Below are 126,468 nucleotides of genomic sequence, written 5' to 3' on the forward strand. Positions count from 1 at the left end.
AAAGCTGACAGGAGCCGAGGGACATCCGGTTCGGGAATCCTCATCCCTATGGGATGAGGATGGGGAGGTTAGAGAACAACAAAACAAAGGCAGAGTAGGAGAAGAAATTGGGAATGGTAGCGTGATGGGATGTGATAGATGGTTTGGCACAGTGAGAGGATGCGGGGACAAAGGAGCTAATAAGCAGCCCATCCTGGGGCATTCCATGTACAAATGCTTTTATGTGAATGCCCGAAGTCTCCGAGCAAAGATGGGAGAACTGGAATGGCTGGTGACAAGGGAAAACACTGACATAGTGGGCATAACGGAAACCTGGTGGAATGCAGAGAATCAGTGGGATACCGCAATCCCGGGCTAAAAACTCTACAGGAGGGACAGGCAGGGGCGTGTTGGAGGTGGAGTGGCCATTTATGTTAAGGAAGGGATAGAATCCAGCAAAGTAGAGATTGAAGGTGGGTCCGACTCCACCGTAGAATCTCTGTGGGTTAAATTACCAGGCCTGTGGAGTGATGTAATACTGGGGGTATACTATTGTCCTCCAGACTATAAATCGGAAGTGGACCTTGAAATGAGGAAACAGATCAGGGAGGTGACAAGGAGGGACAGGGTTGTAATCATGGGGGACTTCAATTATCCTCATATTGACAGGGTCAATTTGTGTTTCGGTCACGAAAAGGAGACCGGATTCCTTGACATGCTAAATGACTGTGCCTTAGAGCAGCTAGTCATGGAGCCCACCAGAGGACAGGTGACTCTGGATTTAATATTGTGCGGTACTCAGGACCTGGTTAGCGATGTCAATGTTACGGAGCCATTGGGGAACAGTGATCGTGCTGCGATCCGTTTCAACATGCATGTCAGGGGAAGAATACCGGGCAAATCTCTCACAAAAATCCTTGACTTTCGACGGACATACTTCCCTCAAATGAGGAGGCCAAGCGAGACTATGAGGAACGCATGGCCAGCAACATTAAGGGGAATAATAAAAGCTTCTTCAAATATGTTAGAAGCAGGAAACCTGCCAGAGAAGCGGTTGGCCCTCTGGATGGTAAGGGAGGGAAAGGGGAGATAAAAGGAGACTTAGAGATGGCAGAGAAATTAAATGAGTTCTTTGCATCTGTCTTCACGGCAGAAGACCTTGGGCAGATACCGCTGCCTGAACGGCCCCTCCTGACCGAGGAGTTAAGTCAGATAGAGGTTAAAAGAGAAGATATTTCAGACCTCATTGATAAATTAAAGATCAATAAGTCACCGGCCCTGATGGCATCCACCCAAGAGTTATTAAGGAATTGAAGAATGAAGTTGCTGATCTCTTGATTAAGATATGCAACTTGTCCCTCAAAATGGCCACGGTGCCAGAAGACTGGAGGATAGCAAATGTCACGCCTATTTTTAAAAAGGGAAAGAGGGGGGACCCGGGAAACTACAGGCCGGTCAGCCTAACATCCATACCGGGTAAGATGGTGGAATGCCTCATCAAAGATAGGATCTCAAAACACATAGATGAACAGGCCTTGCTGAGGGAGAGTCAGCATGGCTTCTGTAAGGGTAAGTCTTGCCTCACGAACCTTATAGAATTCTTTGAAAAGGTCAATAGGCATGTGGATTTGGGAGAACCCGTGGACATTATATATCTGAACTTTCAGAAGGCATTTGACACGGTCCCTCACCAAAGGCTACTGAAAAAACTCCACAGTCAGGGAATTAGAGGATAGGTTATCTCATGGATTGAGAACTGGTTGGAGGCCAGGAAGCAGAGAGTGGGTGTCAATGGGCAATTTTCACAATGGAGAGAGGTGAAAAGCGGTGTGCCCCAAGGATCTGTCCTGGGACTGGTGCTTTTCAACCTCTTCATAAATGACCTGGAGACAGGGTTGAGCAGTGAAGTGGCTAAGTTTGCAGACGACACCAAACTTTTCTGAGTGGTGAAGACCGGAAGTGATTGTGAGGAGCTCCAGAAGGATCTCTCCAGACTGGCAGAATGGGCAGCAAAATGGCAGATGCGCTTCAATGTCAGTAAGTGTAAAGTCATGCACATTGGGGCAAAAAATCAAAACTTTAGATATAGGCTGATGGGTTCTGAGCTGTCTGTGACAGATCAGGAGAGAGGTCTTGGGGTGGTGGTGGACAGGTCGATGAAAGTGTCGACCCAATGTGCGGTGGCAGTTAAGAAGGCCAATTCTATGCTTGGGATCATTAGAAAAGGTATTGAGAACAAAACGGCTAGCCTAAACGCCTTTAAAAGGGGATTGGACAAGTTTCTGGAGGAAAAATCCATTACGGGGTACAAGCCATGATGTGTATGCGCAACCTCCTGATTTTAGAAATGGGTTATGTCAGAATGCCAGATGCAAGGGAGGGCACCAGGATGAGGTCTCTTGTTATCTGGTGTGCTCCCTGGGGCATTTGGTGGGCCGCTGTGAGATACAGGAAGCTGGACTAGATGGGCCTATGGCCTGATCCAGTGGGGCTGTTCTTATGTTCTTATGTTCTTATTATAATGCCGTTGTACAAATCTATGGTAAGGCCACACCTGGAGTATTGTGTCCAGTTCTGGTCGCCGCATCTCAAAAAAGACATAGTGGAAATGGAAAAGGTGCAAAAGAGAGCGACTAAGATGATTACGGGGCTGGGGCACTTTCCTTATGAGGAAAGGCTACGGCGTTTGGGCCTCATCAGCCTAGAAAAGAGGCGCCTGAGGGGGGACATGATTGAGACATACAAAATTATGCAGGGGATGGACAGAGTGGATAGGGAGATGCTCTTTACACTCTCACATAACACCAGAACCAGGGGACATCCACTAAAATTGAGTGTTGGGAGAGTTAGAACAGACAAAAGAAAATATTTCTTTACTCAGCATGTGGTTGGTCTGTGGAACTCCTTGCCAGAGGATGTGGTGATGGCGTCTAGCCTGGACGCCTTTAAAAGGGGATTGGACAAGTTTCTGGAGGAAAAATCCATTACGGGTTACAAGCCATGATGCGTATGTGTAACCTGCTGATTTTAGGAATGTCAGAATGCCAGATGCAAGGGAGGGCAACAGGGTGCAGGTCTCTTGTTACCAGGTGTGCTCCCTGGGGCATTTGGTGGGCCGCTGTGAGATACAGGAAGCTGGACTAGATGGGCCTATGGCCTGATCCAGTGGGGCTGTTCTTATGTTCTTATGTAAACCTTCCTTCACTTTGGGCTGTGTTGTTGTGTCTAATAAATGCATCTTGTAATTTACAATGTTGTCTAGTTTTGTTCTTTTCAATAACTCCTCAAAACAGAGGTGGGAAGCAGTTTTTAAGATACACTTAGCACTTGCTTTGGATATTTGAACTGTGGCAGGCATCTTGCCTGGCCATGCTCTTTGCAACAACTCTGTAAGACGGAACTCTATAACATTCATATTACCAGCAATTTGTCCAAAATGTCATGGCTAAGGAATATGAGTGACATTTGAACCCAACACTTATCAGTTCACACTCATGGCCAACATGCTACACCACTTATATAGTTGCCACCCTTTAACCTGCATGTTTTAGTCCAATGACTCCTCATAGCACGGCGCAAAAAGCATAGAAACACAGAGGGGTTAACACACTCACACAGGAATCTAGGCGCATTGCACCAGTAATTTATTGAACATGGCTTGATAACCAACACGATGTCCCTTAAGACATACCATAGTCTTGGTTTTCAGAGCAGGGATGTTCCATAAATTGGTTCTGTTGGCACATATTCCCATCAACAGTGCAGTTAAACTGGAGTGCTCCAGTCTAAGCTGATAGTTCACTTTGGTTTGAAGTAGGTTTGGCAACCCTTACATATTAAAACTTACAGCTTGGTAGGACCTATGGGTGAAACCCTGTGCTACAGGGTTGGAGACGTGGTGAAAGCCTACTAGTTTTTGGTTGCCCTAGGGGTAGAACTCTGTGCAAGTTCCCAATGGCTTAGCCAATGGCTACAAGGATCAGGGAGGCGCAAGCTGGAAAAGTTTGAGAACCACTGCCCTACATGGTTTCATGTCTTCAGAGTCTCCTTCATTCTGTCCCTCACAACGCCTTGGCAGAAGTGGTGTGTTGCTAGGCGAAACCAATTATGCTATGGACTGGATAAAGAGTGGCCCATGGATCTTATGTTTAGTATCTCTGGGTAAAGGAGATGTCAGAAGCTCTCTTAGTAGCTAAGCGGAGCTAAGCAACTGATAGAAGCCTGTAGCATGATCCTTATGTATGCCTTCTGTATTACTTTAAACAAAAGCTGACAGTCCCTGTCAGGGACATGGAGGACCCAAACACCCTAGGGAAGGCCAGCTGGCCTGCAGGAACCTTGTCGTGGTTTGTAGGCAGCGGTCTTAGATTTTAGTTTGTACTGGTGTGAGTGTATTTTTTCAGGTTTATACTCAAACTGTAACTTCCCCTATTGTTGGAACCAAGCATGGGTTGGTGAAGAGAGAGATTGCAAGGATCCCAAGCTCGAGAGATGAGATTGTGGCTCCCACAGCGTCAGAGATAATAATGAAGGATGGGGGAGAGCAGGACTGGAAAGCCCCAATTTCACAAATCAAAAATCCCCTCAAAAGTCAAAAACCGAATTGGCCCTCTTTGCTGTCCAAGTGGGCGTGCTGCCTGAATTGGTGCAGTTCCTGCCAGCACATATTTCTGGTTATGCCCCCCATGGGACAAGCAGTGGATGTCCAGAGGAAGACTTGATGACCAGTGGTGGTCTACCTCTTCACTTGCCTGGCCACCTTGCTGGATGGACAAGAAGGCGGAGTGCTCCATTCCTCAGGTTGCCTTGCTGCTGCTTCTTACTGCACTGCTGCCACAGTGGCTGGAGGAAAAGGTGGCTATTGCCCCACTGCTGTCACTCACAGCTAATGAAAAGATTGGCATGTTGATTGAAACAGCAGGAAGGGGCAGACGCTGAACAGGGGTGCCCCTCTTCCATTTGCCACCTCCTCTGCTCTTGCTTGAAGCGGCTGCTTTAGTCAGCCTCATAGCGGGGCTGGCCCTGCTTGTTACCGCTGCCTGGCCGCATCAGGCGGTCCCTGCTTAAGAGCGCCCTCCTCTCTGCCAGAGGCTAGATAAAGCGCCGTTCCAATGAAGGGGATAAACTCGTGTCTTGGCTATGTCAGACCACAGGGTGCCCACTTGCTTAAGGCAGAATGTTCCATACAGAGAAATTTCCTCCACAGAGAGAACTAGATAGCATAGTGGTTCTAGCCTACCCTCCTCTTTGAGAGGCTGGCTTCCTGGGTGCAGGGATTTTTCCCCCCCTTTTTCCTTTTCCCTTTTATAGGAGAGTATTACCCAGCACCCCTCAATAAAGACACAGGCACGGGCATATGGTACAAAGGGCCACTTTATTAACTATTTAAATATACTTCAGATTGCAACAGGGCCTAACAAATAAGTCATGCGGGTTCGACATGGGGGAAACGGAGCTGCCCATCTACTTCCCCCTATAGTGATTTGGGCGACCACACCAGACTCTGGGCAGCGTCAGTGCAAGCCTGCCGCCCCCTTCATTGTCACCCCGAAGGGGCAGGGTGGCAGGCTAGCTCAGGCCACCCGAGCGAACCTTTACCACCAGGCCGAGGTTCATCCAGCCTGCGCCACCCAGCCGGGAATGTCAGCATGACCAAGCGTGGAGTCCACCTGGCCCTTGCCACCCTGCGGTGTACACCGATATGACCTTACCTACCCAAAACCCGCACGACACCTGCCACCCGGGGGGTCAGCCTAGCGCTTGGCCCCACCGCCCCACACGGAAATAAATTTCCGCAGGCCCTGTTGCAATTCAAGAAGAAAAACATCATTGCCCAACAGCAAAAGGTGTACTCCATCGCTTCTGAACAATCGGGCCGCATCATAGCTGATGCCTCGGTGAGAAAGGACACCGCCTCCGTGAAGGAGCACCGCCCGCTCACATACAAATTTGCCTTCTTCCTAGCCAGTTCGATCTTTTTACCATCAGAGGCATAACGCCAAACTCCGCGAGACAAGAGGTCAGACCATAAGATGACCGTCCCGCAAAAACACTGACTAATGTGGAGAATATCGCTGCAGGCCTGAAGCCTCAAGGACAGAGTCATCCTCTGGCCCAAGTCGTTCTCTCCCAAGTGTATAACGCCGATGTGAGGTGGGGAATGGACATGCACAAACTCATAAAATGCAGGAAGAAGCTGATCCCACAGCATTCCCCACCGTGCAACCCAATGCATGTTAGCCAAGGAACCGAGCTGCAAATGCATGCCAAAGCTACTGGAGGCTGCCCTCTTCCTTGCCCAGAAAACGATGGCGTGGCCACATATAAGGACCCGAACTGCTCCCGCCCTGAACCTGTGGACAGGAAGAAACAGGAATCACAATTCCAGAAACATGCATCACTTAACTACATAGCACCTGGCAATGCCAGTACAAAGAGTGCCCAACCGCTGTCACCCAGAAATTTTCTGTGGTATCTGCATCACCCCTCGCCCCTACCACCAGGGGAGGGGGAAATGGCCAAGCCAAGACTGCTCAGTGCTCCTCGGCTCTCTGACGTAATATTTAAATGCGCAGGAGCACTAACGGCCAATCCTCCGAACGTCCCGGGCTGGGAGGCTGATATCAGCTGCAGCCGATGCAGCCCCAATCCTGAAAGACTGCAGGCCGTAATCCTCCGCCCGGAACCCAAGGTCCGCCACTGCCCTGCGAAAAAGGACCCTAAACTGGAAAAAATGTAACAGGTGAGACATCACATGGCAGAACAAGGCACCCTGGACCGTAGGACGCACAGCCAAATCAGACCGGAGTGTCCTTACTGGGCATAAGGCTAGGTTCTGTGCCAGGCCCAGTTGCACTTTAAAACCCACCCCCCGCTGGTCGGTTTTCAAATGACGGAGGGTGATAGTGACCGTGCAGCCTTAATAACTATGTCCTGCAGCTGTAAGCTCCTTCCAGATTTGTCGCCCGCTGAGGCACATAAAACCTCACTGGGGCGGAAGGCACCAAAAAACAACAATGCTGACGGTTCTAAACAGTAAGGACTCGTAAGGAGTCAAACACAGCACCTCAAAACGATCAATCAACCTGACCAAAATCCCGGGGGTAATGGGTTTGAGCCGGTCAGGCTTAGGGGGACATATCCGCTTCAAACCCTCGACCAACTTGCATACCCTAACGTCCGTAATAGCATCAACAAACCTGAGGCCTTGGCCCAGAATGCCAATGCTGCCAAATACACTGATAAAGACCTACAACATACATGAATGCCATGCAAATATAAAAGGAACCACATCAAGGTGCTCCGGAGGAATAGGCCAGACTTGGGGTAAGGCCAGGGCTGCCCGAAAGGCCTCAGATTCCCTTGCCTTACTGTGATGGCTGTGATGGGTAAAAGGCGCGAGCGCAGACCAAATTACATGTTGCGCTCTACACAGCCAAGGGTCCAAAGCCAAAGGGGCATCGGGTTGGACGTCTGTTGGTTAACGACAAACAAAACAGCTTGGTTGTCGCACCAGAAATGCACGGTAGAATTGGCAAATTCCTCTGCCCATAAATGAACAGCCACCACAAGGGGGAACAGCTCTAGAAAAGTCAGGTCTGCGATAACCCCTCCCAAAACCCTTGCATCCGGCCAAGGGGCAGAACACCAGCCCCTCTAAAATAAACTCCAAACCCAAAACCACCTGCAGCATCAGAGTGAACTTGCTGCTCTGCCTTAAGTAAACACTCCTGCCGCCAGAAAGATACACCATTATAAAACACCTAAAACTGTAACCAGATGACCAAATCTGCCTTCATGTCCTGGGTGATCTGCAGGCAGTGGCGAGGCTTCTTAATACCCGCCATGCAATCACACAGCCTCCTCAAAAGTCTCGGCCGGGGACAGCTACCCCACAGGCAAAGTTCAAAATGCCCCACCAAAACATGCAAATGTCTTAAGGACAAAGTCCGAGCCTGGAGGCCAGCACGAAATAGCTGCTGCAGCCTAACCAACTTATCGCCAGGCAGCCTGCGGCACTGCTATACAGGGGCTGTATAGCAATGCCCAATTCAATGCCCAAAAATTCAGTGCCCAAAAATGTAAGGGTAGCTGCAGGGCCCTCAGTCTTGTCGTGGATAAGGGGACCACCCAGCTCCTTGCACACAGCCACAAAGCTATGTAGCAGGTGCAGGCACCTATCAGATCCACCCGGGCCCACGAAAAGTTAATTGTCCGATAATGGACCACTGAGGCGAGTTGCGCCCTGCTCACTACTACCCACTCCAAAAAGAAGCAAAACTCCTCAGAAAGGGCACAGAAAATTGCGCATCCCATTGGTAGCGCTTTATGCCAATATAAGGAACCATTAAACTGAAAACCAAGCAAACAAAAATCATTGGGGTGGACGGGCAGGAGTCTGAATGTGGACTCAATATCCGCTTTGGCCACGAGCGCGCCACAGCCACAGCCCCGTACCACCCCAATAGCTTGGTCCAAAGAAGCGTATCTTACTAAACAAAGGTGTGCAGGGATCCTATGATAAACTGAGCCCCCGTAAGGATAGGACAGATGGTAACTGAGACGGAAGGTCCGAGGGACCTTCTTGGGAACTATACCTAAAGGGGACACTTGAACATTGGGAAACGGAGGAAACTTAAAAGGGGGGCCCGCCAGACAGCCAGCTCCCAACTCCTTATCTATCTTAGCTTGAACTATCTCCTCCATACCCCTGACCGATGGTAGATTCCTGGCCCAGATAGACCCGGAGGGAGGGGCGCAGAAACCCGAAATCCCTTGTCAAAACCTTCAAATAACAGTTGAGCATCCTGAAACTCTGGATACCCTTTCACAATGCAACCCACACCTCTACTCTCATTGGGGTGGGCCCCCTTTCCAGCTTGAAGGGGCTGACCGCCCCCCCTCTTGGCCTGCCCCGTTTGGGGCCTGGGACCCCTCCTAAATCCTGCCAACTTGGGGCACACGGACACCGAGTGCTGGCCATTGCACAGCTCGCAGACATGCAAAAATGCAGCCTACCTTGCCGCCCCGCCCCGTGGAGTTAAACTCATAGCAGGAGCGGGGAGGGGGGGTGAACCCCACGCACTCCTGACATCCCTGCCACAGGCCCAGTTGTACTCTGAGCCATCAAATGCCCGCTATCGGATCAATCACCTAAATTGGACCGGTCCAGCAGGATAATTTGGACCCGCAATTCCCACTGTGAAACCCACCAGTCAAAGGCGGGGTCGTGCGAAGCACGTAAACAAAAATACGCAAGCCAGGTCGTGCCCGCATATTGGCGGATAATATCCAGGTACTTAAAAAGCGCAGTTGCCCGTGCTGGCTGCATTTGGATAACTACTGCAGCATAAATAATGTATCCACTCAACCAAGTATTCCAATTTTTATCATTTTTCCGCCCTCGTGCCCCTTGGGTGTCAGGCGCTGGGTCACCCGCCTTCAGGCTGGCTCAGGATCCTTATGCAATAAACTAAAAACATCGAAATCTCACCCCGCCAAATTTTTCCTTTAACTGCCAAGGCAAGGTGACCACGCAAAGGTAGGGCCACATCCCCATAAGCCACTCGTGGACGCTCACCTGACCCTTCCGTGGCTCCCTGAGAGAAAACCCCATATGGGACATTGGCATAAGGGGCGAGGCTATAAGGGACACCGGAGACCGGGGAAACCCCCGCAAATGGAAGAGCGGCAGCCACGGTCTGCCCCACCAGGGATGCCGGCGCCCCTGGGGAGATCCCAGGTTGCTGCCATATTCCTGGTGAATATGGAAAGGGGGGGAGGCTTGCGGCATCTGAGAATAACCCCAAGCCGGCCAATAGGGCAACGGAGCCGAAGGTGCCAACACTGGGAAATTCACACCTTCTTGCTCATCCCGTACACCAGCCCAGGCTGAACTATCCATCTGCCCGCTCTCACCCGTTGGAAGCATGGGTACTGCCCGGGAAGATGCCCCTTGCAAATGCTGCTGCTTATTCTGGTCTGATGCTCGCACCTGAACAACTGGAGGTCCAGGTGGAGCCTGCCGCTCAATGGGTTTCTCCAACGCGGTTAACCTGGAAAAGAGGATTTGCATGAGCTTTGCACCACGCCCCTTTCTGGTAGACCTCCTACTGGGGGGGGGAAGCACCTGATGTGCTACCACCATCTCCCAAACCAGCATCACGCATTGCTTTCTCCTTCCCAAGCGCCTCCACGCCTGCAACCAAGGCCTGCAGCTCAGCTGTATCATTCTCCTCATCGGAGGAAGAAGCTGGTGCGGGACTGGGGGGGACAAGCTTCGGGGCCTTCCCCCCCCCCAGATTTCTTGTTTCACTAGGCATTCTGACGCTGAACAACTGTGGGGGGGAGCACTGTTAACTAACCTATCACCCCTACAATACTTGCCACTAAAATACTCTAACGTTCCCCCTCCCTTGCTCCTATTTTATTTAATTTTAATTTAAATTTTTTATTTATATTTTAATTACAACTTCACTAATTATTGAGAAAAAATTTTTTTAATTTTTTTATCCCACCTTTCTATGCATTTATTCATTCAACTTCTTGCTATCTGTCCCTTTTTTAAAAAAAACTTTATTATGCAAAGGACACAGCAAAACTGCTATTCAATTTGAGGTGTCCCATCCAAATCAGGACCACAGCCAACTCTGCTTAGCTTCATTCAAGGTTGAGCATCAACACCACTCAGCCAAGTGAAGGAAGCAAACTACAGAAAACACGCGTTCGCGCTGTGCGCTGGGGAGGAGGAATGCCCAGTGCTGCCCGCAAGCCCCAAACACAGGCAGGAGGGCGCGCGGGGAGGAAAGTGCCAGGTACCCCTGCCGGCAGGCTCAGCAAGCAGCCCCCTACAACCCAGCCAAGAAGCCCAACCCAGGCACTACCGCCAACAGGTAACCAAGAGGGCAGGCGGGCAGGCGGGCGCCCACAGCCAAGTCTGCTGGGCTTGGGGCCACAGCAACGTGGCCTGAGTTGGGGAGGAGCGCGAAGGAGGTCCTTCCCTGATCGCTGCCTGGTTCGAACTGCGCGGGCTTCTCCGAGCAGCCTGCATGTGGCCTCACACCAATTAGCCTCCAGCCAATCGGCTGCGAGGCTGGCCCCTCCTGTGCCTCGTGCGGGGGCAGGGCAAACGCCAGTGGCACATTAATTCACGTGCCATCGGAATTCTAGTGTGTAGGCCCTACCTGTGGGTTGAACAGAAGCTTAGCACTTTAGGGAGCAAGTAGTTCTGATGGTTTAACCCAGGAATTGAGGTCTGGAGAACAGCAGTAAAAGCCACAAGGGCAAGCTGTTTCCTGTGTATAGCTTGTATTTTTGAAGTCAAGCTTATTCTATGTTGTCTCGTAAATGAGTCCTGGACAGTGACCCAAAATCGTCTTTTTCCAGGACATGTCCTCTTTTTTTGCCTCCTGGAAAATAACTTAAATGTTCTCCTTTCCCCTGTGAGTGGGCCCCCGCAGACAGTGCATCGCCTTCTTATAATTGATAAATTATATGTAACATTGTTTTAAATTTAATAAATAATATAGTGTTTAAATTAATCACATGAAATCAAAATATGAGTGGTTTTAGCTTTGGTTTTGTCATGTCCTGCATTTTTCTTGGATATCCTACATTTTGGGGTGCCTTGTCCTCATTTGTGGTGATGATTCCTAGTCACTCTGGTCCTGGAGCACTAGTCCCAGCTGGAGGCTCTGCATATGTCAAATGCTCCTCTGGGCTGCTCACACTAACTAGACCAAGCCAAAAGTAGTCCCTACTGGGGATATGGGTAGCCTTGTTTTTCTTGAAATAAGATAGTGTCGGATTATTTAATGGGAGAAATGGAAACTAACTTCATCTAGAAGTGAATCATTCACTTCTTCACTCACTTGGGTAAACTGAATCCAAAATAAAATTCCAGATTTCTAAATTAGGAACTCATATGAATAATGAGCTTGTTCTCAACAGTGGCTTTAACACTTATTAGTGGTAATAAAAATTGGAAAGATAATATGAAGTAATTAGCAGATTCCCCCCCCCCCAATGGTATTTATTTGATACTGCCTGACTCTTATAAATAAGAAAAAGAGGAAGCTATCATGAGTGGAGATGAAAGAGTCTGGTTAACTCCACCCCCCAGACTTGTCACTAGAAAAGCAAGGGGCATGGCAACTCTGGGTGTGGCTGTGCTCTTTGGGTGAATAGACCTTGCACAGAGTTCTACCCCTAGGGCAACCAAAAACTAGTAGGCTTTCACCACGTCTCCAACCCTGTAGCACAGGGTTTTTCCCATAGGTCCTACCAAGCTACATGTTTTAACATGTACGAGTTGCCAAACCTACTTCAAACCAAAGTGAACTATCAGCTTAGATTGGAGCACTCCAGTTTAACTGCACTGTTGATGGGAATATGTGTCAACAGAACCAATTTATGGAGCATCCCCGCTCTGAAAACCAAGATTATGGTGTGTCTTAAGGGACATCGTGTTTGTTATCAAGCCATGTTCAATAAATTACTGGTGCAATGCGCCTAGATTCCTGTGTGAGTGTGTTAACCCCTCTGTGTTTCTATGCTTTTTGCGCCGTGCTATGAGGAGTCATTGGACTAAAACATGCAGGTTAAAGGGTGGCAACTATATAAGTGGTGTAGCATGTTGGCCATGAGTGTGAACTGATAAGTGTTGGGTTCAAATGTCACTCATATTCCTTAGCCATGACATTTTGGACAAATTGCTGGTAATATGAATGTTATAGGGTTCCGTCTTACAGAGTTGTTGCAAAGAGCATGGCCAGGCAAGATGCCTGCCACAGTTCAAATATCCAAAGCAAGTGCTAAGTGTATCTTAAAAACCGCTTCCCACCTCTGTTTTGAGGAGTTATTAAAAAGAACAAAACGAGACAACATTGTAAATTACAAGATGCATTTATTAGACACAACAACACCGCCCAAAGTGAAGGAAGGTTGCACACGACTTAAGCAAGAACAGATTATGAATTGGTTTGTACAAAATTTGAGAACTTAAGGATTTGACACAGGAAACAAAGAGGGAGGGGCTGGGCAGGGGACATAATTACTATTTGTACAAGAATGAATCATCTGACCTGAAATGTTTTGTACGGTACATTGCCCAGAATAAGAACGCACTGAAGGTCTTATAGTAGCTATTCACACAGTAGGCTAGAGACAGGTTTGTGTGTAATGTGTAGAGAGGGGCCCAGGTGAAACATGGTTCCTGCGTTACATTTTCCTTTTAAAACACAATGAGTTTGAGCTTTAATTTCTGTAGCTTCTCTGAGTAGAGGAGCTTGAAAACTTCACACTTGAGCCACTGCCACCTCCAAGGCTCACTCCACCACCAAGGGTTCTTCCACTCCCAGAACTGAATCCGCCTCCAACGCTAAGTCCGCTTCCAAGGCCCACGCCACAGCCTCCGACGCCAAGACCGCTGCCTCCTCCCAGGCTGAGACTGCTTCCGCCTCCATAGCCAAGACCGCTTCCGCTGCCATAGCAAAGGCCGCTACCAGCAGATCCTCCCCGTGTGACAGTGGAAGAGACAACCGCTGTGAATAGAAAACAGCACATGCTCAAGACTGGTGGAGGATTTGCGCACTAGTCGGCCCAAGTAAGCGAAGTGTGACGTATTCCTTGGCCTACTGAGCCAGCCAAAAGAGGCTCCGCTGCAAGAGCCTTTCAGCCAGTGCAGCTTCAGCAGCCACGGCATTGTATGGGTGCAGGAAACCACCCAGGATGTTGAATCAGTGCGGAACCTGTGCAGCTGCATTGCCGCAAATGCAGCACATGTGGTTTTACCTTAGAAAAATACAGGCAAAGAAGGGAGCAGCCTTCATATACAGAAGCTCAAAGAACCCCTCCAGTACCAGTGCAAAGCTCTGGTCCCCAAACATGAAGAAATTGTTCTTCCACAGATACTTACAGACATTCACTGCACCCACTCCATCGCCAGACAGCCTGTCAGGAAACAAACCAGGAGAGGTGAGAATTCAAGAACTGTCTGAGCATCCGGAGCTAGTTGAAAAGGGGCAGATTTCTTTACAAACGACCTAAGGGCAGGTATTTGCGTGCAGCCCTGGCTTCTGGTAAGACCGGTGACTTCCCCTTCGATATGATGCTATGCTGGACTACTGCATAGTTAAGACTTCTGAAATTTTGGTTTAGGATTTTATTTAACCCTACCTCCTCTGGTCTAATGCACCAATTATTATCGGATCCAGTCCTGCCTATAGAGATCACTGATCTTCTAACTAAAATTAAGTCAATAGGGCTGGACACTGCCAAATTAGGTATGATTGGCTGTGATGCAGCTTACAGAATCGTTAAAGGAAGAATTCTTAATATCAAACAACAAGAGCTGTTTAGTGCCGCCAGAACCACATGTTCTCCACTCCATCTCCATATTCCAGTCAGTTTTGGGAAACCGGCCTCCTTCTTTTACCACCTGGTGTGCCCACGAGCCCGGAGAGCTTTCACACTGGCAAGGTGTAACGCTCTTCCATCTGTCTTATTAACTGGCAGGTTCAGCGGTATCCCCTACTCAGAGAGGAAATGCAAGTGTGGTAGGGATTGCGTTGAGACTTTAATGCATACCTTTTTTTACTGCCCGCTACATGATGCGTCACGCAAGAAATATCTAGGCCCATTGTTAGCTAGGATGCAGGGCTGGGAGGACTCAATCATGCTTCAGTCTCTCCTTTCTACACCTGATTCTGAGACGCTGGATAATGTCGCTTCCTTTTTATCTGGGGTAATAGCCAGGCAGAGCCCTGGGACTCTGGGTAGTGACTGATGTTTATGCTTATGTTGTGTTGTCTTTGTATATTTCTGTTTTGTTTTGTTCTTTCTCTGTATTTTATGCCAATAAAGGTCTTACTGAACTGAACAGAAAAGGGGCAGATTTCTTTACAAACGACCTAAGGGCAGGTATTTGCGTGCAGCCCTGGCTTCTGGTAAGACCGGTGACTTCCCCTTCGATATGATGCTATGCTGCACACTCTTTGCTGGGACCTTTTAGGAAATTTTGTCTCTGCACAGTAGACTCATGAAGAATTTAGGAGAATATAAAGCATCCAAAATAACCTGAGGTGAGCCACTTGCTGGAGCAGCACACCCAAGTGTCAAGGAGGAACAGTGTTTTCTCTCCTTTGGGAATTTTCCCCAAAAAGATTGTAAGGGGGCCCAGGTCTTGAGAGTCAGCCAACACTGGCTACCTGGAACTGCTGAATGCAAGAAGAGAGGCATGACCTCAAGATGACGGATAGCTAAGGGGGGAAAAACTCAAAAGAGCCTGATCCTGGCATACCAATCTTGGGGGAAAGCATGCAAGAGTTCTGCACCCAGGTGGCCCGGTAATGGCCAATTGTGGCATTAGGCATCACAGACTCAGACAGTTGCAGATCTCTTGCAGTTGGCCAAAGCAACAATCGATTGTTCTCCTGCCAGTCTGGACAAATGAACCGCTGGAGGTCTTTGACTGCATATCAAGTCCAAGAAGCACCAAGGAGGAGGAAGGAAGAGAAGGAGAAATGCTTTCTCCATCTTTTCACTCCCCACAGACCAGAGTATGTGTTATAATGCCATTTCCTGCATGGTGTGGAGACGCCGTCTCAGTGCTTCATTGTTGATCATGGACAGACCCTCCCCAATTTAGGTTCAGTGGGCAAATTACACAAGGCTCCCCTTAACACTGTGTACAGAAGACAAAGCTAATCGTTATTCTAGGTTAATAAACAAGGAGTATAAGGACATGAGTTTGGACTAAACGCTGGGATTGTCTCTCACTGACCGGCATTCCTCTCCTTCCAGAAGCTTCCTGTAGGTGGCAATCTCAATATCTAGGGCTAGCTTGACATTCATCAGGTCCTGGTACTCCTTCAGCTGCCGGGCCATGTCTTGCTTGGCTTTCTGCAGAGCATCCTCCAGCTCAGCCAGTTTCTGCCTGGCGTCTTTCAGAGCCAGCTCACCACGTTCTTCTGCCTCAGCAATAGCTGCCTGCAGATTGGCACACTAAGGGAAAAAAAGAGAAGGATTAATGTAGGTTGTAAGTTCCTTTGAATGGCGCAGGACACCATGTACATTGATAGAAATATATATGCATAGCAATAACCAGAGGTTCCACATGTACCTATAGTGAGAAAACACTGGACAACCTTTCTCCCTCCCCCATCATGCTACTGTACTGTATCATACAGCGGAATAGGAAAAAAAGTCCTTCTTGATTATCACATCAGTAATACTGGTGGTGAGTGTCATTGGACTATGGCAGTTAAAATGACATTGATATGGAAACTCATGCTCATGTTGATGGTGATAACAAAGTACTACTGAGATAAGTGAAGAAATGGGCACATGGAGGGAAACCAAAATACAGGTAACAGTATGGCTGATAAAGAGTGGAATTGGAAAATTAGACCATAACGGATGTTCCTTACTCCTTCCAACCAGGACAGACACTCTGTGAGACCTGGTGATAATATTGGGCAAGTAATCTATCCGCTTGCCTGCCCTTCCCTGAGAAGTAACAGCCAGTTGTTGGGCATTTGTTTTCAGAAGTCGTTCCATTTCTAAGAGTGCAGCATCCAGTGAGATATCGCAGGACAAAGAACCCAGTCTTATCTTGTGGGAATCTTTGCTCTCCATGGTTCCTGACTGAGCAATGTTGGCGGAAGGCAAGTCTCTCTGAAAGAACCCCAGATGCATTTTGCAGCTGCCTGTTCAACAATAACCTACCTGCTTTTTCACATTGTCAATTTCAGCCCTCAGTCTCTGGATTTGTCGGGTGAGATCTGAAATCTCTTGCTTGGTGTTGCGGAGGTCATCCCCATGTCTTCCAGCTGTTGCTTGGAGTTCTTCATACTACAGCACAAAGAAAGCACATACAGCAACATAGTGTTTACTCTGAAGCAATAGCTTATTTTGACCATATCATCTCTTTGTGTGGATATTCTATCAATTTAAAACAAGCTTGGTCTTGGTTTACTGACCAAGCTAGAGCTTGGTTTACTGCAGATGGAAAACAAAAACGCCACATCATTCCACAACATAGCATGTATATTTGGTATATTTTAACAGCAGAATGAACTATAAAAAGTTCATAGCATTTACAATTACTGTATTTGAAATAAGTGGATCTCATTTGATTTCTAAACACAAGACCTCATTAGCAGTGGCTTATTAGTAGGAGTGCTGCACATGCTAATTATGTGTTCTTTACAGATGGCCCAAATGTGAAACAGTCAAGAAATGGGACTTGTGGGGTAATGAGGGCCAGTAGGTAGGGATGGAGATTTGGGACTGGGCTCCGCTGAGCAGACCTGCACAGACAGTGACTCACTAAGCCAAACAGTCTGATAAAAATAGGTGATGGGCCACTAAGCTCTTTGATATACCTCCTGGTTTTGCTGCCTGCATTTGGTTTGGTGGGTGCTGAGTTGTGGTAGCCTGCGATAAGGACAGACATTGAACCATTTCATATTCTGGCCACTGAAAGCATCTCTTAGATTCCGTCCAGCCTCAGATCCTTTCCGAGGTAGTACCTCTTCAGATAATACCTTTACTTCCATTCAGTGGAGCTTTGCATTTTTGAGGTTTCCAAAAAGTGATGTTGCTTTCATCTTTTTAAAATTGACTTTTGTGATTCTCAGAAAAAGTGATTTTTTTTTTTTTTTTTGCTGGACCATACCATAGCAATGCTCAGATCGATTGTTCTAACTTGAGTTTCCTTCATTGGATAGAAAGGTGGGATATAAATTTCTAAAATAACCTTTAAATAAGTGTCTCTTGCTGTATTTCTTTAGAACTGAGCTGTAGCATTCCTTTGTGGTTTTGTTATCATGATTTACCTTGCTTTGGTACCAAGATTCAGCCTCAGTCCTGCTCCTGTTTGCAATGTCTTCATACTGAGCTTTGACTTCAGCAATGATGCTGTCCAGGTCCAGGCTGCGATTGTTGTCCATAGAGAGAACCACGGACATGTCAGATATTTGAGTATGCATCTGTGACAGCTCCTGCAAACGATACAACCATATCCTATTCAGAAAACAAGCATTACATTCAGAACTCAGGAAATTCCCAAATCAATTATTTTCCATGCAAATCCAGTTTCTCCCGTCATAAACAATTGTGCCAGTTTGCATACAATATACATAATTTAAACCACAGTCCTAGGCATGTCAGCAGTAAGTCCTATTGTATTCAGGTGGCTTACTCCTAGGAAAGTGTAAATAGTACTGCAGCCTTAATCTGCTTTTAGGTTCCTGTTTCAAAAAATGTGGGATTTGGAAAGTCCCAGAGCAATAAATGAAGATATGTGGGAAGTGGATGTTAGACTTCTGGGTAGTCTAATATCCAGCTACCTGGACTGGCCTGCTACCAATTTGTTGGCCGTGTCACACCCCAGAATGCCTTGTGGCACTACAGCCAGTGCTTGCTTGTGACCCACCAAAAATCGGGTTGTGAGTCGCTTTCTAACCCGTGGAAATCCAGCTTAGTCAGCTGCTGACATTTCATGATATCCTGCCAATATATTTCCAGGTTTACAGGTCCTATCAGTAAGAGCTAAGAACTTGAATAATTAGATCCTCAGGACACTCCCCAACCAGATACTTCTGGCTCTGCCACAAAATAGGCAAAATCTGATGACATTTCTAATTGGGAGACAACAACCACCAATGGATCACTTTCTACCAACTTTGTAGCTTTTGGTATCTTTGGCAGTCCATGTATGTGAATGAAGAAACACAGAACATTTTCATTTCAGAGAACAGGAAGAATACTTACTGCATCGTACAGGACTTTTAAGAATTCAATTTCATCCCTCAGGGAATCTGCCTTAGAATCAAGCTCCACTTTCTTAATGTAGGCAGCATCCACGTCCTAAAAGAAAGGTAAGATATTGTTGAAGTAGATGGTCAGAAGCAGAGGCAGTATGGTAGGACAAAGCAATCCAGCTTGTGCATTGGGTATTCATTATGTACTAATCCTATGTCGAATCTGGTTGCATAAATGTCATGGGCACTTATTGGCTAGTGCAGAGGTGTCAAACACAAGGCCTGGGGACCAGATGCAGGCTGCAGAAGTTCTTTATTCAGCCCCCAGGCTCCCTCAGCACCACCATCAGCTGCTCTCAGCTGCTGAGCTGAGCTCGGGAGTCACTGCTGACAGGGTGGCCCACATGATAATTGGGCTGTCCCTTATCTTGAAAATATGGTCAAGATGTGCATGTTTTCTCTTCTGTCATTTGCAGTTGATGAGTTCCTAAGCGATGAAAATGCTTTTTTCTGGTCATGACTTGCTTAATGATGTCTTTTCTTGCTTAATGACATCACTTCCAGCCCTCAGCAGGCATCATGAATGCTATTTCGGGCCTCTGTTTGAAATGAGTTTGATACCCCTGAGCTAGTGCTTTTGACAGCACTACTGACAAGTGCCACCCCTTCCATTTTGTGAACATTTTGAAACAATATTGACCAGGAATGTCAAATATAAGGCCTGCGGACCGAACGTTACCCCTGGAAGCAATTTATTGGGCCTCTGTTATAACTGGGCTTTCTCTGCTTGGTAATTGGGCTCTCTCATATCTTGAAAACATGGTCAAGATTTACACATTTTCTCTCCTGTCATTTGCCATTAATGAGTTTCTAAGTGAGAGCAAAGTGCTTATTTCTGGTCATCATCTGATTAATGATGTCACTTCCATCCTTCAGCAGGCACCGAGAATGCTAACTTTGGCCCTCTGTATGAAACATGTTTGACGTCCCTGATATAGGCTCCTGCAGTTCCTTAAAAAACAGAGGAGGCTGGTATGGCTACCTGCTTCTGACAACAGAATTCCCAATGTGTTGAGAATGTTTAGCTTTCTTTATAGAGAGATATATTAAATTTAGTTGTTTGCAAGGTATGTGCTCCCACCCTCCAACACTCTTGCAAAAGGCTATGACCCACAATAGTAAACTGAGAGGCCAATCTTATCCACATTTTCTTGGGAGTAAGCCCCATTGACTCTAGTGGGACTTACTTCTGAGAAGACATGCATAGGATTGGGTTCTGATTCTCCTTTGCAATATGATTGGGCTGTCCAGAGACACTCACCTTCTTGAGAGTGACAAATTCATTCTCTGCACTTGCGCGCTTGTTGATCTCGTCTTCGTATCTGTTAGGGCAGGGCAGAGAGAGAGAGAGAGAGAGAGAGAGAGAGAGAGAGAGAGAGAGAGAGATGGTGTTTTATAACCAAATAAGTGAGAGGTGGCTGCAACACTCCAGATGGAGGCAGAAGCCTCTGCTGCGGCTCCCGCGCTGCCGCTTATGTCAGCGCCAACACGCCAACATAAGCGGCAAAGGTAGGCATGGGGAGGGGGCGGGAGGGGTGTTACTGGGCAGGGGGAGGGCAGGCCCGGGAGCAGGTGTGCGGGGAGCTGGGGGCGGGGCTGGGACCCAGCGGTTATGCCAGATCTCAACCCCCATCCGCGGGGCAAGCGGAGTGGCTCCGGAGGTGGCGCAGGTCCAAGGAGACCCATATGGGCGCGCAGCCCTTACCGACGGGTAAGGGGAAGAGCTTCCCCTTGCCTATGGCTGAGCCGCTGCTCGCTGCAATCCCACATTGGATGCAGTGCAAGCCTCCTGGCTTGCCTGCTCCAGCACGGGTTAGGATTGAACCCTAAACAAAATAAATGGCCACAATTTTCCCTGCAGTTGTATTTAAAGCAATACTTGTTTTTGTGATTCCGACTTTGGGAGCAAGATAGAAAAGGGGAAAGAGGTGTAGAGAAGAAAATAGAAACAGAGATTTTTACAAGTGAGAGATTTTTACTTGTTCTTGAAGTCCTCGACAAGGTTTTGCGTGTTGTTCAGTTCTCCAGACAGCCGCATTTTTTCGTTCTCCAGGTTGTTCAACTGTTTCCTCAGATTACTGATGTAAACGTCAAAAAGAGGTTCGATGTTGTTTCTCGTGGTTTTCAGGCCTTGTTCCTGAAGCAGAGTCCACTTAGTTTCCAACACCTTATTCTGTTGCTCCAGGAAGCGCACCTGGAAGCAAAAAGATCCAAAACATCATGTTTTAAAGACAAAAGCTCAGTGGAAACCTGACATTGGAAGCCTAATTACTGGCTGATATTGCAGTTGATATAAAGAACATATAGATGTCATAGGTAAGTTCCCAGACAATGACCCCTCACACTAAAAATACGTTGTGTGAGGGAACAGAAAACATTGAGGGAACAAGATTTCTGTTCCATTGACTCCTCTTCGTACTATTGAGTCATTTCTTTTAAGTGGTGAGGTGGGATATGAAGGCAGTACTTATAATAAATAGTATATTCAATTAGCAGGAATGATATTTGCAGAAATGCATAATCCCACTTCATTGTACCCCTGCTTTAACAATGCCCAGCGCTTTGGGAAACTGCAGGTGGAGTCCATCCAATCTAAAGGCTCTGCGCTTGAGGACCTGGACTGACAAAGACCTTAAGCACTTCTAGATAGATAGGTAGAATGGCATATACGTTGCTCATTACAAAATATCAAACTTCTGTGCTAAAATAACTTGCTCCAACTTATATGCACCTTTGCAGGTTGTAGACCTCTGCTTCTTTATTCTGTTTCTGGGGTGGGGTTAAGGGCTACCGGGGCCCTGAAGGTGTGCCCTTTCTGCCATAGGAGCAACTCCATCTTCAGCTGTCTGCATGGTCGTTAAGCCAATTCCTTATCTTCCCCTGAAGACCCACTTCTTCAATAATATTTTTCTCCATTTTCAATTGGGCTCAACCTAAGAATTGCACTACACATGGCAGACCCTATATGGAGGTGAGCAAAACATTTGAGCAGTGGCTTCATGCTTGGATGTCAAGTGCACCATCACTTATCCTCTACATTGCATGGAGAGTCATGATGCCAGCTCCAGTCACTGCCAGGAACCAGTGGCAATGGCATGGAGTTTCTGCCGGTCGCCCAATTCCAGCAGGGTGAGCGAGGTTGTTTAGCTGGGTCCCCTCCCATGAGACTGCAGGTCTCAGCCCCCATTCTGTATTGAATAAAGTGGCCCTTTCTCCCATGTTCGTTGTCTCAAGTGTTCATTGGACAGTGCGCAAACAAAAAGTGAATAATTCATGTGCTGAATAGCTCTATACATGACTATTCTCTCACAGAGAAGCTGAACAATTGGGAACATTTTTCAGCAGCTGTTTCACTGGAGGATGTTAGATAGAATGGCCCTAAGAGATTCCTTCCAAGAGCCTCTTCTTAAATATTTGTATCAGAAGGTCATACTGCACTGTATTTATAGAAGGTATTCCCGAAGTGGATGAAATAAAGATATGGAGCTTCTTCGCAATAAATCACTGAACACTTTTTACAAATCATTTAGCCTGGCTTTTGGGATTGGGGCAAGCCAATACAGCACCAGAGTTTGTTTTCCTATTTTTTTTAGGCTCTTTTAATTTATTTATCTTTTAATCAGGCTTCCCAGACTGCAGCCCGAGGCACATTTGTCTAGCTTCTTGACATGTGGAGATTCCTTATTCTGAGTCCCATCCTTGGGATTCAGTCCTCAACCTACTTACCTGGGAGTTAGCCCCACTGAACTCAATGGGACGTGCATCTGCGTGGACATGCAATAAGGTTATGGTGTCCAGTCTAGTAATGTCTACGTGAACTGGCTCTCCAGGGTTTCAGATGCAGGGGTCTGTCTCAGTTCTTCCTGGAGATGCCAGTCATTGCCACTGAACACTACAGGCTTTACTTCTAAGTTTCTATGGACAGAATTGGGCTGTTACTTTGAGACTGTTACAAAGCCTTGAGACTTTGGAGTGAAACAAACTATTTTTTTCAATGAATGAATGAATGAACCACTCAAGTCTCATCTTGTGTGCAAAATTAACAGTACACCTTGATTATTCCCTGTCCATCACTATTACGAGTAATCATGACTCACCCCTCTTTACAGCCCTGTCCTGTCTATCAAATATAAAGACCTCTGAGCTGGAGCCACATCATTTTTTGAGTTCCTGACATTCCTGGATCAGTGCTGCCAATTCTTTTCTAGCTGACCCTGGATATACATCTTTAGCAGCAGCATAACGCACAATATTAACCAAATGAAGGAGTGTGGGGAAGCCCCTTGAAAAATATTATGCTTTGCAACATTTTTTTTAAATGCCTCTCAGACTGTTCAGGTGCACTGCCTTGGAATTCATTTGAAGCTAACTAGAGACTATTCCAATCATTTTATTTCCCTGCAACATTTCTTCATGGCAGGGCTGCTGCTGTAAAAGGCACAGGAGGAGCAGATCCAATCAAAGTTGGCAACCTTGCCCAGAACCAGTGCAAGACCAGCTAACTTGAGGCAGCAGTTAGAACTGGAGGAGTTTCAGCGAGTGCAATTGCCACTGAAATAACAGGAGCGTATGAAATTTCATTTCTCACCTTATCGATGAAAGAGGCAAACTTGTTGTTGAGCGTCTTGATCTGCTCTCCTTCCTCTTTACGGACTCTCTGTATATTGGGGTCAATCCCCAGGTTGAGAGGGGTCAGCAGGTTCTGATTGATGGTCACTTCTTGGATGCCACCAGGTGGGCAAACCGGGAAGCCACCCCCAACTAATCCAAAGCCACCACCTGCCCCACTGCCAAGCCCATACCCGCCGCTGACACCACCACCAAAGCCGTATCCACCACCAAAGCCGCTTCCGTAACCGCCTCCATAGGCACCACCAACAGCCGAGATCCTCTTAGATCCAAGATTGTAAAGGCTTCGGCTGCCAAAACCGCCACCACTACCACCACCACTAACCCTACCAAAACCGACACCGCCGCTGCCACAGGCTCCCCCTCTGGATACGGTGTGGGAGCTGAAGCTCGTGCGGCAAGTACTTGGCACAATGGCAGAGGAGTTACTGAAGCCTCTCCTCTGGATCTTTACACTGGCTTGGTGAGACATTTTAGCTGGAGAGGAGCAAAAGAATGAAGATGCAGACGGAGAGAGAGAGCACACACAGCGGATCAAAGGCAGGCGGACGAACTTGTGTTCTCTAAGACTTCAGGGCTCTTCTTTTTATTTATATTGTCAAGGAAGTGGGATTGGCTGTGAATAATATGGATCATCTCTCTGATTAACAGGGCCGGGCATGCCCTGCGGCTTTTTGCACAGTGACATCACTCTGCCATACACACCCATCCCAAAGTTCAATGGAAGCACCGCAATCTAAGCAGGTACACTTGTCATTTGGGCATGATGATTACCTTCCCTACGAACAATGGAGATAGGCATTGTTAATGAGTTCAATTTGTACTCCAGCAGGAGAACATAGTGGCAGGGACCAGAGAAGGTGATATGCCTTTCTCCAAAACCAGTTGCTCAAGCCCATGAAGAATACTGCCTGTTCTTCATTCCCCCCACCCTCGCCTTCTTGTCTCAGAAATAAATGCAGGGATTGCCATTCCTCATGCTCAATTATTCACATAATCTAAAGTGAATGAATCTTCAGGATATAAGCATGAAAAATCCCCAAGGACAAGTCTTTTGCCCGGGCAACATGCATTGTGCCGACCTTGAGCCATCAGACCATTGTAAGCTCTGTAGCTGGAGGGGCTGAGGCTGGCAGGAGGCCCATAACTACCAGCATGTTCTTAGCAAGACTCCCAGGGGCAGTTCCACTCCTGCTTCTGCTGGGAAAATTCTGGGCACTGGGAGTCTGGGTGGTGAGTGGGCTTCCAAGATGACCAAAGGGAGAGCTTCTGTTTGAAGTTAGTGTCCTGCTGCAAAGACAGACACACACACAGTGCCAAGGGGGATGCTGGGTGCAGAGGCAGAATCTGCTCCAGATAGAATCTGCTCCTTTCTCCAGATGTCCACAGTGAAAATTTTCATTTCTTTGTTTAACCCCATTTCTGCCCAGCCCACAGGTGCACACATTTGATCCCTGTTGCGTAAATGCAACATTGGGCAGAAGCGGTTTAAAGACCGGCAAAAAGAGCCAGTTTCAGGCACTTAAGCAAACTCCCATATAATATTTAGAGGATGAAACTACTTTGTCCCTCAGAAATCTTCTATTTGATTTTTTAAATATAACATCTCTGTATATTTGACAAATTTTGCCCTTCAATACCAGCATGTGCCAGTTAGTAATTTCTCAGTAACAATCAATATTTGACAGCTTCTGACAGCTGGCACATAGCAGAAGTCAGCATTCCACAGCTATCACCTGCCTTTCCATCACATTTTGATATACTTCATTACTACGTTCAGGATGCAATCCAAAGAGTGCCCTAGGCTGGCACAAGTCCCCTGTGCGGCCTCCCGGTGTGGCAAGAATGCCATAAGGCACTTCTGCATCACTGGGTGAGTTGGGTGGCCAGTGCAAGGGTCTTAAGCCAGCTCTAGAGACCAAATATGGCCCTAGCAGCACAGGTGGAGGGTAAGTATGTGCTGGCAGTGGGCCGCCTGTGCGGGTGTCTGGGGAGGGCAGGGGGAGGTGTTCTGAGGTGGAGGGAGGGCAGGCAGTGGGTGGTGCTGTGGGCGGACCGAGCCCGGAAGGGGGATGGAGCCAGGATCCATCTCTTAGAACGAATCCTAACCCCCTTCCTGGCAGCCCAGTCTAGTGCTGGCCTGCTTGGATCTGTGCCACCTCTAACCCCTTTCAGGCTGCTGGCGTGTTACCCAGGAGAAGGGGAGTCAATTCCCCTTGCCCCGGGATGCGCTGCAGCCAACCCCAACCCTGCGCTGGATGTAGAGCAAGTCAGCCAGCCTGCTTGTTCCAGCACAGGATAGGATTGGGCGGTTATTCATTCAGCCAGGACATGGCTCCTGAAATTGGTGAGTTACCCCCAAAGTAACATTTCAAACTGTTATGTCAGAATTTCATTCTGAAATTTGAGGGCTTGCTTTGAAATTTTCTTTCACATCTATATTGTATCAATTTGCAGTGCAGATTTGGGTTTTTGCTGCTGGGATCTGTGTGTATATATACAGACTATGAGCAGTAACTCACCACCTCTGTACACACCTATAAGCTGATGGGAGGTGATGGGAGTTATGAGATGGGAATTACAGGTCATTCAGGAGGATGCTTGTTCTACCATGTGTCAACTGTAATTTAAAGAAATTCAGGAACAGTCCCTTCCTATCACTCAACCTTCTGGAGAGGCATTTTGTGTGCTTATGTAATACAACCAATCATTGCTGCCTACTCACACAAATCTCACATTCACTGTTGTCTCAGCCCAGTGGCTAGCAGCAGTGAATGAGACCTATTTCTGGAGAAGAAAGGTTCTAAGCGTGTGAGGAGGGAGCCTCCAACCACCAGGTGTTCTTTTCCTTTCTGAGGTGCCATCCTACCAGCTATGCAGAGTTTTAATGTACCAAGTTGTTTGAGTGCCCCATTATGTGCCTTTTGTAGGGCTTTCACCTCAACTCTTACTTGTTGACTCATATGAGTCTTAAGAGATAAATCATTCAATTAAACGCATGCAATTTACTCAGAAGTACATCTCATTGTATTCAATGCTGTTTACTCCCAGGAAGTGAACAGCTTACATCTGCCTAATGCAGAAAAATAGAAGTTTAAAGGGAAGAAAAAGAATATCTTGTTTTTGGACAATGCACAGATAGGTGACAATGGTTACAATTTTGGAAAAGCATCCCAGCTTCTCTAAAATAGATGGGGAAATGCCTCTTCTGAAATGATGCTTACCACTTGTAGTTTGGAAAGATTTTTTTTTTAATGTATTATCCCCAGTTAAACAGTGAGGTCATATTTTTAATCAATCAAATATTCTTAATCAATTAATCTAGCCAAATGATGAACCCCAAAGTGCAAATACTCAAAGAGGTCCTTTGTTTCTGAGCACAATCAATATAAGCAGTGTAACCAGGGATCACCCAAGGTGATTGCCACTTGTCTAAAGCTCCTGACCTGCCCTCACTGTGCACCCTCCCCCCAAAAACTGCACGATTCAGCCCTCCCCACCTCCTCATGGGGTCTGTTGCAACAAAACAGAAAGCGTTGGACATACTGGCAGCTCCCAGCTGATTGGTAGTGAGGCAAGAGGGTAGGGAAGTGGATCAGAGAGGCTCTGTCTATGGTGGACTGAAGGGAAGGGGTGTCAGATGGGGAGAAGGGCATCTCTGTCTGTTTGCCACTCCCTGCAACCCACTGCTATACACAAGCTGTATCATCTGCTTCATGGATGGGCCAGCCATGGGCATAGACTTGGATTGCTCTCAGCCTTGAGTGCTGCCTCCTTTACATTTGGATTCTTGGCTGCGTGGAAGCTGAAATAACTAAGGAATAACTAATCCAGCATATGCTGAGTTTAAGTTGTCTGTAAAGGGCGGGGGGCCATTTTTTAATTTTCGTTTGCTCACAAAGCTCCCCATCTTCCCAGCTTATTCAGAGAAGAGGTGATTCATGCCAGATCTGTTTATACAGGTAGTCTCCTAGACACATACCACAGGCCAGCCCATTGTCTGAGTGTCTGCAAGTTGCAAGGACAGAATGGTGCAATGCTGTGAGAGCTTTCTTGAACTCTTTGTCTCCCCTTCCATGGGCCTAACCCTAGTCTCTTCATTCCCATTTTAAACAAAGCCGAAGAATGTGTGACTGTCTGCTCGTATTCATCCTTTGTTACTATTCCTTCTGCTTTTGTCAATGCCCAAGCATTCTAACTCTGAAACTGGTACAAACTGGGCCATCCTTCCCCACTCCAACCCCAGATCCCTTTCAGTTCATTTTGAAAAATTAGGGGATGTCCTATATCTTCTACCCTTTGTTTTAAGGTCCTTACATTTCTGGTTGCTGAATTCATATTTTGTCACATGAGCAGCATGATATGTGCATGTAATAATTACTCATATGTGGCAATAATTAGACACATGTGACAAAAGTCAGATGCGCCTTGAATAGCAGCCGGCAAGTCCCCTTTCTCTCCTTGGATTTACACCAGCTAAAGAGCTGGCACAGATCCAAGGAGATACATTGGCTAGTAGGAGGCTTAGGGGAGGTAAGAGAAAATATTTCCCTTACCTTTCCCAAGCCTCCTAATCTCCCCACCCCTCCACAGAATGCAGTGCAAACCTCTTTAGCATGGATGCATCAGCAGGGGCATGGGGGGGGGGGCGAGTGGAAAGGATAGAATTGGGCTGTTTGATTCACAACATGTAGTGATAGTGGGTTACCATGTGCCAAGTGAGCCTCTCATGAACTGCCCATCACCGCACATGGATCTCCTGATTTTCTCCACACTTCTTTGGCCATTTTGATAGAATGGAGAGAGCTGTTCTACCTGGGTGGTAAAAGCTGATCACCCTGAAGAATAATTGTGGTTTGGGACTGCAAAAAGAGCTGACACATGGATACAGAAGCAGCAGCCCTGAATAATCTCTTCCTCACTTCTCTGTCACATTTAGCCAGGTAAGATGCATGGTATGATGTCATTGGACTTCAGGCTTCCTGCTCCTGCTCCATTTCATTGGCAGCCACTCGTGGGAGGTGGGGGCAAAACGTATGACATCATGACACATGTGAGTTACTTAGGCCCAAATCCTAACCAACTTTCCAGCACTGGCATAGCTGTGTTAGTGGAACATGTGCTGCATCCTACAGTTGGGTGTCACTCACGGAGGCCTCCTCAAAGTAAGGGAATGTTTGTTCCCTTACCTCAGAGCTGCATTGCCCTTATGTCAGTGCTGGAAAGTGGCTTAGAACTGCACCCTTAGTGCTACCAGAGGAGAAAGGAGGAGGAGGAGATGTACCGTTACTGCTTTTGGAATGGCAAATTGCTACAATGTGTAGTAACAGTCACATTCCCTTATAATAAGGATAGAACTATAATAATAGTGTTGTATTCTGTGTGCATGTGCGACTCTTGTCCTTTCTCTGGTATGCGGGTCATGGAGCATACCCTGGTTTCAGGCTCTGGCATTCGTGTGAACAAACACCCCACCTCATCCTGCCCTGGGGTGCCTCACCAGCTCCTCCTCCTGGAGCCTAGGCCCCAAATTCTCTGGAGGCTGCAATGATTGTAGCAATGATGTTGTTGGCATAGCCAACACTGGGTGAAGGCAGTTCCTCCTCCCTCCCCAGCTTGCTTTCCAGATGTGGTCTAGCCAACAAGGAACACTGCCAGACCTGGTCATGTTGGGCAGGCATTATTTCCCTCTGTTCCCCAGTGGTCAATGTGCGGTACCCAGAATTGCTCCCTAGCAGCAAGACTGCTGCCAGAGAGCAAGCCGGGCCATTGGACAGTGATGGATTGGGGTCCCTGTGAGGTTATGAGCCCTCAGCACATGTCTAAGTAGGCCTGCTCTCTGAAGCTGGCCCTGTCTGTCTCTACCATATCATATCTACCCATCTATCATATCTACCCATCAGATCTCTTGGCATGCTCCAGATTCAATACACTGGAACAGCAGAGCACGTGTTTTGCATCCCTAAAGTCGCAGATTCAGTCTCCAGCACAACTAGTTAAAGCATCTCAGAATCTAGGAATGATTTCACTTTTTGTGCTTGGTTGGTTGGTGCCATGTAAGTTTGCCATGTGTAGTTCGGTTCTGAGAAGACCTGAGACTGGCTGTCTGTTCCTCAGCTGTGTTTGTCTGAGAGTGCACAATGCTACAATACTGTGGGAACTAAGCCGGTGTAGATCAGGGTCTGATGGGCGTTCTCTAAAAAAACTGCTTTGAGCTTCCCGAGGAATGATGGCAAATACGTACAGTAGAGGACTAGAATTCCGTCGTGTACCTGCACGTCTTTGTGGTCAAGGGAGCCTGGGCCTTCCCCAGCTAACCAGGGTTTTGGTTTCTGCTTTCCGCCCTCCTGCTAGCCTCTCTCCCACCACACACTTGGCTTTTTGCAAATGCTTTGACAGGCATTGCATAATTACATGTTCTTGAAGTGGGTTCCTTTCTTTGGCTTTTGTGTTTTTTCTCCCATGTGGAGAAATGTAGCCGAAACAACTGCATGCTGGGACTTGTGTGTTCAAAATGACAGATTTTGTGTTTTGTGAAACTGCTTACAGTGTTGATGCTTGTGGTTGAAAGGTGGGTATTTGTGCAAGGAGGGCTATGAATTGGCAGAGGTGGGATTGGCAGTGGTGATAAAATTGGGTGTGTGGAAGCTTTACAAGAGTAGTTGTGCTACATATTAGTTCCTTTTTCTGTTCCCTGCTGGCTACTGTCAGGATCACCATCTGCTCTCCTGTGCTATTTTTCCGCAGCATCCTGGCCTGACGCAAGTCTGTGTACAAGTTACCCCTTGCTGGAGCAATGGTTTTTTTCACATATATCTTGATCCCATCATTGTTAACTAGTAAAATACCTGACAGATGTGAATGTAGAAAGAGGACTTATGTGTTGCTTTGCAAACCATAGAAGCATAGAGTTGGAAGGGACCTTGGAGATCATCTAGTGTCACCCTCATCCCTGTCCAGGGCAGGCAACTACAGTATCATAAGAACATAAGAACAACCCCACTAGATCAGGCCATAGGCCCATCTAGTCCAGCTTCCTGCATCTCACAGTGGCCCACCAAATGCCCCAGGAAGCACACCAGATAACGAGAGACCTGCATCCTGGTGCCCTCCCCTGCATCTGGCATTTTGACATAACCCATTTCTAAAATAAGGAGGTTGCACATACACATCATGGCTTGTAACCCATGGTGGCTTTTTCCTCCAGAAATTTGTCCAATCCTCTTTTAAAGGCATCTAGGCCAGATGCCATAACCACATCATGTGGCAAGGAGTTCCACAGACCAACCACAAGCTGAGTAAAGAAATATTTTCTTTTGTCTGTCCTAACCCTCCCAACACTCAATTTTAGTGGATGTCCCCTGGTTCTGGTGTCATGTGAGAGTGTAAAGAGCATTGCTCTATCCACTCTATCCTTCCCATGTGTAATTTTGTATGTCTCAATCATGTCTCCCCTCAGGCGCCTTTTTTCTAGGCTGAAGAGGCCCAAATGCTGTAGCTTTTGCTCATAAGGAAGGTGCCCCAGCCCACCATCTTAGTCACTCTGTTTAGCACCTTTTCCATTTCCACTATGTCCTTTTTGAGTTGTGGTGACCAGAACTGGATACAATTCTACAGGTGTGGCCTTACCATCAATTTGTACAACGGCATTATAATATTAGCTGTTTTGCTCTCAATACCTTTTCTAATGATCCCAAGCATAGAATTGGCCTTCTTCACTGCTGCCGCACATTGAGTGGACACTTTCATCGACCTGTCCACCACCACCCCAAGATCTTTCTCTTGATCTGTCACAGACAGCTTAGAACCCATTAACCTATATGTGAAGTTTTGATTTTTTTGCCCCAATGTGCATTACTTTACACTTACTTACATTGAAAGTCCTGACAGATGGCCATCCAGCCTCTGCTTGAAAACCCCCAATGAGGCAAAGCCCACAACTGCATGAGGCAGACTATTCCAGTGCCAGATAGCTCTTACCAATGAGAAATTTATCCTCATGCCTAGCCTAAATGTCCTTCCCTGCAGTTTCCACTTGTTGGTTCTTCCTGCCCTCTGGAACCACAGAAACTAGGTCCTCTTATGCTGTGTGAGTGAAAGCCCTTCCCCTTTCCTAAGTGCTCCCGGACATTCTGTTCCAGATTATTAATAATTTGGGTACAGATATCTAGCTGACTGGTCTATAGTTTCCCAGATCTACCTTCCCTGCTCTTTTAAAGCTAGGAGCAACATTTGCTCATCTCCAGTTCTTAGGCATGATTCTTGTTCTCAAGCAGCAGTGCTGTAAACAAGGGAAAATAGTGCCCAGAGCAAGGAGAAAAAGAGCACCCGCCCCCGCTCCCGTACTTGGCAGAATTAAAATAACTTTAAAAGTGATGCCACCTCTCCTTTTCATTTAAAATGGCACACATTTTCAAATTTAGTCACTGAATCGCTTATTTAGAATATCTTTGGTATTCCAATTTTTATAGCACTACTCGTTTGCTGTTTTTTTATTGGGAAAATAATATTTTAGATATTTACTGCAGCGATATCTAAACTGCGTGAAGAGCATTTCTGATACACGGGATGATTCCAGTGCCTGCCAAAGACTCTCAATGTAATGAAAGCTGAAACCTGCCACCTTCTCCCAGTTTCAAGGGGTGAGTGGGGTTTAACATAGGTGGTCTTGAACTGCCTCATTTGGATGTGAATTTGGGCAGTTAGGTAGGACTCACTGAATGCAATAAATATATTTTCAAAAATAAATTAAGGTGATTGTGTCAGGATTATATGGCCCAATATACCTGAAATTTGCTGTCTGAATAGGGCAACCTGTATAAACCTGTGTGGAACTCTCTGTTTACCATGGGACTCTGATTTGACCAATTATGTGAATGGAAAAGTGCTGAGTCACAGAGAGTCTGCAAACACAATAAAGGTGAAACAGGTGCACCCTGGGAGGGTGATGCAATCAGTCACGGGAGGGTGATGCAATCAGTCACGAGAGGATGAAGTAATGGTATGAGGTCATCCTGAATTTGATTGGTGCATAGAAATATATAGGGGAGGCAGGCACAGCCTACCTTTGTGGGTCGTTGTGTGAAGTTGGAAGGAGCGAGAGTCTGTGTCGGAGAGTTGGAAAACATTGCTGTAAATCAGCCTAGTGTTTTGCTGCCGGAGAGACTGCTTATCTGTATATTTTGTAAATACAGCTTGGTGCTGGACATCTGCCTTGTCTGTGTTGTTTCTTCCTGGGACTTTCTTGGAGCACTCTTGGAGCCAGAAGTCTGCTGCACTTCATTATCTACATTTTCCTCTACAGGTTATGCATGCAGCATAACCCCAACAGATTGTAAAGAGAGGAATTGACTCTCTGGGTCCTAGGCGACCACCAGGCCCCACTCTTTAACATTTTTGTGCCCCTGTTATTTTTGCACCAGGAGCTCATGCCCACTTGTCCTAATTATGTTTCTGTTGAGGAGTTCTCAAAGAGTACAGACAGGGACCTTGAGATCACATCCACTAGCTCGTTGGACTGCAGTTCTGGTCCTGGGAACTTAATGTAACTAGGTGTTCCCTTATCTATCCTGAGTCATGATGTCCTTGGTTTTTTTAGTGCAACTGTTGTAAAGTAGGTCAGTTTGCCCTTGTGAGAGAAGATAGATGCAACACAAGAATCATAGCCCAATCCTAAGTAATCCCCCCCCCCAATGCAGTCATGCCACCGTGATGCCACCATGCCATACAGTCACAGAAGACTCATCCAGGTAAGGGAACATTTGTTCCTTTACCTAGGGCTAAGCCTCCATTAGCCCAATGCATCACCATGGACCTGTGCCAGCTACTTTGCTGCTGCAGGTTCTGAGATGAGTAAGGGAGACAGAACAGGGGAAAAATGGGACAAAGATATCAGCACGATTTGATTTATGGACTTGGGCGTTCAGAGCCCACTTCCCTCAAGGCAGCCACACCTTGGTCATCCAACTTGGCCGGAGTCCCTTGCTAGCCTCTACTCTTCCTCCCAGGTAACTCCTGACCTGCTGGGAAGCAGCACTAACCGTTATTGAGCCTGGTAAGGCCAACAAAAAAGTGAAGAGCAGGGCCTTGATAAGACTGTACTCCTTAACACAAGGTGTTACTACCTTATAGGTAGAAATAAACAGGATTGGGAACGACTCAGATGGTTCAGACTTGAGTCGTGAAAATGTGCGTTTTTCACTTACTTGGCGATTCGTGACATGCATGGAAGGCTCTGAAAAAGAGTCAGGGCCCCTCTGACTCAGCACTCATCCCCATGCGAGCAGACTCAAGTCTGCCTGTGTCTGGGTGTGCTTGCTTGCTGTTTTCAAGGCGTGAAGAACCTTGTGGAGTCAGCATTCCAACTCTGCGAGCAGCAGGAAAGATCCAGCCAGGAGGCAGGGAAGGGTTAATGCTTCCTTTCCCGGTTGAGCGAGAGGTGGTGAGGCAGGAGTGGGCTTTTTGAAGAATATGATCATTGGATCATCCATTGGTTGAGGAAGGGCAGGAGGAGGAGCCCAAGGTGGTTCTTATCTTATGACTGGCTGCAGGAGGAGGGGAAGGGGGAAGACTGTTCGTAGCTATCATGCTTTCCTCCACATGGCTGCAATGTTGTTACTTGGGTGGAGGAAGCCTCACTGAATGACTGGGTCATCCTAGTAAGCTTCGCAGCTGCTGTGTGTGACCCTCTCCCCTCTTGCTGCTTCTGTCCCCACTCTCTCGCAGTCCCTCCCACCCCCTCCTACCCTGTTTACAGATGGACAGGGACAGCAGGGGAGTGAGTAAAGAGAACTCCAGCACATACACACACACCCTGACAGCAGCCCTGTTTTTTCCATGGAGCTGTGGTGGGCTTTTTAAAGGGGGAGGGGGACTTGACTCGAGTCCTTTAGAGTCACCAAAGGGCGACTCAGCGATTTAGAAATGGGCCCCATTAGGTCTCTTTTTGGAGTTGAGTTGCGGTGGGCAGTGACTCAGCGACTTGACTCAAGCTGCACTGGGTTTTGCGGTCCCTGGAAATAAAGCCCTTCTTGCTTCATTATCAACTCTCTATTCATTCTTACCCAGGCAGTTTCTATCTGGTTTCCATGTGCAGATTCTTGGATTTCTGTGCAGGTGTGTAAATTATTGACATACATTCATTTCTCGTTGTCTGCTAGGTTCGGTTCCTGGAAAACCTAGTGGGATACCGAATTAGCAGATACTGAATCATTGAGTCTATGGCAAAAATGGGGTTAGGTTCCAGGGGACCCTCTCAACCATACACTCACCAACTTCATGAACCTGAATCTTAACTTGAAGTCTATGGGGCTGAGTGATAGTGAGGGCTTATCAAGGAGGAGGGCTTGCTTCTCCTTGCTGGCTATCCCTTGACTCACTGAAGGTTGCTGGCCCAACAACAAGGCCTCAGAGTTCAATAGTGGGGAGGGCACTTCTTCGCCCATCTTTCTCCTTCACCTCCACCTGCCTCTTGGCTCCTTCCCTGGGCTTGCCTGAGTCCCAGAGTCACCCTCAGGTAACCCTCCAGAGACCTCGCATCATTGCCAGGATTGCGAAAGTTCAGCTGGAGCCCCCAAGATGGTGGGTACCACATTTATATGCGAATTCACAGATAGCAAATATAAAGAGAACTGGCTGTATAATGCAACCTCCCCCTTTCTGTCAGGTCTGTTTCACGCATGAGTCTCATCCCAAGTTTCTGTGAGGCCTATCAGATTGTGTTTGTCTTTCCGTTTTAGGATTTCAAGCTCATCTTATTTGATTCCCGCACTGTGAATTAGTGCAGAGACATTGGTAATCATAGCTAACACTTCCTAGCAGCTTCCTTGGTACACTTTCTGGCAAGTCTCTTATCATCCCCTCTGTGAGCCTGTTTCCGTCTCTCATCCTCTTGTCTCCATTGCATGTCCTTATATTTTGAATTTTGAGATTTTTTTTCCTTTGATCACTTTTGTACTTCGTTTAAAGCCCTCCTGATGAGACTTGCAAGATTGCTGTTAATTGCCTGTTCGTGGCCAGGATCCCACCAAAATCCCAATCTCCACCAGCAGCTGTGATGCATCTGCTCCAAAAAAGGCACATGCTGCATCCAGCGGTGGGGATGGAGGGTGACCAAGGGTAAACAGGAGGTAAGTGCAAAACATTTACATTACCTCTGTGAAGGCCTTGGGGCCTCTTTTGGTGGTGACTTTCTGAGGAGAGAAAAGGGAATGGGAGGTTTAAAAGGGTGGGGAAAGATCCGGCATGCCAAGTTCACCCCTCCTACCCACAAGTTGCAACCAGGTCACCCCTCCTGCCTCCTCTCACCCCAGTTCCTCCCACCTCCCTGCCCAGTTACACATCCACTTCTTTCCTCTCCCCACCCACCTCCATCCCACGCTGCTGACTGATGGAAGTGGCAGTGCCCTGTGGTAAAGCTACAGCACTGCTACTTTTTTTTACTGCACGTGCCATTTGCAGCCTTTTTAAAGACAGTGGACAAAACTGCCACTGTCGTAAACCCCTACTCCAGGCAGCCCCATTGGGCTGTGGGAGAGGGGATTGCTGCACACAAGGGGAAGAGGAGCACACAAGTTCCCAAGGTCCAGCCAGCCTCAAATTTGAAATTCCATGCCATGGATTGATGAGCTTCCTCTATGGGCCTAGCTTTAATGGGGCTTGTGTTTAGAAGCAGAGCACTTTCTTTGTATGTAAAAAGTCTCAGGTTTAATACTTGGTATTCCCAGTTAGGACTGAGAAAGAGCCCTGAATCCGAAACCCTGAAGAACTGCTCATAGTCACTGTGGGCAAGCAAATGGTCTGATTCAGTCAAAGGCAGCATCTTATGTTCTAATGCCAAACTTTTGCTTCTGGATATGTTTGAAGATGACCTGCAAGGAGCCAGGAGTTTATGATTGCAAAATATCTTGGCTGCAGCAAAAGCAGTCTGAATTCCTTGCTGGAAGGTCTCATCAAGCCCAACAATTGGGCAATGGTTAATTTTTCAGGAAATTGCTGACAGATAAACTGAATGATAAAGTTAATCCTAGGAACCATGTGCTTATTCCAGCAAATGTAGTTGAAAAAGTGACTCCTTGTCATTTTTATTGTGTACTGGAATTATGATAGTAAGCTTGAAAAGTCAGAAGGTCGTATTCAGTGATTTAAAAATGAGAAAAAAAGAACACAGAATGTTTTAGCAGTCTTTACAAAGGAATGCAAACTCTTGGTTTAGCACTTAGTGGAGGGTGGCTATGGTGTTGGCTCGTATTAATCAGAAAGGAATTGTAAGGAAAAGCTAGTGAGAAATGCCAGAACTATGCATAAGGAGATGTTGTTACAAGTTGGGGAGTGGCTGATGATGACAGCAGAACTACCACCCTGGACTGAGCTGGTGCCAGTTTTCTGCACACAGACACATGCACATTTGGGTGTTTGCATGACCAGAGATGTATCAGTCACTGGCCAATACCTACCTGCACCCTCAAATCAGTGGTCTTAAGGCTGGATTATCTGTGCAGTTTTGCACTTAATTCTTAAAAGGAATCATAACTGAACTCCTTTTTGATCTTGCTATTGGTGGAGATATAAATTGGAACCTTGCATTCAGTAGGAATGTCAATGGGAAGAAGATAAGAATCCAAGTACTGATAGAATGGCTACAAATGCATGCTCACAGTACACTAGATCTGTTTAGTGTTCCAGTATAGAAGCGTGTTTTGAATATGCAATACCTTTAGATCTTACACTGCGAACTTGTGGAAGGAACTTGGTGGACCGCTGTGAGATACAGGAAACTGGACTAGATGGGCCTATGGCCTGATCCAGTGGGGCTGTTCTTATGTTCTTATGTTCTTATGAACTAAACCAGACAATGGAAGCTGAATTGACACAGTGGTAGCCTGTCTTACATGGTCTACTTCTGGAGAAGGGACAGGCTTCTGCAGTACTTTATAGTCCTTATGTTCTTATTGTGTTCCACAGATCTGAACACCTTATTGCTGATCACTGCCCCCTGCTTGCTCCAGGTACTTGGATCTGTGTAGTCCCCCCAACTCATTTCTTTCATCTGATGAATTAGCCTGCCCCCTATCCTAAAGCTTGTGCTGCCACACCCCAACCAGCCTCATTAAGCATCACAACATTTCTCTTGCTGTTACTGCTCTCTGAGAGTCCTCAACCTCTTGCACCTTTCCCATTACTTTCCCACGGCTGTGAACATTTCTTATTAGCCTGGGGGCCTGTTAGTGACACACTAGAGGGACTTTGAAGTGAAGGTATGACTACTTTGATCCATCAAAGGCTTCAGGAAGTCATCTTTCACTCTGCCAGCAAAAGCCAATCACTTCTGAATGCTCTGCACTTGTGAGGTGCTGGCTTTTGTAATCAATCCTCCTATCATAGATGTCACTTTGAGGAGTACAATAGCACAAGGTTGTCTGTAGTGTGGCTTTTCTGTCTGGAGCTTGTAATCTTTAATCTCATCATTGCGTCACTAATAGCAAGTCAAATGCACCTTTGAACTCACAAAGCAGGAGTAGCCCTAATGCTCATCAACATTAATCTTTCCATGCAATACAGTCTAATTTGCCCGGGGCTGTCAAATCTTGCAATTTCAATGTGAGTCTTCTTAACAACTTGAAACATACCTTAACAACTACAGCTTAAGCCCTGCATCTGTCTTCTGAAGCACATTTTTGAGTTCCACTCCATCTCTGTGTTCACCTAAGAACATAAGAACAGCCCCACTGGATCAGGCCATAGGCCCATCTAGTCCAGCTTCCTGTATCTCACAGCGGCCCACCAAATGCCCCAGGGAGCACACCAGATAACAAGAGACCTCATCCTGGTGTCCTCCCTTGCATCTGGCCTTCTGACATAGCCCATTTCTAAAATCAGGAGGTTGCGCATACACATCATGGTTTGTAACCCGAAATGGATTTTTCCTCCAGAAACTTGTCCAATTCCCTTTTAAAGGCGTCCAGGCCAGACGCCATCACCACATCCTGTGGCAAGGAGTTCCACAGACCAACCACCCGCTGAGTAAAGAAATATTTTCTTTTGTCTGTTCTAACTCTTCCAACACTCAATTTTAGTGGATGTCCCCTGGTTCTGGTGTCATGTGAGAGTGTAAAGAGCATCTCTCTATCCACTTTATCCTTCCCATGCATAATTTTGTGTCTCAATCGTGTCCCCCCTCAGGCACCTCTTTTCTAGTCTGAAGAGGCCCAAACACCATAGCCTTTCCTCATAAGGAAGGTGCCCCAGCCCAGTAATCATCTTAGTCGCTCTCTTTTGCACCTTTTCCATTTCCACTATGTTTTTGTTTGCCTGCCTATATGAAGTGCACATAAAAGTAGCCTAGTTTTTTAGATTGTGAGCCCTTTTGGGACAGGGAGCCATTAGTTATTTGATTTTTCTCTGTAAACCGCTTTGTGAACTTTTAGTTGAAAAGCGGTATATAAATACAGTTAGTAATAATAATAAATAATAGTGGCCTTTTAATAACAGGAAAAGCGGCTTTGGTTGGGAACAGTGGCGCTGCTAGGGGGTGCAGGGGGTGCAGGCAGCATTGGGTAATGCACACAGGGAGGGTGACACCACTATGGGCCAAAATTTTTAAAATCTTTGTATTTTTGAATAATAGCATCATGTTATACATCAGTCGATGTGTGATTTCATGCAGAATGCAATGAAACAAACCACACGGAAATATCTCTGTTCTATCAAAAGTTATAGCCAAAAAACCTTTGGGGGCTGGGCAATGATCCATCACCACGCCCATTACCCAATGCGTTGCCCCGCCCACTGCATGGAAGAAGGTCATCATAGGGGTGACACACTGGCCTCCTGCACTGTGTGATGCAAACCCTAGTGACTCCACTGACTGGGAAAGATCAGAAAAGGAGAAGCTATGGGTGAATGGATGTGCTCAATCCTTTCCCCACTTATACTCTTCCCTCTTAATTGTCCCTTCATTGGTTTCCCCTTTCCCCTATTAGTGGGTGTATACATGGGTGAATACTATTGTGTGTGCTGGGATCCTGCATGGTGGCCAGTGGCAAAGCTCAGAAATTTGGTAGGGAATGGGAAGAATGAAAGCGGTGACAAACTATTAGTGTAGGGATAAGTTAACAATAGGGAGGGAGACTCACATACAACAATTCAGTGTTTCTTAGGCTGCAATCCTATGCACACTTACCTGGGAGTAAGTCCCATTGAACTTAATGGGTCTTACTTCTGAGTAGACATGCATAAGATTGTGCTATTACACATTCACACAGCTAGATCCAAAACGTGAGTTGCTATACTGTACAGAGAAAACAGAGAGGAAAGGAGATGAGAGAACGAGAAATCTTTCAACGAGGAAGGTGTATGTAATCATGAAAGCATGGAGGGGGGAAGAAGGGGGAGAAAGGACATAGGGAAATTATGTGGTTTACCCAGGGAGAATCAGGGTTGGAAAACTGGGGACTTTTTTTAGGAGATTGGGAAGGAGGGAGAAAGGAAGAAAATGGAGAGGAAGTGGAAGAAAAGAAGGGGGACCTGTGTTTTAGCGTGAATAGTGGTGATTGTGTGCATGTTGCACTGGAGCACCCATCCACTGCCAGAGGCATTGATGGTTTTGGTGGGCATGGCTCCCAACAGCCTGGCACTGACATTGCCATTGCATGTCCGCTATCAAATTTCAGCTGTGAATATCAATGACAAAAACAGATGCAAAATACTCAGGGAAGATCTGACACATGTGAGTATTCAGGACCCCCAAAAAATCTGGTGATTTGTTACATTAAAACTTGTCGACAAATATTCTGAGGTGAATCCTGGGACAAAAATTTGCTTTCAGGCAGCTTTCTTGAGCAATTAGGCAGCAGGTCCCATTAGGCCAGATACTAGTATTGTTTCTATTTACAAGTACCTAAGTGTTGTTCCCACTTGTATGATTTTGCATAGTTTGTTTATTTTTTTAAAATTGTTTAGTTCATCATGGCAGGATGCTTGAATGCCTTGCCCTTCAAAGATTTTTTTTTTTCTGTTTGCTTCGCTTGTCACTTAGCAATTTCACATCGCTTTGCTGTTTGCTGTTTCTTTTGGCTTTGTCCCATGGACAAAATGCTAATTTGGTCTCAGGCCCTCCAAGTGTGATGTGGGCCTCCTTGTGGAGACAAGAGTCATTGCAAGATCCTTTTCCTGCCACGTTTGTGATTCAAATCCATTACCTCAGTGATTGTCAGCTGGCCAAGTTGTGCTTTTCCTCCTGTGCTTTTAGTATTACCTGAGACTGAGAGCTCTCTCCAGAAGAGGCAGTACCGGAGTTTGGTCAGGTCACTTGTACGTTCCTCAGGGCCCGGCCTGGCCAATGCCTGAGCACCCAACCCCAGCACTTCAACCTCCATCTTTAGATGGTAGCAGTGTTGCTCCTTTGCTGTCTCCTTCCTGACTGCTCTCCTGGAACTGTGTTTCTTTATTCTACCCCCTCTCCTGGACAACTGGGTTGCCTACCAAGCCATCTGCTTTTCCACCCATGCCACTGCTTGCAATGACAATGACAGAAATAAGCAGGTGGATGGAGGGAAGCTGCAGAGGGATTGAGGATAAAGAAGGAAGTGAATTCCCTCTCCCTAGACTGGACTAGATGGGTCTATGGGCTAGATGGGCTGGACTAGATGGGCCTATGGCCTGATCCAGTGGGGCTGTTCTTATGTTCTTATGTCCCTCAATCCCCCCGCAACTGCATAGGGGCAGGCCTGAGGAGAGGGGGGGGCAGTGGGGAAAAATTTTCAGGGCCCAGGCTTCCAGGGGGCACGGGACATGATGAAATAAACTATACAGTACAAAACAAATTTAGGAAGGGGGACCAATCAGGCATCTTGCCCCAGTCCCAATGGCAACTCTCAGTGACCTTGCGTAGGAGGAGAGGGAAACTTTGGGGTCCCATGCAACCTCATGCATGCACACGGCTACTCAAAGCAAAGTGCTCAATAGCCCAGCTCAACCTGGCACCACTACTGCTCAGTAGTAAACTTCGTTTAGTGTTTTACTGTTTCTCAGTTTGGTTACTCTTTTGTTGGTAAGGGTTTAATTCTATGGATTTTTGGGGTAGTGTTTTTAATTGAGGCCATCAGCAAAAGACGGCATATGAATTTAAACTAAATCATCCTTACCACAGCGCAGTGAATAGGTGTTGTTATCGGCATGTTGCAGAGGGAAACTGAAAGCAAGAAATGGCTTCCCTAAGGCCACCTGGTGGAACTCGGGAGTCATCGTTTAACAATTATACCTCTCCTTTTATTGTGGTTTTGCACCATCCATCGGGGATAACAGTTTTTCATACTTTTTATTCTAATTTTCATTATAATTCTGATTTGTGGAGTTACAACTGATATTCTTTGGTATATAATACCAAAAAAATTAATAAACTACGGATATCCCTGTCTGAGTCATACCCTAAGGATTTGTATTTATTTATTTTTCAAAGTTTTATACTGTCTTTCCTCAAAGGAACTCAGGGTGATGTACATGGTCATGGTATCTGGTCTAGATGCCTTTAAAAGGGGATTGAACAGATTTCTGGAGGAAAAGTCCATCACAGGTTATAAGCCATGATGGGTACGTGCAACCTCCTGATTTCAGAAGTAGGCTATCTCAGAATGCCAGACATGAGGGAGTGGCAATAGGATGCAGGTATCTTTTATGTGTTCTCAGAGGCATCTGGTGGGCCACTGTGAGATACAGGAAGCTGGACTAGATGGGCCTTTGGCTTGATCCAGTGGGGCTCTTCTTATGTTCTAATGCAGTGGTTCTCACACATTTAGCATTTCCCATTTTTTAGAATGAGAATCTGTCAGGACCCACCGGAAGTGATGTCATGATCGGAAGTGACATCATCAAGCAGGAAAATTTTGGACAATCCTAGGCTGCAATCCTACCCACACTTACCCAGGAGTAAGTCCCATTTACTATCATTGTTAAAAGGATATACATAGTAGCTTGTTAAAAGTACAGGTCTGTCACATTTCCCCAAATGCAGTCACATACCATGGTAGTAGCAAGTCTAATATATTAAAAATAAAATACTGAAATGAATGGGGACCCAACTGAAATGGGCTCGGGACCCACCTAGTGGGTCTCGACCCACAGTTTGAGAAACACTGTTCTAATGTGATGGTGGCACAATGTTTGCACCATAACAGGACCATCAATCTAGCAGATTGATAGAACTGTTGTTGTAAGTGGCCTGTATGATTGGGCCAGAAGACCACAAAGCAATGGATCAGACCATGCAACAAGACCAGATGCCTGTCCTAACCCTGTATCCATTCAAGCAACTTCATTCCAGGACCTAATAATGTCAACCTCATCCACCTGCTTTGTCCTGAACATGATACATACTATTGCCTATCAACAGTGCACTCCTGCTGTCTACACCGGACAAACAGGTTAGTCTACACCAGGGGTTCCCAAACCCCGGCCCTTGGGCCACTTGAGGCCCTCGAGGCCTCTCAATGTGGCCCTCAGGGAGCCCACAGTCTCCAATGAGACTCTGGCCTTCCAGAGATTTGTTGGAGCCCACACTGGCCCGACACAACTGCTCTCAGCATGAGTGTGACTGTTTGACCTCTCACGTGTGCTGTGGGATGAGGGCTCCTTCAACTGCTTCTTGTTTCACGTCTGTGATGCAGTAGCAGCAGCAAAGGAAAGGCCAGCCTTGCTTTGTGCAAGGCCTTTTATAGACCTTGAGCTATTGCAAGACCTTCATTCATTCATATAAGTTCCATCTCTAATAAATTCATGTAAATTTATTCAAATTTTAAATGTAAATTAATTCTTTTTTCCCCTGGGCCCCGACACAGTGTCAGAGAGATGATGTGGCCCTCCTGCCAAAAACTTTGGACACCCCTGGTCTACACCAAAGAATAAATGGGCACAGTGGCCAGGGAACAGGAACAAAATACAACCACCTTGCTGGTTTTAAGAGGTCTTGATTTGGTCAGTGTCTGTGTGTACGACCACCTTAGAACTTCATTTGTAACACCTTGAATTCCAAGATGGTAAAGTCAGGACATGAAATTACTAGATAAAAATTACATCCAAAAAATGGTGACATTCAGAAACCAGCAAGAAAACATTTTCAGTCTCTGAGTTGCTGATCTGAAAGTGAGCATACTTCAAAGGAAGACTCCAGTGTGAAACTGCTGAGTGAGAATTTATCGACACACTTGATACCATCAAATCAGACTTGAACGGAGATAACGATTGCCTCTCCCAGCACAGGTTAATGAACTTGTCAAAACGAGGTAGATTGTAGTATCACCACTCCCTGCCTACCGATGTGAACTGCCATGTGCCAATGGATAGCTCAGGTGATTTCCTTTGGGACTTTCCCAGGGAGAAATGCTCTTGCTTTCCAACTCAATATTATGCATGTCTATTCAGAAGTAAGTCCCACTACATTGCTTTTGGTAATTACTACAGTGTCATACCTGGAGTGTCCACCTGTGTATAGGGTGGCCATTGGTTTTTGCTCGATTCTTGAATAGTTAGTTGCATAATGGGCAGAAATCCAGGGTACACATTTTTTTTCCCCAGCACAGATGAAATGCAATGTTGGGGTAAGCTCCACCTGCATTTATTTCTGCCTGACATGTGTTCATGGGACTGGATTTGGCCAGTGACTCTGCCTTGGGCTATGGCTCTTCCCTTTCTTCTTTCCACATAGATCACCTCTTTTCTTCTCTCTGAAAATGTTCCAGTTCCCTTTCGGCAGGCTGTAATTTGCAATATTGAGTGGCAGTCACATAACCCCACCTCCCTTCTTGGCTCAACAGTAGATGGGGCATTTTTAGACCATTGCAGAGAGGATGTCTTGCATTCACAGCTTTAATGAGATTACACTGTAATCTCAATTCTGCTGTAATGTTTCTTATTTCAAAGGAAAATGCACAAAACATTTTTTCCGCAAATGAAAGGAAGGTGGTTACATTTTCTTCTGCAAATCTAACTTCCAGGCACTTTAAGGCATACACCACCTCCCCGACCACACATGCACTTACCTGATGACCTTTCTTCAGCAATTAGTGAATATTCTCTCCAAGGAAAATTCTTTAAAAGGGATCATCTTTGCCTCAGTGATTGACTTGTGAGGGGAAAGGTCAGGGGGCTCCTGAACAAAAGCCACAAGCCTCACCCCAACTCTTTCCAACTGGAGACCCCTGATCATAGCTTTTTTAAAGCACTAAGTAACTAAGCACTAAGCACTAAGTGCGGCGGCAGTGAAGAAGGCCAATTCTATGCTTGGGATCATTAGGAAGGGTATTGAGAACAAAACGGTTAGTATTATAATGCCGTTGTACAAATCGATGGTAAGGCCACACCTGGAGTATTGTGTCCAGTTCTGGTCGCCGCATCTCAAAAAAGACATAGTGGAAATGGAAAAGGTGCAAAAGAGAGCGACTAAGATGATTACGGGGCTGGGGCACCTTCCTTATGAGGAAAGGCTACGGCGTTTGGGCCTCTTCAGCCTAGAAAAGAGACGCTTGAGGGGGGACATGATTGAGACATACAAAATTATGCAGGGGATGGACAGAGTGGATAGGGAGATGCTCTTTACACTCTCACATAATACCAGAACCAGGGGACATCCACTAAAATTGAGTGTTGGGCGGGTTAGGACAGACAAAAGAAAATATTTCGTTACTCAACGCGTGGTCGGTCTGTGGAACTCCTTGCCACAGGATGTGGTGCTGGCGTCTAGCCTAGACGCCTTTAAAAGGGGATTGGACGAGTTTCTGGAGGAAAAATCCATTATGGGTTACAAGCCATGATGTGTATGCGCAACCTCCTGATTTTAGGAATGGGTTAAGTCAGAATGCCAGATGTAGGGGAGGGCACCAGGATGAGGTCTCTTGTTATCTGGTGTGCTCCCTGGGGCATTTGGTGGGCCGCTGTGAGATACAGGAAGCTGGACTAGATGGGTCTATGGCCTGATCCAGTGGGGCTGTTCTTATGTTCTTATGTTCTTATGAGATCATTAATTAAGGTTAGGGGGCCAGGATCGCTGCTCCTGCTATAATCCAGGCAATACATGTGCCCCTTTCACTTAAAAATCTAGCCCATCACATCTGAATGTTTTGCCTTTTAAAAAAAATGCAGAAGTTCAAGCCATTCAACTTCTGCTACTTTTCATGAAAATGATTCCTGCAGGTTTGAAGTTGTAAAGCAGGGTGTCGAACATAAGGCGTGCAAGCTGGATGCAGCCCCCAGAAACTCTTTATCCAGCCCTTGGGCTCTCCCAGCACCACCATTAGCTGCTCTCAGCTGTTAAGCCAGGGGGTCTCCAAACTTTTTGGCCAGAAGACTGTATCAAATACTAGGCATGGTATCGAGAGATGGAAAAAAAAAATCAAATATAAAATTTAAATGAATACATTAGAGATGGAACTTAGATGAATGAATGGCCTCAAAATTTCCAGGATTTCGCCAAGTACCAACACACACCACAGAAATAAAGCACACACTCAAATGGGCCCCCGTTCCCCCACCTCTCAAGCAGCTTACTTAAATATACAGGAGTAAATACCTTTGAACCAGCACATCACAGGAAACACTCAGAGCATGTTCTGAGGTCCAGGGAGCCCTCCTTGGCCTCAGGAAGCCTTCTAAGGTCTTCAGAGGGCATAAAAAGTTATTTTGGTTTTTTGGGAAAGGATGTTTTTAGGCCTTTGGAAGGTGTTCTGAGGGCCGGGGAGGCTTCTCTGGTAGCTTTTGTCAAGTGCGTCAGAGGCTCTTGGGACCAGAGGCTGGCCATAGGCCAGACAGAGGCTCGCCGTGGGCTGCATCTGGCCCCCGGGCTGGGGTCTGGAGAGTACAGTGCTAAGCTATGCTGAGGTATTACTGCTAGAAAGGCAGTCCACATGATAATTGGGCTCTCCCATATCTTGAAAATACTATCAAGATTTGTGTATTTTCTTTTCTGTTATTTATAGCTAAGAGTTACTTAGTGAGAAAAAAGTACTTATTTCTGGTCAAGACCTGCTTAATGACATCACTTCCTGCTTAAGAGCATCACTTTCGGCCATTAGCAGGTATGATGAATGCTATTTGGCCCTCTGTATTAAACAAGTTTGACACCCCTGCAGTGTAAGGAGTTGTGCAGGCATTCCACTTCAGGCTCGGGGAGCCCATCAAGCTTATAGTGATATAAATGCCCCCCTCCCCCGCTGAGAACACTTTAATTCAGTAGTTAATGCAAAATAGGTGCCAGGATTCAACCCTTGGGCTGCAAAATCCTTGCTTCTGCCTGAGGGAGAGCAAGACTGGCTCATTCATGTGGTCAACTGAAGTGGTCACTTCAGGAAGCAGATTGGTGGTGGTGGTTGTGGCTCTCTCTTTCTGCCTTCTTTCCTCCACTACCCCTCCTTCCACTCCCTGGATTGGAAAGGAAGAAGGGAACTGAGCAGAAAAAGAGATGCGAAAATATGGTGCAGAGTACTGATGGGAGGCAGCATGAAGGGGTTGGCCCTAGGAGAAGGGCCTCTCCCAGTTTGAAGAGACATTTGCCCAACAGACTGAGGCAAAGAGGCAAAGAAGGAAGGCCCATAGCCAGGGAGACAGACCAGGGACAGACTACACTTGCTCCCAGTGTGGTAGGGATTATCACTCCCGAATCGGCCTTTTCAGCCACACTAGATGCTAATCCAGAACCACCATTCAGAGCGTGATACCATAGTCTCCCGAGACTAAAGGATGCCAATGATGCTATGTCACACATTCCAGATTTGAGTTTTGGTACTGCAAACAGGTTCCTGGCAATGGTGATATTTTGGGTGTATGCATGTGTGTGAGAGAGAAATTGTTGATGGGGTAGGGACGACAAAGGCAGAGAGGATAATTCAGTGAGAGTAAGAGACGGAGTCACCTTAGGCAACAAATTGGTGGTGGTGGTGGTGGTGGTGGGCTTCTGCCTATATTTGCCTGCCTGTTTCCAATACTCCTTCTCTCACCCACTCCCTTGATTCTAAAAAGAAGAGGTGAGCAAAGCAGAAGAGGAAGTGTGGAGAGAGGAATGGCTGGCTAGAGTGTCTGCCAAAAGACTGTAGCCTGTCACTCTGTCTTCTCCACACTTCCTCTTCCACTCTCTTCCCTCTTCCTTTTCAAAGCCAGGGAGGAGTAGCAGCAGCAGCAGCAGTTGTTACACTCCTAGTTAATGAGGGGCAGTGTTTGGTGCACCAGAAGGCTTTGGGCCAGCCCTAGTAAAGGACCCATCACATCTTGTGTGGACAGCTCCAAGACCAGTCCTGTGACTTGAAATGACCTGGCACACTGAATCCTAAGAGGGGCTGTAGCTCATTGGCAAAACACTTACTAACTTACTAGGCATGCAGAAGCCCTGCCCCGTCTATTCCCTGGCATCTCCATGTAGGGCTGAGAAAGACTCTGTAAGGATAATAACCTAGATGGATTACTAATGGCCTGCCTCAATAGAAGGCAAATATGTACAATATGACCATCTTTAGCTGATGGGGAAAGGAAAAGATGACAATGAGAACAGAACATTAAAAATGACAAGAGCTCTTTATTTGTTATGCAGCCTTGCATAGGTCCATAGCCATTCAGATCAAGCAACAGAATTGATTGTTACAGTTCATAAGACATCAGCAAGAGAAGCAATCACCTTTTCCAATTTTGCATTCGCTTCCAAGAAGGGAGGGAAAGGATTTTTCGCAGTTGAAAAAATGAGAGAGACTGGTGCATGTTGAAACACAGGGTGGGAACCAATCCGATCACCAGTGTCTCAAAACTATTTTGGCAGGAACAGATGGTTTTACAGGTCTGTAGCACTAGGCAGTCACCACTGGAAATTGCAAAGAACATGCTCTGACAGGAGGCAGATGTGGGAAAACGTGTTCTGAGCAAGACAAATCCTTGCAGCCTGTCTACCTGGAAACCCCCTATCACATTTATTTAACTGCCTGAAAGCTGTTAATTTAGCAAAGAACTTAATGTTAAGTGCATTCTTAAATCCCATTGGCATCCAAAAGAAATTACAGATGTACATGTACAAGTACATATTTTCTAAAGAGGGGCTCTAAACATGCACCAGGAGCAACCAGCAAGCCAGAACTCCTCTCCTGTGTAATAAAACCGTTGATCACATGAAACAGATCAAGTGTAGCAGCTGCCTGCGCTAGCTAGTAGAAACCTGCTTTGTTTATGTATCCAGATTTTGTACAGAACACAGTGCAACAGTTTGCTGTGTATTTCAGTTCCTTCATTTGTGTTTTTCCCCCTTCCCTTTCCTTCCAACATGATCAGTGCACACAAGCACACTGATGAAAACATGCAAAAGGCTATCTTGGTGTGACTGTACTCATAACCACATCAAGATGTATGTGTGCCTGTGAAATGGTTTGCCAATGTGCACATGCATTTGTGTGCACAAAGCACCACAACAAAACAACAAATCATGCAATTGTACACACTGCCGTTATGAAGAGTCTCATTTGTAGTGTTTCGGCACTGTTCAGGAGTGCATTTGAACATCGCTATACAAAAATACATGATCCAGTTGTATGTCTGATTGCACCAACAACACTGCTTCTGCTTATGGAATGCTGTCAGGGTGAGGGATGCTGGATTAGGGTGCCAAATATTTGGCTCCATGTTGTGGCCAGCTCACCTGGAAAAGGTGAAAGCATCAGAGGGGGAAGAGCTTTGCTGAGCTATTTACAGAATGGATCGAAGAGCTTCACTTGCGGAGGGCAAAGTGCTCTCATTTGGGTGGGGGGGAGGGGTGTCAATCTTTAGTAGACGGATTTCTTGCTCGAAGTGGTTTTGGAGACAATTTTCACACTGGAGCCACCGGAGGAGGAACGACCTCCTCCATAACTGCTACCGCCTCCCAAGCTGATCCCAGAACCATACCCACTTCCCCCTCCTATGCCGTAACCGCTGCCACCCCCAATGCCGTAGCCGCCGCCGCCACCCCCAACGCTGTAGCAGACACCTCCGCCACCGGAGCCGACGCCACAGAATCCTCCTCCGCTTCCACCTCCAAATCCTCCTCCTAAGCCCAGGCCGCTTCCGCCACCACTGTATCCAACGGTGTTGGTGGTAGTGCTGAGGACAGCTGCAAAACAGAGTTTGGGAATAACGTAAGCCCCTCCGTGCCGCCTTCAAAACCAGGATCAATTTTAAAGATTCCTTAAAAATCACTAATCCATAAAAAGAGGTTCTACTTACAGACGTTCACGTTTGGACCTTCTGTCAGTCTAGTAGTAGGAAAAAAATGAAATAGAGTCACAAATAAAGTGATGCCCTCAACTTACAGAAAGACAAAAGTTACATTTTACATACTAAGTTTAATACTGTTTTGAAGGCAGAAATGTTAAAAAGTCGTCATCATCAAATAGGACTCTCCACAATTTTCCATATATGTTTGCATATAAGCTTTAACCGGGCAATCATATGTATGTCTACTTAGAAGTACTGTAAATTCAATTTAGTCCAATGCATATGACTACAGCTGGAGAAAGGCAAGCCCATTCCCTTATTTGGCAGCATTAATTCCCTGAAATTTTTTATTAATATTAAACTTAAGACAACGGGGGGGGGGGGGAAGCTTTGGGCTCTTGAATGGAAAAAAAAAAAGTGGGATGGATTTACTCTTTGCTTTATTTTTGATAAAGTTCCATCCCACTTTTTTTTTTCCATTCAAGAGCCCAAAGCTTCTAGCAACAAGAAATTTACAACAATAAAACTTAAGACAACGGGGGGGGGGGGGGAGAAAGAGCAGTGGTGTAATCAATATTGTCCCTGGAGCAGGAAAGTCTTTGTTAGTCATTGACCTTCCCAAAGAGGCCTCTCCAATAAACCGTACTTTGAACAGAGATGATGCATTGGGCAAGGATGTAAGCTTCCCTGGATAGGCAGACATCCTCTCCAAGAGCTAGCAAGCAATTGCTATGCAAAATATATGTGCCCCACCTGACTAGGGATCACAGGCACATGGGAGCAGCCCTAGCTTCATCATGAACTTCACTTCTCCTGGGCTGCTAATACACTTTCTCATAAACTGACCAGCTCTAACTGAGCTTTGCTGTTTCCAACCTACCTGATTTCTTCTCCTTCCAGCAGCTTCCTGTAGGTGGCGATCTCAACATCCAGGGCTAGCTTGACGTTCATCAGCTCCTGGAACTCCTTGAGCTGCCGAGCGAGGTCTTGCTTAGCTCTCTGCAGGGCTTCCTCCAGTTCGTTCAGCTTGTGCTTGGCATCCTTGACAGCCATCTCTCCTCGCTCCTCAGCCTCAGCGATAGCGGATTGAAGATTGGCACACTACAAATGATGAAAAAGTACTATTGTTGTTGTTGTAATGTCCGAACAGCGTTTGAGCTCATAATGACTATTGATTGTTCCCCTTCTCCATACCAGCAATAATTCCCTGTACACTAGTGGGTTATAGAGATGTTACCCTGCACATGCCCGATCTCGTCTGATCTCGGAAGCTAAGCAGGGTCAGGCCTGGTTAGTACTTGGATGGGAGACCGCCTGGGACTACCAGGTGCTGTAGGCTTATACCATAGTCTTTCGAGACTGAAGGTTGCCAACTAGCATTGATAAATCAGGAGAATGCAGAAAAGGAGCAGGTTCTGCTATGCCATCAAATAATAGCCAATGTTGTTCAAGAACTTAGTATTTTAAGTTTGGGTTGAACTGAGTTTAGTATTTTGGAGAATCTGGATACTTCCCTCCAATTCTGCCAATGATATTAGTGGTGGGGGGGGGGACAGGATGCTTGGCTTTGACTCCTGTAGAATAGTTAGGGGAATGCCTTCTGTGGAGGCTTCCACATGAAAACCATTAAAATTGATTTTGCATGGAATGGGGAGAGGGGGAAGAGAAAATGCTCCTTTCAGCCCCTCATCATAGATAGTGCCAGAAAAACTCAAGTGTCATGGAAGCCCTATGCTGGAAATGCTCACATGCATCAAGACATTAGGAACAACAAGTACCATTTGCAGAGGCACAGAGAGTTGCTGAACATTTGCATCTGCACTAAGAGACAAGGTGTGCCTTCTTCTGTCCTGTGCAAACATGCCAGGGTTTCGTTATCACTGTGCTTTTCACCTAGTGGATCAATTGTGCCATTTCTGTGGACTGCTGAGTTTGCCCGTGTTTTGCAGCCTCACTAGCAATCAGTAACAATACACTGAGAGTAGATCTGCCCCAAGTAGTGCAACTAAGTTAATTTTGCAAATGTAAATATCCCATTCAGGAGTGACTCAGCCATAAGTGCTCATACTGGATAGTGGGCTTGGAAGACAGCAAAGTGGTGGAATGCTTAGCATCCACCTTTTCCAGTTCTCTGCCCTGGAAGGAGCACCATCAGGAAGATTGTCCTCTCATTCCTTCCGCTTGTGCCAACACATGTTCAAACTAGGCTGGCATAGGGAGAATTTTTCTCATGATCCTCACCCTCCCACCCCACTGGTCCGTTCTGAAGATGTGCTAACAGGAGAGGAGCTCTGGGGATGGCAGCAATGGTGATGGAATGACGCCTGCACCCACAAAAAACAGAGTGGAATTAGGCCACTTCTGCACTTGAGCTTCAGTCAGGCCTGGTCACATTAGATGCATTCTTCTAATATCTAAAATTCATGTTTACTGTATTAAATAACATTAATATTTCAATAATATTGAACACCTGGGTCACAAAAGCTGGGTCCTTTATGACAACGTTTTAGGGTAGGGGCCATTCTATGCATTGCCTGCCTGTGCAACACCTAGGAAAAAGTGACAAAGGAGATACCTGATCTCATTTGCATTGCTGGGAATTTATTTTTTTTTGGGGGGGGGGGGATTGATTTTTGTTTGGTCAAGCAAATCACTGTGGTTTGTTCAGCTGTTTTGCACAGGTGCCTTGTGGCAGCTGTGCAATGAGAACTGCATTATCTGTGGTATGATCATCAAGGTGCCACAGGTTCCATGGGAAAAAAGGATTTACAAAGGCCTGGCATCAACATTATAGATGTCAATAATATGGGAAGGCAGGATCCTGGAAGCTGGCCCTCTTCCTGTGAAATGTTTAGGGTGGGGACCATTTGGTACACTGTATGCCTGGGTGGAGGGTTTTCCCACTTAGGGAAAGGTGGAGGAGGAAATTCTCTGTCCTCATTTGCAATGCCTGAGAAGTTCCTGTAAGGTAACAAGTAATTGTAGCTTGTTCAACTTTTTTGCATAGGCACCTTCTGGCACTTGCACAATGAGAGTTTTATGATCCCTGATAATATCAGCACAGTGCTACAAACTGGTAGTGATGACAAAGCTTGGAACCATGAAAAAAGAAAAAAGAAAGCATTTTATGCCTGATTTAGAGAAAAAGGACCATGATGCAATTTCAGTGCAATGCTTTTAACAGGATGGCTTATTTTTCTCTGCTTTGCAACCCAGGGCTGAATGCAGTTCTCTCCTCCCCACAGGAGGTCCATGGAAGAGGGGAATGCACGTGACATCCCTTCCATGCCCACTAGTCCTGCCTCCACTTACTCCACAAATCCACCAGGGAAGGAATATCCATATACTGCTAACATGCATTAAACCAATGCAAACCAGTCAAAATCACACAACCAATTCCCAGTAATGTAGGGCCAACATACCGTCAACAGGACTGAGTGTTATACTTTCTTTGGACAAAACCAAGTCAAGGAGGAGGTGAGATGGAGCTGTTTATTTGCTTCCCGATGGGGAAAAAAAAACCTTCTTTTCTATATAAATCTAGCATCCCAGGGTGCTCCCTATGCCTGTGTTCTTTCCTAAGGGAGGACTTGGGAAGGGAGAGGGAAAGGCACGTCTCAGGGATCAGGATGGGATGTCTGGCATGCAAAAGATGAAGGTTTTGATTAGGGAATAAGTTCTAAAGCTTCAGATGGTAAACTGATACAACAGGAAAAAGATGTTCTTATGCTTCCCAGATCGACCTACATTGACCACAGACGGAACAGACTAACCTGCTCCGTCTTCTCTCTCCTCCCTGTCTCTCTGCCCTCTCTGTTTTAAACTTCCCACCTGCTTCTCCTAACACCTGCCATCCTTTCTGCACCTGGCTGAATTATCTGCCTGTTCATACCAGGCTACCAAGTCTGTTGATACCAGACAAGGTCTTTGAAAGCCTTGCCCAGAGCCAGCAACCCATGGTGCCTCTGCTGTCAGCGGCTTACACAAGGAGAAGGCTTAGCCTCCTTCCTGATGTACTACTTCTCTTATGCAGGAGGTCTGGTCTAGAGGTGTAGAGCCTCCGTCTGCCTGAAGATAACATCCACAAGGTCGCCAGTTCGAGGCCACCGGCACCGTGCGACCTTGGAGCAGCTGACAAGCTGAAGCCGAGCTATTCCATCTGCTCTGAGCGTGGGAGGATGGAGGCCAGAATGTGAAGCCAGATCGGAATGAAACACCTTGAATGTAGTGGTTCTTGAAAGAAAGAACCTTCTTTCAATTGTAAAAATCCCTATTTAATAAGGGATTTAAATAAAAGCCTGCCTATGTAAACCGCCTTGAATAAAGTCTTGAATAAAGACCAAGAAAGGCGGTATATAAATACCTGTTGTTGTTGTTGTTGTTGTTGTTGTTGTTGTTGTTGTTGTTGTTATTGTTATTGTTATTGTTATTGTTATTATTATTATTATTATTATTATTATTATTATGTAGGGAGAGTTTTCTTGAGGAAAGCTATCAGGGTTCATCCACAACAAGTGAGCAACAGGGGAACAGTTATTACACACCAAAATAAAATAGTGTCCACAAAGCTGAAAAGCATATTTACAGAGATAGAGAAGTGGAAAAAAGAGAGACATTCCCAGACACACTCATTTGCACTAAAGAGCAAGGTGCTTAACAAGTGTACCTGTTTCTTTACGGCATCAATTTCGCTTCGCAGCCTCTGGATCAGCCGGTTAAGCTCGGAGATTTCTGATTTTGTATTACGGAGGTCATCGCCATGTCGCCCGGCACTGACCTGTAGTTCTTCGTACTGATATTCAGAAAGAAGAAAAAAAAAAGGCATAGAAACCCAACCATTACAAATTTATTACTATCATCACAATGCAGACAGAAAATATCAGCTGGCATGGGGTCAGAAACCAGCTTGTGTGGGGGTGGGGTGGGGTGGAGAAGAGACACATGTGGTATTTCATGTTAGGAAATTGCTCGCCATCATGACATGGTGTGAATGTACAGGGGATGGGGGCGATATTATTGCAAAGACTTCTTGTAAGTTCACTGGATCTCTACCTTGAGCACAGACACACACATAGCTCCCATTGTGGGATCCCTGTCAGCAGGGGCTAGGCCACCCAGTGTCAGGAGTAAAAGGCTAGTCTTCCCACACTGTGACAGCACCCCCAAGCACTATATCTAATAGGAATGAAGGGCAGCTATTCCCTTATATGAGAGAAAGTAAAAGCATGAACTCAGGGACACCAATGAAGCAGAGCTAAGCTTGCTGCCAGACCCTGGTGATTCCAGCCACTGACAATCAAGCCTACTCCCATCGGCATATCCCAATCCTTTCAGCCGCATAAGTCCATCCTTTGTTGTGCTTAAGTCAGGCTGGCCCATCCAAGAGGCCAACTGAGGCAGTCACCTCAGGCAGCAAATTGGTGGGGAGTGCCTAATCTCTCTCTGCTCATTCACCTCCACTGCTCCTCCTGCCCCCTGTACTGGAAAAGGAGCAGGGCAAAGGGGCAGAATAGGGAATGTGGAGGAAAGGAGAGTGGTGGGCTAAAGCGTTTCCTTCATGCTTCCTCTTCTTCTTCATCCCTTCTTCATTTTCCAATTTAGAGGCTGGAAGGGGCAGAGACTGGCGAGTCACCAAGTGAGAGTGCAGCATTTGGCACATTGCCTCAGGTGCCAGAAAGTCTTGGGCTGGTCCCATGCTCAAGTGTCATTTCTCCCTCCCCCCCCAAACATGCTGCAATAAATTGAATAATTTATAATTTGCTGCTCTTTATTGACACCCCAAATCTGCTGCCTGAGGCAGCTGCCTCATTCCACTTAATAGTAGGGTTGGCTTTGGCTCTGCTCCAGAGCAGAAGAAGGTAGTTGCCAAGCAGTTACTACATTTTATTTGCCAAGCCACCCTTTATCCAGTTCCTCTGAAATCCCTTCTTTCCTTAACAGCCTTGCAAAAGGAATTTTACTACCACCACACCTCTGCCTACACAGCCAAGATCAGCTCAGGTTCCCAGCAGCTTTCCTCATGTGGTATCACCGATATATCAAACTACTGTTTTCCAGCTAAGCTTGCCACACTTCAAGAGAACAAAGAGGCAGTGTTTGCATTCGTCTCTGAGCCATTGGAGAAAGATATTACCTGCTCACAATTCCCACAGGTGTTGTGAACAGAAATACACACACACACACACACTAAAACTGGGTTCCCTTTCCAGATTTACCTCAGATTTCACTGTAAGAGAAATTCAGCAGCAAGCAACTTGGAGCATTTCCTATATACCTGGTCTAGACCTGTGGCAGTAGAATGATGTGTGAAAACCCTGAGGTAGTAGACATGATAGTGACATTTTGGGTTGCAGGTGGAGGGTGCCATCTGGAATGCTTCCCCTCACCGAAAGACCCAAAACGCTTTGATGGACCCAAAAAGCCCATCAAAGAGAAAAGATTATAGCCCAACCTACTCACTACTGTCCACATTTTTAAATTGCAAGGAGATTTTAAAAAAAAAAGGGGGGGAAGCATTCAAAATGTGATTCCTTTCTTCTCCTGCATTTGAACATAGTCTGAGGTGATATAGCCTACTGTGTCACATCAGGACTACACCACCTCATTCCACTGCTTAGGCTACAGACGTTTTGTCTGAGGGCAATCTTTCCATGCAAATTTGTTCTAGCTGAATTTGGTGGCAACTCAGAGAAAATTCTACAATGGTTTCACCTAAGGGGAACTTGCCCAAGCTTCATTTTATGTGAAACTCAGAGGTAACTCTAGGCCGCTAAATGGTTTATTATATCGGCAACTCACCTTAGTTTGATACCATGATTCAGCCTCCGTTCGGCTCCTGTTGGCGATGTCTTCATACTGTGCTTTGACCTCAGCGATAATGCTGTCGAGGTCCAGGCTTCTGTTGTTGTCCATAGACAGCACAACGGAAGTATCAGACACCTGTTGTTGCACCTGCATGAGTTCCTGCAAGGAAAACAAAACCTGGGTCACAACATATATGGGACAAGCTAAGAAAACACAGCAGTTTTGAAGGGGGAAAGATGAAAATGTCTTTTTGGGGAGAGGTGAACCTTTCAAGAAAATTCTCCTAACCTGAATTTGCTTGCAAATATTCACACCTGTGTTCTAAATCAATTTTTTTCTTCAGCACTCCCCATTATGGATGCAAGGATTTGAGGCAATATGATGTAGAAGTATTTGATATGTTCCTACATAACGTTCTTGTTTTATATGGCATCAATACAGTTTTACATTTCTTTCTCCCCCCCCCCCCAAATCCCTCAGTGCTGAGTTTCAAAAGCAAAATGTATGGAGCTTATTGTTCAATTAGTTACATGCATTATTGTCAAGACAATTGCCAGGATTCAGCAAAGAGAACCACATGTGGGAGAAGCTCACCACAGGTGTAGCCTATAAAGACATACACCTGCATCTCCCTCATCATTGTGTTGCCCTTCAGGCACCAATGAACCAGCTGTCTTACGCGCAGCCCCATGTAGCAGCACCAGCTCTTTAGTGTAGCTATTTGGTTCTTGTGACTAGAGTAGAATCAGGGCCAACCTGCTTTCAGTTTTAGTGTCAGGCATCTGTGTGATAACGGGGATGCAACAGTTCTATTTACATTCTAATATGAAAAGGAAAAAAAGACTCTTTGCTTTTATGAACAAGCAACCAGCAAGCAACCAATCTGATCAGTGCCAAAGGCCACACCAAAGAGTTTGAAACTGTGGAGGGTTTTTTTTTTCCCTTTGAGGGTTGACATCTTCAACATTTCCATGCTGGGCACCAATAAAATAATGTGAATTGCACAATTAATACAACTTTTTGAAACATGAAATCATGCATGCTTGAAATGTGCAGCCTCATTCCCAGCTCAGGTACACTGATATATAAGGAACAAAGCTGATGATAAGCCAGTATTCCTTGCTAAGGGGTATGCAGGGTATTGTGGTTTTGTAGCTCCACTACTAAATTGTGATATGGATCTTCCTTTATTAGATGATGATGATGATGATGATGTTGATTGCAGTCAATAACTGGGCTGGAAGCTAAACTCAAGTTAGATGGGAAAGATTCAAACTGTTACATATGTTTCTCAATAAAAGTGATTAATATGACTGGCACAGGCTGCCAGGAATGGGGTGGATTTTCCATTGCTTGCAATCAAGTCCAGACTAGACACTTTCTCAAAAGAGGAGACTGTAGCTTTATTCAAATACAGTTTTATCTATCTCCATCCAGTATAGCTGGAGGAAATTGTGCATATGTTGCGCAACCTGTGATGAGTGATGTAAGTTGGTAGGTCTCTGCTTGCCTTAAAATCTATTAATCTCTTCAAACATATTCACAGAGGTAAGTGGGGGGAAGATGTAGCACTGTAGGAAAACATGATCTGAAATTTTCCACAGAGGAAAGTCTACAGAGTAATATACTATCATATAATACTGTACTTCAGACTACAGTGATTTGAAAATCTGTTCTTTTGAAACTTGGAGGGCAGCTTCAAGGTACAAATTTTAAGGCCATTCATTTCAATGTGATCCCATATTCTAAATATATTTAAACATTATTTTGGAAAGCTGGTGGAAGGTGAACTTACAGCACAATCCTATGCATGTCTACTCAGAAATATTAGTATCCACTTTTTAAAAAAATGCCTGTTGTGGATTTCCAAAGAGAACATTTCTGATACTCTCCCTTTCCAATATAGTTCTAGCCTAACCAAAGACAAATGCAGATGCTATAATTGGCTTTGAGGTTGGAACTTCATTTTAAGTGCCTGGCTTCTGCTGCACTATGGAAGTCCTGGGCTCAGTGCCTTCAGAAATGTTCTTCTCAGGTTAGGTTTCAGCTTAGTGGTAGATAAAATTATGATGATGATGAATACTTATATACCGCTTTTCAACAGAAAGTAGTTCAAAGTGGCTTACACAGGAAAATAAATCAATAGCATATGCAAAGGATTGGCTGTGTGTTCAGTCCTTTGCATCTCCACAGAGCAGCAAAGCATACCTTAAGCTGTCAGTCAGGAGAGAAACATAAGGCAAGAGTTTATTTCAGCTATAGAGAAAGGGTTTTAAGGTTCCCTTGGTAGGAAAGAGGCTTACCGTCTCAAATAGAACTTTCAGGAAATCAATTTCGTCATGCAGTGAATCTGCTTTGCTAGAAAGTTCAACCTTGTTCATGTAGGAACCATCAACATCCTGCAGAAAAAAAATGGGGAAAAGCAGTCATGTTTGGGGGAAAAATAAAACTTAGTGAGAACAGACCTATTGAAAACAAATGCAGTAAATATAGTCTTTTTTAATCTAATGAAGAATCCAAATATTGCAAGCATTGGTCGACCCTCATTTCTCACTGCATTTGATTGGATTGCATGGGCATTATGTACTGAATTATTCTTGAGGGCCACAGCTTAAATACAAACATATTATATTTAATGTAGAAAGTCATCGTTTCAGCCACAAGCACCTGCAGTTGAAGGATTTTGGAAAGCAAGGAATGTCAGTGATCCTGGAGAGTATCTGTTAGAGTTAGTCAGTTCTGGGCTAAGAAGAAGAGACCATTGCTTTGACTCAGCACAGAGCAACTGCTTATTATGCCCACAAAAGAAATCCTCACCTTCTTGAGCACCACAAATTCATTCTCGGCAGCAGTGCGCTTATTAATTTCATCTTCATATCTGTTGAGAAAATGGAGAGAAACTGTGGCGTCAACACTTGTCAATAGGACAGCCCAGATAAGGAATGGAAAGAAGGCAAAATCAATCAATCCTGAAGGTTTTCAGGCCACATGTCAGGGGCACTCTCCTAGACTTCTGGATAATTGCCTGCTGACTTTCCATTGATGTCTTTGAAAGACTCCATCCCCACTGGTCTTTCCGCTTAGCAGCCGTTGCGTATCCACAAAATGCTGCATAGAACCTTATTGGAACTTCCATTGTGTGGCAATGAATTTACAGAACCATGGTTTTCATGAGCACCTACAATTATCATATGATAGTCTTGTTCATATGTTGGATATTCAACTCTATTGCAGGCAATGTGGGAGAAATGTCTGCATGCCATGAGCATTTCATTATGTGCCAGTGTGTTCTCAGACTCTTCTCTCATTCTTTAGCTGCTAAAGTGCACATTTAACTCTTTTTCTTTTTTTGCAAAACATCGTGCAGACTTGATTTATCAAGTCAAATATAAATACGGGTCATTCATTCTGCAGTGCTTTAACCACAAAGGCATTTTTAAAGCATGTCTATGCCACACACTTAAACTGGTTTACCAATAATTTCTTCTTCAAAGGGTTCTTGGAAAATGTGGTTCTATAAGGAGGGATTGGAGTCTGTAAGAGAATTCTCAATACCCAGTATTGGGGGGGGGGGGGTTATTGTTGTTAAAATTTATATAAAACTGATAGTGTAGTTTTGAACTCAGTTGTCTCTCAACTTATCCAGTTCCCGAGTGTGTGAGCTGATTTCCTTATCCACAAGCACTTATCTGATGGGAGGAGCACATGTTCTTACTGTGAGGTGTACTATGGATGCACAGTTGATTATAGGTAATGCTCACTGCTAATCTGGGAGTCCAATCCTAAACAGAAGCAAGTCCCATTATAGTCCATGGGACTTACCCTCAGGTAAGTGTGGACTGAATTGCAGTTTGATTCAGTTAACCTATTATCCTTAAAGTAAACGTGGCAAAAAGGATCTTGTTACATTAGATGCATCCTCCTTTTATGAAGCTTCATAACTCAGGGCCAGAATCAACCCATGCAACAGGCAAGGTGGGGCTGGCATCCGCTGGAGAAGATCTGGAAGAATTTGCATTGGGAAGCTTTGTTCTAAATACTTTGGTGCCAGACCTTCTACTAAGTTACCTTCCAGCAAACGGATTTTGAAATGTGAATAAGATTGTAACAGAAGAGATGGTAGCAGGAAGTGGAACCAAAAGAACACACATGAATTTATAGTGTTGCAATTTGATTAACAAGATCCAAGATAAGAATCTATTATTTCCCCCTTTTTGTAGACTATACTGAGCAGGAAAGGCAGGGCAGATGTTTTGAAAATTATTTATGATATTACTCTACCTATTCTCTGCTTAATATTTAAGAGATGTCTGCACTTCACTAGACATGACTTCTGCTGATCTTTAGCCAACTAAGGGCCAAATCCTATCCAATTTTCCAGTGCTGGTGCAGCCATGCCAACAGGGCATGCGCTGCATCCTACAGTAGGGGGGCTGTCACAGAGGCCTCCTCCAGGTAAGGGAATGTTTGCTCCCTTACCCTGGGGCTGCACTGAGGCTACACCGGCATTGGAAAGTTGGATAGGATTGGGCCCTAAGTCTTTATATGCTTAACAATGACATTTGTTTGGTTAAGCCCAAGGAAGCATTCAGAGAGGGTTTATGGACCTGTGTGCTTTTCAATCAACCTGAATAAACACATCAATGATACAGTAAGATTGTTCTAACTTTTTCGTTTAGATTGTACAAAGCAGATTAAAATTTAAGTCTCGGATACTGCAGAAAAGAAAACAAGACACCACTTGCCCTATGGCTCCATGTCATGCTAGTTCAAACAGACACAGTGGAAGTGTGTCTTCCGCTATTTCCCTCAACAAATAAAAATATTCTAACTTTACTTTCTGGATGCTCCTTTACAAATGAACAGAATCCAGCCAACAGATGCATTTACATTTGCACTACACCCAAGGAATTGATCCTATTCAGTTACTTGGGAGTAAGCCATCTTAAGTTTAATGGGACTAACTTCAGAGTAAACAAGCATAGGATGAGGCTGCACAAGAAATATTTCAATATGCTAGGCTGAATTGATTCACGCGAGTTGGAACGGGCAGATTCTTACTTGTTCTTAAAGTCGTCCACCAGGTCTTGCATGTTTCTCAATTCGGAGTCCAACCTTCCCCGCTCATTCAGGATCCCATCTAGCTTCCTTCTGAGATTATTAATATATGCATCGAAAAGGGGTTCAATGTTGTTCTGTCGAATTGTTGTTTTCTGCTCTTGTAACAGGGCCCATTTGGTTTCAAGGACTTTATTCTGCTGTTCCAGGAATCGGACCTGCAAGAAGCAATGATGGGAGATGGAAATACTGGAGAAACCATATACAATATAGAAAGGAAGAAGTGTTCCCTGTACAGTATGTATGCCTGTGTGGGGGTGTTTGTGAGAGAGTCATACAAGCACCATTTTTTCATCATCTCTCATCAGAGCTTTGCCATAACTGGAGATAAGTGACCTGATTGAGGTTTGCTGTAAATCAGCTATTTTCAACCAGTGTGCTGCGGCACATTGGTGAACCATATATGGTCCACAGGTGTGCCCCGGGAATTTGGGGGATAGTCATTTGTTAGTAGGGCCAGTGGGGGATAGGAGCCCCCTACTAGCAGCAGTGTACCTTGTCAATTGTAAAAGAACTAATAGTGTACCTTGACAATTTTAGCACCTTGTCATTGTGCTGTGGAAAAAGATGAATATTACTGCTGTAAATGGTTCAAAAATTATTCAGTTTTTTTCACCAAACACTGAAAAAGTCAGATCATTTACTGAATCATTTCAAGGTTTGGCACACGCCAGCTCTGCCATTCCTCAAGCACCTTTCCCATCAGACTTGCACCCTCCTCAAGCCACCCTTTGATTACCCTGGCAGCAGTGGGAAAACTCTTTCTTGCCTCCTCATTGACAGAAGCAGCTGCAAGTTTGAACTGGGCGGCATGGGGTTTCCCAACAGGAAGGTGAAGGGGCTCATGGGATTGTAGTTTTTATGAGGGAACTGCAATGGAAGTAGCTCTTGCAAAAGACTGCAGCTCCCACAAGCCCATTCACCTTTCTTTGTTTTCTCTGATTGGAAGAAAGAGAGAGAAAAGCCTCATGCTGCTCAGTTTAAACTTGGAGCTATTTCTACCAGTAGGAAGGAGGAGAAATGAGCTCCTTACTGCTTTGGGGATAAGCAAAGGGTGTGTAGGGAGAAATGCTGTTGGGAAGGTCTAATAAGGTAGGACTAGATTCTTCAAGTTCTGATTTAGCTGAGTTTGGGAAGTTTGCACCTCCTTTTGGGGCAGAGGTAGGAATTTAGAACTCCTAAAATGTATAGGTTATCCAAACCCAGAGGTCTTTGATGACCCCACTAGCTACAACTCCTTAGTCCATATCCTGAACTGAAGCAACGTCTTCTTACATGCCTGCTACCCTCTCCTCTTCTCTCCCTGATGTCTTTCTCCCCACTGCCTAAACTTAGTTTGTAAGCTTCTTGGAGCAGAGACCTTGGTTTGGTTAGTACGGTGCCATGTACACTGATGGTGCTCTATACACAGTAGTGAGTGAAAGAGAGACTAATGGGTTGAAAAAGAGGGAGAGATAAAAGGAAGAAGAAAAGTGAGAGAAAATCAAGGGCAGGGAAAGAATAGAGAAAACTGGAGAAGGAAAATGATAGTTTTGAGATGCGTCATGACCAGTTCCACCAAAACAAGAAACAAAATTCAAGTAGGGGCTAACAAACTAGTAGTTCCTAAGTGGTAGAGACATGACATTCTTCAGCAAAAAAAAGTGGAAAGGGAGGTATTGCTTCTAGTAACATGAACACAGATGTGTTGTGGATTCATGTTGACTGGTATGGATTTTGACATAAGCCTTTTTGTGAGATTTAATTTTAGGTCTAACGTTTCATCCTCCAAAAAGTTTAGCACCGCACACGTTGTAGCCACAGCCTTACGCTGGCGCTTTAGTACTTTGCAAAGAGATCTGGGACATCCTGCAAAATTTTAACAACACCTTCTTGTGCTTGCATGCACATCCCAAAAATGCTTTATGGGTGGTAAATGGTTTGCTTGCAGTTCCCATTCTCTGCTCTGATAGCTTTTACCAGTCAATTTATTTTCTAACAATATTTTCTAACAATTTTCTAACAATATTTTCTTCTTACTTCCGTTTCAAAGATACTTCAGGAGCAATCACAAGCTTCCAGGGTTATACTTCCATTATTTGAGTTGCAGTTAATAAACCACGCAACAAATTAAATCTGTGCCATTAGTTTTAAAGGCTTGAGACTTAAATATTGAGGAATATTCCTAGCTGACATCAGTGAATTTGCTATTTCAAAAGAGCATCTTTGGGGGAGCAGAAATGGCTGTGGGATAACAGTCAAGAATACAAAGCTTAATTAGTTGCTTTTTCCAAACTGCTGTCACACCTAAAAGATAAATCAGTCTGATCTACACTTCTGTCTTTCGCTGTGAGTTGCATTTTTATCCCACCCTTCATCCAAGGACTTCCAGGGGTTGTATGTGGTTCTCCCCCTTGCCATTTTATCCTTGCAAGGTAGTTTGGCTCTTAGTGACAAGGTCATCCAGTAAGTTACAAAGCTGAGTAAGGATTTGAAGCCAGGTCTATCAAATCCTGGTCTATCATCCGAACAACAGCATCATGTTGGTGTTGAGATGGTGATTTGTGCAATCAAATACTTCAGACCAACAAATAAAATTAGAGGGGTGGCTATTTTCCAAACAGTGGTTCAGGGCCCAACTGGCCTCTTCACAGACATTATGCTAGTACATCACATGTCCATTCCTACCTTAAATGATGAAACAATTGAATGTACATGATCTCCTTTGAAAAGCAGCATAGGAACAGGTGCCCATTCTTGCCTAATGTCTAGTTATAATTTGTCTGATTATCAAGCCTTGGAGAAGAGGTCAGATCATAGCTTTCTACACATAACATCAAAGAACCATTGTGTTGGTGAACCGATTTGGTAATGACGCGTCTCAGATTTAGGGGCTTAAAGGTAATTATTATCAAGAAGGTGTTAATCTATGCACTTACCTTGTCAATGAAGGAGGCAAATTTGTTGTTGAGTGTCTTGATCTGTTCCCTCTCCTGTGTGCGCACTCTTTGGATCTCTGGGTCAATCTCCAAGTTGAGGGGTTGCAGGAGGTGCTGGTTGATTGTCACCTCTTGGATGCCACCAGGTGGGCAAACTGGAAACCCTGGGCCACCTCTTCCACCAAAACCTGGACCACCTACCATAAAGCCAGCACCGGGTCCTCCCATCCCAGGCCCACCATAAACCAAGCCACCACCTGAGCCCATGCCACCGCCATAACCAAAGCCAGCTCCCCCACCAACGCCATATCCACCACCACCGAAACCGGATCGGAAACCTCCAGTGTTGACACCATAGGAAATCCGTCTGCTTCCACCCATGTTGTAAAGGCTTCGGCTGCCAAATCCACCACCGACTCCAAAGCCGCCACCACCAGCTCTTCCTCCTCCAACCCGAGAAACGGAATAGGAGCTGAAACTGGATCTCCCACCACCACCACCACCACCAACGATCGCAGAGCCAGAGGAGAAGCCCCTGTTCACCCCTCCGGAGGACACTTTGTAGGATAGGCGACTCATTCTGGTTTTGTTCAGAGAGAAAATGTGAGGATGAGTTTTGCTTACAAGCGGAGCTGCAGAGAAAGAGCGGAGAGTGAAGGAGGCAGAACCCCTCTGATATAGATGAGCGGGAAACCTCCCCTTTTATCTGCTTGGGAAAAACTTGGCACAAGATTCAAGGCAATCCGATCTACTGGATTTGATGTGCCTTGCAGCAACTTGTCTCATTAAACACACCTACTCAACAGGGCGGAGTTGGGAAGAGGGGAAAAAAATGCTGTAGGATAGGAAAGCAATGAAGCAACAGAAGTTTTCTCATTTTTTAAAGGAGGGTGTCTGGTTAAAGAAAGGAAAGGGAAATGAGATGATAACCACAGTTTTGCATATTTCAAAGTTTTGACTGTGCACAGGGCAGAAGATGAGCATATTATAAGAACTGATCCCCCAAATGTAATCTCCCCGTGACTTTCATTGCTCCATCAAGACTCTTCCATGGGCTTCAGTGGCATTGGCAAGGGGAGTAACGTTTATGAACTTATAAAGTTGTCCATCCATCCAGCTCTGCGTTGTCTACAATGACTGACAGCTGTTCTCCAGGATTTTAAATGAGAGGCTTTCCTACCCCTCAGACAGGATATGCCAGGGATGGCATCTGGGACCTCCTACATATAAGCAAGTGCACTACAACTGCACCCCCAAGAACTAGGGCCCTGCAAAACTGGACTCTTTGTGATGCATCTGGAGGATCTCTCTTATTCCACAATGCCATCTCTTTTGTATGAATGACCATAAACTACCATGTGCTGTATACAGTGCTTATTGTTCCTTTATAATTGACAGCAACCATGTCTGGGAGATGGCACATGTGAACCTATCTTACAATGAGCCAGACCTTTGGTCTTTCTAGCCCACTGTTGCTTGCTGTGACTGTGGCTTCTCTCTTTGATCTTTCTTAACTCAGCTACCTGAGATCCCAAAGACTGAATCAAGGCTAATCTGCATGCCAGGCATGTGCTCCACCCCTGAGCTACAAAAAGAGGTTTCTTGATGAATGTCTTGGCTAAGCTTGGATTTGAATTTAGTTTTCCTTTGTCCACAAGATTGCATCTCCATTAAAACCCCCAACTGTTTGACTATTTCTACACAACAATCATTGCTTGCATGCTTCTAATTCTGCTTGCAGAAGGACCTATTTAAAATCCTTTTAGAAGATGACCATAGATATTGGGCTCATAACTGGTATTCTGAAAGATCTTCCAAAGATGAGATCTCCCAAGAGTCAAGTTAATCCTAAAATTACTTTTTTCGGAGGAACACAACATGTTGGAGGTGGAGTGGAAGGGGACAACTCTTGCAGACCACTCAGCCATGGTTGGATTGTTGACACCTAAATCCACCTTGCTGAATTTTTATTCTGTACAGCACAATACCACTCCAAATGCAAACAGCAGGAGAAAGACTAGTATCGATGGGTTCTGTTATTGCACATTAATTCTTTACCCTTGTGAAAATGTCAGTTCTTCACTGTTCCAAGGAAGAATTAAAAGCAAAATTAGATCCATTGGCATGAAGACCTTTCCAAGGTGTGTTGTGATCATATTATGATTTTTTTGTATTTTTGATTTTTTTTTTAAAGAAAAAAACTGGTACCATGTTTTAGAGAAGAAAGGTGACATTTTAAAAATCCAAGCATTTGAAATAAGATGGGAATCTTCTCCAAAATGAACATGTTAAAGAAAGATCTAAAAAGGTACACCTAGAACTCTTAAGCTCCACATGTCTCAGCATTTTTAGTAGTATGACTCCAGAGCAAACGGTTGACAAATGGCCATGTAGGTGTCACTGAGTGCAAGCTGTTGACTGTGAGAAACCATTCCATGTGCCTTCTTTCTCAGAGTGCGTTTGATCTGGGCTCTCTAACACAGACACACCTTCAAGGGATAATGCATAGTGCTTTCAAGAAAGGCGATCCCTTGAAAATGTGTTGTCTTGGGGTGTACAAGAAATTGGCCAGTTCAAGAGCTGGATCCTGACATCAGCTCATTTAAAAAAAAAATTGTTCTGAGTTACATTGCAGTTCATAGCGACCATAAAAATGAATGAAGGGCATGAGACGCTCTTCTTTTGTTCAAGTGAAATGAGGTGAAGCCATTCAACCCACCTTGGAGCAGCATGTCAGCTACTCTGTGCTACCCAAATGGACAAGTGGGGCATAGCTGGCTTCCAACATCAGCATGTTTCTCTGGAGCGAACATCCTTGCTTTTATTGTAGCAATGTACCGAGCAGCTGTTTTGAGTCACGCACAGTGTGACTAGGGTTGCCAGAACCACACCAGGGGAGTGGGAGTTGACAGAGTCAGGCCTGTGTGATACAAGCCCAGAGATGGTATCCATGCTGAATGGCTGAAGGGCATCGGCATTGTCCCACTGTTGAAAAGTGATTGCTTTCCAAGATTAGGGTGGATTTTTCCCCTCTCAGTTTATTGAGACTTGATAGAACCTGAATCGGGAGCCAATTTCTTTCCTCACAGCAACCGGAAAAAAATCTGGTGTTTGCACAATTTGTTTGGTTTCCAGGCATTCCTGTCGCCAGGTGCTGCCAGCATCATGAGTCATTCACACCTGAGGCTCACTGGAGAATAGTATCTGTAATTGGGTATTAGTAGATATTGCTTAGAACGATGTTTCAGCTGCATGGGCAAGTCTGTCTTGTAGCAAGGGGGTGCTGCAATCTGGGAGATGCAGGAGTTCTTGGATGAGCTCCACAAAGCATTCCTTGGGCCTTTGGGAGAGGCGAACACAAAAGTTGAGGAGAAAAAAAAAAAGAGTATCAATAGCAAAGTGCAAATTTGACCATGTTGATGCCTGCATGCGCTGAACATTTGACTGAGACATCCTTACTGCACTTTGGGACCTCTTGGAAGGACCATTGCTCAGTGTTAGGGAACATGATTGCACTTACCAAGGTCCCAGGTTCAATTCCTGGCATCTCGAGTTAATGGCAGGAGAGCTGAGAGAGCTTCCGCCCATCAGAATAGAGAGTACTGGGCTAAATAGTTCAGAGGATTATTAAACAGAGCAGCTTCCCAAACTAAGGACCCAATCCTATCCAACTTTCCAGTGCCAGTGCAGCCACAATGCAACTGCTGTATAAATTTCTACAGAGCTCAGCTGCATAGTAGTTCACAAACATATGACCCAATCTAAGACCCTGGATGTACTGTGAAATCCACATGCACTGCGGTCGTGAGGACCTGTGGCTGTTTCTGTTTACATCAATGAAAAGTTGCAATGCCGTTTCTTCTGATTGAAATGGATGAGGAGGGAAGTTATTGAGGCCAAAGAAGCAGAGTGTGTTCACTTGTGCAAGGGACTGCAGGATTGGAGTCAATGGGAAAGAATGGGAAAACCCCTGTTCACCTGGAGCTCCATGCACACATCACACACCCTGCATATGCAATAGACACCAGAGTTACGGCTCCCGCTCAATTTTCACAAGAGTCAAAAGTACTTCTGAAGGTACGTTATGTACTTATGTATGTAAGTACTTATGAAAGTTTTGATTTTCCTCTTTACAAAAAGGCCCTAGCATTTATTAACTATTTAGAGTTGACACAATTTTATGGTTTCAAAGTGCATTTAATATTTTCATGGTTTCAGGATATTTTTCTTTTGGTACATCAGCATTGTTGAAAATGTCAAGCATACACAAACACACATTCATTTGTATTCTTGAGGATACGGACATATATAGTTTTTTTGAAAACAGTATGAGATTCCAAACATCCGAGTTTTTCCAGATACATGCATCCAACTGTTTTCTTTAATGGATTCTGTTTTATATTATGATAAACATTCTGCCAGTTTAGTTCAAAATGGAATTTTAAAAAGAATGGATTAACTAGAGATACACAGGGCCACTCTTCCAGCATATCAATTTATTGTACAAATAGAGATAGCAGAGATTTGAATTAATGGGGCGGGGCAAATTTGTTCTTTTTTTAAAATTTGCTCAGATTGTTGAGAATTCTTTAGGCTTTAGCTTTTGATGCTCTTTTGGGTTGTGGAGGTTTTGGAGATAATTTTTACACCGGTATTGCCTCCTGCCCCAGTGCCTTTTCCACTCCCAGAGCTGAAATTGCCTCCTCCGGTGCTCAACCCACCACCACTGCCACTACCATAACCATAACTTCCAATGCCGAAACCAAGTCCACTTCCAATGCCAAGGCCCCCTCCTCCAAGACTACTAAATCCACCACCTCCTCCTCCAAGGCCAAGACCAAATCCTCCTCCTCCTCCAAGGCCAAGACCAAATCCTCCCCCTCCTCCTCCTCCTCCAAGGCCAAGACCGCCAAATCCTCCTCCTAGGCCAGCTCCTCCTCCGCCACCACCTCCAGCACTGGAACTGACGACAGCTATAAAGAAAGCATAGGTTGATTAGATGCCCAGTATAACCATTCTGCATTGTCTGTGAAGACTAAGGAAATTTCCATGTGTTGTATATGTGTGTTGATGTTTTAACCCACAGGCCCCAAGATATCTGTTCAGTACCAGCCTGGGCTTCGGTCTGCATGTGAAAGGGGGGACGACTTATGGGCAGGTGGGTAGAACTAGGGGGTCTGTTCATTGGTGGATCATGAATAGGGGTGTTTGTTCCTGGTGGGAGATAAGGAGGCAGCAACTGATGGGGAATTCCCACAGGGACAGTGGTCAGTGAGCTCCCTCAGTGGGATCTGGGCATATCATGATAGGTGGAATGCTAGGAAAGGTGTAAAACACAAATCCTTGCTTGAACATAAAGGGAAGATGGGTGGTTGGCTGAGGTTGAATGAAAAAGGCACATCCAAGAAGGGAACACTATAGCCTCTGGCTTCCCAGGGAAGAGAATGGCTGACAGAGGAGGGACATCAGGGTGAAACAACAGCTCATCCCTTCTGTTTTGTAGCTCAGAGAAAGGAGGTTCAACTCTGTTGGCTGCAGGGAGAATACCCCCAAGAGCAAGCCACTCTCCCTGAGTCGAGCGTACTAGACATCTGCCTTTCCATGGTGAGTGTGGGAATTTCCCTAGGGAAACGATACCTTGGGAACACTCCAGCCATGTGCTTTTGTTCCCAACTGGTTGTGTTGGAAGCTACTGCTGAAATGTGCTAAGAATGCCTCAGGGAATTGTTCAGGTGCCCAGTCTGGATGACATCCCATTAAAGATCTACTCCAGTGTTTCCCAAACGTTCGATTGCTGGGACACAGGTGGTGTGCCTTTTTTTTCCAGGACTGAAATGGGAGGCATACTTCTCTCTTCGCACACTCCCAAAGATGCATACAATCTTCAGGCACCTCCTAGGCATCCTCTTTGCAACTCAGGATTAGCCTGTTCAGTCTTGCTTCCTGACATTCCACCCGCCACTTTTGCCCAGTCAGGCGTAGTTCAGGATGGAAATCAATCTGAGATTTCCCTTGGCCTGTTGGCTGCATCAGGGAATCCTGGCACATGCTCAATCCCTTGGAATGATGTCAGTGCCCAGGAGGGAGGGGATTAGTGCTGTGCTTAGCTTCCCCTCTTTGATGGATTTAGTGGTGGTGGTGGGTAGCTGTCCAGCATAATGGCTTCCTTTATCAAGGCGCCTCTGATGTTTTGTGGGTTGTGGCTCCAACCATGCTCCAGTATACAGTCTGAGAATCACTGAACTTGTCAACTACACATATTTTTGGCCAGACCATTGGCAAACAAACAGACGCTTGTGGTACTTACAGATGCTTACAGGAAGGACTCCCTCTCCACTGAGCCTGTTGAGGAAGGAATTTAAAGCAGAGTAAAAACAGGTCCGTCTATCATTTTAAATGTGGTCAGCTCTATCTTAAAGTTGTGCACATGGGCTCAGATAAAAGCTAAACCAGTACAAAAATTAGACTGAGTGAGGCAAGCACCCCTGAACAATATCAGCTGCTACCCCATATTGCCTTCCCAGGTTACCTTAAAACCAAATGGCCTACCGTCCTGCCGCCATTTCCCTGGCTGCAGCTATTTTAAAATACTCTGGGCACGCATGTCCTTTACCCCCCTGCACTTACCTGCTCTCTTCCCCTTCCAACAGCTTCCTGTAGGTGGCGATCTCAATATCGAGGGCCAGCTTGATATTCATCAGCTCCTGGTACTCCCGAAGGAGGCGGGCCATTTCTTCCTTGGCTTTTTGTAGGGCATCCTCCAGCTCAAGGAGCTTGACCTTGGCATCTTTGAGAGCCAGTTCGCCACGTTCCTCGGCATCAGCAATAGCCGTCTGCAGATTGGCACACTGGAAGGGCAAGCACATTGTTAAATCCCTCCAGTTCCTTTATTATTGACAACAGGGTTTAGCATACAGTAAACATTTTTTTCACCTCTGGAGAACTTCAGTCCTGTGCAGTGAGGATTGAACCAAGTGAACTGGCTTTTGAGTGAACATGCATAGAATTGCTAGTTTTGGGGTGTCATTTCTTGCTTTCTATCTATACACAGATCCTGTTGCAGGTTTAAAATGGTCAAGTTTGTTCTAACCCAGTAGATTTCAAGGAGCCTACCTTCAGTGAAGTCTTTCCACATAAATGTATCTGCTGCAGAACCCTTGCAAAGGTCCATGGGAAACATTCAAGGGTTCAAACTTTCAAACTCTGTTCTTGAAGGATTTGTGTTGGTTTTATGAGCTCCAGAGCTGGAAAAAGCCCATAAAAAGTCCTAAAATGAACCTAAATTTCCCTTGCAATTACACCTTGCAGAGTAAGCCAGGAAATAATGGGAAAGCTGCTTTTGTTCACAATCATAGTTTTTCTCCATGTAAAAGTGCTGATAAGCTATTGAGGAATCCCAACTTTGCTGGGAAAAGTTTGAAATGTGCTGCCTTGATTGGTCAAGCTTGGGGCACAACAAAATCCACAATAAAACACTTGCATTGGCATATGGCTGAGGTATTCAATCTGTGCGTCCTGCCTCCCGAGTGAGGCATGGCTAGCCTCCAGGAGCGTCGCCAGGCATCTCGTGGAGAGAGGCTGCTCTGCTCTGCTCAGCTCCACATGCTGCCTGCTGACTTGCTGCTTTTCTGCAGCTGTGGTGGGAGGCTGCAAGGGCCTGTGAAACATGGTGGGGGAGGTGGGAGAGAAGGCTGGCTGGACAGGCAGAGGTGCCCCATCTCATCATGGAACTCTCTCCATGTGCAACCTTGCCCCAAGGACTACATTTCCCAGTGTGCCCCTCACCCTGGGCATTCTGGGATTGGTCAAGGCTGGGGGAGAGAAGAGTGTGGAGGTGCTGCATCTCATCAGCACAGGGGCACTCCTGGAAGGCTTTGAAGTACAGGCAGAGCAGCGCTTTCCTCTGCTTGGGAAGGAAGGAGCCAGCCTGCTCCTAGTGGGGGTGTGTGTGTCCAAATGCCCCAGTCTGCATCCCTCCATCTTGCCTGGGGGGAACAGGAGTGGCATCTGCCTGTGTGTGAGCAGCCCCCATCTACTTTGGGGTGAGTTGTAATCTTGCTGGGTGTGGCTGCAATCCTTTCCACACTTTCCTGGGAGTAAGGCCCCTTGACTCAAATGGGGCTTACTTCTGAGTAGACCTACATAGGTGTGGGGTCTGTGTCAGTTTAACCAAGGATCCTCACCTTTCTCTTTTTCCTCCCCCTTCAAAAAAGAAAAAAAGCCACTCTTGATGGCTTTGTCTCCAAAAATTGATTAAAAATAAAAAAATCCCCATTCATTTTCAGCCATCCCTTTTTCCTCCTGCCTCCTTTTTTTTTGGGGGGGGGGAGCGGGGGTACTCTGGTGGCTGCTATTGTAAGACAAAAGGCACAATCCTAGCTCGGTCTACTCAGAAGTAAGTCCTATTGTGTTCAATGGGACTTACTCCCAGGAAAGTGGGGTTAGGATTCCAGCCAAACAGTCTCCAGGTCTCAGTTTGCATCAGTTTGCAATTAGCAGATACACACAAAACAAAGTCTTCTCCTCCTGCAAATTCATCACTTCCCCCCTCCCTTTCCAAAACCTTCCAGGTGTGCTACTAACAAACTCAGGGCACAATCCTAACCAGGTCTACTCAGAAGTGAGTCCTATTTTGTTCAATGGCGCTTACTCTCAGGTAAGTATGGTTAGGATTGCAGCCTCAGAGTGCTGGCAGCCTTGTTTCTAGTGTATAATTATAACACCTGCATCCCCATTTTGGGGGTAACTGAGGTGAGGTGTTGTAATGGGGAGCTGTGGTCAATAGCTAAACGGATCAGGGGAGGCGCGAGCTGGAAAAGTTCAAGAATCACTGGCATAGGGGTTGGCATAACATTGGCATAACATTTCTGAAATGGGCATTTGCTTCTGCACATGCAAGTGGACAAAACGTACAGCTTCCATACAACCATTAACCTAGAGCAGGGGTCTCCAAACTTTTTGGCCAGACGGCCAAAATATCAAATATCTGGCATGGTGTAGAGGGCCAGAAAAAAAATTTAAATATAAAATTTATATAAATAAATTAGAGATGGAACTTAGATGAGTGAATAAATGGGCTCATTCGTTCAACCTCTCTGGCCCTTAGAACACCCTCCAGATGCAACCAGAGCACAGCTCCAATCATGGTCAGCCAAGTGGGCCAGAGGCTTTTAGGGGACAAGAGGCTGGTCGCGGGCCGGATAGAGGCTCACCACGGGCCGCATCTAGCCCCCAGGCTGGGGTTTGGAGACCCCTGACCTAGAGAGTAGCGTGTAGAGATCAGACCTAGTATAGGATCCACAAAAGTTAGATCTTCAATCTAGGGATAGATGATCCTGCTGGTCTAGAAACAATTCAGATCTGGTGGATTATTTTGTGAGACATCCACTGGATGTCTCCTTTGCTAATCTGGATTCTTCTGCCTGGGGCTGTTTTTATGTGGCCACCAACATGTGATTGTGCCACCACTGTCAGTGAGGAGAGAGGACCTTTCTGGATCTGTATAATATAAAAGTGTCCAGTCAGAAAGAGCATGGAATATCTTGGGTTCTCATTTCCCTACTCAACTAAGCAATGGTAATGGGGTCAGAAACAGAGTATTTCTTGCAGTTGAAGCTTAACTAATGGGCACCCTCCAACTTAGGCTTTGTTTGAGGTGATATTGTGCTGACACCAATTTTCTTACCTGGTTCCTGGCATTTTCAATTTCTGCCCGTATCCTCTGGATCATCCGATTGAGCTCTGAAATTTCTCCTTTGGTATTCCGCAAGTCATCGCCATGTTTCCCTGCAGTAGCTTGGAGCTCCTCAAACTAGATATTAAAAAAGAAAAGGAGGAAGATGATAATGACAAATGTACAGCCTTTCTTAACAATCAGTTTTGCCAAGATATGACAAACGAGTAGCAAAAGTGCCACACCCCACTGCAACAAGTTAGCCTGTGGTCAAATTCCCTTATTGCTTATCCACACCCCTCTCTTCTCTCTGAAACTAGCAATTGGAAGACCAAAAGACATAACTTAAAGGGCTGGATTTAGCCAAGGCAGTGCCAGTTACTAATCCCTAAGGCTGCAATTGTATCCACATTTACCTGGGAGTAAATCCCACTGACTATAATGGGACTTACTTCTGAGTAGACATGCATAGAATTGGGCTCTAAGACTCTCTAAGGTACCACTGTAGAGCTGAAAAAAAATCACAAAAATTCAATAACTTCAAATGTAAATACTGACTGAGCCATGTGAGATCTAAATGACTAGATGTGATGTTCCATATGTATCAAAGGATGGGAGAATCCTTTATAGTAGCATTGAATATGGCCCAAGGAGCTGAAACCAGGTTTGACTGAATTCCACTATCACCACTACTAAATGGTACGCCCCCCCCCCCAACACAATTCACAAGAAGCTTCTCAAGAATATTTCCCAAGGTCAGCCCTCATTGGTCGGTCAGCTTACTTTGGTTTGATACCATGCCTCTGCTTCGGCTCGGCTCCTGTTGGCAATGTCTTCATACTGTGCTTTCACCTCCGTGACAATGCTGCTCAGGTCCAAATCTCGATTGTTGTCCATGGAGAGGATGACCGCCGTGTCTGATAACTGTGCTTGCAACTGAGCCATCTCCTGAAAAATACGCAGGCACAAACAGTTCTGGGAATCAACGCGCGAGTGTGTGACACAGTTGACTCCAACTTCCAGATGCCTGCCTGTCCTCCTAAGAACGGGCACAGCAGTATATGGATGCATGTTTTCTATGATGCCTGTCTGCACCATATATCTTTAGACCCAATTCAAGCAAATAAGCCGATTTACTGTTTTAAGCCATTTCTGCCCTGTATTGCATATACGTAGCAGGGATCAAATGTGTACATCTGTGGGCTGTGCAGAAATGGGTTAAACACACAAGGCAGTGTTTAGATCCACTGGTTTTTACCGCATCACCATGAACTGCCAAAAAGGAGGTTCTAGTGGTGAAAATTAGTGCAATGGACTAATGGGAAATGTGAAACCATCCAGCGCAATGCACATATGTGAAATGGCCTACACCGTTGGTGAAGCCTATGAAACTCCCCAAATGAAAACTACCGCTTGGAGCAGTTCTATCCAATTGCAGACGAATGCCTATAGGATTTGCTTGTGCAGAGCCGGATTTAGGGACAGATCGCCCTGCATGGCCAACAGCTCATCTGAGACCCTGGTTGATCTCTGGAGTAGGAAGATGGCCAGGGCTGTGGATGAGATCCTTTTCTGAGTGATGTCTGCCATCTCCCAGACTCAAAGTGGCTCCTTGGATGAAGCGACATGGTGAACATCTTGAAGGGGTGGAACTAGTAGTAGATACATGCTGGATCCATGTATCAGCCTCCCTGGCCCTTTCTTCTCCTTGGATTGGTGCCAGCTTCATCAGTGGTGCAGGTCCAAAGAGACCCATTGAGGAGAAGGAGGCTTGCAGAGTCTATTTCACCTTACCCCTCTGAAGCCTCCTGATCAGCACCCCACTAGATACAGTGCTCTTCTTTTTAGCACAGCTGCACAGAGGGGGAGGATAGGATTAGGTTGCAAGAGTTGAACAATGGAGGAGCCACAGTAGATGCTTCTCATTTGGGCATCATTTGATCTAGGGCAGGTCCTGTGTGCATAATCTCTGTTAGGTCCAGTCACTTTCTCTCAGCCTCACCCACCTCATAGGATTGTTGTGAGGACAAAAGGGGGGCAGCAGCTGTGTATACCGCCCTGAGCTCTTTGGAGGAAGGGTGGTATAAAAATGTGGATTTAAAAAAACAAAGAATAGCTGTAAAACCAATTTCTGTATACAGTACAACCACTAACAAACCACCAACAATACTTCTCAGCTAGACAACTCTGCACTCCCACTTGGCAGTCATCTAACCTGAAAATCTTTTGCTTGAGCCCTTCCAAAAGTCGGGCTAAAAGTGACAATCCCAGTACTGTGAGAGAAGAATGATAGGTCTCAACTCAGAATTCAGACCTCTCCGTTTTCCACTGCAACCCCATAACTATTCCTTTTACGGTCAGTATTTCAGCCAGTGATTTGTATACCCTTACATAGGACATCCATTTACGTTTTTTTTAAGTTCTGTATTTTATTTCCACCTTCCTCAAAGAGAAACAGAAGAGTGATTACCGTGTCGTAGAGGGCTCTCAAGAAGTTGAGTTCATCTGTCAGAGAGTCCACTTTGGCCTCCAGCTCCACTTTGTTCATGTAGGCTGCATCCACATCCTGACAAGAAGGCAATAGAGAGCCAATTTCACTTAGATTTCATTCATTAGGTCAGCTCACATCAGCCTTGTGGGCATGCCCCCACCTCACCTTCTTGAGTACGACAAATTCATTCTCTGCAGATGTGCGCCGGTTAATTTCATCTTCATATCTATGGAACAGCAGACAAATATAAGTAGGATTTTCCTCTTGTTTCAGTTTGTAATGATTACACAGGCCTACAAAACTGAGGGTCAGAAAAGTTTTTCCCAAACTTTATGGTGATTTGATATGAATTTGGGGTGCTGATTCAAAAAATGGCATCCGTTTTGCCCTATCACGTCTAGTTTTGGAGATACAGTATAGCCTCATTAGTGAATGGTTCAAGCAGCTTCCTCATGAGGAAGCCATGGTGTAGGACCCACTGCCAATTGCTCAGTTGGACAGCTTGAGCTGATCAGTGTCCTTCACAGTCCTCTTCCTTCTGGAAGAAAGGTTCCTTCAGGACCCTTCTGTGTGGTTGATCATCAGATGATAGTGGAGATGTGAGAGGGAACTCTTCCACCATCCAAAGTTGGGCAGGTAGCAACCAAGAAATTGACCCAAACAATACACCTTTTCAGGCTGTTCATCTCCTGCCTAGTTTTCTGAGTGGTAGGCCCTTTGGTCTGACCTTTTCATTTGCCTAGGCCAGGGCTGTCCAAACTTTTTGGCAGGAGGGCCACATCATCTCTCTGACACTGTGTCGGGTGCCAGGGGGAAAAAATTAACATTTCAAATTTGAATAAATTTACATAAATGAACATATTAGAGATGGAACTTATATGAATGAATGAAGGTCTTGCAATAGCTCATGGCCTATAAAAACCTTGCACAAAGCAAGGCCGGCCTTTCCTTTGCTGCCGCTGCTGCATCATAGATGGGAAACAACAAGCAGTGGAGGGAGCCCTTGTCCCACAGCTCACGCGAGAGGTCGAACAGTTGGCCATCACACTGAGAGCAGTTGCATCAGGCCAGTGCAGGCTCCAGCAAGTCTCTGGACGGCCAGAGGTTCATTGAAGACTGGGGGCTCCCTGAGGGTCAGATTGGGAGTCCTCAAGGGCCGCAAGTGGCCCCAGGGCCAGGGTTTGGGCACCCCTGGCCTAGGCATTTAAGGTCTCTTTTTTGTGTGCTGTTGTTTTTTATTAATTTGTTGCTGCTTTGTTATTTCTGCATTGGCTTCTTTTAATGCCATTATTTGTTTTTATTTTTAATCATTGTAAATAACCTTGAATTTTTTGTTTTCTAACTGGTTGGCAACCTTCAGTCTCGAAAGACTATGGTATAAGCCTACAGCACCCAGTATTCCCAGGCAGTCTCCCATCCAAGTACTAACCAGGCCTGACCCTGCTTAGCTTCCGAGATCAGGTGGATTATTCATTTTTGCATAAACTCAGAGCCTAATCCTGAGCTCTGCGTGCCGGCTTACCACTGGCATGCACTGTCACAAATGTGCCGTAAGGCATGCTTGTGGGGCTTAGAGCCAGCCCAGCATCAGAGCTAGTCCAGCGTGAGCTTTCGCTGGGCTAGCACCAGTGGAAAGTCAGTGCTCCGCCACTCAGCGGTCGCCCAAACTACCGGGCAGCAGAGAGGTAGGTGGGGAGGAGGCATTCCAGGGTGGGGAGCTGGGGTAGGGTGAGGAGAGAGCAGAGAGGAGGCACGCTGGGGGGAGGGAGTGGGGCAGGAGGAGGATGGGACCCTCCACTGGATCCTAAACTCACTGTCAGACTGTGTGGCCCGACACAGAACTCTTTGATTCTGTGGTAGCTCCAGAGCTGCTGCAGAATCGAGTATCCCCATTGTGGGGCTGCTTTCCTTACTAACATCCCCTTCCCCCAAGGAGCCGCCAGTGGCTGCCCAGTTGCGCTCAGGATGCTTCAGCAGTCATTTTTGGCGCTGCGGCAGCCCAGCGCTCCAGACAGCTCAGGGTTGGGCTGTGTCTCACTCAGGGTGCAATCCTCTCCTGTGCTGGAATAGGCAAGCCAGGAGGCTTGTGTTGCATCCAGAGCAGGATAGGGGCCAAAAGCGACTCAGCCAGTGGCAAGGGGAAACTTTCCCCCTTACCTCTGAGTTAGGCGCCTTCTCCCCTATGGGTCTCCTTAGACTTGTACCACCTCTTGAAGTGGCACAAGTCTGAGGAGAGCGGAGCGGCTTGAAGGGACTTGTGCCGTCCCAAGTCCGGGTCAGGATTGCGCCATCACTCTACAAGTGTTGGATTTGCCAGCTAGGCATTGGGAAGCTGAAAGGAAAAATTAGGTTTCAAAGAACAGGCTGAGGTCTTCTCTTCCAACTTCCAAATATTGAACTCTGTACCCTTAGAGTAGCTAAAAGACAGATATTGAAAAATTGGAAGGATAAGTGTCCCCCTAATATTAGCCAGTGGACTGAAGAACTTTTGACTTTTGAGCAAATGGCTTATAGATGACAACTACATATAGATATATTTGTTGATATTTGGAAGTCTTTCCTCAATATATAAATATACTGTAAGAAAATATGTAATACCATACATATACACAAAATATATATTTTGTAATTACTGTGTTCTTCAATGCTTTTTTTCTCTCTCACAAAAATGAAAAATAAAATATATATGGAACTGAACAGTCAGTGGAGTCATCCTGCTCTAAGCAAACTCAGCATGTCAGCACTTCGCAGACCCACTCACAAGGCCCAGCCACAGCAGAGGTAGCTGGAGGACAGTAACCTGCCTGCAAAGCAAATTCCTTCCTTAGATGACTCAAGCAAGTGAGGCAATCCGCATATTGTAGAAGAAGGCAATAAATCCCCAAGGCTGTTAGCCAATCTGACGTGGATGAACATTCTCCCAATAACTCAGCCTTCTACTGACAGGTCTCGCTGCATTATTGCCGTATCATCCGATAAAGCAGAGCTTGCAGTATCACACGCGCTCCCAGAGCTTTCCCCTGCAAGCGCCTTCTTGCCTTCTGAGTGCTTTGACTGCTTTCTCTCTTCACCTTTGCACCCTTCAAGTCCCCACATCAGCTACGCGAATGAGGCCTCAGAGTTCAGTAGCGGGGAGAGGGTTGGTTCACTTCCCTCCTCCTTCACCAGTCTCTTGGCTCATTCCCTGGGCTTGCCCCAGGCCCAGAGCAGCCGTCAGGTAGCTGAGCCCCCCCCCCCGGTCCCTAGTGCGCTGGCATAACATTTGTAAATAACAAGAACAGCGGCACAGATAATGGGAGGTAGGTGGCAATTCTGCCCCTTGCAGATAAGCGAATTCGCAGATAGCGAATGCACACACAAAGAGAAGTGACTGTATAAAAACTGCAAGTATCATAAATACGATAAACAGCCATAAAATTAGGCTAACTCAGCCTGTCTCATCCAACTACAGATTTCATTCCTATTATGTTTCACTATACACTGACCTAATGTTCAGTATCAATGCTTAAGATAACGATGGAGAGCTGGAAGGCAACCATGATATCCTTGGCAGGGGCAACATTAGAAGTTGGCCAGGTGGAGTACTAGCCAAGAGCCCCCACTCACTGCAGTGCCCACTTGGTCAATTCTGGGAGCTCCAGTGTGCAAAGGATGGGGGTTAGATGGGCCCAGGTCTGCCTCAGGGCCCAGCTTTACCCGGCACCAAAATAGACATTGAAACAAGGGACAGCCCTCAGTTGTCTAACCTTAATTCTTTTTATCCACCCAGTCTAACTGCCACCAACACTTTTCTCCCTCTTTATTGGTCACACAGATCTTCTCAGAGGCCACCATAAGCACCCAGACACATAATATCAACCATCCCAAAGCAAAAACTACAAAGAAAACAGACAGGAGAACTGCTCAAAGCCTAACTACAGCCTCGGCTCAGTTGTTAGGACAACCAGACATTACAATCCCCAACGGGGGAGACGCCCTCCCATTTACAGAGGCAGTTCCTTGGTTTCAGTGTGAAACGACTTGTATAGCAAGTTGCATAGCAAATAAATAGTTCGCCATTCAAATTGTCAGTTCAGACTGAAGCAATTTTTGAAGGTGGTTTTTCTCCCCAGCATGATGTAATATCATTAAGGCAAGGAGGCCCTGTGAGCATCTCCCAGAACTGTTATCAATAGTCTCATGGAGACAAGTCCTGGAAACTCCAGACCAACCCTGGAAGGTTGGCAACACTACCCCAACAGAAATATTTTTCACTGGCACCATGCAAATCCTCTGACCAATCCACTTGAATTACTTAATGTGTGGAGACAGCCACCTGCAGGTTCAGTTTATAGTAGTCTCCACATGGTATACCCTTTGCAATAGCAAGGCAAGGTCCTTGTGAAATGGGTGCTGCCTCAACAGAGTTCAGGGTTGTTGTTTTGTCCCAAATAAGGGCCCGATCCTATCCAATTTTCCAGTGCTGGTGCAGCTGTGCCAATGGGGCATGGACTGCATTCTCCAGTGGAGCAGCAGTCACTGAGGCCTCCTCAAGGTATGGGAATATTTTTCCCCTCACTGGTGCTAGAAAATTGGATAGGATTGGGCTCTAAGGTGCTGAGTGTTAAAATTGTCCCAACAACCTTTGCCTGTACATAGGCTCACATGGCCTTTTCAAGTGGCAAGGTGACTTTTTGCTGCAGATTTCAGAGGGCTAAACCAGGCACGTCTGATCCTTTGAAGCAACGTGCCCAGATCATGAGTCAGCGCATCCTGATCTGATGCGCTGTGCACAGGCCATTAGTCGCTTTCAAAAGAGTTCTCAGGATGCACCCACAGAACTGGCCCTGCATGCTAACATTCACGGAAAAAAGTTAGTTTCAGTTTATTTCACCGCATCAAAAATGAATGGTTGAATGAGTCAGCCTTGAGTCAGTAGCCAGAGTCCTAATATTATTATTGGCTGTCTAGTGTTATTAATACTAATAATAATTATAAAGCATTTTCTTAGCCAGAGTCCCAATATTATTAGCTGCCTACTGTTATTAATACCAATAATAATTACAAAGCATTTTCTCCGCATATGTCATTAATCAACATAGCACTGACTTGTATTTCTCTATTGACTTGTATTTCCGCGGGGGGGGGGGGGGAGTTGTTTATTTTCACTCATCAGAAATATTCCAGAAACATTCTGGTAATACAACATGCCTGGAACACTGGAACTCTTTGACTTGGGCCAAGAGACAAATAAAGACCTTATATCTGTTTATCATATGTTATTTATATAGGGTTTGCTCCAGTAGCCAAACAGCAACAATTATTTTTAGACAGATCCAAGTTCACATTCTTTTAATTTCAATGATGATGAATCAGTGAATATGACACTTTATAAGCAAATGATTCAACAGTAGCTGCACCTTTTTTTTTCTTTTTTCTTTTTTACATCAAATGGGTTGCACATGTAAGCATATATTATGTGTATAGGGACATTTTTACACAACATTTTAAACAAAGTAGGTGGCATGTGTGTTCAAGCCCAAGACATGTTCTCACATTCCACTGTGTGGAGGCTGCACACGATGGGGCATCTGTGAAGTCTCCAAATTTAACTCCAAATGTCACCAGCTCAGTATCTGATTGGGTGGATATTATCCCAGCCACATTATCTGTTACATATCTTTATAAACTCCCACATCCTGACCTGGAATGTGGCAGGTAGACTTCTGATTCCCAGCTGTGAAATGTTCACTTACTTGTTCTTAAAATCTTCCACAAGCTCCTGCATGCTCTTCAACTCCCCATCCAGCCGCCCTCGTTCGTTGACGAGACCGCTCAGTTGCTTCTTTAAGTTGTTGGTGTAGGCCTCAAACAGTGGGTCAAGGTTGTTCTTGTTGGCCCCAGACTTCAAGCCTTGGTCCTGCAAGAGTGTCCACTTGGTCTCTAGTACCTTGTTCTGCTGTTCCAGAAAGCGGACCTGAAATGCACAAAGATATGATGTTGCTTTAGACCAGGGGTGTCAAAGAATGCTTGTGGTCCCTGGAAGTTCTTTATCTGGCCCATGTGATAACTGGGCTCTCTCAGCACATGCTTTCCACCATCCTCTCAGCAGTGCTTCGGCCAAGGCTCTGGGAGGGACAGGTGGAAGGGGGCCTCAGAAGGCAAGGTAAAGGAAAGGGGCAGACCAAGAACAGCGAGAGAGGAAGACTCTTCCAAAGTGCTGGGCTGCCCTTTCAGCTGCGCTGCTTCTGTCAAGGTGTCACTTCACAGAGCACCTCTCAGCTGGAAGGGCAGTCCACATAATTGAACTCTCCCAGTGGGCTCGCCTGTATCTTGAAAATATGAGCAAGTTTGCATATTTTCTCTTCTGATGAACTCCTACCTAAGAACACAGTGCTTATTTCTGGCCATTATCTGCTTAATGACATCACTTACTGCTTAATAATCTCACGTCTGGCCCTCAGCAGGCATCATGGACACTATTTGACATGCTGTATGAAAAGAGTCTGACACCCCTGCTTTCGACCATCAATCCACCCAGACCAGCATTGTCTACTTCAGTTTTTTTATAGTGGCTCTCCAATTCTCTCAAACGGTTTCCCCAGCCCTGCTAACTGAGCTCTTGTCACTAGAGTGCATCTGGGAACTTCTGCCTGCAAACTATAAGTTCTAGCCTTGAGCTATGGCCACTCCCCAGAAGAGGCATTTTTATAGGCAATGCTCAAGGAAAATATAAGCCTGGTTTAGAAAACTATTTGAGTTCAGGTTTGATGAGTTAAAATTCCCCCTTTGGTTTCCTTGTCAGGGAACCAGGCAGTAGTTTGTTTTATCATCTCTTCAACTCAAAAAAAGCTTCCAAACCTACATACATGAAGCAAGAATAAGAGAGAGAGAGAGAGAGAGAGAGAGAGAGAGAGAGAGAGAGAGAGAAAGACTGCAGAGACTACAGCAGAGATCCCTTTAAAGCAGGGGTGTCCAAAGTTTTTGGCAGGAGGGCCACATCATCTCTCTGACACTGTGTCGGGGGCCAGGAAAAAAAAGAGTTAATTCACATTTCAAATTTGAATAAATTTACATAAATAAATACATTAGAGATGGAACTTATATGAATGAATGAAGGTCTTGCAAAAGCTCATGGCCCATAAAAGGCCTTGCACAAAGCAGGGCTGGCCTTTCCTTTGCTGCCGCTACATCTGCATCACAGATGTGAAACAGCAAGCAGTGGAGGGAGCCCTTGTCCCACAGCCCACATGAGAGGTCGAACAGTTGGCCATCATGCTGAGAGCAGTTGCAGCGGGCCAGCATGGGCTCCAGCAAGTCTCTGGAGAGCCAGAGCTCATTGGAGACTGGGGGCTCCCAGCAGGCCTGATTGGGAGTCCTTGAGGGCCACAAGTGGTCCCAGGGGCGGGGTTTGGGCACCCCTGCTTTAAAGCATTAGAGAAAATGAGCGGAAAAAGGACATATTGATGCTGCAATTGTTGAGTTACATCTGAGCTTCTGTTCCATGAAAAGCAGGATTTTACTTCATGCATCAGATGAAGCTTCCAATAAAATAAATTTCTTAGTCATTATGGTCCTGTTAGATTCTGTTGCTTTTTCTGCAACAGACTGAGGCCACAATCCTATGCACTCTTTCCTGGGACCAAGCCCCACTCAGCACAATAGGACTTACTTCTGAGTAGACATGCATAGGCTTGTGCTGTGCCCCGACTATCTCTGGATGTCAAGAGCCTGATTTTTTTTTTTTTTACCCCTGGTAAAGGAAATAGAGCTGGAATGAGTTTGAGATTTATTTTTTTTAAAGGATCAAGCCAATGTCTTGCACTACAATTTGCTCACAAAGTGTTTTCAGTTAATACTCTTCAATTTGGATTTTTTCCACAGCAATGCCAATTACGGTTGCTTCATTTTAGATTAGAAAGTTTAGAAAGACGAAACCAGATGTAAATGTATTCAGTGGTCCTAATTAAAAAGACTTCTGAACCTTTCACTTTTAAAGGGAAATGCAAAAGCATTCAACGTTCTAAAAAAGACAAAAGGGAAACCCAATCCTATTGGACGCTTGCAGCGGCAGTTCTTCTGATCCACTGTTCAGGACTGATAAGGGTCTGACACTGCAAAAATTTTGCATGACACAAAAACAGTTTTGACATGACTACAAAAAACTATCTGAGAGCTTTCACACGTAAACTGCTATGAGCCCAATCCTATCCAACTTTCCAGCTCTGGTGTAGCCACAGTGCAGCCCCATGGAAAGGGAACACATGTTCCCATTCCTTAAGAAGGCCCCAGTAACTGCCTCTCCACCACAGGATGCAGTGCACAACTGCACCAGCACTGGAAAATTGGATAGGATTTGACCCTATGTCAACTACTTTGTGAACTACTTTTTGTTGCAATGTAGTATATACATATTGATAATAATAATAATCTCTAGTGAAATGTGTTGTAGCAGCGCTATGCTACTTTGGGAAGCACACAGAACCTTGTTGCTTGAGGGAGTGTAGAAAGCAGAAGCACTGAAGGGGGTTGAGAGAGGGAACTGGAGCAGCAAGGAGTCAGAGCAATGAATGAGATGACAGACTCGTTTTAAATGTAGATGCCGGGAGGAAGCCGGAAGCGGAACAGAGTGAGATCGAGTGAGAGTGTTCTTTTTATTTAGCTTCCTCCAAGCCTTTATTGATTTTTAAACACATGAAACAATATTGATAAGCTTCTAGCTTCAACTAGCAAACTCTAGCTTAACTGCAACACATTTTATAGATATGACCGCTTTTCTATAACATCCTATTGTTTACAGCACTGGGCTTAGATACTCAGCATATTTTTAAGGCTAGCAGAGTGTGCTCTGCACAGACGCAGATGTGTCTGCCTGTGTTGCCAAGTCTTGCTTAAAGCTTCAAAGCCCAGTGCCTCTGCTACTAATTACTACAATGTGTTTTTCATCCATCTAATGTCTGTTTATCCCAATATATATTTATTTAAACAGACAGATTTGTCTTTGCCTCTTTCTTTATCTCCACACACCTAGAAAAAGCAGGACGAACGGTCTTTTATCTCTTCCTGGGTTGTCCTACAATGAAGTCTCACCTTGTCGATGAAAGTAGCAAATTTGTTGTTGAGTGTCTTGATCTGTTCCTTCTCCTCATGTCGCACTTGTTGGATGGCTGGATCAATTTCCAAGTTGAGGGGTGCTAGGAGGCTCTGGTTAATGGTCACTTCTTGGATGGTGCCAGCCCCAGATCCTCCAACACCAAAGAGTAGTGGACTTCTGGCTGCACCAAGTCCCCCTCCGAAACCAAATCCTCCTCCGCCACCACCACCACCACCAAAGCCAACACTTGCAGCTCCACCACCAATGCCATATCCACCACCAGCTCCACCACCAATGCCAGATCCGCCACCAAAACCAAATCCACCACCACCTCCACCACCGAATCCACTGCGCAGGCTGCTACTTCTGCTGACAGAAATTCTTTTTGGGCCGGCAATGTTATAAAGACTTCTGCTGCCAAAGCCACCACCTCCTCCGCCACCACCAAAACCGATCCTTCCACCACTGATGCCGCCACCGCTGCCGCCGCCACCACCAGCTCGAGCAAGAGAAAATGAGCTGAAACCGGATCTACTGCCACTTGGGACGACAGCAGAGAAGGTGCTGAAACCCTTGCCACCTCCTCCTGATCTGATATTGTAAGACTGCCGGTTCATCTTGGCGGATGGCCTATGAGGAGTTGCCACTGAACCTAAAGAACAGAACTCTGGTGGGAGAGAGCTGGCTGCTGGCTGCTTTTATCCTTGGGGGCACCTGGGCTTGGCTGCATCTGAAATCAGATCATTTCAGTGCATTCATGATTCTGACATATTTGGAAGGCAGGTGTCTAATTGGACTTGTTCAATGGTAATTGAATACAACACCCACCTATGGAGTGATGTGTGTTTACACTGCCCTGGGCTTTTAACCCCTGAAACTGGTTCTTGGGTCCTTCACAATCTAGCGAGAAATTCTCAGGTATTTAAGGAAGCTTCAGCTTTCACTGACTGATAGAAAGGGAGAATGCAAATTCAGTTCCATGTCATCCACTTAGGCAGAAGTCAATTTGTACCCATAATACATGATGGTATTATTCAAAAAATGCCAAGATTTTAAAAAATTTGGTCAGTAGTTTTGTCATCGCCCTCTGTATGCTTCATCCCCTAGCGATGCTACGGAGAGGAGCCTTTTCCTTTCATGCCTTGTTTATTAGATTCCCAGTGTCATCTGTTTGACCATGTCTGGACCCAGAATGTTGAATTAGATTATCCTGTAGTCTGATATTTCAGGCCTCTGCTTATATTCTCATATCCATTAACTGTTTATGGAATGTTTTACATGCCAGCGTACATTCAGATAATATGAGCTACCAAGCACGAATGCAATGTCAGCTTCCTGTAACCTATGCTTTTGTGGACAACTCTTCCTCATTATTTACTTAATATTCATATTAACTTCATATTCAGAGATCAGGATAAACTATCTGGTCATATTAAAAAAAGATTCCATCTATCAGTCTGCACTCCCCCAAAAATGGAATAACATTTGTATGATAAAAGATCCTAATACTGTGATTGTCAGCGCTAAATGGTAATGAGTGAAAACAAAGGGTTTGTGAAACAGAACCGCCCCCTTATTGCCTCAGTTTCCATACTTCTTCATCACATGTTAACTGCAATTATTGGTTATTGCTCCAAAGGAAACCCAAAAAATTCAAGAGAACTTACTCTCAAGAGTTGCAGTGAAATTTCAGTAAACCTTAAGTCAGTCACTACACAATTTACAAAGCCAGCAGCATGATGTAATAGTGTTTCAGGAATCAGACTTGGAGCCCAATTCCTAAACAGTGTGCGCCGGCTCACCATTGGCGTGCACAGTCACAAACATGCCCTAAAGCACATTTGCAAGCCCTTAGCCCAGTACTGGAGCTAGCCCACCACTGGAGCTAGCCCAGCGCCAGTGGAAAGCCAGTGCTCCATCACTAAGCGGTCGCCCAAACCACAGGGTGGTGGAGAGGTAGGTGGAAGGAGGTGGGGAGGAGGCAATCCAGGGCAAGGGAAGGTGGGGAGGGCAGGGAGGAGGTGTGGCAGGGGGAAGGGGTGGGGCAGGAGGAGGACAGGACCAGTGGAGCTCAGCTCCTCCAGATCCTGAGCTCTGTGTCAGGCCACAAGGGCTGCCGCAGAATCAAGTAACCCCATTGTGGGGCTATTTTCCTTACCGGGGGAAGGGGACAAATGTCTCCTTCTCCCAAGTAGCCGCCAGATGCTGCTTGGTGCGCTTAAGATACTATGGCAACCATTTTTGGCACTGCGGCAGCCCTGCATGCCGGGCAGTTTAGGATTGGGCTGCCTGACCTGGAAGATCCAGGTTCAAATCCCTGCTCAGCCATGAAGCTTCCTGGGTTACCTTGGACCAGTCACTATCTCTTAGCATCACATAACTCACAGGGTTGTTGTGAGGACAGAAGAAGAAGAGGAACCATGTACAGCACCCTGATCTCCTTGGAGGTAGTGTAGTATAAAAATGTGAAAAATAAAAATAAATTTGTAATTTGAACCCAAAGCAAATTATTGCTGACAAATTATTTGTTGCTAAGTTTCTCTTCATTTCAATTCATGTGTTCTAAATCAGCTATAGCCTTACACGACTTGTTGTGTGCAAGAATTAGTGACCATAGAAGGGGATGTGCAGTAAAAGAAACATTTGTTCACTACTAAATGGCCGAGATGTGTCTCTGCCTCCACATATTGGCTCCCTACCTGGAGGACTGCTTTTGTGCACTGATCAAGGCATCAGGATTTTTAGCTGTGAAGAAATGCTTCTTTATAAATAAATCATTAAACTGATGTTCCAGTTGTGAAGAATTCCAGAAATACTTTGAGAAGCCACTGTCTTAACAGCAGACTAGTGAATATACTATGGTTTGACTTGGTTTTTTGTAGGAAGGAAACACCCCCACTGCATGTTGTGGGGAGGGGAGGGTTGGACTTCCTGGGAACAGTATTTGAAATGAATGAACGAATGAATGAATGAATGAATGAATGAATGAATGAATTCTTTACATTCCACCAAACACCAACGCCTACTCAGAAATACTCAAAACCCAACGCGGGAGCCACCAGTGCTCACAACCCAATTTTTGGTTGGTCACAAAACTGACAGGGCAGGTTAAACTATTTGCACCAAAGGTTAAAGAACCTGCTACTTGGGAGAAGCACTGCTGCCCAATCACCATTATAGCCACAGAGGCTTGAGAGGCTGGTAAAGTGACATTTTTTTCTAGGTGGGTCTTGATGCTAAAACATTTGGGAACCACCACTGCACTATCTGATCTAACTTTTGGAGGAGTAATGTGTTTTGTATGCAGCTGTAATCAAGCATTAATGCACAAACTTTTAATGTGGACAATTCCATGTTTGATCCCTGGCATCTCTGACAGGATTTTGAGTTAGAGGGCCTTTGAAAACCACAGACAGTCAGAGTAGACAATACCGGGTCTGATAGACTAAAGGTCAATTCAGTCTAGCCAGCTTGATATATCTTCTGTGCTTTGCTGTCCTCCTACGAAGGTGAAATATCTCAGAGCAGGTGAGCCAATTTTAATCGCAATTCAAACATTAGAAACCTAATAAGATTAAGGGTGTGACAACCCCTGATGCCCAACAAAACAGAGGAAGCTCTGCCTTCAGGTTTTCATATTAGCAGTTTGTTGTGCGTGAGGAATGCGTACAGTAGGGACGTGTGGTGTGGGGGTGGCAGGTGAGGCAGAACTGCCCTGTTGTTGTCCGTGGAGAAGCACCACAGCTGCCCTGCCTGCTTACACCTGAGGAGGCTCTCCTTACACCCGAGAAGGCCCTTCTTATACCCAAGGAGGCTCTCCTTACACCTGCTTTCTTGGGTGTAAGGAGAGCCTCCTCAGGTGTAAGCAGGCAGGGTGACTGTGGTGCTTTCCCATGGACTACGATGGGGTGGTTCTGTCTCACCTGCCACCCCTGCACTGCACGTCCCTGGTGTACAGTGCAAATGCTAGGGCACGTACACCATGTCTCTGCTGTGTCTCTTCCAGGCCTTGCTCCTCTTCAGTTGTGGGAAACACAAAGTCATTTCCATGACTGAGGCTGCAGCCTGATAAGCATGTCCCTAGGAATAAACCTTATCAGACTCAATGGAATGTACTTACTCCCAAATGGACATGCAGAAGATTGCATTGTAAGCCTTACTCAAGTCAATGCAGGTTTTGACTGGAACAGTAAAGGACAGGTTTGACTGTGGTAGACCCTCTTCAAATCTCTACCCAGCTATGCACTTCATGGTGTTAGGTTCGCCATTTGGGGATGGGCCATAGCTCAGTGGCAGAACACATGTAGGAAGGGCCCAGGTTCAAATGTTGGCTTATCTGATTAAGGTTGGGAAAGATCCACATCTGACACCCTGAAGATCTGGTGCCACCAGATAACTGAGACCTAGATGGACCAATAGTGGCAGCTTTGTGTGCTCTTCCACCCTTATGTGCGCTTCCACCCTCTTCCACCTTCACGGGTTATGGAAAGGTGAACCTGTCTCATGATTTGTATATCTCTCCTTTCTTCCCAAGAGTTCAGGGTAGCATAGCTAGGCTACCCTGAACTCTTGGGAAGAAAGGAGAGATATACAAATATAACACATAAACGACACATTTGGGGCATTTGGTGGGTTCTGGAGCATTTAGTGGGCCATTGTGAGATAAAGGAAGCTGGACTAGATGGCCCTATAGCCTGATCCAGCAGGGCTGTTCTTATGTTCTTATGACACCACAGTGTGTGTTGCATTTTCTCATGCACGTTTATTGGTTGTAATACAGAAAAAGCCAAGGAAACAAGCAATGAAGAAGGCAGATATGTAATGTCTTTTACCAAAGAAGCCCAGGTGCTTCATCATTTCAGTCCCTTCAAATCCCTTTAAACAATGTTGTAGGTCATACTAACTTCATCAACCCTGATCTAACTCAGCGCATTTAATAACAACAACAACAACAACAACAACAACAACAGGTATTTATATACCGCCTTTCTTGGTCTTTATTCAAGACTTTATTCAAGGCGGTTTACATAGGCAGGCTTTTATTTAAATCCCTTATTAAATAGGGATTTTTACAATTTGAAAGAAGGTTCTTTCTTTCAAGAACCACTACATTCAGGTGTTTCATTCTGATCTGGCTTCACATTCTGGCCTCCATCCTCCCACGCTCAGAGCAGATGGAATAGCTCGGCTTCAGCTTGTCAGCTGCTTCAAGGTCGCATGGTGCAGGTGGCCTTGAACTGGCGACCTTGTGGATGTTATCTTCAGGCAGACGGAGGCTCTACCCTCTAGACCAGACCTCCTGCCCTCCTGCCCTCCTGCATTTGCCACAACGACAGACGTGCACACATAACCTGGTAAAAGAATCTAGAATTCCACTAATCAGCTGTTCGGAGGAGAAGGTGAGAATGGGAAATTCTCCATGAGGAGTATGACAAGCTCTGAAATAGGAGGAGGGGAACACCAAAACACAAGAGGAAGAGGATGTATCTGGCAGGCCACCATGAGATACAGGAAGTTGGACTAGGTGGGCCTTTGGCCTGATTCAGCACTGCTCTTCTTATGAGGCGGCAGCAGGCTTCACGATCTGGCTGCTGCCCCTCCTCCTTTGGAGGTGCTCATTGAGCCTCCAAAGGAGGAAGCGGGGGATGGCAGCCAGATAAGGAAGCTGATGAAACATGAGGAGGAGGAGGCTGGTGCTGCGGCATCAGTGCTGTTGCTTCTCCTGCTACCACATCTTGGCTGGGCCTCACATGACAACCCCTTCTGGCTTGGTACTCGGGTTGGACTGCTCCCACCTTTCCCCACTTGCTATGCCACTGCCATCATTCCACTATCTAGGCACAGTGAATGCACAGTGAGACATTACTGAAACTTTTTCCAGTGGGAAAGAAATATTTCCTCAAAAAACCTGATTCCCCCCATCCCACAATTTATTAGAGCCACCATGTTCTCTGACTATTGCCAATTCTGCATCATTATCCCTCCACCCACTTTTTCTGTCCCTGTCCTTGATCAATCACATGGGCTTGTCCCACAGCCCCCAATGGGGCCCATATAGTGAATGGGATTAAATCATAATGCTATATATTCAATCAGATTGGCAACTGATGACAACACTGATGTCAGGCAAGAGTGAGAGCAGTGCTTCCTGGATTAGCCACCCAATCAGGGATCATGCGGTGAATGAGAGAACATAAAAATGCCATGTAGCCATTGAGATTTTGAATAGATGATGATGTCACTCAGAAGTGAAGTCTGAGGAGGGCAAGAGCAAGGAAAGAAGGACCATTGAAATGAATTAACTAATATTTTGGCAGAGTGCCAAAAATTGTTGGAAAGGGGAGGTTTGGTGACACTGCTGTACCAGCTGTAACAAATATCACAATTTGATACGCAAACTTCCCAAATATAATGCAAAATGCATTTTAGAATAACATATTTAGGGCCCAATCCTATCCAATTTTCCAGCCCTGGTGCAACTACAATGCATCCCCATGGTAAGGGAACAAATGTTCCCATACCTTAAGGAGGCCTCTGTGACTGCTGCCCCACTATAAGATACAGTGCATGCCCCATTAGCACAGTTGCACCAGCACTGGAAAATTGGATAGGATTGGGCCCTAAGCCTCTTTGTGTGATTCTTTTGGTTGATTGATTTCAGATTCACAGACCGTATAAAAACAGCTACAACAAGAAGCTTGTCTTTCTGACAATGTTTTTTTCTAGTTTTCATCTCCTGCTACCATAAAAAAAAATCCATAGAAAATCTACTTCTCAATCCCAACCTTTAGGAGTTTGTATCACCACTGATACATACTTACTTTAATCAAGAGATATGGTTTACTTAACATGTACAAGGTCCATTCAGTTGCAATCAAGGAAATAAAAAACAAAATCAAACTTTTCTAAGCTTAATGCTTGCTGTAGCTGACACAGGGAGGCATTTATGCTTACTTGGTTACAGGAGATTCACAGCAAAAGCAGTGGTCCCTGGGTTACTGACACCGACATCCCTCTCAGCAGCCTTGTCAGAAGGTGCTGCATGGGATTTAGTGACCCTAACTTTAAAACCGAAGACTTTTGCAGTGCTTTTCACAGGAAAAACTTATCTGGGAATTAGTCAAGGGCCCAAAGTGACTCTGAAAGATAAAACAGCACTCCTAGGAATATAAGAAGAGCCCTGTTGGATCAGGCCAAAGGCCCATCTAGTCCAGCTTCCTGTATCACACAGTGACTTACCAGATGCCTCAGGGAGTACACAATACAACAAAAGACCTGCATCCTGGTGCCCTCCCTTGCATTTGGCCTTCTAAGGTAGTCTGCTTCTAAAACCAGGAGGTTGCACATACCCATCATGGCTTGTAACCTGCGATGGATGTTTCCTCCAGAAATTTGTCCGATCCCCTTTTAAAGACATCTAGGCCAGACACCAACACCACATCCTGTGGCAAGGAACTCCACAGGTCAAGCAAACACTGGGTAAATAAATACTTTCTTTTCTAACCCTCCAAACACTCAATTTTAGTGAATGTCCCCTGCTTCTGGTGTTGTGTGACAGGGAAAAGAACATCCCTCTATCTACTCTGTTCATCCGCTGCACAATTTTGTACATCTCAATCATGTCCCCCCTCAGGCACCTTTTTTTCTAGACCAGGGGTCTCCACACTTTTTGGCCAGAGGGCCGCATCAAATGTCTGGCACGGTTTTGAGGGCCATAAAAAAATTTAAAATATAAAATTTATATAAATAAATTAGAGATGGAACTTAGATGTGTGAATAAATGAATGAATGGGCTCATTCATTCAATTTCTCTGGCCCTTAGAACACCCTCCAGATGCAACCAGAGCATTATTCCAGTCATGTTTAGCAAAGTGGGCCGGGGGCTTTCAGGGGACAAGAGGCTGGCCATGGGCCAGATAGAGGCTTGCCACGGGCTGCATCTGGCCCCCGGGCCGGGGTTTGGAGACCCCTGTTCTAGACTGAAGAGCCCCAAACGCTGCAGCCTTTCCTCATAAGGGAGGGGCCCCAAACCAGTAATCATTTTGGTCATTCCCTTCTGCACCTTTTCCAGATCCTGGATGATGCTGATGGCTCTCCCCTATACAAAGCAGAAGGCAGGCAAGCTCTTGATGTAATAGGACAACACATTTGTGGGATGATCTGTCGGTATTTGGAATTAATCAGAAATCAGTAGCTGGGAAGGTGGTAGCTACATGAAACTTAGCCCTTTAGTAATGAAGGCAAATAAATCCACATAGGCACAAACCTAACAAGAGGATTATGTTTAACTCAGACAACTTACGACAATATATGCTTAACACAACATGACAGAAATCTAATTAATTTGCGTGTATATGCCCTCTGGTGTGATAAATTCTGTTCCTCCAGAGCTTGAGTTGTATCTACATATTCAGCACACTGCTCTTCTGTGTAGCCAGTGGGAAACTTTCATTCATTTAAATGAAACTGCAGTTTCACCCAAAAGGATGTTAGTGTGTTGTCTAGAGTTAAGCAACATATAAGCCAGGAGAAGATGAAAGAGGTGCAGTACATAAATCTCTGTCTGACCATAATGAGATGTCTGTGGTTTATACTATTTCCATAATTTGTTTAGATCACCTAGGAGGCAAATCTTAGATAGCTGGTTGCTATGCATGTCAGTCAAGTTAATTCAGTTTGAGACATTGAGGCATTGAACGCTTCTGAAAAAAGTATATGATGATTTGTCCTGCCCATTTTTGAGGGGCGAAATCCCCTGAACTGGATCTCCACATGATCAGGAGATCGTCCAGAGGGGCCAGTGGAGGCACACTGTATGCTGCATGGTGGAGACTCACCCTTTCCTCCCTTTTACAGCACTGCCCCCTCCAGCTGAGTACATGAATCAAGTCTCATGGTGCACACTTATGCATTTCTACTTAGATTTAAATCTTCTGTAAGAAGTAAATCACTGAGTTCAATGGAATGGACTCTCTGCAAAGTGCATATAGGATTTAAGCCTTACATCACAAGCCTATGCACTTCTACTCAGAAGTAAGCCCTACTGAGAACACTGGGATTTCCTCCCAGGTAAGGGCTGCAGCTTCAGAGTCACTTTGCCCCTTACAAAGAAGCAGCAATACAGGATTACACAATTGGCTAGGGCGGCCGCCTGTCATATCAGTAGTTTAGGTAGGGCATCTGGCACTTGGGGTTAATAAACTTTTAACACCCCCCCCCCCCCCATTCAGCAAACTTCTTGCTTGTTTGGTGGTAGTGCCCTAAAGCACAGATTTAGGTTAGTGAGACTCTGCTAATAGCAGGAGAGAGGTTGAAGTATGATGCTGGACAGTTGTTTGAAATCACATCCTGAGAATACATCACATCAAAGGGAGTGAAAATGCTTTGCAGGTTGAACACCCTTCATCAGAAAATCTGAAACATTTAAGCGCCAACATGACACCACAAGTGGAAAGTTCCACACTTGACCTCAAGTAATGGGCTGAAATCAAAACACAGGCTCACAGCAGACAGTATATTCAGAATCCATAAGGGGAAAAAAAGACCCTCCTAGCCCCCTTCAGCTGCGATATATCTTTTCTGAGGACACCCAGATTTCCCCATGCAAGCACGCCCACAAAGGGTAATAAAATGTCTTGTGCACAGGCCAGTCGTGCCAATAGCAGGTTCCCCACAATGTCCCACATGGGACCAAGACCTATAAGTATTACTCACTGTGGTTTGTTTTGCTTATTCTCTGCTCTGTTATGTAAATATATCATCGAAAATGTGATGTGAAAGAAAGAAAGAAAGAAAGAAAGAAAGAAAGAAAGAAAGAAAGAAAGAAAGAAAGAAAGAAAGAAAGAAAGAAAAGGCCTGCAGATACCAGCTATAGGTAACAGTGATAAGAAAAAGAGGAAGCATATTTGTTTATGGCACAGAAAGTCAAGCTGTTGGAGAAACTGGACAGCAGTGTGTGAAATCTCTTATAGAAGAATATGGTGATGATTCAATATACACAAACTTTGTTTCATGCACAAAATGATTTAAAAATATTGTATAAAATCAAGTTCAAGCTGTGTGTATATGAAACATAGATGAATTGTGTGTTTAGACTCGGGTGTCCCATCCCCAAGTTATCTTATTATGTTTATGCAAATATATTTCCAAATCTGAAAAAAATCCAAAATCTAAAACACAACTGGTCCGGAGCATTTTGGATAAGAGATGCTCAACCTTTATTTAAATGCAGCTAAGATTATTTGGACTTGTCATTGGAATGCAGGATCTTCTCCTATAAAGCACAGAAGAAGAGCCCTACTAGATTGGGCCCAAGGTTCAGTAGCCTCTTTCCCATGGTGGCTGACGAGATTCCACTGGGGAGCCCACAAGCATGCTCTTCTCCTGCCTTTGCAGCCCTGCAACTGGTATTCAGAATATACAGCCTCTGAACCTGGAGGCAGCACACAGCCATGTATGCTATTGGTAGGAGAAAACGGCTTTATTTTTCGATAGATTTCAAGTCTTTTCCTAAGTTAGAAGTGCAGAAAGCTGTGTTATGTGTTTTTACTCAAAATTTACATTATAATTATAATCACTCTAAAAGTGTACTAGGTAGGTGATATAGGTGGTATGGAGTCAGCAGATGCAGCCACAGTCATTTCCCATGCAACCTCCCAATTAAATAATAAATAAAAACCAAATAAAATGGTTTTTTCCACAGATTTTGAGGGTGAAGTGTTTTGGGACAAGTCGCCATAAGCTGAAGTTGCCCTAAGCTGGCGCAGTTTTGCGATGACCCAGGACAAGAGTGACCGGCACATAGATATACACTGGCCTCCGCAGGCCATCCTGGGCCCTGCAGAGCCTGTGGAGGGGTAGGTGCGTGCAGGCCTTTCCAGGTCAGTGTGGGCCTCTGGGGAGGGCAGGGAGAGGGCAGAATGGAGGCGTTCTGGGGTGAGGGAGGGCAGGCGGCTGGCAGGACCATGGGTGGGCTGTGGTTGAGTGGTGGTGGGGCCAGGATCCGGGCCGCTTGGGTCGAGGTGGCACAAATCCAAGTAGCCCCATTGGGGCTGCTGCGGCATTACCTGGAGTAAGGGGAATGATTTTCCCTTGCCCTGGACTGAGCTGCTGGCAGCCCCAACCCTGCTCTGGATGCAGCACAGGCCAATTGGCCTGCCTGCTCCAGGGCAGGTTAGGACTGGGCTGCCCATTTCATTATCAATGTTTTCATGCCCCTCTAGCTATTGGTCATCACCATATCTTGTAGCAGCGAATTCCATACATTACCTCTGCATTGTGTAAAGTACTTCCTTTCGATCACCCTAAATCTCTCACTGGTCAGTTTCATTAGATGTCTGTTTTTGTTTTTTGTTTTAATTTTAAATTAAAAAGTCCAAACAGTGCAGCATTTCCTCATAAGGAAGATATTCCCAGCCTCCTGATTATTCTGGGTGTCCTCTTCTACACCTTTCCCAGCTCTGTGACATCCTCTATGATATCCTCTTTCAGACGTAGTGACCAGAAGTGCACACAGTTTTCCAAAAGTGGCTGCACCGTGTGCTTCTAGAAGGACACAATGATATTAGCAGTTTTATTTTAAATTAATGCTCCAGTGATTCCCCTGCATGGAATTTGTTGATTTTACCTAGCTGCCTCACAAATAACTCAATCCTACCTAAATCCCCACGTGGTGATGTTGAGGTGGTGCTGGTGTGGCTTCTACTGCATCCTGTGGGGTTTTTTTGGCTGCTGGATATCTCTCTGGGGCAGAAAGCCCCAGCAGCCGCACTCTAGATTTGGAGTGCGATGCTGCTGCTGAATCCACCCCCATCAGATCTGATCTGCCTACCCAGTGAACTCCCCATTCCACCTTTCCCCGCCCCACTCAATCCTTCCCTTTCCTAACCCCCTGTGTAATCTTACTTCTGCTGGTGGGTCTCTGTTGATCCTCTGGCCCATGTGGGAAGGCTCTGGCCTTCCCACTGGTGACCTAGCTGCTTGTGCTGCTGCAAAGCGCTTTATGGCGCTTTTGCAGCAGCAGTGGAACAAATGTGCCATCAGTACTTCCTTAAGAATTGGACCAAAAGTCTCCCACAAAAAACCGAATGGCGATGGAAAGTCTCGAACATAGCTTATATGGGCAAATTTATGGGATTTGGTGTAACACAGATATACAAAGTCTGAACATTGACATTTTCTAACAAGTAACATTATTTTATTACAGCAGAATGGAAATGCGAGATTGGGTCTTTATATGTTGTTCTTACATTTATGCATTAGAAAATAATTATATTGATTTAAGGAAAATTGAGGGTAACAGAGAGAATTCTCAGCAGTCACATAAAACTGTAATTTCCAAGGTCCATAGCTGTGTTTGGCATGGGAAGCTGTGAAAGTTACAACACAACCCTATACATGTCTACTCTAAAGCAGGTCACACTGTACAGTAGGCCTTACTCCCAGGAAGGTATACAAAGGATTGCAGCCTTAGACCCTGTTTAGCCTTGCAGGATATCACAGCTTGATTCTTAGGGTTCATTCAAACAGATCTATCAATTACTCAAGATGACATATGCTGACTCAATTACTCTCAGCAGAATTGGCTGATGCTCTTGAAAAGCATTGTAACGTGATAATAATTCTGTGGGTTATTACACTGTCCTGTTTCTGCTATTTACGTATCAGCTATTACTTGCTGTTTTAGTTGTAGAGGCATATATGAATACTATCATTATTATTAACAGTATTTATATACCACTTTTCAACAGAAAGTTCAATAAGCAGTTTACAGAGAAAAACAATTAATAGGCATATAAGAATTCATGCTTTGACTCTCCAGATATTAAAATGCAATGACATGGCACTGGCAGGCTTTATTTTGGCAGTAGCTTAGCTCATGTGATTAGTGCTAACCTGAAATTGTCCCCCAACTTTGCCATCTTGTATGCAGGCTGCAGAGTTGGGGGGGGGGGGTTTCAGCTTTTTGTAGGGAGATGCAAACAGGGGCAGGTGTATAGATGGTGGCAATCCAACTCACTGTTGTTGGTAGATGCCATTTTTCTTTCAAAGCAAGTTCAACTTTGGACCAAGATGAGGAAAGGAATCATTGCTTTCCTGCTTCTGTCCTCGCCCTGATTTGGCTTCACTCTGTGGCACATTACCACAGAGTGACATTACCTCTCTGGTGTTGTCTCCACATTGGTATCTTGAGAAAAAGTAGGAATTGCAGTGAAGAAAAATGACTCATCAGGGAACATGACCATAAGAACTGTGCAAAATATGAGTAAGAGATCTGAACTTTCATCAACCCTTTTGACCTTCTCCACCCTTGCAAATCCCATTTTAAGCAGAAGCATAAGAACAGCCCTGCTGGATCAGGCCATGGGCCCATCTAGTCCAGCTTCCTGTATCTCACAGTGGCATTTCATCAAAGAATTTTAGGCTCTGCTCCATGTGTGAATGAATAGAAAAATGAATGAATAGAAAAAAAGTCTGTCCTAATGTGCACAGTTGCCTATACCCAATCCCCTGGTCATGACTCTGGTTACATGCTGCTTCTCATCCTGAGTTGCATCTGCCAATCCTACCAGCGATACCGAAATTCCTTATCTGTGTTTGGTGCCCGCTTCCACGCCAGGCTATTTTTTCACACTGTGGACTGTGCAAGATGTGTTCACCACAGCTGAAAGAGAATGGGACATCAGTGACTGATTCTGATAGCATTTTGTGGCTATCAGAGGAAGATAGTTCAGTGAAAGAAATATTGCAGGCGGTAAAAGAAAGGAAGAGGAATCCTCAGGTTACTTACCCACACTCACGGGCATTCCTGTACAGATTCTGTGAGAAAAGAAACGCAAGACAGGTTGGTTATTTCATCAGTCACTTGCCCCATTACAGCTGCAGTTTTTGCTCTAAGGTTATTGGTGATGAAATACTGTTTGGGTGGATATGAATTTCCAGATTCTTTCTGGAGTTCTCAAGGTGCACACAGTTTAACATATAATTCAATGGGAATTCTACTTCTTACTTAGCAACAGCATTTTTTGCTTTACAGCTCAACTTTATTCTGATGCCTCCAATTGGGTGAAATACTCTATTGCCCTAACTAAGCCATTGGTGTCCTGAAAGAGGGCTTCCTCTTTCCTTTCCTCTCCCCCACACACCAACGAGATTCAAAGAGCAAAAGATCTAGCAAAAGCCATTTTTGCTGTTGTCTCTCTACTCATCTCAAGCAAGGGGGCAGAGACAGCTGCCCTTCAAAGCTAATAAAGAAGGGGTGGGCCACTCTGTTGAAGGAGGGCCCCACCAGGAAACAGTCTAAGCAGGGCACCATCTGTCCTGTTCTGAGGACTCAGTCTCATGGACATCAGATGATATACATCAGTTTTGTGACCTTTTATTTGAAAACCATGTAGAATATTTGCAACTCATGGAACAAAATCCAAAAAGATACTTGGCTTATTCTATTGGAAAGCACTCCTGGATAAGGAAACCCATGTGGGTTTTGCACATAAATGTGCTGTTATTCTGTTGGAAATGCTCGTTTACCAGTGGATTTCTGCACATCTGGTGTGGGCCCCAGTGTTCAAGTGGCACTGAGAGAGGAGCATCCACACTGCTCCAGGGGGACAGTAACTGAGAAAGGGAAAGGTGAGTTTGAGCTACACTAGTGAGTTAGCCCTGTATTTGATAGAGAGGAACATGTTGAGAGGGCAGCAACCCTTTCTTGGCTGGAAAATTAGCAAACAGAACAGTGAAACATATTTAGGTAGTTGACTTTGAGATCCATGTGTAAATATGATGTTTGACTGACCCGTAAAAAACTTTCTGTATCACAAGATGCCATATATCATATTCACCTGTTTTCTTCTCCCTCTAGTAGCTTCTTGTATGTCGCAATCTCAATATCAAGGGCCAATTTCGTGTTCATTACGTCATGGTAATCCCGCAAGAGGGAAGCCAATTTATCTTTGGCATTCTGCAGGCTATTCTGAAGCTCCAGATGCTTAGCCCGGGCATCTCTCAGGGCACAGTCGCCACGTTGTTCAGTGTCGCCAATAGCGGTTTGCAGTGAAGCAACCTGTGAAACAAGGAATGACATTTCCCAATGTAATGCTAGTCTGAGAAGCCTTGTGAGGGGCTTTCAAGCTGGGGAGGGGGGAATAGGATATGGTGTGCGCAGCGGCCGCTGATCCCTCCCGGCTCTACTCAGCCCTTCCCCACCCTCCCTCTGCCCTGTTCCCATTCCACCCTCCCCCCACCCCTGCGCTGCCCAGCAAGAGTTTACCTGCTCTGTCGGTGGCTCCATTTGGCTTAGGCCTTCCTGCTGGTGCTCCTTACTCAAAGGGTGTCACGGAGCACTTTACAGTGCTTTTACAGTTGCTGCACCAGCATAAGCCCCGGTTAGGATTGTGCCATTGAAGTCAGATACTGTACTAAACCCAGTCTAACTCAAGCCAGGGAACACAAAAATTTCCGTACCTTCTTCCTTTCACTGTCCACTTGGCACCGCATTATCTGGACCACCCGGGTCAACTCTGTAATCTCACCGTTGTTTTTTTTCAGGTTCTCATGGTACTGGAACTGTTTGTTCTGAAGATCCTCAATCTAATGTCCAAATAGAAGAAGACCAGTATGACAGTGCCAGCTCCACCTGATCGGCCAGAGAAACTCTGTCTTTTGAAGGCCATCACACACGCACACCCCTTGAGCAAGACTCCTGCTCAAGAACAGGGAATCACCTCCCACAAAGCCCCTGTGAACACTGATGATATTTTAGCCAAGGCATATGAAGGCTTCATTTCCACAAACTACACATGGACTTTTTATAAATGAGCTGGATGAGGGGATAGAAGGAATGCTTATCACATTTTACAGATGGGTCTGATCCTGTGCAACGCATACTGGCCCATCACTAGCACACACTGTCACAAACGTGCCGTAAAGCAAGCTTGCGGCAGTCAACGCTGGCACAGCACAGAAGCAGGGCTTGGCGTGAGTGTGCACTGGACCAGTGCTGATCCGAGGCTGGCCGGCTGCTACCCAGTGCCCTGTGTGAGCGCCAGAAGGCAGAATGGTAAGTTGGGGTAGGGAGGGAAGCGTTCCAGGGTGGGGGGAAGGCAGGGGGGAAGGCATGACAGGGCTGGAGGAGGGCAGGAGCTGAGGCCCAACATGGGACTATTTTAATCTGCACTGGCTAAATAATGGAGTAGCCCCATTGCAGTACTTCTTACCTTACCCAGAGGAAGGGAACGAGGAGGGAGGGGATGAGGACAGATGTGGAGGCTGATGTCCATAGGATGCAGCAGCAGCCATTTCAGTGCCACTGCAGCCTTGGGCACTGGGCAGCTCAGGATTGAGCTGCCTGCTGGGGATAGCTAGCACCTTGGAGGACCAAATGGAGATCCAAAATAACAGGCTTGATCATTGGGCCCATACCAACAAGATGATGTTCAACTGAGACAAATGCACTGGCGAATGCAATTTTTAAAAAAATTCCTTTTAAAAAAATAAAACCTTGATGATTTGGTAAACCATATAACCTTTTTCATACCTGGGTCTGATAAAAAAGATTCACTTCTTCCTTGCTCCTTTGTGCAATGCTCTGATACCAGGTTTCAACGTGCTGAATGAGGGCATCCATGTCCAGATCTCTGCTGTTGTCCATGTTGACAACCACTGATGTGTCATACAGTTTACAATCCAATATAGCAATTTCCTGCAGGTGGCAACAGAGTTTTGAGTGAGATCTTAATGCACAACAATAGAACTTACGTTAGGCCATATTAAGTTGTTCCAAGGTGAAAGACCACTTTGCTTATTGCATATCACGGTTGTGAACATTATTGCCAATTTACGGTCGGCATTAAGTGTGCCCTTTTCATGAGACAATCTCACAAAATCTTGACCTTCCACCCCCAATTGAATGTGTGCATAGTTAATGGTAGGCTTTGCAAATGTTTTGTAATGTTAGAGCCTATTCATTCAGGAGCCTGAGTCATAATACAACTCCCTCAGGAATGGTTTGCCCAGCCCCTTGATTCACAAGACGCAGGTCAGCGCAGCTGGCACCTGATTGGCACAATTAGGGCTAGTTAGGGCAGAGCTAGTGCAGCATCATGAACTCTGAGCTCTGCTCCCACTAGTTCAAGTCTGGGTGGCATCATGCCCCATCCCACCCACCTGTGGGATAACCTGGTCACTTGTGGCATCTGAATAGGATTTTTTGTTGTTGTTGGCCTGCATGGGGAATTTTTTTGCTGACCCTGGCTGCCCCCAAAGTGTGGTATTTAGCCAGGGTGATCATGACAGCCAGGTATAGTACAGGGCAGGATTAGGGATGCTGTGTGCCCCTGAGGTAAGTAGAAGAAGAAAACCAGAACTCATCTCAAGAGGCTGCCTGTCCTGGGGATGCAGGCTGGCAACACCTCCAACTTGAATGGTGAAGTTTGCCTCATAGGATGTCAGGCTTGGGATAGGAGGTGGATAACCTGACTGCCTTGACTCCCTTTCCAGGAGCTGGCATGGAAAAGCTGGGGTTGCTGGGAAGTAGCCTCAGATTGGAGCCAGAGTGATGGCACCCAAAAAAGAGAAGCTCCTCTAGGGGTCAGAACCCACACTGAAAGGGGGGAGGAGCATTGGTGGATCTGCTCTGAACCTGTGACGGGTGAAATTGATGGACACCTAACCATTCTAAAAGGGCACTGGCACAGATCCAAGATCATAATTATACACAAGAGTTAGTTATAATCAAATTCCAATGGAATCAATAAAATCGTGGCACTGTGTGTCACTGGCTGAGAGGCAGGCACCCAATAGCTGGCAATGGAAATTATGCAATGTGGCACTTTACGTTGGACGCATATCCTTAAATGTATTTAGGGCTGAGGTGTACCACCAGATTTGCTAAAGTTGCACCATTGAATGAATACATCTGTATGGAGGAAGAAGAATTTTAGGCGCTCTCCCTTCTGACAGGTAATGGGTCAAACCTCTCACAACTTTGTTCACATTGGAATTACGGTGAGAAGAGCTACTTTTCACATTGCAACTGAAGGACACAGGATGGCATACAGACCTCTGCAAAGAAGTTTCTCAAGAATTCTATATTTTCTTTCAACAGCTCCCGCTTCAGCTCCAGTTCCTTCTGACATTTATATGCATTGTCCACTTGCTGGGGAAAAAATGTAGAGATGAAATGTGTCTCTAATTTCAAAGTCAAAGATAAGAGTGATAGAGATAGGACTGCCAAACTTGGGCTGCAATCCTAACCAAACTTGCCTGAGAGTAAGCTCCATTGAACAAAATAGGACTTACTTCTGAGTAGACCTGGTTAGGCTTGTGTCCTTGGGAAGTTAAAAATGTGCTTATGAGCCTGAGCCTTCATGCAGAACATATCTAGGACACTGCTCCCTACCAACTACACCCTGTTCCTATTCAAGTTTAATATTTTAAGCTGTTGATATTTTATGGCTGTGTAGATCTAACATTTCCCAAGGATTCAGACCTAACTTGCGAGTTCAAGCTGGGACTTGGCTCGGAGCTATGTGGCCGTGCTGCTGACAAGGACCACTGTCTCTCAGGGCCTCTTCACACATTCTAGGGTTTTCTGGACATTCATCCAATTTTTTACATGTACATCTAAAAATTCAACAAGTAAATGTGCCAAATGTGCGCATCATTGGGTACACTTATCAGAGTTCTCGAATTGACTGTGCAATTCCATGTTAAGCGTACACTTTGCAGCAAACCCAGATTTATTTTTGTGCAAGGTGTGAAACAGCCCTCAGTCGCTTCTACCTATGTAAACAGAACTTGTCTAGGTAATTTTCCTCTTTTCCTTCCTTTTCATTGATATGTATATTTTATTATGCATCTCATCTAGATCACTCACCTGCTTCAGTAAGACAAAGTCATTCTCTTTATGTGTCCGTCTGTTGAGTTCATCTTCATATCTTGCAGGTTTTTAAAAACAAAGGAGAAAGGGAGGGGAGAGTCAGTATCTCAACACCCCAAGCAAGCATAGAATACATAATGTACTGTATACAGAACTACATTATCACATTTGTCCAAAATCATTGCTCTGAGGCAGGGGTGCCCAAACCCCGGCCCGGGGGCCACATGTGGCCCTTGAGGCCTCTCAATGCAGCCCTCAGGGAGCCCACATTCTCTAATGAGACTCTGGCCCTCCAGATATTTGTTGGAGCCTGCACTGGCCCGACACAACTGCTCTCGGCATGAGTGTGACTGTTTGACCTCTCACGTGAGCTGTGGGATGAGGGCTCCTTCCACTGCTTCTTGTTTCACGTCTGTGATGCAGTAGCAGCAGCAAAGGAAAGGCCAGCCTTGCTTTGTGCAAGGTCTTTTATAGGCCTTGATCTATTGCAAGACCTTCATTCATTCATATAAGTTCATCTTTAATATATTCATTTATGTAAACTTATGTAAATTTATTCAAATTTTAAATGTAAATTAATTCTTTTTTTCCCCTGCCCCCGACACAGTGTCAGAGAGATGATATGGCCCTCCTGCCAAAAACTTTGGACACCCCTGCTCTGAGGGAACAGAATGCGTGCATAAGAAATCTTCAAGCATCATTATATTGAGAAAAAACAAATCATTTTGAACAGAGGAACAACAAGGTTAGGAAAGGGAGGTTGCTTAGTTCTGGGGCAGCCATCTATCAGTTCTAGATCCTTCACCCTCACCCTCAATTTATGTTCTCCTTGCAGGGCTCGTGACATGTTTCTGAAGGTAAGCATGCACTTGAATTCCCAAGGGGAGAGAAACTGCTGGGAAACCATTTTTAATGGCTGGCATGGAAAGGGTTATGCACCCCCCCCCCCTCCACAAACTCACTGCTGCTCCTTCTCTCAAAATTGCCTCCTTCTGAAGCAGCTTTTCCCTTTAAGAAAGGAACTGGCCACCAAGTCTTCATTACACACCATTTCCTGTAACCTGTTATTAGGATCTGACAGCACTGTTTGTCCCAGAAACAGTGGTAAGCAGAGAAGTCCCAACAGGAAACAGCCCTACTGAAATCACATCCTTACATAAACCTGCTCTACCTCCAAGCTCCTTCCGGCAAATGTGTGGCCTTTTCTAAGGCTTTACTGCATTTCCTATTGACTGATCAAATTTCAAGGAAAATGTTGTTAGAACATCATTAAAATGCTAGGACAAAAGTCTTAAAGGTCTAACAAAACTTATTTGTTAACAGTGAGCTTGGTACTACTAATATACTCAGTTCTTTCACAAAACTAGACTTTTAGGGATTTCCAGGGAAAAGTGTGTGTGTGCTGCAGAGATGGAATGCTGAAGCCCCAATAACTAAACAGGTTAAAACCTCCCTTAGGATATTGCCTCTAGTCAGAATGAGACCTGATGGCAGACGGTATAACTTTTCTTTTATAGGTTTGTTTCATCATATATTGCCAGCCGTGTGCATGGCACTTTGCATTGCATTGCATTCTCCCCCTTTTCCTAGCAGTGTCTCAGGGCCCAATCCTATCCAACTTCCTCACACCCATGCAGTCATGCTAACGGGTGTGCGCTGCATTTTTGCAATGGTGGAGCAGTCAAGGAGACCTCCTCAAGGTAAGGGAACATTTGTTCTCTTACTTCGGGGCTGCATTGGCACTGGAAAATTGGATAGGATTGGGCCTTGAGTCGGGGTGTCAAACATATGTCCCGCTGGCTGGATGTGGCCCACTGATCCTCTTCACGGGGCCCACAGAGTTCCAGGGCTGCCGCTGCCCCCTCCGAAGGCCTGAAAACGTCACTTCCAAGTTTTCAGGAAAACTGGAAGTGACGTTTTAAGGTCTTATAAAGCCTTCTGAGACCTGGGAAGCTCTCCCTGGGTCTCAGAAGGCCTTAAAATATCATTTCTGGGTTTTCAGAAAAACAGGAAATGATGTTTTAAGGCCTTCTGAGGCCTCAGAACATCATTGTGAGGGCCAGGGATGTGGCGCACAACAAGAGCCCAGCTCCAGTCGCATTTGGAGAGGGCGGGGGTGGGCTTGGATCTCCAGATCTTAGACCACCAGCCCTGAATGCCATGAATCCAATGTGGTCCCTGGGATCAAGTGAGTTTGACACCCCCTAGTCTAAATGATTTTTTAAAAATGGTGAAGTGATGTCATTTAACTGTGAGTTTCCCCACCACTCAAGCAGCAACAGCACAGGGGAGAAAGTGATGCTTGCAGCAAGATGACATCCCTTCACTAGACATGATGGGACACAGAGGAGGAGGTCCTTTGGTACTGTAGCTGCTTTACATTGTTTTTGGCTGTTTTTATTGATGCTGGTTGATTCAGTGCTCATTGTTTTACAGCCCAACCCTAACCTACTGTCCAGTTCTGATCCTGCTACAGTGTAACCCTGAGGCAAGGGAACAAACATTCCCTTAGCTTGAGGAGGACTTTTGGGACTGTCTCCCCATTGCAAGATGCAGTGTGCACCCTTCTGGCATGGCTGCATAGTCGCTGGAAAGTTAGTTAGGATGGGGCTGATGGGGCTGTTAATGTTGTAGTGTTCCCATAAATTTTATTGTTGGGTTTATTCTTGGTATTGGGGAAATGGTTGGTTGGCAACCTTCAGTTTCGAAAGACTATGGTATAAGCCTACAGCACCCGGTATTCCCAGGCGGTCTCCCATCCAAGTACTAACCAGGCCTGACCCTGCTTAGCTTCCAAGATCAGACGAGCTTGGGCATGTGCAGGGTAACAGTTGCTGCAGTATTGGGGAACAGCTTTGATTACACTGGAAAAGCACCAGGGATAGAAATAAATTGATTGAATAAATTAACAAATGAGGGTCTCCCTCATGCCATATGATTCCCCAACTGCAAAGGTTGGCTGTGAAAATGGAGCACTTCATTGTAGACTTACTTGCACCTGTTCTCCTCGATCAGGTTCTGCATGACCTTGTGTTGGCTTTCTCGCTTGTTCTTTTCGCACAAGAGGCAATCCAGCTTTCTTCTCAGGCTGGAGGTGTAATTTTCACAGAGAGGCTTGAGGTCTTTCTTCACAGTGGGAACCGCCTGCTTTTGCAGCAGCTCCCATTTGGTGCGCAGCATTTGGTTCTGCTGTTCCAGGGAGCAAACCTGTAATCCGGCAAGTAAAGAAAGATGGTACGATGCTATTGAGCCACCTCTAGTCTTTAGACATTGGATGAATGCTGGAGTGGTTAGGTTAAGGGGAATGTGCAAGTCTTGGCCAACGCTAAGGTATGTGGCCTTTGGGGTGAGATGGAGCAAATTCGACTCATCCCAGACTTCTGAGGGCTGATAGAGGTGTGCAAGGCAAGGCAAAAACAAAAGACAAAAACCACAACTTTCAGGTTGTTATTCTATTTTTCTTGTTAAAACTTCATTCATGTACGTAGTTATTCATTCATTAAACTGGCATCGGCCTCATGACATCCATTTTCATTCATTCTGTTCGTGTTCATATGCCATTGCTTTCGTTGGAAGACCTATCAAAGGCAGTGCCCTCAGGAGAGATGTCTCCTAGGCATAGGGAGCCAACTTTGGACAGCCAGAGAACCTGATGTCCTGCAGTTCCTGCCTTTTTTGTGCCTCCTTCTGGAACCCCTCTAATGGAAAGTATATGCTCCCCCAACTGAGAACTTTGTTGACCTAAGATAGTAATAACAGAGGCAGCTGCGGATTGGGATCCTTCATATATGTCAATTTCTCACATGGAAGATCACAGATGTATGATCCCATCTGAGAAGAGTGTGCTTTTCCCCTTAAGGGTATGCATGCACACACACACACTAGGGCTGCAAGCCTATGCACACTTTCCTGGGAGTAATCGCCATTGGACACAATGGGACTGACTTCTGAGTAGACATGGATTGCATTGTGCTGTAAAACTACATCTATTTCAGTGGCTCCCAAACTTTTTCAACTTGTGGCTCCCTTGACCTACTTGGCCATTGGCCGCGGTTCCCCATTAGGCTCCCATGGCATAGGGTGGCAGGGTTTTCACATGGATTCCACAGCCCCTGGCTGGTTTCCTTGGCTCCCATGGCCAGTGTGACCAGATACAATGGAGGACAGAGTTAAACCTTTAACCATTGTACAGAAGAGGGAATTTTGCCAGGTGCAGCTCAACATGGAATGGTTTAAAAAGCTGCACTCTGTCCTCTACTGTATTTGGTCACCCTGGCCATGGTTCACAGTTTGGGAACCACTGGTCTATTTAGTTTGAAGGTCAGTGGGATGTTGCTTTAAATGCACACATTCATCACTTGAATACAGGTGTTCAGTCTCAGTGCTATCATTGTGAGAAGCAGTAAATTTTTTAAATGAAAAGTGCCTGATTTCAAACTTTAATATATGTTTTTGCCTTGCACCACAAGCCCTGTCCTAATACTTCATTTTATACATGCTGAGAGGCATTCCCCTCTATCTTTAGAGCTAAAGATAGACACCCTAATCTTTATTATGCTTTCACACATTCTAGGGCAAAAGAGTGGCATTAAAAAGGGGCCTGGTGAATTTAGGCATAAATTAGGCCATTGAAATTAGACCATTGAAACTCCCCAAGATTGTTTGTTTTCCACATTTTTATACTGCCCTTTCTCCAAGGGACTCAGGGTGCTGTATATGGTTCCTTCCCCCCTATTCCTACCATGTGAGGTAGGAGAGAGAGAGGCTGAGAGATAACGACTGACCTAAGGTAATCAGGAAGCTTCAGGGCTGAGCAGGGATTTCAATCTGGATCTTCCAGGTCAAAGTCCAATTTCAGGGGTTAATTTGCATGTTATTTTTGATCTGCCTATCTCCTTTATTTTCTTATGAATGATCTACTGACGTGAGAAGGGTCATGTGTGAGCAAGAATATCACAAAGGGCAGCTGCAGTATTCTCTGTGATCAGGGAGGCTCCAGGATGTATCTGATAGTTCAAGAGACACCATCCAGTAGAAAATGAGGACTGATTCACACATCCCTGCTCACCAACTGATGATCTGAAGTATTTTTTGGTCTCATTTTTATCTGACCACTCCTCCCAAGAACTCAAGGAGGCTCACATACCTCCATCATTCTCACAACAGCCCTGTGAAATTGATTTGGCAGAGAATAATAACTAGATAAAATCAGTGCCTTAGTAATACTCTTCTGAAAAAGAGGCAAGCATTAGAAGCCCCAGATCGCTCTCCATCAATATAGAAGACTTCCCAACTTGCGCATATGTCCCCAGTGGACTGGGGCATCATGCAAGCTTCTTGGTTCCCTGTTGTCAAAGGTTTTATACACCTCTCCATTGATTTCAGTGGAGAGCTTGGGAGTCAAATTCAAATTGGCTCAAATATAAACTGAACTTTACCTCAATTGGCGGGGGGGGGGGGACTTGGCTTATTTCTGAGCAAATCCAATGCATGCCAGGAGGATCTCACTCATCTCTAATGGTCACTGGCTCAGGGTCTCCCAGAAACCATCAAACCTGAGCACAGGTTTAAACATGGATCTCCCTGGTCTTAATCCAGCATGATAAACATAGCATCCCACAAACTCTCAGTGTAATAACCAGGCCATCACAGACTGACATCATACCACAAAGACAAGACTTTCCTATCTCCTGACCTCAAGACACAACACGTTTAGCTGAATCAATTCACACACTCATACTTTTTAAAAGAATTGAAAATTAAACTACAAAAATATGTTATGATTTGTACATTTATCCATGCCAGCCAGCAACTCTACAGTAATCCCATGTTTCATAGCTGTGAAATCCATATATTAATTGAATTCCATATATGCTGAAATTCATTTTCAATAATAGATTGCACAGGAAGATGACAACATGAATGAGAATCCTAACTCTACCTTGAATTCCTGCATGTTCAGCCACATGTGAGGCTACCCTCTTTTTGGCATCAGAATGAAGAAGAAATAAAGAATGCAATCATCTCACCTTGTTGATAAAGCATGCAAACTGATTGTTGAGGGCCTTCAGCTGCTCCTTCTCATGTGTTTTTACCTGTTGGTCATGTGGGTCAACCCCCAGATAGAGAGGTTCTAAGAGTTGCTTGTTAATGCTAATCTCACGGATCCCTTGGCTTCTACAGCTGGCAGCATAATTGGTGCCAAAGCATAAATCACCTGCAAGGATGCTGTGGCCCACAACACATCCCCCGTCCATATCACCGTCTCCATAGTTTCTGTTCTGGTGGCCTACACAATAGGAAATCCGGTGTCCTCCGCCAAAGTTATGGAAGCTTCTGCTGCTGGTGTTGACCCCTTGAACCTCACATGGGATCACAATAGGTTGACAGACGGATGGCTCGCTGATTCTGACTCCACCACTGCCACCAAAAGCAGACACAGAAGTGAAACATCTTCTGTTAGAAGAACTGAAGAAGTGTTGGTTCATTGTGTCTCGGCTGGAGAAGCGATAACAGAAGGGGACCCACGAGGAGAGCAGTGGAAGGAAGGAAGGCCTTTGATGAAAGACCTGGAGCTACTACTCCTTATATGCTCTAGACGAGACAGCCTGGCACTCTCATCTTCGTAATTTAGGATATTACTGGGTTTGCCTTGCCTGGCAGCAAGACATTGACCTCCACAGCATGAAGAATGAAGTAAATAGTACTAGACGGGGTTCAGGAGCAATTTAGCACAGGAAACAGCATTGAATGTGCTTTTGGAAAATTAATTCAAAGATGTTTTTGATTAGCCAGTTTTTTCCCTATCATCGTTATTGGCAAGATACTGAGGAAATTCTTGGGAGCAAAGATTTTTCTGTAAGAATTCTCTTTACTTTGGTTTCGTATGCCAGTTTGTTATATTTTCCTCTCTCACACTGTCCTTCTTTCTTATTTGTGCCATGTGAGATTGTCACCAACTGCCTCAATAATCCTCCTCTTTTGTTTTCCAGGTCATTGACCTAGATCACATGTTTGCCCAGCCTGACAATCCTTTTTTTGGCACAAAACAAACCTCTGGTAGCACTGGCACAGCAACCACTGCACCAGTCTGGTTGTGGTTGGCAACCTTCACTCTCAAAAGACTATGGTATAAGCCTACAGCACTTGGTATTCCCAGGTGGTCTCCCATCCAAGTACTAACCAGGCCTGACCCTGCTTAGCTTTCGAGATCAGACAAGATCAGGAATGTGCAGGGTGTGTTGCAAAAGTGTCATCAAGCACTCCATGACACTCTGAGAGTAAAGAACACCGGTGGGATGCCCTGCGCCATCCCATTGGTGATCTATTCCAAAGGGGCACCTGATGGATTAGGCAAGCTTCTGCCAGACAGCGCAGGAGCTGGGGGAGGCGGGGAAGGAGGTGGATCAGGCCCAAGAGGAATCAGTGGCACCAGCACACACCATAGCCTATTCTTCCTCCCGTGCTTGAAAGCCTAACGACATGAGGCAACTCAGACTTCCACCAGTCATTTAGCAGGTGCAGATCTGAGTAGCCTCATTGTGCAGGCTGGGTCTTTACCTGGAGTAAGGGAATGGATGTTCCTTTACCTTGAGACCACCACCAGACTGCTCCTTCCCAGAGCTGGATACAGTGTGGATTGAGTGGCCCCACTGCTCCGGTGCTGGTTGGGATTGGCCATGTCATGAAGGAGCTGGCACATGCCCACCACGCATGATACGACGTGTGCACAGGCACTCACATGGATGTCTGCAAAGGATTGATTTATATGATCCTTTGTCATCTTTTGTTATGTTGTATTCTATGCAAAGTGCCAAGTTTATGCATATTCTTCTTAAAAAAATAGAAGAGGGTTCATTGAGTTGGGTTCATTGGCCTTAATCCATATTTATGTATTTATTTTTCACATTTGTATACCGCCCTTCCTCCAAGGAGCTGAGAGTGGTGTACACAATTCCTCCCCTCTTTTTCTCCTTCCAACAACCCTGTGGGGTAGGTGAGGTTGAGAGATCATGATTGGCCCAATGTCACCCAGGAAGCTTTATGGCTGAGCAGGGATTTTGAACCTGGATCTTATAGGTCTAAGGGTGCAATCCTGAGAACTACTTGGGCCAGTCCCTTGTGCCAGTCCAGAAGGGTCGCAAACATGCTATAAAGCACGTTTGCACCTCCTTGGGAGTAAGTCAGGCCAGTGCACCGCTGACACAAGCCTACATGCTGGCTTCCTTGGCAAGTCTTGTGTCGGCCTAGCTGGGGCTCTGGGGTGGGCAGCCAGGAGGTGGGCTGGAGGCATTCCTGGGCAGGGGGAGGGTGGGAGGTGGATAGCCCCGGGGGTGGGCAGGCGGGTGGAGAGCAGGAGGTGGGGCTGGGACCCAGCACTTGTGCTGGATTCCACCCCTGTTCCTGGGGAGTTTGAAGCGGTTTGAAACCGCTCCACTCTCCTTGAACTTGTGCCACCTCAGGAGGTGGCGCAAGTCTGAGGAGACCCATGGGGCAAAGGCGCTTTACCTGGAAGTATGGGGGAAAGTTTCCCCTTGCCTCTGGCTGAGCTGCTTTGGCTGAGCTTGCCTCTTGGCTTCCCTGTTCGAGAGCAGAGTAGGATTGTGCCCTAAGTTTAACTTCCAAACCACTACACCATCATGTTCATTAACCTGGTTGGGCTGTTTTGAAAGACCAGGCAAGTGCAGTGTTGAACCTACGACAAACACTCCAATACACCTGGTTGCTGACTTTATGATCTTAATGTGATGAACATATTCCTTGGCAGTAATTCTGTTACCTATAGGGGCAAGCAGCAGCAGGGATTGTGCACGCAAGGCTGCATTTCACATGCATGTGTAAATCAGCTGTTTGATCTGAATCTATTACTCTCCTTCTCAAACATACCAATCAGTGTTACTGCCAATAGGGCTGAATGCAGCACTAGAAACTGGTTTGGGGTAGACATATTCATGCAACACATGTGCACCTTCAGAACCTCATCCTCCTATGAATTCCTGCATCCTCTTACACATGGCCTATTTGCACGAGGTGCTGAGAAGTGTGCAGCTAAGGGAGCAATCCTAACCCCTTATGTCAGTGCTTTCTAGCAATGCAGCTCTGAGGTAAGGGAACAAACATTCCCTTACTTTGAGGAGGCCTCTGTGAGTAACACCTAACTGCAGGATGCAGCACATGTCCCACTGGCACCGCTATGCCAGTGCTGGAAACCACTGACATAAGGGGTTAGGCTTGTGCCCTAACTTCTTCGAAGAGTAGCTTCATACACCAATGTGCCTTAAAGCAGGGGTGCTCAATAGGTGGATCGCGATCTACCGGTAGATCGCGAGGCAAAATGAGTAGATCGCGGAGTGCCGACCCCCCCCCTTCAGATGCCTCTGGGAGGAAACGCCAGGAGTAAGGCCCATAGTACTCAATGGGGCTTACTCCCAGGTAAGTGTGGCTAGGATTGCAGCCTCACAGCCTAATCCTAGGCATGTCTAGTCAGGAGTAAGTCCTGTTATACTCCGTGGGGCTCAAGGTACACCAACATACATTGTACACATAAATGTTATATGTTATGATGGCACGAACATTGTAAAAAAAACTCTGGTAGATCTCCGGGCCTTGCTGGGTTTCAAAGTAGCTCTCGAGCCAAAAAAGCGTGAGCACCCCTGCCTTAAAGCAAGGGAAACCTTACCTGCACATTGCCATTTTACATTCGCAAAGTGGTATTATGATTTGTTATGTATTTACATTTTTCCTCATACATTTGTAGGAGGATCTCATCCTCTTATCAGGGGTGGATCCTGGTGGGGAGCCTTGGGTGTGTGCCTTCCCCAACTGCTGTGTCATTGGGAAGGGCGCCCGCTGGGATGGGGAACAGCCCAAGTACGGCCGGGAGCCCAGGCAGATAAATTTGAGCTCCAAATCCAGGTGGGGGCCCAGATCTACCCACTTAGCAAACCTCAGTCATGGAGTCCAGTTCAATTGGGAGTCCACATCTACCCGCCTGGTTGACCTGGGCTCTGGAGTTAAAGTAGTGTTCATGGCCCCCCTCCCAATACAAACACTGGATTTGCCCCTGCCTCCTACAAAGATTGTCAAGAACATAGGTGAAGCTGACAGTAGAGAGAAGTGAAAATGACAAAAGTTTTCAGATCCCTTGTTAATTTCACCTCAGCAGCAAAAAATTATTTCCTGACTAGATTAGTAGAGGTCTGAGAAAATCTTGACCATTTCGGTGATGTTCCATCCAGCCTTCATGCACAATTCTCCAAACTTTCACATGATGTTGCACATCCCATTGTATATCTATTTTGTTCTCTCTCTGTCCCAGTGGGTAGAATCAGGCATGAAGAGAGTCTGTTTTAATTAAACTATAATCACCACATCAGAAGTCAAATCAGGTGGACTACTGTAACATCCCTATTTCATGGTTGACGTTAAATTTCTGACATTTCTGATGTGTGTGTGTGTGTGTGTGTGTGTGTGTGTGTGTGTGTGTGTGTGTGTATTTTAAGTGCATATTGAAACTGCATATATTCATCTCTATAAAATGAATGACCCTTTAAATTGTGGTGTTCAACATTTTTCTTATTTGATATCCCTGTTTGATCTCATTAACCACAAATCAGGAAATGCCATGTGCTTACTACTGTGGATACCAAGAACTGGAGGCAGAAAGTATAATTTTCAAAATTCTTTTTTTTTTCCAGGGGGGTTGACAATCACAGCTGAAAGCCAATAGTCACAAAAAGTTTGTCGACAGTTTCTGGTGATTGGTGACAATCTGACATTTCTACCTTTAACAGGAGAACTTACCCGAAGAAAACATGTCCATTAAGAAAATGAAGTTAAAACTGGCTTTTAAAAAATAAACTCACACATACAGTATATATGTGTTAATACCATTTCTGATGTAAAAAAGAATGGAAAGAATTTTAGATACGTTCATAAAGTAGATGACAGACCAGAGGAAGGACAGAGATGGCTGTAGATGACTGTGAACAAATCTTTAATGTATACCCCGTAAAGTCCATAATTTTAAAGAAGGCTTTGTAAGCAAGATAATTGCTATAATAATATATTGCACTTGTCAGGTTGCACTTTCAAATATTAAAAACATATAGATTAAGGTTTACCGTGTCCCTTTGAAGGAATGTAAACAAGTACAGATCATTTATCCCTTGGTGGAGGGAGCAGACCTTAATTAAAACACTCTGGGGAAAACTACTTGGCAGCGACAATATTTAGGAGATTCATGCCACTGTTTTCTCCTCATCACCTGTCCCCTTTGGGCAGTCATTCAGAACTAAGGGCAATTTCATTCTCTATGCTCTATGCTTAGGGATTTGTCACCGGGTACATTATCAACAGGAAGTTGCAACCTGTCACAGTTCCTTGAAAAAAGTGTACCTGGTGCTTAAAACATGCATAAAATGCTGTAATATGTGAAGTGGCCCTTTTAGCTTCTCATTGAGCAACAATTGACCTACATTGTGGCCATACCTGGTCAAATGTGCATGGATCCACCACGCACATGGAGCCTATCTGCCAAGGCAGCGCATGTGTAATTCTGGTCAGATAAGTGGTACTGATCCTGATGAGCTACTTGGACAGAGGAAAAAGGGGTAGATTTAGTATTTTCTATTTCTGCTACCCTATAGCTATTAGGTATTCCCTAAATAGCTGAGCAGCAGCATTGCCCATAAACTGCTCAGGGCTCATTGTAGCGAACTCCAAGTGCTGCAGTTCTATGAAATTGAATTGTCTCCAGTGGCTCAAGTGTGTACAATTTGTATGTACACATACAAAGTGTTTACAAGCCTTTGTATGCAAACAATGGGGATTCCCTACAGTGTACCTTGGCCATCCCAATCCTAGAAAAGAGCAGAGCAGCCTCTGTGAATACAGAGCTTTGTGTGTACACCGAAACATGTTGTACATTTACTGTAGATCACTATGTGCTTCAGAAAGATCAACCTGGGAGCATTCTAACACAAAATATGCACCCCCCCCCCAATGTCATTCAGCATCCCACTTGTGAATACTTCCAAAGCTTCATGATTTGGGATATGTTTGGCAAGCTGTCGGATCTGATTCCTAAGTAGGGCAGGTGGCAGGTGGCCAGCTCCTGTTTAGCTACAGGTGGCCAGCTCCTGTTTAGCTACAAATTCCACACACACCAGCACCTTGATCATGCAAGGGGACAAAAAGAGCTACTGTTGACTTTTAATTAAGTACAGTTGGAGGGTATAGTTAGTGAGCATTAGCCACACCTGAAAGAAATTACCTGCCACTGTGTTCCTAAGTCACCTTTCTTGTTGAGTTCAGGCTCATATTCATATTAGCAAAACTTAAAACTCAGGATGGGGATGCCCAGGTCCCCCTTTTTTTTTTTAAGCCACCTCCTCATTTTTGTTTAGGGTTCAACCAAGTAAGAGAGAAGAAAGGATGTGCAAATTCACCACCTTTCAAACACTCTACACCTGTCATTCTTTGTTCTACCTTGTCAACCTTCCTTCCCTCTCCTCCTTACTTTTCAGATGGGAACAATTGAAAAGTAATCCATGAAATGAAATGGAACCTCTGAACATTCTTTCATGGCCCATCACCACATTCTCATTGTTGTCATCCCCCCACAGATGTGCACATACTGTAAACGGGAACAGTCTGGCCAATGTAGGGCTGACAATAGTAGAACTGAGCACACAAGCATGATTCAGTAGTGAATCTCAACAGCAAACTCATCAGTGGACTCCTATGGATCTCACTGGCTTCTAAGCGCTATGCTTCAGTGGCTAGACACCCTTCTAGATCATCTACCACCACCTCAAAAACAAACAAGCAAAGCACCAGGAATTTGTGTTGAACCTGACCAGCCACGCTGAGAGAGAGGGTGGAAGGAATGTGAAAGCAGTCAGTCGGCAAAGAGTCAAGCAACTTGATCCTGCCTGGCTTGATTTGTAACTATCTGCCAAAAGCTTGGAAGGCTGTGCAGCCAAGACAGATGACCACATTGTGAAAGATAACATCTGAAGAATATTGTTCTATTCTATCCTATTCTATTCATATTGCTCTATGAATTGAACAATATTGGAAAAACCCCTATGGGGGTTTATGACAGCCTGCCCGTATAAACTGCCTTGGATAAGTCTGATGAAACTCTGATGATAAAGGAGGCAAATAAATAAATAAATAAATCATACATACATACATACATATTGCAGGTTCATTAATTCAAGATACTGCTTCAGAAGTTCTGGAAGCCATACCAAAAACCATGTTGGCAACCTTCAGTCTCGAAAGACTATGGTATCGCGCTCTGAAAGGTGGTTCTGGAACAGCGTCTAGTGTGGCTGAAAAGGCCGATTCGGGAGCGACAATTCCTTCCACACCGGGAGCAAGTGCAGTCTGTCCCTGGTCTGTCTCCCTGGCTATGGGCCTTCCTTCTTTGCCTCAGACTGTTGGCCAAGTGTCTCTTCAAACTGGGAAAGGCCATGCTGCACAGCCTGCCTTCAAGCGGGCTGCTCAGAGGCCAGGGTTTCCCACCTGTTGAGGTCCACTCCTAAGGCCTTCAGATCCCTCTTGCAGATGTCCTTGTATCGCAGCTGTGGTCTGCCTGTAGGGCGCTTTCCCTGCACGAGTTGCCCATAGAGGAGATCCTTTGGGATCCGGCCATCATCCATTCTCACCACATGACCGAGCCAACGCAGGCATCTCTGTTTCAGTAGTGCATACATGCTAGGGATTCCAGCTCGTTCCAGGACTGTGTTGTTTGGAACTTTGTCCTGCCAGGTGATGCCGAGGATGCACTGGAGGCAGCGCATGTGGAAAGCGTTCAGTTTCCTCTCCTTTTCCTTTTGGTATTTTGGAATACCAAAAACCAACATGCTTTTTATACCGCTGTTACACATTTGCCCTGAATGTCCCCAATGCTAAGCAATACACCATTTGCAGTGAAGGACTGAGGCTCAAAATTTCCCTATCAGATATTATGACTGAAACCTTCATCCTATTGAGGAACTAGCATTCCTGCATTGCAAGATCCTCTAAGGCAGCACAAAAGCACTTCTGGGCTACTGCACTATACGGCAGTGGTGCAGTGTACGCTGCTGGGGTTCCCGAAGCCTCCAACAGTGTGAATAAGTTGGGTGTGGAGACATGTCATAGATGAGGATGGGGAGAGCAGGGGATAGAGATCGGGAAACAAGGGGGTAGGTCCCCTTGGCAATGACTTGTGCCAGGATCCTATCCCCTTTCCCAGGCCACCTCACCCAGCAAAATGACTGGCAAAGGTCTGAGGAGACTCGCAGGTGATTGGGCAGCCTATCAGGCTGTCAGAATGCCCTCCCCATTGTATGCAGTGTGCAGTCGGTCACAGTGGCTGCATCAGCACCAATGGTGGGGGACAAAATACTGGTGGGACAGTAATGCTATATAGGCAGCTTTCTGAAAGCAAGCTCCATTGAACGCAGTGGGACTTATGGCTGAGTACAGATGCATGTCTACTGGGAAGTAAGCCCCACTGAGTTTAATGACTCTTCTTCCCAGTGAAGTGTGCATAGGATTGCAGCTTCAGTTTCTAAAAAGTTGTAACAACCATGTATCAGACATCCTTTGATGATGAAAAGACAAGACTCATCTGAGGCAGCTTGGCTTTTAAGTTGCCTCTGAAGCCACTGCCTGCATGTTAAGGAACTGAAGAAGACGGAGATAAAAACTGGACTGTTGCCAATGTATTTCTTCAGACTGTTTCTCAAGTGCGTGTTGGTTCTGATTTTGCAACATTGCCGGCAGTCATTCTTGGTTTTAGACTCAGTGCCTTTTAGTGTGTGCCTCTGCAGTGCTACTGTTTGAATGTTAAAGTAAGTAATTACTGGCTACTGGGCGGATGGTAGACTAGCTACCACTATTGTGGCCAGAATATTATCTTCTGTACAATTATGCTATACTGGGGTGGCCAACCTTTCAACTTTAGGGCTCCTGGACTTTTAACAATTGTGTAGAGGAGGGAATTTCAGCAGGTGCAACTGGTCATCTGTGAGACAACAAGCTGCACCTGCTTAAATACCGTCTTAGCAATACAACAATACAATACAATACAACAATAGCATAGGTTGGCCACCCCTATGCTATACAAATAAACAATTATGAAATGTTCCATTGTATGATATACAGGTGTGCGTCAGCTATTGGTAGGGATACGTTCTCCAATCCCTGTTGTTATGCGATTAGGTTTTCAAGCAAACGTTCAGCCCAATCTAGTGCTTTCGTTGTGTCAGCAGACACTCCCTGCCAGACACTCTGATGCGCAGGCTACTGGAGACTGATTGCCTTTTCTTTGCATTAAGAGCCTCTTCTTTGTCGTGTAAACAAACACTCTGTTGCAGGCTATGGGAGACCTGATTGCCTCATTAAGAGCCTCTTTGTTGTGCTTTGACCACCGTTTTATATGTGGTCCATCGTTAAGCAGTCCGTTGTTAGGTGACACACGCCTGTACTAAGTGGCACACCATTCTTAAGATGTTCTATATGAAAAGTCTTATTGGGTCACCTATAGCAGTTTCTCATTTTGTCTCCCTTTCACACCAAAATTGCTTCTATAAAATACAGGTTGAGCCTCATTATTCGCGTGGGTTCCATTCCAAGCACTCATGTGGATGGCAAAAAACGCACTATAGCAAATCAATTTAAAAAACAAAGTTTCTTTGCTCCGGTGATTTAAAAACAGCCTTGCTGACCTTTGTGATGCAAGATAAGAGTAATTAAGAAGACAATCCATCTATCAGTCGTATGCTTCACTCAGTCCCTCCCTTCACCAATGCAAAGTGAAGGGAGGGACTTTCTTTCACTTGCTCAGGGGGAAGGGCGGGTTGTCTGGAGAGAGAAGGATTGATGGATTGTCAGCCAGCTGCCCTCTCTCTCTCTCTCTCTCTCTCTCTCTCTCTCTCTCTCTCTCTCTCTCTCTCTCTCTCTCTCATTAAGGAGGCTATTGTTAAAGGACTGTTCAGTTTTTAAAACTGATTTTAAAGAGGTGCATTTTCCCCCTTCTCCAGGGATCAGCACATACCATCTCATTTGCAGGGGCCATTTGTGTCGAGTCAAATCTGTGTATAAAAAATCCATGTATAAATAGGCTGGACCTGTATCTTCTATGTGTCCACAAGATGAAATGCCATGCAATCAACTGTATTATATGGGAGATTCAAAGGGACACCATAGAGTAATAGGTGCTGCACCTGTGAATTGGGTGAAGTAGAGTCACTCTCCCATAGGATTTTGCATTGTCCATTTTACAATGAACTGCACAAGAAATACTTAGACCTGGTGTTGTCAAAAGGGGAGGGGGGTGGCCAGATCAAGTTAAAATTAGGCATGTTCTATCTATGGGAGAGTGAGCTGTCATGGAGAAGACAGTGCTTTTCTTAAACCAGATAGTACAGAGGCGCAGTTTGAGACTGAACAAGACTATGAGTGATTGGGCAACATTCTGTATGCTATTTTGATTGATTATAATGCGTGCCTGTGTTTTATTATGCCTATAAAAGTTTTTGATTTTATCTGATTTAAAAAAAAGTATATGTGCATGCATGTAGCACATCTGTTCAGTGAATTGACAATGTCAACATGGCTCAGGCATGATGCACACTTCAATGAGCCCACAACAAATACAGCAGATCTGCTGAATTCTGTTGTAGATCCCAAGATTCTGGGGGGAAATCTGTCCCCCCAGAATCTGTGTTGGGTCAGCAAACCTTGGGCTGGATCTCTTCCAGGACACCTGAAGTTCCACTTTGAATTATGATGTTGTACGTTTTCTGACAGACTAGCGCCAGGAGGGCAAATGGTCAGGGGTGTGGGAGGAAATGAAAAACAACAACAACTATTGGGTAATTAATTCCAGGACGACAAGTGTCATGAGGGCCAAAGGGAATACTACAAATGTCTGCAAACCTTCATTAGTGCTTCATCTTACTCGTGAGCTGGAGAAGGATGAAAACACCCTGGTTGCAAAACAGCCCTACAGTTGTGATCATGGCACTATTTGCTGCAACATAACATTATTTGCCACATCACAAATTTCCATATTGTTTCTGGTGACAGTTTCAGCATTCTATCTCAGTTGCCTGAGCACCTTGGAGAAACTGAGACTTTCGACAGATTTCGATTTTCATACCGTAGTAATGAGAAAAACTGCACTGATGCAGTTCTGATGTCAGTAGGGAACACCTGTGGGCAGCTGCTGCGGTTCTGGCAGGGCCCACCACAGATGTCTCTTGAAGCTTGTGGTCAAACCGTCCAAACCAGGAGATTAGAGTCAGCTGCTAGTGGCCACTGTTTTGCAGCCATTTCTCCCCCCAAATGTCCCTACCGTAGTATTGTCCTAAATACTATGGAAGAAAAAAATAGTAGTTGCCAGTGAGGGCTTTGAACTCATATTGTCCCAGAATGCACTGCATTGGGCACACTGTGTGTGTGTGGGGGGGGGGGGAATTGCAGCATTGGCCACTAAGAAAACACTGGAACCCCTTTACACAAATCTTTGGGAAAACACCTACAGGAGGGGGCCCACTGGAGGATACTTTAAGAAGGGTTCTTCAGACCTAGAGATAGCCCTGTGTTGATGAATGTTACTTTGAAGGATTCCCCTTATAGGAATGTGACAAGCCTTCTGTAACTTACAGCCCGATCCTATGGTCCGTGGTGCGGCTCCGTGCCGCGGACCACAGTGGCAAACTGTTTGCGGGGCTTACCACTGGGCTCCTGCCGGAGCTAGCCCAGTGCAGGCTGGAGCTGGGTTGGGGCATGGCGGGTGCCTGGGTTCCACAGCTCAGCAGTTTCCTGGACCGCCGGGCTGCTGAACGGGAGGTGGGGGTGTGGCTGGGGGTGTGGGGGAGGTGTTCCGTGGAGGGGGAGGCGTGGCCAGGGGCATGGGGGAGGCGTGTCAGGCAGGGGGAGAGGTGGATCCACGGAGCAAAGCTCCGCAGGATCCAAGGCGCTCAGGCAGGGCTGCTTGCCCTACACGAGCGCCTTTACTTTAGCAGCAACCAAAAGGTCACCACTAAAGTGAGTAGCCCCATTGCGGGGCTGCTTCCCTTACTCAGGGGAAGAGGACGAACATCCCCTTCTCCTGAGGAGCCTCCCGTGGTAGCACGGGAGGCACAGGATCCCGGGGGAGCCCGCCACAGAGCCACGGACCTGGGTGCTGTGGGCAGCTCAGGATTGGGCTGCCCAGCTGCAAGCCTATCCTCACTTTCCTGGGAGTAAGTCCCACTGAACACAATAGGACATATTTCTGAGTAGACCTGCTGAGGATTATGCCCTTACTGTGAGAAGAAGCACCTAGAGAGAGACATAAGCAGCTACCAACAGAAGTGCAAGTTTTTCTTTGTCTCTCCTCTCTTATAGTTTGAAATAATCCAAGAGATAGACCAGTGATTTTCAACCTTTTTCATCTCATGGCACACTGGCAGGATACTAAAATTGCCAAGGCACATCATCAGTTTTTTGACAAGAGACAAAGCACACCATGCTGCTGGTGCGGGACTCACATCTCCCAATGGTCCTGCTAATAAATGACCCTCTCCCAAATTCCCGCGACACACCCACGGCACACTAGTGTGCCATGGTACAGTGATTGAAAATGGCTGAGATAGGCCCTGAAATGACAGTGGTGATGAGAACACTAGGGAGCTAAGGAGTGTATGTAGCACTGCATCTTAGCCCAGGATCTGATTGGTGGTGGGTCATCAAGGCTCCAGAGGGGGTGGGTCTTCCCCTACCTAGAGTTGCAAGGAATTGGATGAGGGACCTTTAGAATGCAAAGCTGGTGTCCGCTCCCAAGAGGAAATTTGAAAAAAAAATTATTTGAATAATAATTATTAACAGTATTTATATACCGCTTTTCAACTAAAAGTTCACAAAGCGGTTTACAGAGAAAAATCAAATAACTAAATGGCTCCCTGTCCCAAAAGGGCTCACAATCTAAAAAATCTAATAAAATGTATTAAAAGTAAGATTCTGCTAACAGAGGTTACTAAACATAGGAGAGTATAGAAAATCAGATAAACATTAGAAAAGAGATTTTGAAACAACTGAAAAGTGTAGAAGGTTGGGTGGAACGAAGGAATATGTGCAAAATGTTCGGTAGTGATATACTGTTGCATTGCCTCTGCAGATTGTACCATTAATTCATACACAAATGTTAGACCTAATTAATTTTAGTAGTGCTAAGGGTTTGTTTATTTAAGACATTTTTTCCCGCCCTTCTGCTCCCACAGGGGCCACCAAGGCAGCTCACCACAATAACTATTATTGTGATCTATATCTTGCTTAATCCCATAATACTAGACAGCATGCTTTTCTCTCCTCTTCCTCATTGGATGCAGTCCGTGTTTCTCTTGGAGGAGGAGGAAAAAGGGCACACTTCATTTTAAAGAGCACAGCAGGTAAAGGGGGAAATAATGGATTCTGCCTTGCTGGTTTTCTGTCTTCTCTTTCATACAACACCAGAACTAAGGGACATCCACTTTCTGGTAATCAGATTACTCCTCTAACTTTTAAGGCGGTTCACATAGGCAGGCTATCTCTAACAATAACAGAAAAGTTCTACCTTTCAAGAACCGCACAACATTTCAAATGGATCTTTCACGGTCTGGTATCACTTCTGGTCCCCAGTTGCCTCCCACGCTGGCTGACAAGCAGCTCCTTCATCTCTCACTTGAAGGGCAGCCAAGACGCTTCTTCGCTCATATGAAAGAGAAGGTGGAATAACTCAGCTCAGCTTGTCAGTTGCTTCAAGGTCTCGCCATTCACAAAGATGCCAGTGGCCGGAGGCTCTACCCTCTAGACCAGACCTCCTGCCCTCCTGTAGACTCCTTGCCACGGAATGTGGTGATGGCACCAGGCCTGGATGCCTTTAAAAGGGGATTGGACAGATTGATGGAGGAAAAGTCCATTACAGGTTACAAGCCATGATGGGTATATGCAACCTCTTGGTTGAAGAAGTAGGCGATCTCTGAATATCAGGTGCAAGGGAGTGGTATCAGGATACAGGTATCAGGTATAATGTTGGCTTGAGTACTCCCTGAGGCATCTGGTGGGCCAGTGTGAGATACAGGAAGATGGACTAAGTGGGCCTTTGGTCTGATCCAGCAGGGTTTATGTTCTTATGTTCTGTGGTCTGCGGTACAATCAGTGAGCTATATATCTAACAAGATTCAGTAAATCCTAGAGTTGTGCACAAGGAAGCTTCTTTATTGAAGTACAGTAAAAGCACTGGCACATGCCAGTTGCCAGGCCATGGCCAGCCAGTCCTGTGAAGCTGGCACCAAGTCGCTGGAGGCTCAAGAGCACTAGCCACCTCCAAATGATGGCAGCCAGTGGTGGGTCCTCTTGGCAAATGAGGGGAGGGAATCTGTAGTGGCTGACCAGCACTGGAGGTTCATGGGATTGGCCTGGCCAGGTGAGACCTCTTACAGATGTGGGGCTTTGGCTAATGCCCAAACTGACCTGTCAGGGATGTCAGCCCTGCTCATTTGCATGATTAACTCATTGCATCTGACTGGCCAGTCACAGGATCGGAGTCTGCAAGTGCAGGACGTTCATGTGCTTTTTCCAAGCTGCTGAAAGTAGCTTTAAGACCATGAGAGCACAATCCTATCTTCTTCTTCAGCTGGGGCAGTGGCTATAAAGCACATTCACAACACCTTGGGAGGAAGCAGTGCTAGCAGAGCAGCCTGCACCAGCCAGCGCTGCATCGGACCTGCAGCTGCTGGTGCAAGGATGTAAGGTACCAGGTGGTGCAGGGACTTTGGAAGGGGGGGGGCAGGGTTTCTGGCAAGGGGAGGACAGAATGAGGGGTGGATTGGGCCTGGGAGGGGGGCTGCATCCACCCTATGCTAACCCTCTTCCTGGCCCTCCCAGCCTTACACTAGGATTCCTAGATTTGCACAAGCTAAATAGCTGGCTTGGATCTGAGAAGCCCCAAAGGGCAGGCTGGCATGTTACTCGGGGTAAGGGGAAACATATCCCCTTACCCCGAGGTGACCTCCAGCCACTTCCTAACGTATGCTGGATGCAGCACAGGCCATGTGCACTGACTGTGCCGGCAGAGATTAGGCTTGGGCTATGAGTGTCTAAAGCAGCGATTTTCCACCTTTTTCATCTCACGGCATACTGACAAAGCACTAAGATTGTCAAGGGACACCATCAGGTTTTTGATATTGCCAAAGCACACCATGCTGCCAGTGGGAGCCTCACATCCCTATTGGCCCTACTAATAAATGACCTTCCCTCAAATTCTTGTGGCACACTTGTGGACCACACGCAGCACACCAGTGTGCCACAGCACAGTGGTTGAAAATGTCTGGTCTAAAGGGTGGTCTATGCATGCATTTGTTTAGGTCGCCTTTTGTACATGTACAAAACTCACGCCTGTACATAAATGTTAATGGAACAGAACATCATAATTTTTTCCCTACTTCAGAAGGATTTTTTTTACTTTTACTACAAAATATTGAATTTTTGAAGTTCATACCAAGTTCACACCAATCCATGAAAGATAAGATTTCAGTGTTACCCCCCCCCAAGATGCTCTTACGAGCATCATGTGAAAGCTTCCATCAGAACATTAAATTGAGGCTGCAGCTAAACTTAAGATGAAGGAGGGATGAAATATCTTTTCTTGATGATCTTTCCTAGAATTTAGTACACATGACATCATTCCTAGCAGCGACAACCGTTTTCCAGTCCACTAATTGTCTTTTTGATGGTAAGCGTGTGGTTCCCATTCCATTCCATTCCATGAATCAGGCAGCTATTTCCATGGCCATAATTAGGGCTGAGCCAAAATTGCTTACTTTATTCTGTACTGTTTTTTGTCAGT

General features: G+C 45.6%; 4 protein-coding genes and 2 pseudogenes across 5 annotated transcripts; 1 reads left to right on the forward strand and 5 right to left on the reverse strand.

The window, feature by feature from the left end:
- Positions 1-13,233: 13,233 nt before the first annotated feature.
- LOC136638576 (keratin, type II cytoskeletal 5-like) lies at positions 13,234-23,904 on the reverse strand. The gene is made up of 9 exons (XM_066612615.1): positions 23,392-23,904; positions 20,783-20,997; positions 20,065-20,125; positions 18,754-18,849; positions 17,817-17,981; positions 16,705-16,830; positions 15,761-15,981; positions 13,895-13,929; positions 13,234-13,520 (listed from the first exon to the last, which is right to left on the reverse strand). Exons 1-9 carry the CDS (start codon positions 23,902-23,904, stop codon positions 13,234-13,236), a joined length of 1,719 nt encoding a protein of 572 aa, XP_066468712.1.
- Positions 23,905-50,519: 26,615 nt separating this feature from the next.
- LOC136638577 (keratin, type II cytoskeletal 5-like) lies at positions 50,520-65,062 on the reverse strand. The gene is made up of 7 exons (XM_066612617.1): positions 64,484-65,062; positions 61,509-61,723; positions 59,265-59,325; positions 58,751-58,846; positions 56,442-56,606; positions 54,310-54,435; positions 50,520-50,744 (listed from the first exon to the last, which is right to left on the reverse strand). Exons 1-7 carry the CDS (start codon positions 65,060-65,062, stop codon positions 50,520-50,522), a joined length of 1,467 nt encoding a protein of 488 aa, XP_066468714.1.
- LOC136643155 (5S ribosomal RNA) lies at positions 50,864-50,982 on the forward strand (annotated as a pseudogene).
- Positions 65,063-69,079: 4,017 nt separating the features above from the next.
- LOC136638575 (keratin, type II cytoskeletal 5-like) lies at positions 69,080-86,337 on the reverse strand. Of its 2 annotated transcripts, XM_066612614.1 has the most exons (10): positions 85,717-86,337; positions 82,383-82,603; positions 76,813-76,873; positions 76,627-76,722; positions 74,940-75,104; positions 74,169-74,294; positions 71,111-71,331; positions 70,791-70,825; positions 69,271-69,456; positions 69,080-69,141 (listed from the first exon to the last, which is right to left on the reverse strand). In XM_066612614.1, exons 1-10 carry the CDS (start codon positions 86,335-86,337, stop codon positions 69,080-69,082), a joined length of 1,794 nt encoding a protein of 597 aa, XP_066468711.1. The 2 variants fall into 2 exon arrangements, with proteins under 2 accessions (XP_066468711.1, XP_066468710.1); XM_066612613.1 differs by having other exon boundaries at positions 69,080-69,456.
- Positions 86,338-99,501: 13,164 nt separating this feature from the next.
- On the reverse strand, positions 99,502-110,854 carry LOC136638796 (keratin, type II cytoskeletal 5-like). The gene is made up of 8 exons (XM_066612825.1): positions 110,627-110,854; positions 107,590-107,804; positions 104,595-104,655; positions 103,779-103,874; positions 102,255-102,419; positions 101,183-101,308; positions 100,561-100,781; positions 99,502-99,538 (listed from the first exon to the last, which is right to left on the reverse strand). Exons 1-8 carry the CDS (start codon positions 110,852-110,854, stop codon positions 99,502-99,504), a joined length of 1,149 nt encoding a protein of 382 aa, XP_066468922.1.
- LOC136643237 (5S ribosomal RNA) lies at positions 107,320-107,439 on the reverse strand (annotated as a pseudogene).
- Positions 110,855-126,468: the final 15,614 nt, after the last annotated feature.

This window comes from Tiliqua scincoides, chromosome 2, assembly GCF_035046505.1.
Source record: "Tiliqua scincoides isolate rTilSci1 chromosome 2, rTilSci1.hap2, whole genome shotgun sequence".
NCBI lineage: Eukaryota > Metazoa > Chordata > Lepidosauria > Squamata > Scincidae > Tiliqua > Tiliqua scincoides.

What these genes read in the sequence shown, in the direction of transcription:
- LOC136638576 (XM_066612615.1), bottom strand. Translation starts at nt 23,904, where the DNA reads ATGTCTCACCAAGCCAGTGTAAAGATCCAGAGGAGAGGCTTCAGTAAC. An exon ending in TTGACAATGTGAAAAAGCAG is followed by an intron (nt 15,982 to 16,704) that starts GTAGGTTATTGT and finishes TTTTTCCCTTAG; the next exon opens with TGTGCCAATCTGCAGGCAGC. An exon ending in CTGGAAGGAGAGGAATGCCG is followed by an intron (nt 13,930 to 15,760) that starts GTCAGTGAGAGA and finishes GTTTCCTGACAG; the next exon opens with GCTGTCTGGCGATGGAGTGG.
- LOC136638575 (XM_066612613.1), bottom strand. Translation starts at nt 86,337, where the DNA reads ATGAACCGGCAGTCTTACAATATCAGATCAGGAGGAGGTGGCAAGGGT. An exon ending in TTGAAAATGCCAGGAACCAG is followed by an intron (nt 71,332 to 74,168) that starts GTAAGAAAATTG and finishes TTGCCCTTCCAG; the next exon opens with TGTGCCAATCTGCAGACGGC. An exon ending in AGTCCTTCCTGTAAGCATCT is followed by an intron (nt 69,457 to 70,790) that starts GTAAGTACCACA and finishes CTTTCTTTATAG; the next exon opens with CTGTCGTCAGTTCCAGTGCT.
- LOC136638796 (XM_066612825.1), bottom strand. Translation starts at nt 110,854, where the DNA reads ATGGACGGGGGATGTGTTGTGGGCCACAGCATCCTTGCAGGTGATTTA. An exon ending in ATCGAGGAGAACAGGTGCAA is followed by an intron (nt 104,656 to 107,589) that starts GTAAGTCTACAA and finishes AAAACCTGCAAG; the next exon opens with ATATGAAGATGAACTCAACA. An exon ending in ACTTTGTCTTACTGAAGCAG is followed by an intron (nt 103,875 to 104,594) that starts GTGAGTGATCTA and finishes TTTTTTCCCCAG; the next exon opens with CAAGTGGACAATGCATATAA.
- LOC136638577 (XM_066612617.1), bottom strand. Translation starts at nt 65,062, where the DNA reads ATGAGTCGCCTATCCTACAAAGTGTCCTCCGGAGGGGTGAACAGGGGC. An exon ending in AATTTGTGGTGCTCAAGAAG is followed by an intron (nt 58,847 to 59,264) that starts GTGAGGATTTCT and finishes TTTTTTCTGCAG; the next exon opens with GATGTTGATGGTTCCTACAT. An exon ending in TGAAAGTTCTATTTGAGACG is followed by an intron (nt 56,607 to 58,750) that starts GTAAGCCTCTTT and finishes TTTTCCTTGCAG; the next exon opens with GAACTCATGCAGGTGCAACA.